Source organism: Ovis canadensis, chromosome 2 (genome assembly GCF_042477335.2).
Source record: "Ovis canadensis isolate MfBH-ARS-UI-01 breed Bighorn chromosome 2, ARS-UI_OviCan_v2, whole genome shotgun sequence".
Lineage (NCBI taxonomy): Eukaryota > Metazoa > Chordata > Mammalia > Artiodactyla > Bovidae > Ovis > Ovis canadensis.
Window position 1 is genome coordinate 157,476,458 of NC_091246.1, and position 110,241 is coordinate 157,586,698.

At 37.9% G+C, this 110,241-nt stretch overlaps 1 protein-coding gene and 1 non-coding gene across 6 annotated transcripts; one reads left to right on the plus strand and one right to left on the minus strand.

Moving 5' to 3' along the window:
* Window positions 1–8,171: 8,171 nt before the first annotated feature.
* ACVR1C (activin A receptor type 1C) lies at window positions 8,172–91,794 on the plus strand. Of its 5 annotated transcripts, XM_069577502.1 has the most exons (11): window positions 28,078–28,549; window positions 30,792–30,910; window positions 35,581–35,850; window positions 36,673–36,903; window positions 60,358–60,597; window positions 67,769–67,999; window positions 70,561–70,728; window positions 72,007–72,163; window positions 77,298–77,422; window positions 79,478–79,608; window positions 91,305–91,794. In XM_069577502.1, exons 4-11 carry the CDS (start codon window positions 36,750–36,752, stop codon window positions 91,428–91,430), a joined length of 1,332 nt encoding a protein of 443 aa, XP_069433603.1. In that variant the 5' UTR covers window positions 28,078–28,549; window positions 30,792–30,910; window positions 35,581–35,850; window positions 36,673–36,749; the 3' UTR covers window positions 91,431–91,794. The 5 variants fall into 5 exon arrangements, with proteins under 5 accessions (XP_069433600.1, XP_069433604.1, XP_069433601.1 ...); XM_069577500.1 differs by lacking the exons at window positions 28,078–28,549; window positions 35,581–35,850 and adding an exon at window positions 8,253–8,546; XM_069577501.1 differs by lacking the exon at window positions 35,581–35,850 and having other exon boundaries at window positions 28,078–28,217.
* On the minus strand, window positions 59,786–59,857 carry TRNAR-GCG (transfer RNA arginine (anticodon GCG)). Its single transcript has one exon. It is a non-coding gene; the product is annotated as a tRNA-Arg (tRNA).
* Window positions 91,795–110,241: the final 18,447 nt, after the last annotated feature.

Genomic DNA, 110,241 nt, shown 5'->3' on the forward strand with positions numbered 1-110,241 from the left:
CCGACTTGGTTTTCAGTGATGGGTCAAGTACTAGCTGATTTTTCTTCAACCACAACAGTTTCTTAAGTATTTGATCCCCAGAGAATCCATAAATAGAAATATCAGCATACGTTACACCTCTGTACAATAGATAAGGAGAAGGGGCATACCAAGAAAATAATGTACCCATATTCCAGCATGTCATGATTTACTATATAGTTGATAATCCTAATGTAGGAGTCACCTCGAAGGAAATGAGTGGCTTGATAATGACATTATGAACTTCTAAGACCAGAACACATGTGGGGCCCCAATCACAAGACAAGTACCCTACTTGGCAGCTGGATAGTAAAAGCTTTGCATCACAGATAATCCAACAGGAAGTAACTGAGTTTGAATTTTGGGGGGTATCTCTCAGCATCCTTCACATCACTCTCAAATTTGTTCCTCTGGAGCTTTGGGCAGTAATGCTTTCCATCATTGTTCTTTTTGGTTTCTTGTCCTTTAAGGTTTTAGAAGAATCCCTGACTTTTGAGTTTAGGAATAAGAATCCTACTTTTTAGGGGAGAGAAAGCGAATATTTTGATAACTAGTTTTAGGACTTTTGTTATTTGCAATCGTTTTTTATCTTGTGTATTTTATGTTTTACATTTTGTTTTGCAAAACATGGAGAAGCAAGGCCCTGCCAGACAGATAATCAGGCAAATGGAAAGGAACAAACACAATCATGTGGGCCTTTTCATTTGGAAGCACGGCAACCAATATTTGTACACAAACTTTATTATCATAATAGAATAGGAAAGCAAACATCCAGTATTTTCTAAAGAATTTCACCACCAACAATACTAAATCCTTGTAATTTTAATTATATGTAAGTATTTACTTCCTTCTCACATAAGTGATTAAAATTCTATTCCTTGTCTTTGTCCAACCTTTTTAAAAATTCAAAAAGACTTCCACATAATTTTTATCTCATTATCAAAGATTTTTTACTTGGGAAAATATTATTATTCCCAGTTTGTGACAATAGAACTATTAACACATTTGCATAATAATCTAAAGTATTCCATTCACAAAATAAACCTTGGAGATATATTTCCCCATTTTATAGATGAAGAATATAAAATGTTCTAAAGTTGTGGCCAAATAGGGTTTACATCAGAGAAGGCAATGGCACCCCACTCCAGTATTCTTGCCTGTAAAATCCCATGGATGGAGGAGCCTGGTAGGCTGCAGTCCATGGGATCACTAAGAGTTGGACACGACTGAGCGACTTCACTTTCACTTTTCACTTTCATGCATTGGAGAAGGAAATGGGCAACCTACTCCAGTGTTCTTGCCTGGAGAATCCCAGGGACGGGGAAGCCTGGTGGGCTGCTGTCTATGGGGTTGCACAGAGTCGAACACGACTGAAGCAACTTAGCAGCAGCAGCAGCAGCAGGGTTTACAAAAGGTCTGAAACATGAATTTCTGGTTCCAGCTTTGTAAAGATCAAACAACTTGTCTGAATTCTGGAAGTGTGATTAGAATCCCAGGCTTCTGATTCCCAGCTCGCCAATTTTTGGACCACCTGTGAACGTTCATCTTATTTGGAGGGAATTCTCTACCTTAGGCATCCTTATCCCTCACTATAAAAACCAGGTGCTTGGTTCCCAAGCCTTCCTTGACGCTACAGTTAGAGTGAAGAAAGCTACAGTTAGTGTTCACATGTAGCATCAGGAGCGATCCTAGCAGAATCATCCTCTGTCCAGCCTCGGGGTGTTGATGGTGCCAGATGCACTGTCTGTGTCCACTGGGACACAAGGCGGAGCACCTCAAAGGCCAGCAGGGGTAGCGGGACGGCCATACTGCCCCTGTCTGTGTAACTTCCAAGCTTAGTTCATGGGCTTTTCTAGAGAAGTTATGAGCTGTTTAGTATTCTCTAGTAAATGTAATTCCTGCTTAAACTTATTAAGGTAGGTTTCTTTTATTTGCAGCTAAAACCTTGCCTGATATACAGCTCAAATTTCTTTTACTGGGATGACTTTGCCTCCAAGCCAGAGAGTTTCTTAGTGAACATTCTTTGGTCCCTTTTAAGGTGTGAAGTGAAGTCACTCAGTCATGTCTGACTCTTTGCGACCCCATGGACTATAGCCTAAAAGGCTCCTCTTCTTGCTCAGTTTTAGTATTCACTCTCATTATTGGTACTTACCCCAACTACAGTCTCTGGTTTTGCAATGTGAATACAAAGGGGCAGATCTTTAGCTATGAAAACACTGCTGTCATTGAGGTAAGTCATTCATTCAACAAATACAGTGCTAGTGTATAGGGAGCAGGGAGAAAAATGGACATACACTTGGAAAAGCAGGTTTGGGGCAGTACGGTTGAGAGTCTTAAATGTCATTATTCTTTCAATAAATATTTATTCAGTGCTCATTATGGGGTCTCACAGAGTCGGACACCATTGAAGAGACTTAGCAGCAGCAGCAGCATTATGTGCCAAGTTAATTTCTGCTGCCAATGTCAGAACTACCAGTATTAGAACTAGCAATGTCTTAGGTAGCGCTCAGTTACATGATCGCAGATTCTTTACCAACTGAGCTACAAGGGAAGCCCAATTACATGATCACATTTGTGCTATAAAAAGATCCCTCTGACTGATGGGTCCATGAGAATAGATTGCAGAGGAGTGAACCTCAAGGAAGGCAGACCAGTGAGGAGGCATTTTTGACATTTCAAGCTAAAGGAGATGATGACCTGAGGTCGGATGTTTGCAGTGAGATGGAAAGAGGTGAAAAAAATATGAGAGATTTTTTATAAAAGTTAGAATCTATAGAAACTGCTGATCAATTGAATATAAAAGATGATACAGGAAAGTGATAAGGGGGAAAAAACAGGTTATTTGTCTGGGGTTAAAAATACCTGTCCTCTTTGAGTCATTTACTTAGGAAAGGATAGATTTGTACTGAATAATCTAACTCTCCTATTTCCTGTGACCTCACTCTGGTAGAATATAATTATAGGCCCACTCTGAGGAAATGATCCAAACAGTAGTGGCTTGCTTACTTGGAACTGGATCTCTGACCTGCCTTTTACAGATAGAGCCTGTATTGAATGCAGCTAATCGGCTCAGCACATTGACATTAGTCAGCAGAAGAGAAAACAAAGTTTGAGTTTGTGGAAAGACCTTATTTATTAATAGTATTAAAAGCATATGAAAATCAGTGAAGGGGTACAACCATTTTGGAAGGTAATGAAAATACATAGTGTGAATCTTAAAAAGACTTTAAGCTTTTATTAGTGGCAGTTGAGCTAAGAAACTGTTTGATATTCCCCTATTAACCATATCCACAGAGGGGAGTCATTAGTTTTCTTTTTTTATGAGACCTGGGCTGTCCCATGGAGGTATACACTTGGAAGGTACATATTGTAGAATGTCAACAAAGGTCCTAAAACACATGACTATTTTCATGGAATAGAATCAACAACAGATGAAGGAGAAGGAGAAGAAGTGAAATGAAATCAGGATTCCCCAAGGCAAAGATTTTTGGGAATAAGAGATAAGATGAGTGGAGACAAGTGTCTCATGCACTTCTTTAGAGAGAATGTGAGTTTAGGGAAGGGAACATGCAGTAAAAATGAGAAAAGATTAGACCTTGACAGTATATAACAAATTATCATAGCAAGCCTCCTCACCATATGCTTGTTCAATGACAAGTTCATGTTCCAAGATGAAATGAGAAATTAAGATGCATGGCATTCATGATTCTGAAAAGGATAATAACAAAAGAAACCTGTATGATTAAAAAAAAAATACCTAAACAACCACACTCAACCAGTAGTCATTTTCAAAGTTCTGTTATTACACATTTATTTGTATGGATGTGAGAGTTGGACTGTGAAGAAAGCTGAGAGCTGAAGAATTGATGCTTTTGAACTGTGGTGTTGGAGAAGACTCTTTAGAGTCCCTTGGACTGCAAGGAGATCCAACCAGTCCATTCTAAAGGAGATTGGTCCTGGGTGTTCTTTGGAAGGAATGATGCTAAAGCTGAAACTCCAGTACTTTGGCCACCTCATGCGAAGAGTTGACTCATTGAAAAAGACTCTGATGCTGGGAGGGATTGGGGGCAGGAGGAGAAGGGGATGACCCAGGATGAGATGGCTGGATGGCATCACGGACTCGATGGACGTGAGTCTGAGTGAAGTCTGGGAGTTGGTGATGGACAGGGAGGCCTAGCGTGCTGTGATTCATGGGGTCGCAAAGAGTCGCACATGACTGAGCGACTGAACTGAACTGAACTGCCTTATTAATTCAGAATGTTATTCTGCAAATGTATCAAATCTTTACAATTTATACCTGCTTAGATTGGTTATATAAGATTTACTCACCCAAAGTCTGTTTTGCTGATGGGTTATGAACTTCTCAATTATTTGTTTTTTTTTGTTTTCCTTTGATGATGAGAATCCAGGAGTCATGATATAATGTTGCTATGGTAATGAATATGTACAAATAGATGATTAAGGGTGGGGAGAAGGTTAAATCTTGCGAAACATATTTTCATGTAAATTTTGTCCAGTGAAATTAAAAAAAATCTCACTTGTAAATTTTTTTCTGTTACATACAAAAATGTGAAAGATGTACTGTATTATATCACATTTTGAACAGTGCATTTATGCTGCTTATATTAAATAGCAAGAGTCACTCCAAAGAGTATTTTGTTAATAATACTCTTTTTGAATAATAGCTCATTTTAAAAGATACTGCATTCAAACTGGATTAATTTCCATAGGTGTGTTTATGTGCATATACAAATAAAGTATATTCTTTTAAGTAAAAATTGGGACACATTGTAAGGGTGAAACTTTTCTTAAAGCATATCAAAAATATTTACAGTTGTCTAATATTTCTACAGTTGCCTAAATATTTACTTTGCCAGCCATTGGAATTTAATATTTGGATAGTAGTTAACACTTTACTTCAAACCTGCCATAGTACTGATGTTGGAAGAAGAATATGCACTTAGGACAGAGGAAAATGGGATTTGAAGGTGTAGTGTAAAATAATCCTGTAAACTAAGGTATTTTGATTTTGAAATATTAATTTTTTTGTTGTATTACAGAACGTTGCACCAAGAATTCAAGAGTTCCTGCTTCCTTCATTGGCTGGCCACATGATGACTGGCAAGTTACCTAACAAGTCTTGGCTTTTGTATACTGTGCTTAAGTCAAAACAAACATAATGATCTTTTGCCATTTGAATAGGATTCATTAGACCAGCACTGTCCAATAGAGACAGAATATGAGTCACATATGTAATTTAAAAATTTCTAATAGCTATATTAAAAAGTAATAAGCAATAGGTGAAATTGACTTTAGTAATATACTTTATTTAACCCAATGTAGCAAAAATATTATCACTTCAAAATGTAAATAATATAAAAATTATTACTGATACATTTTATATTCTTATTTCATAGCAAGTCTTTGAAATCCAGCATGCATTTTATACTTACAGCACTTGTTCAAGTGGTCACTATTCACAGGTGGCTGGCAGATACCACAGTGGGCAAGGCTGGCAGATACCACAGTGGGCAATGCACCATTAGGCTAAGAGGAAAATATTTGTTTAGAAGTTTGTTTAGAATATTGACATTCAATATCAGACTTCTTAGGATACTAACCTTGCTTTCTTAGAAGATGAGAGTTTTCCAACTTGCAGGTACACTGCTTACTGTATTTAAGAGACTAAATATGTGCAAGGTAAATATCTGACATTAGTGTAATGCCTTAAGGTTTGACAGTATGTTCACATTCACTACTCTTATTAATCCCGTTGTAGTTCTGAGAAATAAGGAGGAAAGAAGTTCCATTCACTTTTGAGGACAGGCCCCAAACTTTAGGCTCTAAGTCTCATGATCCAATGGTAGATTCCAATCTAGGGTATACTTACCAAATAACGAGCAAGCCAAGTCAGTCAAAATGTAATGTGTCCTAGCATTTTCTTGTCTTTTCTCAAAAAAGCATCTGTTTTGTGGGTGTCTGGAAGGGCTCAGGCTTGTCCCACATTCTCCATTTTTTTTGTTGTTTTGTTTACTTAGATCCAGAGTGAAAGGAGAACAAAGTCATTTTATGCTTACGGATGTTTTGATTCATGCAAAGTGGTGGTGGTGTTTGGGCTGGGTGAGATCCTCAAGACTGTCAGTATCATTCAAAGTCTGACAAACATCCCACCCCCAATACTGTGGTTTCTTCGATTAAGTCAGTTGTATACATCATTTCACCTTCATCTATGAAAGACTTCATCTGTAAAGTCTTTCATAGACTTCAGAAAGAACATGCACTATTTAGTGCTAAACTAGATGCAGAAGCAAGTAATATCTCTTACTCTAAAGCAATTAATTTATATGACAACCATTCTTCAAAGAGCCACCTAACAGCAGCAATAACACCAGTACTGGATTCTTGGCTTCCTGTGTTTTTCAGTTTAAAATAATTCCATTCAGACTGACATATATACACTACTATATATAAAAGAGGTAACTAATAAGGACTGATGCTAAAGCTGAATCTCCAATACCTGGGCCACCTGATGCAAAGAGCCAACTTGTTAGAAAAGACCCTGATGCTGGGAATGATTGAAGGCAGTAAGAGAAGGGGATGACAGAGGATGAGATGGTTGGATGGCATGACCAACTCGATGCACATGAATTTGAGCATGTTCTGGGAGTTGGTGACGGACAGGAAAGCCTGGCAGTGCTGCAGTCCATGGGGTCGCAAAGAGTCAGAAATGACTGAGCGACTGAACAACAAGGACCTACTATATAGCACAAGGAATGCTACTCAATAGTCTCTTAAGGCCTATATGGGAAAAAGTTTTAAAAAGAGTGGATATATGTATATGTATAATTGACTTACTTTGCTGTACACCTGAAACTAACATAACATTATAAGTCAACTATACTCCAATAAAAATTTGAAAAAATCCTACTCACTTTAATGTACAGGCTATATACATGGATTGAATTTAGGCTAATTAATTGCTAAGACTGCCCTTATACTTGCAAACACAATCCACATGGGAAACACTCATTTGATAAGCCCTAGGGATTTAAACAACACTAAAACAAGTTTCTAATATATTACTTTATATCATTCTTCACCTCTCCTTAAACTCCGTGTTTGATTCCACTCTGCCCCTCAGTGTTTCAATTACTAAAACTGTAGTTGCTAAAATATCTTCCGTAGGACTGGTCCTCTGCTGCTGCTGCTGCTAAGTTGCTTCAGTCGTGTCCGACTCTGTGCGACGCCATAGACAGCCCACTAGGCTCCCGCGTCGCTGGGATTCTCCAGGGAAGAACACTGGAGTGGGTTGCCATTTCTTTCTCCAGTGCATGAAGGTGAAAAGTGGCAGTGAAGTTGCTCAGTCGTGTCTGACTCTTCGCGACCACATGGACTGCAGCCTACCAGGCTCCTCCGTCCATGGGATTTTCCAGGCAAGAGTACTGGAGTGGGTTGCCATCGTCTTCTCCGGACTGGTCCCCTGCTTCCTTCCAAACCTGGATTACACACTGCAGACGACCACATCGCGTGGCGCAGGTAGTCTGCCTTCGGTTGCCATTCATAGAAGGATGGGTTGCTAGGGAGAAGGGTTGCTTGAAGGCACCAGATCAGAGAAGAAATCTGTTAAACCACAGCCACAGGGAACCCAGGCAGTGGGGTAACTGATTATTTCCAGAGTTGAACACAGAGGGCGCCCTTCCACAGAGGCGCCCACCGCCAGGACGTGGCGGAGCGTGAAGCCTGGGTGTTTCAGGGCTCAATCACGTTTGAAAACCTGGAGGGCACTGACGACAAGTGAGTGTCAAGAGACCTGGACGCGTGGATCTACAGTAGGAGACTACAGAGCGGGGCCACCAGGAAACAACTGCCACAGGGTTTAAGTTTTCCTAAAGTCTCAGTAGGGGTTTCCCTCCTGTCCGGATCCGCTTCTCAGCGTACCCAGTCTTGGGGACTCAGCGTACCCAGTCCTGGGGACTCAGCGCACCCAGTCCTGGGGACTCAGCGCACCCAGTCCTGGGGACTCCGCGCCACCCCACCATCTTTCTTATTCCGCTCCCTACCCATCCCCGCCCCGCCTCTGGGCGATCTCACTGCCTCTCCCACCAGCCGCCTTTGCCCGCCTGCTGGGCAGCGCCAGGCCCCGGGCAGCTGCCGGAGAGCCCAGGGGCGGAGGCGCGGCAGGGGCGGGCTCTGTCGCGCACCCCCCCCAACCCCCCGCCCCTGCCAGCCCGGCTGCGGGGCCAGTGGCTGGAGCCCCACGCACAGCCAGCCGCGGGGGGCGGGGGATGGGGGAGGCAGGGGAGGGGGACGCCAGCGCTGAATAGAGCCAACCGCACACTTCAAAAGGGTGCCGGGCTGCGCTTCCTTTCCGTGCCCCGGGAACTTCAAAGCGGCCCGCGCGGCCCCGGCCGCTCCTCTCCCGGGCCTCGCAGCCCGGGCGCGGCGCCTTGTGGCCATGACCCGAGCGCTCTGCGCCGCGCTCCGCCAGGCTCTTCTGCTGCTCGCCGCCGCCGCCGCACTCTCGGCAGGTACCATAGGCTCCCTTTTCTCCGAGCCCGCGAGGGTGGAAGTCGGGGGCTGTTTGCGGGTGGGCGAGGGATGGGGGAAGAAGGTGCTCCGCGCGAAATGACCTTCCTCGGGGAGGGGTGGGTAGCGCCAGTTGGATTGAGAGAGGCATGGGATAGGGCGCAGCGTGGGCACCTGACGTCTGATAGCGGGGTAGACAGGTGTGTCGAGGATGAAGCCACTAGGAGGAGGGAAAAAGCTACAGGGACGTGGGGGTATGGTGTTAGAGGGGAGCTGAGGGGAGCTGAGTGGCAGATTGGGGGGCAGTTTGCAGCGGAGGGAGTAGGAGAGTGTTTGTGGGTGTGCGCAGGGCTGGGAGTTGGGTGACACCCTGAGTTCACTCTGCTGGGGCTTTAGGGAGGCTCCGTGCTGAGCTCCGGAGATCTGAGCAAGGATGAGGAGAAGGTGGTGGGAGGGTAGGGAGTGGTGGTGGCAATTCAGTCTGAGTTTTAAGAGATGAGGGTTACCTCAAAAGCCGCTGCTGCCAAGCTCCGTAGGTGGGAGTGGGAGCTTAAATCTGCGTGGTTAGCAAGGCACAGTGCTTTCGAGGTATGATCTTTACTAAGAGTTGCAGGGGAAAAAAATGTTCTGGCAAGAGTCCCAGCGTTTATAACAGGTCTGTGCTTTGATAGGCTAAATAGAACCCTCGGTGTGCTATGATGAAAAACCCTTTAACCCTAAAACTCTTTTCATTATAACGTTATTCTGGGTTATGGAGAGACACCAGGAACAGATTCCTCACTAACTCATTCTTTAAACATTCCAAAAAGACATTTAAAATATTTGCACATAAAAACTGGTGTTTTTCCATTGGGCTGTACTTTGTCCAAAGATGATTTTTATGCATTTTTGTGACAATCTGTTTGACATTAATGGCTATACTCCAGGTAGTTTTCTTCTTAGCGACATATTGGGGAGAATGTTTTGAATAGTATGATTGCTGTCACATGCAGAGTCAGTGTTTCAGACCGTCTGAGAGACTTACCAAACACTGTATTCAAATGAGAATTTAATTGTTGGAAGTGATCAGTTGATGCAATATGAGGATTAAAACATTTCAGTTATCTTTGAAAAGGCCAGCCTCTTAGGAGAGCGGTTACCCAGAGACTTGGCCAGAAGATGATGTGATAAAGGGAAACATTTGTGTTCAGAGTCAGTAAATTCATCAATGGGAAGAAAAATGACTATGGAAAGTCTTTATAAGAAATGGGCAGAAACTCCACTAACTTGGAGTATTCAAAGTGCTCTTGATGATTTAATTGAATTTACACAGTTTTACACACACATACACAGTCTGCTGGAGATCACAGTTCTGCCTGGGTACCTCTGAAGTTGCCTCTGAAGGCTATCTGTACACCCTTTTTTTATTTCAGGAAACTAATAGTTTTGTTGCAGACATTTAAACAGTAGACTCAATTATTTTTTTAATCTGGCTTGAAAGGTTTACTATGTGACAGAATCTTTAGAAAATTTCAGTGTTTAGAAACACTAGGCATAGCAACATAGGAAAATATGCCCTGCTATGTTCTCAAAAAGGCATGGAAACTTGAAATTAAAATGTGCAAAAAACAAAGAAAATAGATCGTCTCTTCAAATTTGCTTGTCTCCTGAAAATTTGAAAAAAAGAAGTGAAAGTTGCTTAGTCGTGTCCAACTCATTGTGACCCCATGGACTCTACAGTCCATGGAATTCTCTGGGCAAGAATACTGGAGTGGGTAGCTGTTCCCTTACTCCAGGGAATCTTCCCAACCCAGGGATGGAACCCAGGTTTCCTGTATTGCAGGCAGATTCTTTACCAGCTGAGCCACCAAGGAAGCCCAAGAATACTAGAGTGGGTAGCCTATCCCTTCGCCAGGGGATCTTCCTGACCCAGGAATTGAACTTGGGTCTCCTGAATTGCAGGCGGATTCTTTACCAACTGAGCTATTGGGCAAAGGCTATGGAAAATGCCTGATATGGAGATAATGTGGCAATATCGTAGAAAAGTACTTATCAAAATCGAACTTTTACAGTGAACTTTTCTATGTGGAATGAAATCGTTTTCAAATCTCTTTAAGAAGCTTTACTTCTCTTTGTGTCCCACAGAAAAATGTAGATTGTGCCTTGCATTTTTGAGTCTTGCTTTTATAAAAATCTTTGATTATTTGATAGACAGATTCAAGGTAATTTATTTCATCTTGTAAATTGTTTTTCTCATGTAGTTACCTTCATTAATTTTGACCTAGTCACTTACAAATTGTATTGTTAATCACATTTACCATCTTTTGAAAACATACATGCCATGATTGACATATTATATGAGAAGTTGCTATTGAAGCAGTGATATAGCAAAACTGCATGACAGAAAACATCACTTTCCAATTTGACTCTGCTGAGCACCAGGCCTAGGACCTGAAATATCTGAAAATATTGATGAACCAATAAACCCTTTTTTGCTTTGGCTGTTCTCCTCTAGCATCTCCAGCACCTTAGGCGTGTTAAGCCTTGACAGCAGAGTAGAAATCATTGCTCCTTGCTGAGAATCTCAGAGGGTAACTGCTGATCTGGTAGAAACTTAGAGAAAATGTTTATTGGTCTGGATAAAAAAATTAGATTGCTCTGAGTTGCTCTAATTATCTGTTTCTGTGTTCCTTGTTGTTTGATAAGGAAGACCTGACATGATCTCACAACATTTATCATGTATACTAAACAACAAATTGCCAGAAAATGTCTTGGGGTTCTCAAATTTGAAGCTGGACTTGAGTATTATACAGATTTACACATTGTATATCCTCTACTTATTTTATGAAAGTCCTTTGTCTTCTAGTTGGAAAGGATTATTAGGCTTCTAGAAGGCTAGGTGCTATTACTCTAAAAGTGAACGAGAACTTTCATTTAATAACTTGAGTGGGATTGGGGGTTTCAGGTGATGAGTTTTGTCTTGTTTTCCCACTTAACAGCAGTTAGCAGTTCCTACTATACATTTTAAGCTGAGCTGAAAGTGAAAGCCTTGGACTGACAGTTTATCATGCAAAAGATGTCACCTTTGCCTTTCTTTAAGGACAGTCATTTATTGGTTGACTGACACAAATGTAGCAAGAGGCTCCAAGGTTCTGGAAAAGAGACTGTGCAGGAGTATTGGGGGCATATTTCTTCATTATCTCTGCTGCCTGAACCCATTGAGAGTTCCTCCATTTTACTACAAGGATGCAAAAATGAAGTATTTGAGGTGTGAGAGAATGAGACGAGCAAAGGATGACGCCCAGTTTTGACCTAAGCAATAGAAGAGACCATTAAGAGGGGTGAGGCTAACTGCAGGAGCAGTCTGAGGAGGACTGAGGCATGCAAGCAGAGAGACGGAGCTTGGTGTTGGGTATGTTGAGCTTTAAATGTCTATTAAGCACTGGGTGGAGATGTCAAGTGAGCAGTTGGTTGTATTGAGTCTGGAGTTTTATGGGTAAGACTAACCTGAAGCTTAAAAATCTAGAGCCAAAGGCATTTACAGATAATTTTATAAGCCACATTAAATAGTCATATACTTAGCAAATCATAGCATGTCCAGTTAAACTGAATTTCAGATCAACATCAAATAATTTTTTAGTATGTTACAAATATGACATGGGGCATACATGTATTAAAATTAATTGCTGTCTAATATCAATTTAGCATGGCATTCTGTACTTTTATCTGGCAATCTAACACTAAAAAAATATTGTAGTGAGATGAACTGCTTCAAATATATTAATTCCAAGCCTTTGCATTAGAAAATGAGCCTATTTTCCTGTTCTTGTCTCTTAAAACTTCTGTTCTTGTTCTGCTGCCATCTCCATATGTATCTCTGAATAGGTCACTTCCAAGCCTTTGAACTGGATGTCTCCATGGCTTAGTCAACAGTGAGGGATACCCAGACTTTCCTAACTTACAAGAAGGAGTACTGTAACATGAAAGAACGTGTGAAAAAGAAGAAATACTCTAGACTCTGTGAATGATTTATTATTATGTGAAAGCAGTTGGTTTTTCCCAAGGTTATGTTTTTTTTTTAAAATGTGATTGTTACTTTCAAATCCATTTTTAGAGCACAGGGGGACTGGTTCTACCCTGGGATACAGAGATTTGAGGACGCTCAAGTCCCTTATATACAGCTGTGTAGTATTTGCATGTAATCTATGTACATCCTCCCATATACTTTAAATCATCTCTAGATTACTTATATTAACTAATACAATGTAAACACTATGTAAATAGTTGTAAGTACAATGTAAAAACTATGTAAAGAGTTGCTGTGCTTGCATGCTAAATTGCTCTAGTCCTGTCCATGTCTTAGCAACCCTATGGGCTGTAGCCTGCCAGGCTTCTCTATTCAGGGGGATTTTCCAGGAAAGAATGCTGGAGTGGGTTGCCATGCCCTCCTCCAGCGGATCTTCCCAACTCAGGGACTGAACCTGCGTCTCATGTCTCCTGCGTTGGTAAGCAGGCTCTTTGCCATCAGTGCCATCTAAGAAGCCCACCAACACATGGCAAATTCGGGTTTTGGTTTTTGGAACTCTCTGGAGGTGGTTGGTTGCATCCACAAATGTGGAACCTATGTATAGGAGGCCAACTGTATTCTCCTTTTGAAAGAATTCTAGGCAGTAGCTGAGATCAAGCTTGTTGTATTTTTCTTGGCAGAGCCTGCATCTCCTATTGTAAATAAGAAAAAGTTAAGGAGTGAGGAGAATGAATAGAGTCACATAAAACTTAATAACCTGACACAGTTTGAGGTTCCAGAACACGTTCCTAAGAGAGTAATTTCCAGTCCTTCAGGAGAGGGTCAGGGATATATAAATATCATCCAGAGGCTGTGTAGTTCCTGCTCTAGCTAAGTCTTGACCTGCTACCAAATAATTAGTGTTGGCTTCATTTTGAGATATGTAGGGGAAAAATATCCTATAAAAGATCAACTGTGGGCAATGGCACCCCACTCCAGTACTCTTGCCTGGAAAATCCCACGGATGTAGGAGCCTGGAGGGCTGCAGTCCATGGGGTCGCTGAGGGTCGGACATGACTGAGGGACTTCACTTTCACTTTTCACTTTCATGTATTGGAGAAGGAAATGGCAACCCACTCCAGTGTTCTTGCCTGGAAAATCCCAGGGACAGGGGAGCCTGGTGGGCTGCCGTCTATGTGGTCACACAGAGTCGGACACGACTGAAGTGACTTAGCAGTAGCAGCAGCAGTGGGCATAAATCATTAATTAGCTCAAACAGATATGTTCGTATGCATATAAATAGTGCATTTTAATAAATAATCAAACAACAGGATTAACTTTCAAATATAAATAGAAAACAGAACTAAACAGGAGAAAAAGGAAAAGGTTTAAGAATAGAGTGTGTATTATCTATCATTCTTTAACATTTATATCTGTGTGGCTTTTTTGGGATTTTTTGATTGCTTCTAACTTCATATTAAAAAATTTTTACAGCTAATAGTAAAAAATCTCAAGATTTATCTTTATGTTTAAGAAATTGGAATAATATTGGAATATGTTCATAAGTGATATAAAAATTCCGGATGAATGCATAAGTATATGAATATACTAAAGCCATCAAATTATATACTTTAGATTGGCAAATTGTATGGAATATTATTTTATTTCAATAATGCTGTTAAAAAGTAGTTTTAATACTACTACTACTAATAATAAATTCTGCTTTTGCTAACAGACTTAGGAATACCTAAATACTGTCTTGGTTCAGCTGCGCGTCTCCTCCAGTCTAAGGGGAGGTATTAAGGGGGACATGGAGAAAATGGAGGGAAAATAAGTCAAAGTAACTTTCTTTGCCACCTGGTACTTTGGCCTTGAATTGTATGGTGGAACTCTAATATTCTCCCTTTTTCTAAACTTTAAAAAATTAAATAACCTAGGATAAAGAAAGGGGTTTGTGATGTCAAAATCTTAGATCCTGACACTACGATACTGTCAAAGGGTCTTGCAATTCTAGGATGAAGCCAGAGTGACGAAGTGGGGGCCCTCTGTCTTCGGGAGCTCATGGTAGTTCAGCCTTCATGGCAGCTCTGGCAGGAGTTCCAGCTGTAATCTCAGGGGTGACTGCTAAGCAGGAGAAAGGCAAAGTCTGTGGAGGAAGGTGGCTGGTTGTGTTCTACGATGGAGTGGGTGCTGCCCTTCCCATGCCTCCTGTGGAAAGAAGTAGGAGACAGGGTCGTGACCAAGAGGTCTGTGCCTTTCGTGTTCTTTGAAAACTGGATCCCTGAAGCATGTGGGCCTTTCAGTTCCCTGGAACCTGAACAATAACAATCACTCCTCCTTTGCATTTAGGGATCTAGCAAAGTGACACAGAGAGAGAGGAGGTGAGTAGGAGTGTGAAAGAGATGAGGAAGACGTTTATTTCCATAGAAGCCAACCCTCCATTATTTTTCAGTCTTTTGCCTGATCACCTGGCTTTTGAATTCACCTGCTCTGACTGACCAACAAAATTCCATTCTATCCTGATGCTTCCCTTTTTCTCCTCTAGAATAACTTCCCTCTTCCATTGTTTTCTTCTTATTTAGAGTAGGTATATGAAGATACTGTTTCTTTGGAATTGTTTTAAATTAATCCCCTCAAGAATTCATGGGTGAATCATTCAGTATGACTCAAGAGCTTGGCTTATTATTTTTTTTAAAACAATTTAAATGTGTCAGTGACTTAAGCATCCCAAATTAGATCAATCTACTTTTTCATTAAACTTTTCACATCGAGAAAATGATTAGGTTGCTCTAATTTTGCAAGTAAAACACATATATTTTCTTCTAATTTGTTTTATCATTTTTGTCCCATGCTAAGGTAAAATGACAGAAATAGATGCCACATCTCTGTATGTTGATTAGGTTCTCTGTAAATTTTTCATTCAATGCCATGATTGAATTAATACTCTGGTCAAAAACCAGATTAGAAAAAAAATCTAATCCATCAGGATCTGGACAATGATCATTTTAATGCAAAATGTCTAGTTTCATAAATGCGTGCTTAGTTTAGAGATGTTAATTTAGAGGGTAGTAATTCTGAAGGAGATCAGCCCTGGGATTTCTTCGGAGGGAATGATGCTGAAGCTGAAACTCCAGTACTTTGGCCACCTCATGTGAAGAGCTGACTCACTGGAAAAGACTCTGATGCTGGGAGGGATTGGGAGCAGAAGGAGAAGGAGACAACAGAGGATGAGATGGCTGGGTGGCATCACTGACTCGATGGACATGAGTCTGAGTGAACTCCGGGAGCTGGTGGTGGACAGGGAGGCCTGGCGTGCTGTAATTCATGGGGTCGCAAAGAGTCGGACACGACTGAGCGACTGAACTGAACTGAATCCAGATTAACAGTTTTCAGGAACCAGATTGTTTTAAAACAGAGCCAAAATATATTAAAGAATATTAATTCATCACATATTATAGCTCCATCCCATGACATTTTCCTGGCCTGATCCTCTAGAAATGTGTCTTTTTTCTCTCCTATTTCCGTTATTGCTCTTCAAGGGTAAAGACCTGCCTTGTGAAGCCTTACCTCTCTAAAACCGTAGGGAGACTGCATGTGTGTTTAGTCACTCAGTCATGCCCAGCTCTGTACGAACCCATGGAGTGTAGTCCATAAGGCTCCTCTGTCCACGGGGTTTTCCAGGCAAAAATACTAGAGTGGGTTGCCGTTCCTCTAGGAGATCTTCCTGACCCAGGGATCGAACTTACGTCTCCTGCATCTCCTGCATTGGCACTCAAATCCACTCAAATTCCAAATTCCTGGAAATATGTATTTCCAAGAAATAGCCCATACACTCTAAATTTGAAACACTGAATAAGGAATAATTATATGATTAGCAGAAAATTCCTTAAAGAATAACAAATGCATAGTTGAACGAAGTTCTCTCCCTTTTAAAATCTTTCTCTCCTATAGCTGTTCTCTATAAATATTAGCTCTATTATATTAAACTCCAGTATTCTAGCCTAGAGAATCTTGTGCACAGAGGAGCCTGGTGGGCTGCTGTCGATAGGGTCGCACAGAGTCAGACACGACTGAAGCAATTTAACATACGTGCATGCATTGGAGAAGGAAATGGCAACCCACTGCAGTGTTCTTGCCTGGAGAATCCCAGGGACAGAGGAGTCTGGTGGGCGGCCATCTATGGGGTCACAGAGAGTTGGACACAACTGAAGCGACTTAGCAGCAGTAACAGCAGGTATGTATGTGGGCTTTCCAGGTGGTGCTAGTGGTAAAGAACCCACCTACCAATGCAGGGTACCTAAGAGATGTGGGTTTGATCCCTGGGTCAGGAAGGTCCCTGGCAGGAGGGCATGGCAACCCATTCTAGTATTCTTGCTTGGAGAATCCCATGGACAGAGGAGCCTGGCTGTTATCATAGGGTAACAAAGAGTTGGACATGACTGAAGCGACTTAGCATGCATGCATATATGTTTGCAGTGTACATATGTACACATAGAGTTAAGAATATGATGATGGGAAGTCTCTGATATGCAGACATTCAGCACTAAAAAGCTGGAGTAGCTATATTGATAGTAACAAAATGAAGAGAGAGATAAAAAATACAAATATTAAGCATAGCTGGGATATCTGTATTAATTTTGAGAGAATAGATTTTATAGAAAAGAATATCACCAGTGATAAAGAAAGACATGTCATAATAATAAATATTACCAGGGATAAAGCAAGAGATTTCCTAACAATAAGTATACATCAAGAGGACATAATAATCTTAATGTGCATGTACCCATTAACAAACTTTTCAAATATGTGAAGCAAAAATTTCAAAAACTTAAAAGAAGAATAGCCAAATTCAAATAGAAGTTGAAAATATTAACAATCCTCTCTAGTGGTTGATAAAACAAGAAGACAGAAAATCAATGAAGCTAAAGATGATTTGAATAACAACATTAAGCAACTTGACCTGAATAACATTTATAGAACATTCCACCTGACAATGGAATACATATTATTTTCAAGTGCACATGGTACATTCTCCAGGTCAGATGCATGTTAGACTCTGAAATAAATAAAAATGAAATAAAAAATAACTAAAATCATAGAGATGATGTCCTTTCATTCCCAATGACTTAAATTAGAAGTCAATAACAAAACAATCTGGAAATTCCCAAAATGTTTGGAATTTAATCAACACATATCTAAATAGCCCACAGATCCCAGAACATCACAAAATATGGAATATATTCTAAACTCAATGAAGACAAAAACACAGTATAGCACAATTTATGGATGAGCTGAAGCAGTTGCTGGGAAGGAAGTTTAGAGCTTTAAATGCTTATAGCAGAAACAAAGAAAGGTTTTAAGTGATGACTTAAGAAAGGGTCAGCAGACTACGACCCATTGGCTGTCCAACTTGTTAATAAAGTTTTATTGAAACACAGCAACACCTATTTATGTATCGTCTATGCTTGTTTTTATACTACAATGGCAGAATTAAGTAGCTGCAACAGAGACTGTAGGGCCCATGAGACTAAAATATGTACTATCTGACCCTTTAAGTGGAGAAGGAAATGGCAACCCACTCCAGTACTCTTGCCTAGAGAATCCCGTGGACAGGGGAGCCTAGTGGGCTGCTGTCCATAGGGTCACACAGATACAGACATGACTGAAGCAACTTAGCATGCATGCATGCATTGGAGAAGGAAATGGCAACTCACTGCAGTATTCTTGCCTGGAGAATCCCAGGGACAGAGGAGCCTGGTGGGCTGCCGTCTATTGGGTCGCACAAGGTTGGACACAACTGAAGCGACTTAGCAGCAGCAGCAGCAGACCCTTTAAGAAAAAGTCTGTAAACTTTTGATCTAAGGTACACCAATTTAAGAAGATAGAATAAAAAGGAATAAATTAAGTTCAGAGTAGGTAAAGGAATGAAATAGTGATAAGAATAGAAAATAGTTGAAGGAAAAAAAAAGCAAAGAAAATCAATAAAACCAAATTGTTTTTCATCTGAAAAGCTTACAGACGAATATCTCTCATGCTGCTGCTGCTGCTGCTGCTGCTGCTGCTGCTGCTGCTAAGTCGCTTCAGTCGTGTCCGACTCTGTCCGACCCCATGAACTGCAGCCTACCAGGCTCCTCTGTCCATGGGGTTTTCCAGGCAAGAGTACTGGAGTGGGGTGCCATTGCCTTCTCCAAATATCTCTCATAGAGAGGCAAAAATCTGCAACAAAATATCAAGTTGAATTCAACAATACAATAACAAGATAATACATCATGATCAAACAGGGTTTATCTTGGGTATGCAAGACTTTTCAATGTTAGGAAATCTAATATTACAATTCATCATTTCAGTAGAGTAAAGAAGAAAAAATATGGCAATATCAACAGATTCACAAAAACCAGATGACAATACTCAACATCTGTAATACAAACTCTCACCAAACTAAGAATGGAAGTGAACTTCTTAATATGAAAAAGAGCTTTTTCAGAAAACTTACAGCTAACATTGTACTTATCTGTGAAAGACTGGATGCTTCTCACTAAGAGTGAGGACAAGGCAAAGATGTCTGTTCTTACTACTTCTAATCAATACCAAATGGAAAGTCCTAGCCAATACATTAAGATAAGAAAAATGTATCTAAGGCATATGGATACATAGGAATATGTGCAAATTTGTCTATTCACAGATAAGTTGATTTTATATATAGAAAATATTAAAGAATCTCCAAAAAAAGTTTTAGAACCAATAAGTTCTTGTTGAAGTTCAAGGTTGCATGATACAGTTAATATAAAAAAATCAATTGTATTTTTATATAACAGTAATGGAAATTGAAAAATTGGAAAAAGGAACCATGTACAGTGGCATCAAAAATTCATATAATACTTAGGTGTCAATCTAACACAATATGTGGAAAATCTCTATTTTGGAAAATATGAAACACAGTTGAAAGAATTTAAAGACCTAAATAAATGGAATGCTATACTATATTCTCTGAACTGAAGTTTCAGTGTTGCTAGTATGTAAGCCATTTTCAAATAGGTCTATACACTCAGTGTAATCACAATCAAAATCCCAGAAGGGATATTTGCAGAATTCACCAAGCTTTAAAAAAATTATGTGCTAAGTCACTTCAGTCATGTCTGACTCTTGGTGATGCTATGGACTGTAGTATGCCAGGCTCCTCTGTGCATAGGATTCCCCAGGCAAAAATACTGGTGTGGGTTGCCATGCCCTCTTCCAGGGGATCTTCTTGGCCCAGGAACTGAACCTGCATGTCTTATCTCTCTTGCATTGGCAGAAAGGAATTACATGTAAAGGGAAATGAGAACCAAATCAATTTAGAAAAAGAAAAGTGAAATCTTCAGTGCCTGATCCAGGGCTTATAAATCTAGAGTAATTAAGATAGTGTGTTGTTGGCAAAAGAAGAGAGGAACATTGATTAATGGAATAGAATAGAGAAACCAGAAATAGGTCCACAGATTAATGATCAATTGATTTTTTACAAAGGTGTAAAGGCAATTCAATGGAGAAAGAACATTCTTTTCAACAGATGTTGCTGGAAAAATAGGCAAAAAAAAAAAAAAGAGAGAGAGAGAGAGAGACTGAGAGAAAAGAACCTCAAAACATGCCTGGCATGGTTATAATTGTTAAGTCAGAATGGGTCATGAATGTAAAAATAAAATCTAAAACTATAAAAACTTAGAAGAAAAGCTTCTACTCTTGGGTTAGGCAACATTTCTTAGATACAAGCACCAAAAACATGATCCATAAAAGAAAATATTGATTAATAGGACTTTATCAAAATTTAAAACTTCTATTCCTTGAAAGGTGCTAATAAGAGAATGAAAAAACAAGCTGAAAGCTGAGAGATAATAATTGCAAGACACATATTTTATAAAACACTTAATTCAGAATACATGAGGGATTCTCAGGACTCAATGACAAGGAAACAAAGAACCCAGTAAGAAGTGAGCAAAAGACCTGAACAGGAAGATACCTGAATAGAAGTAAGCACACCAAAAAAACTGAGGAAATGCTTATTATAACCACAAGGACATGCCACCGCATACTAAAAGACAAAACAACGAACAAACAAAAAGCAAGATGACAATACCAAGTGCTGGCAGGACTGCTAAGTACCTGAAGCTCTTAAATATTACTGGTAGGAATATAAAATGCTACTTTGAAAAACACTGGTAACTTTCTATAAATTTAAAATACACTTTGTATAAGATGTGGTAATCTCACTCCTAGTTATTTAGAGAAGAGAAATGAAACTTATTTTATATAAAAATCTGTATATTAATATTTCTTACAGAGTTGTTCCTAATCAGCAAAAACTGGGAAAATATGTCGTTTAACTTGTGAATGAATCAACAAACTCTTGACCCTTCATTCAATGAACTTTCTTTAATTAAAAATTTAAAAAATTTTCTATTTCTGTTTTGTAAATAATTCATTTGTATCTTTTTTTTAGATTCCACTTGCAAATGATATTATGTGATATTTGTCTTTGTTTGACTTACTTCACTTAGTATGATAATCTGTAGGTTCATCCTCATTGAATGACTTGTATGCAACAACATGAATGAATCTCAGATGCCTTAAGCTGAATGGCAGAAGCCAGAATCAAAAGGCTACACATTTATTCAGCATTCTAGAGAAGGCAAATGTATAAGAACAGAAAACATCATCTGCCATGGGTTGGGGTGGAGGGCGGAGTTTTCTAAAAGGTGTAAGAGGAAATTTTAGGGAGGCATGACTGAGCTGAAGTTGTCAAAACTGAAATCTGTATACTAAAAAGGAGCAGTGTTACAGTATGTAAATCATATCTCAATAAACTTGACCTACTTCCCAAACTGGAAGGCATGTAAAGTCAGCAGACAGTTGTTCAAATTGGTTAATCAAGAATAGCACTGTATTTTTAGATTAATGCCCTAAAATAAGATAATACCCTAATACAAAAATAATTAAGAGTAGATGCCTCTGGAATGTGAGACTGGACAGATCCTTTTCATTTCAGTTTTTCCTAACCTACTTTATTTTTTTTTTAAAGTTAAACCACTTGCATTTATAACAACAAAACAAATAATTGATTACAAATCATTGATTTACTTTTGTTAACTGCTGTTATATAAGTAAGGGGTTTCTGTACATATTAAAATGTTTTTGTGTATATCATCTTCAGTCTTTAAAATGGCATAGAGAGAAATGAAATAAAATTAGGATAAATAAGTCTATGTTTCATTCATTAGCATGGATTAGAGATTTTTTTCCTTCTCTTAGGAAATTGCAACTGAGGGTCATTATCCACACACAGATAAAGTCCATTATAAAAGTGGTATTGCTTACCTGCTTTTTTAGGTTAAAGTATTTGGTTCAACTTGAAAAGTCATTTATCACCTTCAGGAGAGCACTTAGGGGCTGCTTTGGCTCTTTTTGTTGGTTTACTATAACATTAAGCTTGCTTATGGAGAATTTTGCTTACAGCTGCAGTCTATACAAAGAGCCTTTAATGCATTAACAAACCTTATTTTGCTGAGTCAGGTTAGAGGTACCCCTTGCTTAATACAGTGTCATGCACCCAGTGGGCAGTCAGCATTTTCTTGATTGTCTTCCACACACTTAGGGAAAGTCACCATGCCGATTTTGACCCTCTTCTAAGACAAAAGATGAGAGGAAGTGTTATAGAAAGATCATCAAGCTAGGCTAGTTTGTTGGTTTACGTCCTCGAGATCAGGTAAGCTTCCAGTGTAGAGCAGGGGTCATTATATGATATTCATGTATGTGAATTTTCAGGGATAGCCTTATTTTCAAATATACTAGCCTGTTTTCAGAGCACAAATTTAAATTTTTGAACTTGGAAGTAGAGTTGCTATAAGCCATGGAGTAACACGATACTGCACACGTGGGTGAATACCAGACTCTATGATCAGTGTTTTTTTAAAGGCATATGCAGAAGAGTTGGCTGAAGATATCCCTATGATATCCTCAGTGACTATCGGTAAACTAAGTACTTTAACAGAGTGTGGAGTGATGTTAAAATCTTGTTGTTTCTGACTGCAGGATTAATATGTGTTCATTATAGAAGATTAGGGAAAAGTGTTGAAAAATGTGAAAATCATCGTTTAGTTTGATATCACTATTAATGTTTTGATATATTTCCTCCTAATCCTTATTTCTATGCATATGTATGTAAATTAAGGTCATATCCTATATGTTTTATGATTCTACTTTTCATTTGATTTTATGATTCTACTTTTCATTTGATAGAGTAGTGAGCTGCTGTAATTAAATGGGCTTCTGCCGTGGCTCAGTGGTCAAGAATCTGCTTGTAAAGCAGGAGCCGCAGGAAACTTGGGTTTGATCCCTGGGTCAGGAAGGTCCCCTGGAGGAGGGCATGGAGACCCGCTCCTGTGTTCTTGCCTGAAAAATCCCACAGATAAAGGAGCCTGGTGGGATACAGTCTATGTGGTTGCAAAGAGTTGGACACAACTGAAGTGACTGAGCGTGGTGCTCTAGTTAAATATTATTAAATACAGAATATTATGCCATCATATGTATTACCAAAATTTATTTAAACATTTTGATTTGGAGATATATAGGTTATTTCCATTTTTTACTTTTGTGAATAATAATTCTGTCGTAGAAATTTTAAATAAAATTTTGTTTTTCTGATTATTTCATATAGAGGAAGTGAGAATACAACTGCAAAGATGATAAACATTTTAGGACTCTTGGGGCAAATATGTCAAATTGTACTCCCTAAAGTTTGTAAATGAAACTCCATCTGTGTATAAAGATGAAATTTAATTGATCCCTTCTTGTCATTTCTGGGTGTTATAACTTACAAAATAATATTAAATAAAAATTATATCTTTTTTGTATTAATTTTCTGTTTTGATTATTAATGAGATCGAATCTTTCCATGTTTATTGACAGTTTTTCTTTCTCTGTTCATCTGCTTCATTCATTTCTCTATGACATACTTGTGTTTTTCAAATATATTTTGTCAAACTGAAGAAGTCATTGATTCTACTTTTTAGTAGAATCATTTTTGTGAAAAATTTTCGTATAGTTAATTATAGTATTACGATTGTAGTTTAGTATAATTTTATATAAAATTTGAGAAAAATTTTAGTGTAGCAATCAGTATGGGAGTTAAGATTCTAGATCCTTCTACCCTTTGGTCATGCTAAGATGCCAACATTTTTTGTTTTTGTTTTTAAGACAAAGAAAGTCTATTTGGAGTTGAAGCCACTGATTTTATCACATTAGTGCTGCAGTTTCACTACCAAAGAAAACGTTAATCAAAGCCATAAAGAGTTAAATAGTCACAGTTATATTCAAGGAGTGTGCTTTGGGCTTTGAATGATGAGCTCTGAACAGCAATAGTCAATAACTTATAATAGGAACTTAATTTTTAGGTTTTTAACATCTGTGTGTCACATGTCTTATATAAAATGGCTCTCTAACACCAAACCTTGTGAGATTAGAATTATTGTCCCTGCTTCCCCAGTGCATAGTCATGTTTAGAGAGGTGTAGAGACTTCCTAGGCTATGCAGCTGGTCAGGCGAGTGACTCAGGACTTCAGATACAGATGTGGAGTCTTCTGAGGCTGAGAATCCTCACCCTACACCTTGCTGAATTCCGACAATGTTAAATGCAAATGAAGAGAGCTACAAAGATAAGGGTTGTTTTTTATTATTTTGCTATAGTTTTTTGTTTTGTTTTTATACTGGCTTATCATGACAATAGCAGCCAAACTCAGGACAACCTGCCTTAGACTTTGTCTGTTTTTTGGCTTAATATGAGTTGAGCCTTCCAAGGTCCTCTAATTTCTTGTATTTCTTCATTTTTATGTCTTAAAATATATTTGCATAGCTGGAAAAAAGCAAGGAGTTATTTTGTTCAATAATACTTTGATAAACAAAAATGTTAGTTGCTCAGTCATGTCTGACTCTTTGTGACCCCATGAACTGTAGCCTGCCAGGCTCCTCTGTCCATGGAATTCTCCAGGCAAGAATACTAGAGTCGGTTGCCATTCCCTTCTCCAGGGAATCTTCCTGACCTAGGGATTGGCCCCCAGTCTCCTATATTGCAGGCAGATTCTTTACCCTCTGAGCCACTTGGAAAGCCCAGAAAGAAAACATAATTCCAGAGAAAGCCATGTAAGCCACCTTTCATAGCAGCTATGATAATCCCTCAAAGTCTGAGAATTACATATATTTTTTAAATTATGAATTTAAAAATTCCATCTCCCATTCATCAGCTTCCACTCCTACTCAACTTTTTTGAATAAAGGAGCAGATAATGCTGCCCCTTTTATGCTTGTACAGTGTAAGTTTTCTTCATAGTATCCAAGCTAAATAAACTTTTGAGTTTTAGGGTCAGTGTGGAAAATTTGGGATCAGCCATAGAGAAAACTTCCTTTTAAATCACTTGCCCTCCTCTTCCCCTTTCAACTCTTCACTTCTCACTCTATTTTTAGTTAGAGCAGCTTCTTACTTTGTATAGTTTCCTTTTATTTCTAGATTGAGAATTATCTATTCTTTACCATATCTGATCATAGAAATGAAGAAATGTGGATTGTGATAAAAATTTCTGACAAGTGAGCCCTTGAGAACTCTGAAGACTAACTTCAATTTTATTTGCAACTTTCATTCCAAATGTGAGGCTGTCTTGTCTCTTTTTCTATCTGCCTATTCTTTTAGTCCTGTAGTTTGGTAATTATTAGTTACTCTTTTACTGATTGATTATTTTTAATTGCCTCTTTTAAATAAACCAGAGCTTCTTTAGCTTTTAAAACTTTATATTTGTGTCAACTTTCTGTGTTTTATTCCATTTTTCACAAATAGATGAAATATGTCTTCTGCTTTCCTTTCATCACCAAATTCTCTGTGGTCTTCTCCTACATGATTTATATCTTCTCAACTTCAGTGAGCTTGAAAACACAAAACTAGGCGTCTATGACTCAGTGGAATTCCAAAGTATAAACTGATTATACAATTTAGTCTTTATCAGAATAATGTAATATTCTTCTGAACAGGTTTTTGAGAACTAAGATTCTAATATAACTTTTTTGTTCTCTGGATATGCATTCATTCACATTGCTCTGTCTCATATGGCCTGGTGGCCATCAATGCATTCACCATAAAGTCATAGAACTTTAGAACTGGGAAGGACAGTGTATATGTGTATGTGTGTGTGTGTGTGTGTGTGTGTGTGTGTGTATTAGTTGCGTAGTCTTGTCTCACTCTTTGTGACTCTCATGAACTGGAGCCCACCAGGCTCCTCTGGCGATGAAATTCTCTAGGCAAGAGTACTGGAGTGGGTAGCCATTCTGTTCTCCAAGGGATCTTCCTGACCTAGGGATCGAACCCAATTCTCCTGCATTGCAGGCAGATTCTTTACCACCTGAGCCACCACTCTTTCTTGGGTGGATCAGTTGAGGTCACAGAAGCCTCAAAGTTCATGTTACTAGAGCCAGGATTAACACCCCCATCTCCTAAATACACTGGGCTGAATCAGGACTCCTGGGCTATTCTTTTCTTTACATAGGTTCATTTCTCCATGTAACAGAATAGCAATCTGTGCTTATCACTACAAGATGTTGCTGGAAATCATATCCTTCAGGAGTTGGTTATAATTGGTAATAATCTCATGGAAACAATATTAAAATTATGTGATATGTTCTGATCAAGACTTCATCATAGATTTGAGAAACAGTATATTGAACACAGGTCTATAATAATTAAAAAAAACACCATTGTCCAATAAAATAGACTTAAAAGTGCAGACTGATCAAATACAGTATTAATATCGGTGTCCCTATAATGGTGGAAGCATTTAAACAATGAATCAATGGCAGGTGAGCATTTGCCTAGGGTGAGCTCATTGAGTTGAGCCCAGAAGGCCCAGCAATCTGTTTTCTGAGCAAAGAAAACAATCGAACACTGGTCTCCTACTATTAGCTTTCTTTGTAGCTTGGAATGCATGGCTTTTATTATTCAGCTTTATTCAGGTTTTTTTTTTTTTTAACATTTCATTTTGAACAGAAACAGCACTATGGATTTTTGCATCTTCCATTTAAGGGAAAATTCCTGTGTGGATTGTGGCCATTAATCATCAAGAAAACAGTTTAGAAACAGGTTGAACACTCTGAGTTCCACTTTTTGATGCACAGTCCACCCCCAGATTAACAGTTTGTATCAGAAAAAGACAAAGAAATGTAACGGGGTGTCATTGCCTTCTCCGAACATGATAATAGCAATTATTTTTCAACATTTGAAAAATTTAAAAGATATCCTTCATCTTTTAAGCCCTATCCTTAGATCTATGACTTATATCCTTACTTGGCTGGTTTTATAATTCCCTCTCTTTTTGAAAATGATGGTAATAGAGATTGCTTTTTTTTTTTTCAGTGTTCTTCCTTGGGAAAGCAAAAATTTAGTTCAACCTTTGATTAAGTCCTAGAATTATTTTTGAGATTTTTACAGGTGGGTGATATCCCCAAATCTAGTAATCAGTATTGTCAAGTATGATTTTATATGAACATCAACATAACTGCTCAATGGGCAGTGGGATCTTACTCAATATGCCAATATGACTTACAGGCTTAATTATAAATTTTTATTTTCCTACAATTTGGAAAAACTTTGCTAGCAGTATTTGGATAGCTGGGATCTTGGGGGGCAAGCAAGAGATTTCTTTTAATAAATTCTCATCTAGCAAGCAGCAGCTTTCAAAGCCCTTCCCCTGGGCTAGGGGTGTGACAGTCTAGGGAGTCGGAGAGCAGAAGCCCACTTTTCCAATGGAGAAGCGCATTCAAGTCACCACTGCGTTGATTTGTTTCTAGATAAGTCGTGCTCCCTGTGTGTATGTGTGTCTAGCCCCTCAGTCGTGCTCCACTCTGCGACCCCTTGGACTGTAGCCCCCTGGGCTCCTCTGTCCATGGTCTTCTCCAGGCAAGAAGACTGGAATGGGTTGCCACTTCGGTGTTCCTTACCACTTGTGGCTCAGCTGGTGAAGAAACCGCCCGCAATGCGGGAGACCTGGATTCGATCCCTGGGTTGGGAAGATCCTCTGGAGAAGGGAAAGGCTATCCACTCCAGTATTCTGGCCTAGAGAATTCCATGGACTAGTCCATGGGGTTGCAAAGAGTCAGACACGACTGAGCGACTTTCACTTTCCTTACCACTAGCGTCACCTGAGAAGCCCGTACTTTCTATTTTATTTTTATTTATTTATTTATTTTATTTTATTTTTTTCTTTTTATTTATTTATTTATTTATTTATTTTAAATTTTAAAATCTTTAATTCTTACATGCATTCCCAAACATGACCCCCCCCTCCCACCTCTTTCCCCACAACATCTCTCTGGGTCATCCCCATGTACTTTCTATTTTAAATGTCAAATAACAGAAAACCAAGGGCGGCAGATTAACGAGGCTTGAGAAACGCTCTTTGGGAATGGTTCCCGTAAAAAGTAGCCGGCATCTTCTCTCTGGTGCCGCTAGGTGGCACCCGGGATCCCCGGGAAGGCATCTCTGGACTGAGACTGGGCAGGCAGGGGAGAAGCCAGGCTGAGCAGACACGGTCCGGAATTCACTCACGCCAAGGCCCGGCTGACCACCCTTCGGGTCCCGGCGACCCCGGGGAGGACCTGCAAAGCCACCAGGCGAACAGGAGGTGGAAGTTCCCGGGCCCTGCGCTGGGGGAGGGCTCCGACCCCCAAACTGCAACTCTGGGGAAGGTCACCGAACCTTCCCAGATAGTACCAGAGTCCAGAGGGGCCTTGGGAGGGTGGTGCTCCGGGCGCCAACATGCTTGGACTGGGAATGGAGTTCCATCTGCAGAGTGGGTGTTGCAGGAACATATCGGTAAAGTGGAGACAAGTTAGTGCCCATGTATTTCACCTCACAAGAGGAGCTATTTCCCCGCTGTCCAGTGGGTGACGAGTGCCCGTGGTTTCCCCAGTCTGGTGGGACTGACTGGAAGCTAATTTGAGGACTGCTGAGAGGGTGAGGTGGGACAGGTACTCTGAATGGCGGAGGTGGGGGTGTGTGGGGGGAATGGGGGTGGGTGATGGCGGCGGGGGTCGCGGGGAGACTGGGGATGGTGAAGAATAATTGTGTTCCTCAAGACTCACCTCAAAGAAGCCTCCCCTATCTATCCTGCCCCCTCCCCTGCTGAATTAAGTAACGTTCAGCCGCTGTGTCCTAATACACTGTATACCACCTCTGGCTCCGTTTAGCACACTGTAGTAATGTCCTTTCGGAGAAGGCAATGGCACCCCACTCCAGTACTCTTGCCTGGAAAATCCCATGGGCGGAGGAACCTGGCAGGCTGCAGTCCACCGGGTAGCGAAGAGTCCGACACGACTGAGTGACTTCACTTTCACTTTTCACTTTCATGCATTGGAGAAGGAAATGGCAACCCACTCCAGTGTTCTTGCCTGGAGAACCCCAGGGACGAGGGAGCCTGGGGGGCTGCCGTCTTTGGGGTCGCCCAGAGTCGGACACGACTGAAGCGACTTAGCAGCAGCAGCAGCAGCAGCAGCAGCAGTAATGTCCTTTAACACTGCCATTCATTTAGAGAATGGTCTTTTTGCTCTTCTCCTTGCCTCCTTTCTTACCATGGTGTTTGATACATAGTAAATATTTGTGATGGTTAATTTTACAAGTCAACTAGACTAGACCATGGTGCCCAGATTTTTGGTCAACCACCAGTCTGGATATTGCTGTGAAGTTATTTTTAAGATGAGGTTAACATTTAAATCAATAGTCTCTGAGTAAAGCAGATTACTCTCCTTTACTGGGTGGGCCTCATCAAATCACTTAAAGGCATTATGAGGAAAACAAACTGAGGTCTCCAGAAGAAAGAATTGCCTTCAAACCATCTTCAGACTTGAGGTGCAACATCCACTCTTCCCTAGGTCTCCTTCCTGCTGGCCTAACCTGCTGATTTGGAATTGTCAGCCTCCACAGTCTAGTGAGCCAGTTTCTCAAACTGAATCTCTCTGTTTGTAGATATAGATGTTAATAGATATATGTATACATGTATGTGTATGTATGTTCTACTGGTTCTGTATCTCTGGAAAACCCTAACTAATACAATATCCTTTTAAAAAAATCTAGTTTACATTTATCAGCATATATTATAATAAGACTTTATTTTCAGATTCCACATGTAGATGAAATCGTGTATTTGTCTTTCTCTGTCTGCCTTTTTTCACTTAGTACAATGTTCAAGGTCCATGCTTGTCACAAATGGCAAGACTTCATTTCTTATTATGGCTGAGTAATATTCCAGTGTGTGTGAGAGTGTGTGTGTGTGTATACCATATTTTCTTTATGCATTCATCTGTTGATGGACACTTAGGTTCTTTCGCTATCTTGGCAATTGTAAATAATATTGCAGTGAACATGGGTACCCATATCTTTTCATGTTTGTATGTTTGTTTTCTTTGGATAAATATGCAGAAGTGGAATTGCTTAATTGTATGATAGTTCTGGGCTTCCCAGGTGGCTCTAGGGGTAAAGAACCTGCCTGCCAATGCAGGAGACATAATGAGCCACAGGTTTTATCCTTAGATCAGGAAGACACCCTGGAGGAGGGCATGGCAATCCACTCCAGTATTCTTCTCTGGAGAATCCCATGGACAGAGGAGCCTGGCAGGCTACAGTCCATAGGGTTGCAAAGAGTCAGACACAATTGAAGTGACTTAGCATAGAGAACACACACATGATAGTTCTATTTTAAATTTTTTGGAGGAACTGTGACTCGATAGTGCCAAGGTCATGATGTGGGAAAGAAACTTGTTATTTAGAGCCATAAAATAGGGACAAGTGGGTCTAGGAGCCTTAGTTATAAGAAATGACGTTCAGGGATTTGGAAGAATCCAGACTTTCTAGCCTATTAGGTTATAGTAACAATTGTAGATTTTGTTTTATTCAATGTAATTGGATTGTAATTAGAATCCATTGAGAATTAGTCTTCCCTTAAGGAGACAGAACAGATCTCAGGACTTCAAATAAAAGTTTGATAAAGAGCCACTTAGGCTGCCAAAGTAAAAAAATAGCTTCTCAACTTAAGTCAGAATTATATGGGACGTTAGCAGAAGAAACGTGTCTTGTGATTAGGAACAACCTTTTCTTTGACATGCTTTGCTATAGGAGACTCCAAATAGAGTCAGTCCTTTTCTTCACTACATGATGATAGTCAAAGTCTAAAGTTGTAATTGTGTATATATTGTGATTTTAGGGATTAATCGAATCTTGATGTCTACACCAATTCAGAGAGGCTTTGAAATTTCCTCTACTTCTCCCAAATATCATGTTGACATTGGAAAGAACAATGGATTCTCATAGGATAAATATAGGGTAAGATAACCTTTAATATTGACTGGAGAAGTTTTGTTGGATTATAAATTGGTAGGATCAGCTCACCCACTGAAATATCAATGTGTGAATCTGGGAATGCAAACCTGTCCTTCACTGGGTGCTCATGTTTGTAACCCCAGCTTTCTGTCTGTCATAGATACGGTAACCCTAAAGTTACTTAAGTTGAGAATGAGCTCAGAGTAACAAAGGGCTGTAAAACTGGAGGGGTCTTTTTGTGTGTGTTAGTCGCTCAGTGGTGTCTGACTTTGCGACCCCATGGACTGTAGCCATCCAGGCTCCTCTGTCTGTGGAATGCTCCAGGCAAGAATACTGGAGTGGGTTGCCATGCCCTCCTCCATGGGATCTTTCTGATCCAGGCATTGAACCCAGGATTTGGGTTGAGGATATTCTGAGCAGCAAGTACTCAAATTCAAGATGTGCTGGACTCTTCCTAAACTGAACCTTGCAACTGGAGGTGAAAGCAGTTGTACTGGGTAGAATCTTTCCTATTAGGATAGTTCCATTCCTTCTCAGTTAGGAGAGTGAGACCTTCTTAAACAGGGAACATAATAGCCACTTGCACAAAGGAATAATTTTCCTTTGTGTTTGGTGTACAATATTTTAGGAGTTTTGAATTTCTTTGGATATATCTGGGCAAATGGAATTCTAGAAGTTGAATTTCGGCTGAAGGGTCATTTGGCCAAAAAGTTTGCATTTGGGACTTCTCATGTGGCACTAGTGGTAAAGAACCCGCCTGCCAAAGCAGTAGATGTAAGAGACGTAGGTTCGATCCCTGGGTTGGGAAGATCCCCGGAGAAGGACATGGCAATGCCACTCCAGTATTCTTGCCTGGAGAATTTCATGGACAGAGGAGCCTGGCGGGCTAATAGTCCATGGGGTTGCACATAATTGGACATGACTGAAATGACTTAGCACTAAACTAAACTAGTATTTTATTAAAGCTACTTTCTTTCTCTATTCTTTCTTGCCATTAAGAAAGGCAAATACTTTGAAATGACTACATGACAAGAAAATAAAAATTTGAAAAGAAATAAACAAGAAAGATCCCTGCCTGGTTGCCTTTGACCCTGTCTAGCTTTATTTTGCAGACAGTAATTCTGGGTGTCCTGGCTTTCTTGCTGCTATACTTTTCATATTCAGCACACTGATGAGCTTGAATTATTCTTTTGTTAACTCAGAAGGTTGCAAATGATAAAAGGCAGCAGGTCAAACTTGAGACAGTTTTCTAAATGAAAAAAATATTTTGTTTAATATCCAACTCCCAAATTAGGGACATTGAATCAACTAATTTCTGGAAAAGAAGAAAGGGCATGTATCAGAAATTTAGGTAAGGCACTGGCCGATAGATGTGTTAGCATACAGCCCCCAAATGTAGGAAATCTGTTTATTGAAAAGAGTATCTAATTCAAAACAACTAATATTTCCCCACTGAATATTATGAGTAAGAATAGCACACAAACACAAGTGATACATTTGGTTCTTTTATGTAATCTGATGTTTTTTTGCATTTCCAGACGCCAGGATATGCTTGCCCTCACGTGTAAATATGGATGAACATTTATTTTCTGGTTGATTAGGAATGTTCACATCCTTTGGTTTCATGTGGGTAACAGATGTCTTGTGGGTAACAGATGTCTTGGCTTTTATAGACTAATTGGCAAAAAGGGGGAAGAAGAGGATAATTAAAAGGGTGGGAGGAGACACAAGAAAAGTGCAATCTTCCTTGTGGGGAAAAGTCTAATAGGCCTCCTTATTACGGGTAATTACCTTCTTCTTCAACTTCATTTGCTATCCCTTTCTGTATGACTCAAGTACAGTGTAATGAGAAAGTATAAAATAAATAAATGTTAAGTCTGGCCTGTTGTCTGCTAACAGATTATCCTATCGTAGAATATTCTAGTGCAATTGACTCAATTAACGTCAGTTTTTTAAAAAAACAAAATATGAACGTGTCTTGTCTCTAATGGCAACCTATGTTTTAACTGGAAACACTAGAATTCTATGTTGAGTCTTGCATTTTTTATTTCCCACCAATTCACTATGTGCAAGATTAACTATGTTGTAGATTATGTGTTAGATACACATCTTAGGTTCTTTTTAGTTTGCTGTTTGTTCTCTGTCAGTGATATACAGTAGAGCTAATTGACTTAGAGTAAATGAGGACATTTAGCAATTGTTTGAAGCCATTATCATCAATAAATTCTCAATTTTGTCAGTGTTTTCCATTGTGCAGGATTTAAAGTAAACATGTCACCTGTCACTTACTATGACTTAACTGTATCACTTTGGTCTGTATTATTCTTCTGATTGGTACCTTTTACTTTAAACTGAGGGATATTTTTATAGCCTGTTAAACATTCAGTGAGTATCTACATTATTCCTTGATAAGAACTATTTTGTAATCATTGCTATAAGGAGCCAGTAATGCTTCCAAGAGAAAGTATGATTAGGTATACTTAGAAACTTACACTTGAAAAACACTTAAACCAACTGAAAGGTAAGGTTATTTATACTAGATGTAAGGCACAGGATATTTGACCACCGGTCTCTCAGTCCCATGGACGGAGGAGCCTGGTAGGCCGTAGTCCATGGGGTTGCTAAGAGTCGGACACGACTGAACGACTTCACTTTCACTTTTTACTTTCATGCATTGGAGAAGGAAATGGCAACCTACTCCAGTGTTCTTGCCTGGAGAATCCCAGGGATGGGGGAACCTCATGGGCTGCCGTCTATGGGGTTGCACAGAGTCAGACACGACTGAAGCAACTTAGCAGCAGCAGCAGCAGTTCTAAAAAAATAGGTAGAATTTGTTTAAAAAGATTATTTGAACAATAAAGATAAAAATCTGAATTGTCCATTGTTAAGTAATTTTAATTGGTTTTTGCTGTATGAGAACTATATGTTATTCTAAAAGTAAAATATTATTTTCTTATATATAAAATATAAATGTTATAATAAGTTATATTTCATCTACCATTGCTAGAAACTGGTGAGGTGGGAAGATGATTTTTGTACTCATCTTGTTTTTAAAATAATATCAGCTTTGGTAGGATAGAAACAACATTGTTTAGGTAGTCTAATGACTGACACATCAGTTCAGTCAGTTGATCTTTTTGAGCCTCATTTCATTGTCTGTGAAATGGAGAGAGTGACAACTAACTCCTGTGGTTGCACTGGGAATTGTACGCAATGATAAGCACATATGAGACTAGCGTATGTTTAGCTGCTGAGGACCTTATGGTTGTCTTCACTCACTGGACCCATATCCCTAAGTTATGTGCCTTGATTTCCAGGTTACGCTTCTCCTGGAAATTAAAAATTCAGGGAGACTCTGATGAGGAATGTAGTAACAAATGGTTCGAAACTATGTGTTGGGACATTTATTCTTCCCAACTTCAAATGCTTGAAGTATGAGGCTGAAGAATAACCACAGTAGGGTGGGTTTTTTTTTTTAACTTTAAAAGAGCTTTCCATACTTTGTGGTTGTAAATTTCCATAAGTTGTAATTTAATAGAATCGTAAAATAAATAATACTCAGTGAAACTTCAGGATTTCTGGACCTACTGCCCCTCCCCTGGTTCATTTCCCATTTTCAGAGGAAGGCATTGAAACCCTGTAAGGTTAAAGACCTTCTTCAAAGTCAATCAGCAAGGGAGCAATAGAGCTAGGACTGGAACCTTCATCTTTTCCTGAACTCTTTATCTATACCATCACCAGATCATCCTGCTGTGTCATCATTTGGGATCTAGCCTGGGCCATTAAAAGAATGAGAACATTCAACTCACTCGGCAGTATGAAGGAGATGCATTTCTTTGTAATGTTTTTCCAATGGTCTGTGTACCTAGTTCTTTCAATCATTCCTATATGAATTACAAATGTATTCTGATTGTTTCATAGAACAACTAGCTCTAACTCCTCCAGTATAAGGAGACATAGTCACTAATTACATAGTAATTAGTAGTCACTAATTGACATAGTGCTCTCTAGGTATCAGGCATTATTCTAAGGGCTTCACATAGATTAATCATTTTATTTTCCACAACAGCACTATGGGGAGGAATCCCTTGTCATTCATATAAGGAAATGGAGGCACAGAGGAGGCAAGCAGTAGCCAAATATGAAGGTCTCTGTCAAATTAGAATCAGAAGATGCTAGAGAGAGAGATTCTACTGTCAGAAGATACCTGGGTGGATGGATCTTTATTATATGAGCTCTGTTTTATGCAGAAAGAGTGCCTTAAAACCTTTCAAATCATCTACATTTTATATATCTAGTTCTATTGAATCCCAATCAGTCTACATTATAAGGTTCTACCACAGCACATAAATATCAACAAAAGATTGTATTTATTTATATTGATAACCAGTGGTATAAATATAACCAGTTATGCTTGGTCCAGTGTTGATAACAAAATGGTATTTTATTTCATGATTGTAAGTCCCTTAGTATGTAATAATAAAAACAGTTATGGAGATAGTATTTTACTGGTCAAGAAAAATTATCAAAAGAAGAGAGAATTTCTATTAATCAATATGTGGTTTTTCTTTCTTACACATGCAATTATATAGAAATATTATTATCTGTATTGCTTACATTGATATTTGAATTTGAGTATAAAAATAGCCATTAATGTATCAAATATTTTACAGGTAGAAAATCAGCTCCAATCTGAGTAATTAGCAATTTCAAGACTAATTTGAATAAAAACGGTTGGATGGAAAAACTTTGGACATTCATTTATTGCAGAGGGGTGTTGTGATTTAACAAAACCTTCATTAAGTAATGATACAAAAGGCTTATTCAGTACTTTTCTATTTAAAAGTAATTCAAATGAAATTTGAATAAGTTACTCACAACCACTGGATTGTTCATGATAGATATTTTACATCAGAACAGAAGTACTCTACTACTTTGATCATGTGAGTTAATGTGGGGTGTGTGTGTGTGTGTGTGTTTATTAAGTGGGGAATGTTGTGCAAACTTGTGAAGGGAACAGATTAACAAAGTCTAATTTTTGTTGATGTAGATTTATTGCATTCTACAATTGATGTGTTTTGCTCTATTGAATAGATGTGTTCATTAAAGAAACTTGCCTGGAGGTCATGGTCTGTATTCAAATGACTCTCATTCTAAGATGTATTCTTTAGTGAAAAAGGGGATATATAATGGCTCATCAGTGCCTTAAAGGTACTGTGACAATACAATACTGTTAAAATATCATGGAATATAAATGTAAAGAGTCACACAATTTTTTAAAGCTGTGACTATCTGTGGTTAGATTTGTGTTTTTAGCATGTTGACTTTAAAGTTTAAAGGAGAAATTGTAAATGAACAGAATACATTGGATTGTTTGGATAGTGAGCACCTTAAACAATGCTTAAATGCTCTACAAATGATGCTGGACTGCACTTTTAGGTTGCTGTGTTACTGTATCCTAGCGTTTCATAGGAACTATTGATTTAGGAATGAGCTGGTTGAGTTTGAAAAGGAGGGATTTACACCAAGGGTGAGAAAATTGTTTAAAGATATAGTATCAACTGAAGAGATTGCTTATAAAAATATAAGCAATAGTAAGTGCTGATTGGGCAATGCTTTTGATAAAGCGCATGGCCGAGAGAGTAACAGCTTTAGCATGTATGTTTTATCCAGTGCTATTAAACTGCCTCTCAGTTTTCATGAAGATTGACTTTCTTTGCATGAAAACTTTCGCATCTTAAAGCGTTTTGCCTTATCTTTTCCAGGTTTGAAGTGTGTTTGTCTTTTGTGTGACTCTTCAAACTTTACCTGCCAAACAGAAGGAGCATGTTGGGCTTCTGTTATGTTAACCAATGGAAAGGAACAGGTGATCAAGTCCTGTGTCTCTCTCCCAGAATTAAATGCACAAGTCTTCTGTCATAGTTCCAACAATGTTACCAAAACGGAATGCTGCTTCACAGATTTTTGCAACAACATAACACTGCACCTTCCAACAGGTAAAGGGTTTATCTTTGTTCTTTCCGAATTTCATTTTACTCTTGGGAAATTATAAGCATGATAGAAATCAAACTGTCTTATGTTTCTTTAAATAACAAAATCTGTTTTACAGTTCTTTCTATTTTTTTGGTAAAATTCTCTAGAGCCTAGCTGAGGTTGATTTTTTAAAAATTGTACAAGACTGTCGAAACACTGACAACAGCATAACAATTTTGAAGAAATCTGTCCACATGAATTGTATTTTTTGAAGTGATTAATGAATCTAGAATAAAATATAAACGTTTATGTATCCTTTTAAAGGAAAGAAATTAAAATGTATATCAAGAAAAAAGAGAAAAAAGAGCAAAACTGAAAATAGTAGATTGCCAACTTTTATGGAAACAGAATCTTTTTCTCATGGGTGCCTTCTGCATATCTTCGTCTGACCACACTCAAGTGAGAGCACTTGTTAGCATAAAGACAGAGTAGAATTTGACCTTCTATTATTGTGCGAATATATTGCTGCCTTTCCCACAATTTCATGGAGCTTCATTCTAATTTATAAGATACAAAAATCTTAATCTGGCCTTTTATCTGGAATCTGAAATTTGAGAGACTATTAAAGAGGTAAGCAATTCAAATGAAAAACTAATTTATAACATGAAAATGTCCTGATAGTAAGTTTTCTTTAATATGTTAGTATATATACAGAAATAGATACCCTTCTTCACAAATGAATGTTTGAAAGTACTGTTATCCAGTCTCAGATATTCATATATCACCGTATTCTACTATAGTATTTTAACATATTATTATTATTAATAAATTAGCGGCTCCTTTTTTTTTTGCTGGAAAACATTTACTTTATGCAAAAAACAAGTTTACTTGGCATAAATAGAAGATAACTAAGTAAATAAACAAACAAATGTACTGACTGTATTTCTGGTAGCTATTTTACATTTTCTTTTTAAGAGAAGATAGTCATGTTAAAAACATACTGACATGAAATGAGACATTTTGATACATAATCAGAAAAACTAAGAGAACCAGAGAAGAAAATCTGGTGTGATTTAATGTTATTTAGTATCATATTGGTTTACCACTTCAATAAAATCATTTCATATACCACCGTTGATACTTGTCACATTCTTTGGGAAACATTATTCTAAAGCATTATCTATTATTATGTGTTACAACCTCAGAGGAATATTTCATCCCTGAAAGCTACTAGGAGTCTTGGATTTTGCCCCACAATTATTCTGTCTCAGATTCTATAGACTTCCTTGATTTGGTAGTCATTTGATACCTATTGTGATACAAGAATTTGTTTTCCATATGCTTTCTTCCCTGGTTTTGGTAGACTAGAGACATGAAGATCCCCTATATTTGATGATGTTCTTCCCATGACCAAGATCAAAAAGACTGAGGGGAAGGAAATTCTCCATATTAGTCTGTGGCAATGACCTCTTTAATGTGTCTTCTCAATAAAGAATTATCCATAAGAACATGTTCTGCCAGTCAGTAGGGGTACAAGATAATACTGTGCAACAAAATGTCTAGGAGGACAAAATGTTTCACATACAGCTGGGCAAATTAAAGGTACTGAGTGCAGTCAGGATGTGAATCCTTCCCAGTTCAGTTCTAAATTCTGCCTAACTACTGAGATGCCTGTATTCTACCTTCAAGTCCAGTTGGGAACCAGCCTTTCTTAAAAAAAAAACAAAAAACAATTTTATTGAGGTATAATTTAGATATAATGAAATGCACACATCTCAAGTGTATGGTTCGATGTGTTTTGACACATACATTTATGTAACTGCCACATTTCTATTACCTCAAAATGTCCTCAGGCAGTCTCCACTTTCACCAAAGCCAGGAGACTGATTTTCTAATCCTTGTAGATTAGATTTATTTTTCCTGGAGTTTCACATCAGAGGAGTCCTATGGAGGAGATTATTTTGCACTTGGCTTCTTTCATTCATCCTGTTTTTGAGATTTATTCAGGAAGCTTGTTACCTTTTAACTGCTGGGTAATATGCCTTTGTCTGTTTTGCTTTGTTCTTTTTACACACCCATCCACAATGGGGATTCAGGTTGTTTCCATTTGTGGGCTGTTGTTAACAAAGCTGCTGTGAACAACTGATTACTAGTCTTTGGATGTATGTCATCTTCTCTTGAGAAAGTATCTAAGAGTAGAATTGAAGGGTCGTATGCCAAAGCCTTTGACTGTGTGGATCACAATAAACTGTGGAAAATTCTGAAAGAGATGGGAATACCAGACCACCTGACCTGCCTCTTGAGAAATCTGTATGCAGGTCAGGAAGCAACAGTTAGAACTGGACATGGAACAACAGACTGGCTCCAAATAGGAAAAGGAGTACGTCAAGTCTGTATATTGTCACCCTGCTTATTTAACTTATATGCAGAGAAAATGCATCATCATGAGAAATGCTGGACTGGAAGAAACACAAGCTGGAATCAAGATTGCCAGGAGAAATATCAATAACCTCAGATATGCAGATGACACCACCCTTATGGCAGAAAATGAAGAGGAGCTAAAAAGCCTCTTGATGAAAGTGAAAGTGGAAAGTGAAAAAGTTGGCTTAAAGCTCAACATTCAGAAAATGAAGATCATGGCATCCAGTCCCATCACTTCATGGAAAATAGATGGGGAAACAGTGGAAACAGTGTCAGACTTTATTTTGGGGGGCTCCAAAATCACTGCAGATGGTGATTGCAGCCATGAAATTAAAAGACGCTTACTCTTTGAAAGAAAAGTTATGACCAACCTAGATGGCATATTCAAAAGCAGAGACATTACTTTGCCAATTAAGGTCTGTCTAGTCAAAGCTATGTTTTTTCTTGTGGTCATGTATGGGTGTGAGAGTTGGACTGTGAAGAAGGCAGAGCACCGAAGAATTCATGCTTTTGAACTGTGGTGTTGGAGAAGACTCTTGAGAGTCACTTGGACTGCAAGGAGATCCAACCAGTCCATTCTGCAGGAGATAAGCCCTGGGATTTCTTTGGAAGGAATGGTGCAGAAGCTGAAACTCCAGTACTTTGGCCACCTCATGCGAAGAGTTGACTCATTGGAAAAGACTGTGATGCTGGGAGGGATTGGGGGCAGGAGGAGAAGGGGACGACAGAAGATGAGATGGCTGGATGGCGTCACTGACTCAATGGACGTGAGTCTGAGTGAACTCCGGGAGTTGGTGATGGACAGGGAGGCCTGGCATGCTGCAATTCATGGGGTCGCAAAGAGTCAGACACGACTGAGCAACTGAACTGAACTGATGATAACTATATGTTTAATTTTTAAATCTAATCTCCCAAATAGTTTTCAAATTGCTTGTACCATTTTGTATCCCCAATAGAAATGTCTGATAGTTCCAGTTGGTCCATACATTTTAGCACTTAGTATAATCAGTCTTTTAAATTGTGGACATTCAAGTGATTGTGTAGTGGTATTTCATTGTGGTTTTCATTTGCATTGCCTTAATGATTCAGTCAGTCAGTTCAGTTCAGTCACTCAGTCGTGTCCGACTCTTTGTGACCCCACAAATTGCAGCACGCCAGGCCTCCCGGTCCATCACCAACTCCCAGAGTTCACTCAAACTCATGACCATCGAGTAGGTGATGCCATCCAGCCATCTCATCCTCTGTCGTCCCCTTCTCCTCCTGCCCCTAATCCCTCCCAACATCAGAGCCTTTTCCAGTGAGCCAACTTTTCACATGAGGTGGCCAAAGCACTGGAGTTTCAGCTTCAGCATCATTCCTTCCAAAGAAATCCCAGGACTGATCTTCTTTAGAATGGTCTGGTTGGAGCTCCTTGCAGTCCAAGAGACTCTCAAGAGTCTTCTCCAATACCACAGTTCAAAAGCATCAATTCTTTGGCACTCAGCTTTCTTCACAGTCCAACTCTCACTTCCATACATGACCACAGGAAAAACCATAGCCTTGACTAGACGAATCTTTGTTGGCAATGTCTCTGCCTTTGAATGTGCTATCTAGGTTGGTCATAACTCCTTCCAAGGAGAAAGCGTGGATTTCTTGGCTGCAATCACCATCTGCAGTGATTTTGGAGCCCCCCAAAATAAAGTCTGACACTGTTTCCATTGTTTCCCCATCTATTTTCCATGAAGTGATGGGACCGGATGCCATAATCTTAGTTTTCTGAATGTTGAGCTATAAGCCAACTTTTTCACTCTCCACTTTCAGTTTCATCAAGAGGCTTTTGAGTTCCTCTTCACTTTCTGCCATAAGGGTGGTGTCATCTGCATATCTGAGGTTATTGATATTTCTCCTGGCAATCTTGATTCCAGCTTGTGCTTCTTCCAGCCCAGCATTTCTCAGGATGTACTCTGCATATAAATTAAATAAGCAGGGTGACAATATACAGCCTTGACGTACTCCTTTTTTATTTGGACCCAGTCTGTTGTTCCATGTCCACTTCTAACTGTTGCTTCCTGACCTGCATACACGTTTCTCAAGAGGCAGGTCAGGTGGTCTGGTATTCCCATCTCTTTCAGAATTTTTCACAGTTTATTGTGATCCACACAATCAAAGGCTTTGGCATAGTCAATAAGGCAGAAATAGATGTTTTTCTGGAACTCTCTTTCTTTTTTGATGATCCAGCGGATGTTGGCAATTTGATCGCTGGTTCCTCTGCCTTTTCTAAAGCCAGCTTGAATGTCTGGAAGTTCACGGTTCACGTACTGCTGAAGCCTGGCTTGGAGAATTTTGAGCATTACTTTTTTTTTGTTGTTGTTGCTGGATTTGGTTTTATTCCAATGTTATCCAAGTATCACTGCTTTGGTAATCATTGTTTTAAGAGTTCATTTTTCTGAGATTTTTTGAATACTCTTCTATGAAGATGTTTTTATAACAGAGGTTGTTATTTTAAGTCTTATTTCAAATATCTTCTATGAGCATTACTTTACTAGTGTGTGAGATGAGTGCAGTTGTGCGGTAGTTTGAGCATTCTTTGGCATTGCCTTTCTTTGGGATTGGAATGAAAACTGACCTTTTCCAGTCCTGTGGCCACTGCTGAATTTTCCAAATTTGCTGACATATTGAGTGCAGCACTTCATGTTAAATTATTTTTTCTTGTGCATATTAGACATTTATATTTCTTTCTTTATAAAGTGTCAAATCTTTTGCATATTAAATTCATTTTTTTTGTTATGGATGACTTTAAGATTCTTTATATATTCTGAATACAAGTCCTTCATCTGATAGGTTTATAATGAGGATTTTCTCACATTCTATGGATTTTGACATTTTGTTTCCTTGATGGTGTCTTTTGGAGAGTAGAAGATAAAATTTGAAGTGCACTTTATTTTTTAAAAAATTATTAATGGTTCATATATTTCATGTCCTAAGAAATCTTTATGTATCCAAAGGTCATAAATTTGTTCTTTTATGGCTTCTTCTAGGAATTGTAACATTTTAGCTTTTACATTTAAGCCCATGTTTAGTTTAAATTTAATTTTTGTTATTTTGTGAGGTTAAGTGGAATATTTATTGTTTCCATGTGTATTTGAAGTTGTTCCCAGCATCATTTATTGCAAAATCCATCCTTTCAATTTCTTTGACCTTTTGATTGAAAATAAAGTGACCATATGTATATGGGTATATTTCTGGCCTCCAAATGTCTATACTTATGTCACTATGAAACTTATGTCACTCTTGATTATTATAGCTTTAAAGTAAGTATTAAAATCAGATAATATGACCCTTCCAACTTCGTTCATTTTCAAGTTGATTTGCTATCCTCAGTTATTTGCATTTCCATTTTAGAATTGGTAATTCCCTGGAAGTCCAGTGGTCAAGACTACAGTCCCACTGCAGAGTGCACAGGTTTGATCCCTGGTTAGGGAACTCCGGGATACTGCTGCACAGCCAAAAAAAGAAAAAGTGGAAAAAATAAATTTTTGAATCATTTTGAGAACTTTCATAAAAATAACAATGCTGAATTTTTTATTAGATTGAGTTGAGTATGGATTAGTTGGAGAAAATAGTCATGTAACAATGTTAACTTTTTTGATCCATAAACATAGTATATTTTTCCATTTATTTAGTTTTACTTCAGTTACTCTTAGTACATCTTATACATATTTTGCTTGGACTTTTCTCTAAATATTGCATGTTTTAGATGCTATCATAAATGGTATTTTTGACATCTCCATTTCTAAATGTTAACTGCCAGTGTATGAAAATAAAATTAATGTTATATATTGACCTTATATCCTATAAGCTTATGAGAATAACATATTTTAGTAGCTTTTAAAAAATTCTCTGACATTTTCTACATACAGAATAATTTTGTCTGTGAGTACAGTCAAAATTACATCTTCCTTTCTGGTCTCTATGCATTTTATTTTATTTTTTTCTTGCTTTTTTTGCACTGACTAGGATCACCAATATGATGATGAGTAGGAGTGGTTAACGTAAATATCCTTGTCTTTTTCCTGGTTCTAGGAGGAATGCCCTCACTCTTTTACCATCAAGTATGAAGGTTTTTTTTTGGTTTGTTTGTGTTTTGGTAGACCATTGTTATCAACTGAGAAAATTTGCTTTTATTCCTGGTTTGGGGAAAGTCTTTTAAAAAATCATGAATGAATATTAATATTTTCAAGTATTTTCATGGATTTATTGAGATTATAACATGATTTCTTTACTGATATGATGGATTACCTTGATTAATTTTCAAAGATTACTTATAACTGGGAAGGTATGTATGCTAGTAATTAATTTGTCTACAAAGAAATGCTTTGTGACGTTTAATGATATCAAATTTCTTTAATAAAGTAAGAATTTGTTTCCTTTAGTGACATGGTATGGTAAATTGACATTCCGTTGAGTAGGACTGCATGTGCAGTCATCTTGTATTGGATGTTCTTTCTGTGAGGCAGCGCTGAGTGGTTATTAGCTGTGTTTGGAACAGCAGCTGTTGGAGAGGAGTTGGAGTTGGGGACCCTCAGACTGAGCAGTGACACAGCCAGTGCCAGTAACTTTGCTACTTTTGTGTCATCAGTAAGTGTGGTTGATATCCCCTGCTTTGCCTAAAGAGAATGTATCCATTTCAAATGTGATCACGCATATATGAAATATATAAATGTGCTCTGAAAAGCAGACAGTGTGACATTTCTACAGTACTTAATACGCTGCATCACACTCATGAGTAAACTGGTAGAAGAAAAGGTCGAGAGGTGACCAGAACAGGGTGAAGAAAATCTGGGACTTCTCTTTTCAGTTGCAGCTGAAAGCCAAGTGGGTGCTTGCCTCTTGGCTCTTTCAGCCATCACCCCAGACTACGGGGTCGCTTCTGGATAGCTGACTTGGCGTAGATATCGTGACTACTCTTGTCATGTTTCAGCCGTCTCTTTTCTGTCCTTGAGTCCTGCTTATGATGATTGAGCTCTGGCTATATTTCTTTGTGACAAAATTCCTACCCTCAATATATCTTGTGACTGTTTTCTCCTCAATTCCTCTTCCTGATGGTGTCCTTATAACTCAGCACCTGGAAATCTGTAGTCACAAACTCTTGCCCTCCTAAAATCCTTCTAAGTGTTTGATTCTAATTCTTCTTAGACTAGGAGCTTTCATACAGGTTTCCACTGTGACACACAGAAACACATTTTGTATAATTTCCCCCATATGCACACATATCTGAAATAGAATTTTACAAAATATTCTTACTTGTAAAATGTGTAAGATACTCCATGCTTCCATTAAGTAACCAAGATTTGATTTAGATCACATAAAATTCAATCACTTGCCCTTAAAAAAGTACTTCTTTGTTTGACATTGCATGCAGGTTTAATCCTTAGGAGTTAATTTTTTTGATAGAAGTAATTTTATAGTTTGGTAGACATATAACATTAGAAAAAATTGCTTGTTTCCCTGGAGCTTATTCTGTTAGTATATTTGATGTCACTGGAGTGACCTTCAAGTTCAACTATTATCACAAATATTTAGAGGGTTTTTTCTTATGTAAACTTGAAAGCAAACAATCATTTCCAAAAACAGTTGTGTTTTGACTAGTGCTTGGACTTCATGTCTCTGCTAATAGCAAATATGTTATTATTTTCATTAGGCAGCATACCAAATATATTTAGAAATTACAATTAAATACAGGCAATGCAAATCAATTAAGCAAGAGAAACATATTTTATGTAGTGTAACCTAATTTATTACCATTTATTTTTAGACCAGATAAAAACAACTCTTTTAAACTCCAAAAATATCCACCCACCTTTCCAGATGCTGCTTGTCTTGCCCTGACTCCAGTGACTTTAGATTTAGTACTTCTCAGGCTTTATTAAATTTCTTTCACAGTAACTCATGCACATTGTCCATTCACAACTCCCTCTGAAATTAAGAGAGAATCCACTTTGGTAGGAAAAATTCAGCTTCAAAAGTAAATGATGTATTATTAACTCTTAAAGAATATTTCCATTTCAATAAAAAAAAAAAAGGCCTTATTTACCCAAATGTGTACTTTTTGGGTGGAGGATAGGGGAGGGAGGTTGTTTGTAGGGTGAAAAAACAAATAATAAATGAAAGAGTTACATTTTTTGGAAAAAGTTACAAGAGATGTTTTGGGTGTGTGTCCCTATAATGGGTTCTGTCTGTGAGCCCTCTAATAAATTTCACAGTTTCTTCACTGATTTAGTTTAAGTTGGACCTTTTGTATCTATTCTTCAAGCTTCTTAAATTCTTTTCCCTATATTTTCTAATATTTGAGTCTCTGATTATTTTAATATCTACAGCTTCTATGAATTTGAATCTGCTGATTTCTATTCTTGGTTGGCCACTTTCCTTGTGTGTTTTGTAATTTTTTGATTATGAGCTCATGTTTTGAGAATCATATCTGGAGGAAACTTTTTTTTAAATATAAATTTATTTATTTTAATTGGAAGTTAATTACTTTACAATATTGTATTGGTTTTGCCATACAAATATCATATATAGAGGATATAATATAATACAATATAATATAATATAATATATATCATATCATATCATATATAGAGGAAACTTTTGAGGCCTATTTTAAAATATATTCCTCCAGAGGAGATTTATATTAGCTTCTGCCAGGTATCTGGAGGTGCTACCAACTGAAATCTATTCAGTGTTTTGATTAGGGTTTTTTTTTGCCAACATATAGCATGAATTCTGGCTCTAAGTATGCCTATACAGATGCACACTTATGGTGAGAATCTCTTTTAAGAGATTTTTTTTTTTTCCTGCTCTACTGAAAGTGAAGATTGAGACAAACAAATAGATGAATATAGACCCAGTGTCTCTCTGCAGAACATTTCCTATTTAGTTTCATTTTCAGTGTAATACCATTCATTTAACTGATTTATACTAGGATCTCTGACCTGACCTTTTGTGATTTCAGGAACCATGTTTTATCTCCTGATAAACTAAGCACTTAACTACCAAGGACTGGGAGATGCCTCCAGGGTAAATGGACTTCCTAGTGCTCAGATATCTCTTTGGATCTGAATTTTATTTTTGGTTGCTGAGTAATTCATTTATTTCCCTACCAGGTTAATCATATAATAGAAAAAATTTTTCATTTGTATTTTATTCAGCATTTTTTGTGTATGCTGTACTAAGAAGGGCTTCTGTGGACATCTAAAGTGTAACTTGGCAGAAGTGGAAATTCCATGATGGTTTATTTTTGAAATGATGCTGGCGTAATTATCTATCCATCTGGAAGACGACAGGGCTGTACCACAGTGTCATACCATATACAAAAATAAATTACAGCTTGATTAAATATCTAATTGTGAAACATAAAACAATTTAAATGTCAGAGGAAAATTTAGGGAGAAAAAAGATTTTTATGACTTTACAGTATGGAAGCTGTTTTAGATAAGACAGGAAATCCAACTGTTATAAAAGGAAAAGACATAATTGACTACATGGAAACTAAAATAAAAATGAATAATAAAAGATAACATAAGTGAAACCAAAGATAAATGAAATATGGTATAGAAATATTTGTAATATATATGACTAGAAAAATAGGTAACTATTTAAAAAGTAATGAGCCTCTGTGTGTGTGTGTGTGTGTGTGTGTGTCCATGTACATGGCAAGAGAAGGAGTGAAAAGAGGGAGGAAAGAGAGTGTTAAATGAAAAAAATGGGCAAAAAACACATTTTACAGAAATTTTATAGAAGAAAATATTCAAAGTGGTCAAGTATTAAAAAGATGATCAAATACTGAAAAAATAAATGTTGGGGAGAGGCAAACTAGTAACATACCATTTTTTTCCATCCATTGGATTGGTAAAAGTTAAAGGAGGATGTTTTCAACTAAAAGTGTCAGACACTTAGATAATATCTTAACCAATGAGGGAGTTCACAGCCTCAACATGATAAGAAATCTGAAATAGGTTCTTTCTTTGATTTGTTAGCATACAGACTCAACAATGTCAACAGCCTACTTTCAGTTTTCTTTTCCTGAGAGTCAGTGAACACCATCGTTGTTTACAGTATTATTATCTAACTTTCTGATACTCTTATTTGGAAAGATTTTCCTCCTGCATATCTGCTTTTTCTAGCAAGGGAAATGTTGGGTTTTGCTACTAGCAATCTCAAGATTCAGAGAAAAGTGAAAAAACATGAGTGGCTCAATTTGAGTCGTCTAATAGAAACTGCCATGTTTAGCAGAAATATCAAAGGTCTCTTTCCTTACTACCAGTTTAAAATGGATGTAAATTCATCTCCTTCTAACCCCAGGGAGGAGGCTTGGATTTATTACTAAGCAGAACGGGGGGAAAAAAAGAAACCAAAGATAAAACAACTTTAAAACAAACCCAAAACCTAATTTTTGGAAAGGTGCAGACATAGCCTAGCCATCACAGAGATTTTACACCTGCGTTTCCATTGCCCGAGTGGTACTCTCCAGAAGAAAAGCTTTAAAAAAAAAAAAAAAATTTGACCCAGATTAATAGTGTCCCCAGTGGCCTGCCAGAAGAAAGTTCAGACTCTCTGGAGAGAGGTAATTTAATATTAGGTCTCAGAGAAACACACACAAACACTTTTGCAAGGACATGAGGAGTACATAGTGAAGAGCAAGCACTCCAAGTTCACAGGGTTTCAAAATGACATGAGCATGAGCCAGCGGAAGAGGGCACAAGGTTTCATATGTTGGAGTTATCAGACAATAATCATAGAGCACCCATTCTTCTAAGTTTAAAGAAGCAAAAGGAACATTTAAAACATTTCTTAGAGAATAGGAAATTGTAAAAATATAATGGACTAGTAGATTTGAACAATAAAAGAAGAAAACTTTTTAATATTAAAACTACAGTAACAAAAATTAGAAACTTAATGTATAGGTTCAACAACAATTGGTACAACAGCAACTGAAGAGAGAATTAGGGATCTGAAATACAGGTCAAAAGAAACTATTTTGTATGCAGTAATATAGAGAATACAAAATAGAAAATATGGAAGAGAGGATGATAATTAGAGGAAAGTATGAGAAGGTTTGATATGTGCTTTGATATACATATATGTGATATATGTGCGTTAATATACAATGCATATATTAAATAAAAATGTTGACATTTCTATTAGTAGCAGGTAAAATTATATTACTAGAGTTAAAAAAGATCCCCTTTTAATGACTAAAGTTTCAATTTATGAGAGATTCTTAATAAATTAAAATTTCTGTGTGCTTAAGAATATTGTCTCAGAAATAGAGAAAATATTTACAGATGTATAAGGAAAAATAGAGAAGTCCATGATCTCAGAAGGGGATTTTAATATACCATTGTCTTGGTAATAGAATAAATAGATCTTAAAAAAAACAGTGAGACTACATGAGGCTGAAAACAACATGATTTATGAACAACATAACTTTTAGAAAATTATAACATAAATTATAATAGTCTTATGACATATCTGTAAGGAACATTTCAAAGCCCAAGAGGTTCTACCACAAAATTCCACTAAATTTCCAGGAATAGATAATTGTGTAATTATTACACAAACTCCTCCAAACCGTGCACAAAGAGGAAACACTCCTTAACCCATTCTGTGCATAACTTTGATATCAAAACCCTACAAAGACAGTATGAAAAAAGAAACAGCAAGTCATTCTCATCCATGAGAATGTGTCTCCTGCCTTGCAGGTGGGTTTGCTTACTGATGAGCCACCAGGGAGGCCCAAACATCTGAAATAATTTCTTTTACGTGAAAGAGAAAGGGAAACTTCTGTATAATTTCCTCTGTCGTTACTAGCTAAACCCAGTTTTAATGAATATAGAAACAGCAAAACAAGTCATCCAGAGTTCTACCTACTTATGGGTTGTATTTGACCTACAGACAGCTTTCATTTGATGTATATAGTTTCTGGGGGAAAAGTGAATTTCTTTATAATGTTAAACATTGAGTCATAATATAAAAATATAGATACCTGGCTTATCTTGGGGCTTCCCTGATAGCTCAGTTGGTAAAGAATCCACCTGCAATGCAAGAGACTCTGGTTCAATTCCTGGTTTGGGAAGATCCGCTGGAGAAAGGATAGGCTACCCACTCCAGTATTCTTGGGCTTTCCTTGTGGCTCAGCTGGTAAAGAATCTGCCTGCAATGCATGAGACCTGGGTATGATCCCTGGGTTGGGAAGATCCCTTGGAGAAAGGAAAGGTTACCCACTCCAGTATTCTGGCCTAGAGAATTCCATGGACTAAAAATCAGAAGATTTGGCGTCCTTGAAGTCTCCCTCTTGGTATCAGATGGCTGAAGCAGAAGTGACTGACTTCCTTATTGGGCATGAGCTTTCCTTGTTCATTCATTCACTCATTCAGTCCTTATTGAGCTTATATCCTGGTAACCTTGGGCATCCCTGGTGGCTCAGATGGTAAAGAATCTGCCGGCAATGAGAGAGACATTGGTTCGATCCCAGGGTTGGGAAGATTCCCTGGAAGAGAGCATGGCAACCCACTCCAGTATTCTTGCCTGGAGAATCCCCATGGACAGAGGAGCCTGGAGGGCTACAGTCCATGGGGCTGCGAAGAGTTGGATGAGACTGAGCAACTTTCACTTTCAGAGTTCCTACTTTCAGTAGTTTAGTATATTTTCTATTTTAATATAGTTGAGTTATTCTGTTTAATACAATTTTATGTCTGGCTTTCTTTTCTTGTTATTAAAACATGTATTTTCCTATGTGAAGGAGTCATATTTTGTTGCTTGTTTCTTTTATAGCTGTGTTACATTGTAATTTGTAGCAGAAATGATTTTTGGTGACTGTAGGTGACATCAGAAAGATGCTCAGAGAAATAGTGGTGATGTCAAATAGTATCAAGAGCACACTAAAACTGTCATGAAAATTCATCCAGGATAATGTCAGGAAACCTAGGCGAGAGAAATCTGTTATTTATACCGTTCATTTTTATAAGGCTTGCTATTTAGTTTATGCTTGCACTACTTACCAACCTTCATATGCAAATAGACTATTCAGCAAAGCATTCAAGTTCTGAGTGTCTTTGTTCCTATTTTGCTACCAAAACATACAGTGCTTTAAAGAGTAAGTGTAATAAGAATTTCTGATTTTTCCTTTTGGAGTTCAGTACACTATTTTAATACTATTGTATTTTTGACTAATTTAAATAATTAGTTTCAATACAGAAAATATGTGCTCAACTTTAAAATGTGAGTACTTTCTTAACCTCAGTACCATTTTCACCTTCCTGTTCTCAGCTGTGTAAAGAAAAAAAGAACAATTTGTTATTTATATAACCTAGGGTGGATGGACAATGCATATTGATTAGGCGCATGTCTAAATTAGACTTATTGAAACCAAACTGAAGGATTACATTTAAAGGAAGATAAAGGGCCAAAACATTAGAATTGAATTTATCAAAAATTAATAAGTTTAAAGCATGTTATAATTATAAAATTTTGCGGACTCAGATACCAAGTATTATTCTTTGGGGAGTTGAAGAGTCTCCTTATTTCAATTCCTTTAAAGAAACCCATTGATGTCTCTTTTATGGTTTTCTATTTTAAACGTAAATTCATAGCTCTAGGCAGTGGAAGGTGGCAGGACATGCTGAGAAATACTCATGGGACCCCTTGTGGAATTGTTCTGCCATCACATCAACAAATCCATTTGTAGCTCATTCTCTGAGGACTCACCCACACCTGACAGGTGTGCCAGACAGGCATATTTTTTTCCCCATAAACTGAAAGATGCTATAATTTTTGCATTTTGGAAAGCATCTGAAATGTAAGCATACAAAAAGTCAAACTTGTGCTCTAAGAGATTAATATAGGAAGCATTTCTTGTCTCAAGGAACAAGTACACTGATTTTAATCATGAAATTTTGTTCATAGGGATATAATAGGAAATTGAAAGTGAAATTTATAAGCAATCCTAAATTGAGGATTTTACACTATATAAGCCATACTCTTCTCAATTATGTAAATACTATTACCTGTTTATTGAAATACTTTTGGGGGTCATTATAACATACAGATATTGTACTGATTGAAAATATCATTATCTCAATGTCATTCCTTTCAAGTGAACAAGCTGCTCCATGTGAATGTGTTATGTGTTCAGTTCAGTCGACAGTCGTATCCGACTTGGCGACCCCACGAACCACAGCACACCAGGCCTCCCTGTCCATCATCAACTCCCGGAGTTTACCCAAACTCATGTTCGTTGAGTCGGTGATGCCATCTAACCGTCTCATCCTCTGTCGTCCCCTTCCCCTTCTGCCTTTGTGTTATCTGTAGGAGTAATTATATTAGCTGGAACTTTAAGACAGAGAAGTGTAACTTTTCCTTCACCATCAATATTTTAAGTGCTTTCTCTGAACAATGCTCTCAGCTAGGAGATTGGGTGCTGTTTCCAAGGAACTTTAATTTTTTCTTATGGAAAAAATTGACTAAAAAAAAAAACCTAACATATTCTTTGAGTAATTACTATCTAATTTCTTTATAGAAATGTATCATTGAAGAATAAAGTGAAAGTAAAAGTGAAGTCTTAGTTGCTCAGTTGTATCTGACATTTTGTGACCCCATGGACTGTAGCCTGCCAGGTTCCTCTGTCCAAGGAATTCTCCAGGCAAGAACACTGGAGTGGGTCGCCATTTCCTTCTCCAGGGGATCTTCCTGACCCAGGGATCAGACTCAGTCTCAATCATTGCAGACAGGTTCTTTATTGCCTGAGCCACCAGGGAAGCCTCATTTAAGAGTACTCAGTTCAGTTCAGTTCAGTTCAGTTCAGTCGCTCAGTTGTGTCTGACTCTTTGTGACCCCATGGACTGCAGCACGCCAGGCTTCCCTATCCATAACCAACTCCCAGAGCTTTCCCAAACTCATGTCCATTGAGTTGGTGATGCCATCCAACCATCTTATCCTCTGTCATCCCATCTCCTCCTGCCTTCAATCTTTCCCAGCATCAGAGTCTTTTTCAGTGAGTCAGTTCTTTGCATCAGGTGGCCAAAGCACTGGAATTTCAGCTTCAGCATCAGTCCTTTCAATGAATATTCAGGACTGATTTCCTTTAGGGTTGACTGGTTTGATCTTCTTGCGGTCCAAAGGATTCTCAAGAGTCTTCTCCAACACCACAGTTCAAAAGCATCAATTCTTCGACACTCAGCATTCTTTATAGTCCAACTCTCACATCCATACGTGACTACTGGAAAAACCATAGCTTTGACTAGAATAGAATAGACTAGAATAGTAGTATAATGCATACTACTATATATAAAATAGATAATCAATAAGGATCTACTATATTAACACAGGGAACTCTACTCAATACTCTGTAATAACCTATAATGGAAAAAGAATCTGAAAAAAAGATGGATATATGAATATATAACTAAATCACTTTTCTCTACACCTGACACTAACTTTGTAAATCAAACTTTGTAACAAAACTTTGTAAATCAAATACATTCTAATATAAAATGAATAAATAAAAGAATATGTGTTTTGATGACAGATTAATAAACTAACCCTGGTACATGCCCTGCAATGAAGAAAAACTGTGAAACCAATTTTAATTTTTCTACATTGTATTAGTCTCACCTCTGCTTGAGTCAAAGGTCTTCCTACCCCAAAGATTATATTCTTCATTCTTCAATCTAATATTCCTATTTCCTTAAAATATAAAGTAATTATTATTCTTAAATTCAGGTGCTGGTGGACAAAAGAAGATTTGAAGCTTCTCAGTGTTCCTCCCAGAAACCAGGAGGACAAGGAGAACTAGCCAGGAAATATTTTAATGGGTGGAGCTCCCTGTCTGTTCCACACTCATGAAACCCGGCCACATACGTAGAACATGTATGCAGATAGCCATTTACAGATTGAGCGCCGATTGATGGAATGGCCCCGTCAATACCTCATCTGATTTGGTCAAAAGGCCGAAATAATTCTCCTATTATTTCTGTCACTGTCAGGGTTCAGTTGAATGTCTAGAGCAGAAAATATTCTGCCACTGTTCACCTACTCGAGGTTCACATTTATCAGAAACAACCTGTTTGACATGACTATTCTCTTTGTGAAGAAGGGGGACCATATAATGCCCCCTCTAGTGGAGCATATTGGAAGGATCTAACCAAATTAACTTCTAATTGGACTTTTCCTGATAACATTTATAAGGGTCACTGTGAAGGTGATGGTGGTGGTGGAGGGACCCTGTAATCGGGAGTAAAAAATTACATCGACGTGTCAGACAAATAAAACTAGTGTTTGCGATGTAATTCCTTCGACCCATTCTACTTCCCATGTGTGTACTTCACGCATATAAGCTTAGTTACATATTCTTTATATTAGACTGATTCATCATGAATGGAACTCTTCATTATGATCTTTTTATCTCCCATATCCCTTGCTCCTATAAAGTTTTCTCCATAGTTTTGCCTGCAGACCTGGCCTGCCCTGCTGCAGTCCATAGGGTCACGAAGAGTCGGACATGACTTGGTGACTGAATAACAACAAAGTTGTTTTGGAATTGCACCCTAGATGGGTCATGTATCCTTAGTAGATTTTAAACTACACAAAGATGTGGAGTCTGCCCAACTTCCTGCCTCCAACCCCAGAGTTGTTCTCAGAGGAATATTATACAATACACACCAATCCTTTTGGTTCCAGGTTTTGAACCAATGTAGTAAAGCAACAAGAAATAAATTAGACATGTACTTTCATTACAATCAAGCAAATGTTTGAAATAATGCTACCCATATTTAAAGGAGCTTTGAAATGGCAGGTAAAGTAGGTTAATCATGAAGATTTGAGAAATTTCTCATTTCTTAACATGTCATTCTGTTTTTGACAAAAGAAATGATTCCTGTTGAGCTAATTAACAAGGTAGGTTTGAATATCTTTAATGTATTTCTTTTTTCTGTTTCAGCTGCAATTATTTCTATAGTTTCCCCCCAGAAATGTGTGAACTAAACAAAAAGCTCTTTAACTGAATTCAAAGGTCAAAGAAGTTTATAGGGTAAATAGACGGACAGTACATCACCATGTCATTTATATGTTCCTGGTGGCATTTCTTCTGGTGCCAGGATAGAAACAGACCCATCAGGAGACATCCCAGCAACACTGTCTTTTTGGTTATTTATTCTGAGAACATTTCAAAGCCACAAGCTTGGAGAAAGAAATGCTTCTCCTTTGTGGGGGAGTTGGTGGTAGTTGGGAGGCAGTTAAAGGTTTGATATTTATATTAATACATTCATGGATTCAACCTTGCAATAATAGCATCTTTTCACTTGAGGAAAAATTTAATGAAAGGAAGAGGAGCAGTTTTAATGATAAATTACTCTGTGGTTTCTTTAGGGATGTTTTGGACCCTTTTAAATTGACGTAGCTGCTTGCTATAGCAACTTTTGGGAAGGAAGCACTAACCTTGAAATGGTTCATAAAAATTCACGTTTTCTGAATGAAGGCCTCTGTTTTCTTTGCGCGAATGTGTTTTTAAACAGCTGTCCAGTCCGTACATATCTTTTCAGTCACTATATCTTCATTTTCTATACATCTCTCCATTGTAATATCTTAGTTTCTATTCAGTTGAATGTCATTCACATACAGTTAAGAAATATACCTTTAAGTTGAACATAAATATAATACAGACTTTTGTGCCGTGGTCAATACGAGTTATTTGAAGCAATTGATCAAGTCCACATCTCTGCCTAGTTCTAAGGCATCTCCTCATAGCATGTACTAAGGAAATGCAAATTAATTGATGTGAAGGTCACATCAATCTCATACACATTGATGATTTTTCATACTTTTCATAAACAGAAAAGGTCAGCAGGGGAGGAAACACGGAGCCCATCCTCACATTTTGTCATCTTTTTCTTTTAATCTTGGAGTTTGTTTCCCTAAGGCCAGAAATAGGAGATGGCGAGGAGGTCATGAAAGCTGTCCTGGGAGAAGCTGAGGTGTCTAAACTGGCTCTGAACTTCATCTGAGCGTTGGTGACCACCACTGCTTTCACCATCACCAGTCTCACTCTTTTTTTTTTTCTCTAGGGAAAGTTGTAAATACACAAAGATTAAAAAATGTCTCCTTTCTTTCCTTTTTCCTTTCTCCCTTCCTCCTTCCTTCCTTTCTTCTTTTTTTCCTCTTCTTTGTTTTTTTTTTTTCTTTTTCCCTTGGTCTTTGTTCTTTAGTTGCTAAATCGTGTTCAACTCCTTGCGACCCCATGGACTACAGCCTGCCAGGCTCCTCTGTCCATGGAATTTTCCAGATGAGAATAGCGGAGTCGGTTACCATTTCCTTCTCCGTTTTTGGTGTTATTTAGCTTCTTACAGGGGCTTCCTAGGTGGCTCAGTGGGCAAAGAATCTGCCTGGAATGCAGGAGACATCAGAGACACCAGTTTGATTCCTGGTGTCCAGGAAAATCTCTTGAAGGAGGGCATGGCATGGAGTAGATACTCCAGTATTCTTACCTGGAGAATCCCATGGACAGAGGGTCCTGGAGGGCTACAGTCCACGGGGTTACAAAGAGTTGGACACGACTGAATCGACTGAGCACACCCAAACACACCTTTTTACAATCTTTTGACTTCTGCATGATTCCCTCTAGCTGTGCGGAATCTCCCACCTCGTGCATGCCCTTCTTCCTGCCCTATCTGTACTTCCTTCCCCTGCTCTGTCTTGGTTTAATGTATTGCAGAACTTATATAGCAGAGACTTTTGTAAGCTAAGCACTCCTCCATCTGGGCTAGTACCTGTCTCTATCTTCCCATCTTCTTCTATTTAATTTACTAGAGCGTGAAATAACTAGAATTAGCAATGCAGCACTCCCAGAACTCACTTTTGGTATTAATATATACCCCACCATGGAGCTATTATTCCGTGGAGAAATCATCTCAGTTGACATGGTCTGAGAAATTAGAAATTGTCATCAAATAGGAGTTCTCCTATGATCAAGACTGTAAAACCTGCTAGAAAAATTAATAGGGTCATCCAAGATAACTTACCAAAATGTATTCTTACCATGACTTTTTCTACCATGACTCATTGGATGTAGACTACAGTTTTCTTCATTTGTCCCTTGTAGCGATTACAATCAACATTTGGTTTAGAAGATAGTTTTACAGATGTTTGCCTTAAAAATTGCTCAGTGCTTAGGGAGCTTTCTGGATGGTGTTGCTAGCCTTTTTCTAGCCAAGTCATCTTTTTTTCTTACTAACTCATATCAGTACATTTGTTCACAAAGGTAGAAACATTGCCCATCTGTAATAAACATCCCTGAGTGCAGTACCCATCACCAGAGAAGAGCACTTTTATAGATATTGTGGTATTTTCAGGCTTGCTGACCTTTTGCCTCTTTATTGGTTGCTATAGTGATGATCTGAGCTCTGCTTAATAGAGCTTTACTAAAATGAAAGCCATCAATAAGCTTTTTAACTATAATGTTTATATTAATAGTTCCTAGTAACATGTATCAAAATAAAATTTATCCATATAAATGTATCCAATAGTGGAATTTTATTTTTTAAAATCATGTGTCAGTACATGTTTATGTAAATTGCAAATTATTAAGTGCATTCTGTGGCTTTCTTAGAATTCTTGAAATACTTCTGTGAGGGCATAAAAATATGGATGCAACTTGAAATGTAGATTTCAAAGACTATTTTGAAGTGGACAGTAAAACTTTTTTATAACAGCAAATTTTGAAATTTCAGCTTCCATGGTTGATGGTTTCTTAATCAAAGTCAAGTCTGAGAACTCTTTTAGCACCTTGTCCTAAGAACATTCAAGGCCAAGCTGTCCTTCTATGCACCTGTACAACTTCTAATGATTTCAGAGGAACCCTGTGACAATCAGAACAGTTTGACCTGCCAAAATTCACCTGGCAAAGTAAATAGAAGAGCATGAAACGTGTTTCCAAAGCTCACTTAACAGTTTTAAATCGTTTATTCATTAGTAGTAGATAGACTACTATTTTTAAGATTATAGTGAAACTTTCGTGAACACATTTTTGAGGATTTTGATTGTTTTTCCTTTAGAATTAAACAATATTTATTTTTGAATTATGTTCTCATATTCTGATTAACATGTTGTAAGTGAAATTCAAGTACATTTAATATACTAAGCTCTCTTGGATTGTCATTGCAAAGAAGAAAGTCTGAGAAATGACTTAGTTCTTCTTCTCATGAAGAACTAGCATATGTGCTTTGGAAGGAATTGGATAATAAGTAAATGAATATATGATGTTTCAGATAGTGATAAGATTCAGGAAGTTAAATAAAACAGGAAAAAGGTATAGAGAATAAACAAGCAATAAGAAGGAGATACTATTTTAGAGTTGTCAGCCAAAACCATCATCTTCTGCCTCAATTATTGCATCAGGTTTCTAATTGGGCTGTATGTATTCTCCAGGTAAGCATCTTTACAGCAAACATTTTTGCAGCAAACAGTTTTTGTTATATAACTAATTGGCCTCAAGGTAATTTTGCTGTAGAAGATGAAATAACTGGTTGACACTTTGGTGTGATAGTTTGGTTTCATTTCTCCATTGATGGAGTGCCCCCATTTTTATATTAGATGAATGTTAGCTGTCATACTGGTCTATAGAGAGATAAGTAGATGGTGATCTTAAAACATTGGATGACAACAATTATTGAAATATGAAATAAGAGAAGGTAAAGCCAAATTGTGTACAATACTAGAAAATGATAACGTTGGTTTTCAAATCCTTCAGTGACTTGAAGGTGCAGTGTTGAACCTACATTTTCCATGCAACTTTGGGATGTCTGTCAGTGGACATGGACTATCAACATGTGACTTATCTATCAACATGTGATAGTTTGCAAGAAGAAACAACAACATAGAGGCTTTCACAAAGCAATACAAAACTCAGTTACAAATATACACCCTAGTATTTGGAGACTGATACCTCTCTCTTTTTTTTAAATTTCTTACTGTTTTTTGGCTGTGGTGGGTCTTTGTTGCTGCATGTGGGTTTTCTCTTAGTCGCCACGAGCAGGGGCTATTCTCCAGTTGCGGTACATGGCCTTCTCATTGTGGTTTCTCTTGTTGCAGAGCTCAGGCTCTAGGGTGCGCAGGCTTGAGTAGCTGCAGCGCATGGGATCAGTAGTTGTGGTTTCCTGGCTCTAGAGGGCTGGCTCAGTAGTTGTCGCACAGGGGCTTAGTTGCTCCACGGAACGTGGGATCTTCCTGGATCAGGGATTGAACTGGTATCCCTTGCATTGCAAGGCAGACTCTTAACCATTGGACTATCAGGGAAGCCCTGGTACCTCTCTTAAGGAAGGAATACATTTTAGCAAAAAAGTGTTACACTAAACGAGGAGATGAATAGACAAGCATATATATATATATATATATATATGTATATGTAAAATACTATGAACAAAAGACTTGGAAGACAAGTTCTTAGGTACAACTCACTATATAAAATTATTTATGCAGTACACACCATGAACCTTTGCACATTTTAAATATATTCAAATATTTTATATTTAACTATAAAATATTTGAAACTGTAGTATTCATTTTCACATTTCATTGTTTTTTTTTTTTTTAATGTTTATTTATTTATTTTTTGGCCACGCCAAACAGAATATGGGATCTTAGTTCTCCAGCCAGGGGTTAAACCCATTAAACACTGGAAGTACGGAGTCTTAACCACTGGATGGCCAGGGAAGTCCCTCATTGTTTCCTTTTTAATGTCACCCTTTTATTTTTTGTTATTTTATCTTTTACAGCCAAACTGCCTTGTGGCCAACTGGTTATTCAGCAAAAATATTTGTGGCAAAAATGCTTACACTGAAAATACCAGACACGTTGTAATTGGTTTCTTAGCTTTTACTTTCATGCCCCTAGCGTCTGTTCATACAGCAGCCACTCAGAATATATTAGATACTATCTTTTGTCTGTTCAAAAGTCTGTGACAGCTTCTACTTGGAATAAAATTCAGAGTGCTTTCAGCCTGCAAGAGCCCACATGATCCTTCTCTCTTTGACCTCACTGACCCCATATCCTTTCACCTTCCTCCTTATTTACTGTGCTCCAGGCAAAGATTATTCGTGAACTGTGCCCAGTAGGTCTCTGCCTCAGGGCCCCTTGTTACACCTGATTTCCTTCTGCTGAGAATAGGCTTCCTGGAGCTACTTCGCTTACTGCTCCCTGATACCTCCCCGCTGTGGCCTTATGTGACCATCTGTCTACAAGGAGCATCCCACCATCAGTCTGTCTCTTTGCTCGACTTTATTTTCTTCGACTTATGAGCTCTTGCTTTTGTATCACTTTTCCGTCTGTGGATGAAGTCGCTCAGTCATATCTGACTCTTTGCGACCCCATGGACTGTAGCCTATCAGGCTCCTCCGTCCATGGGATTTTCCAGGCAAGAGTGCTGGAGTGGATTACCATTATCTTCTCTAGGGGATCTTCCCGAGCCAGGAATCGAACCTGGGTCTCCCGCATCGCAGGCAGACACTTTACCGTCTGAGCCACCAGGGAAGCCCTTGCTTTTGTATCACATTTCCATCCGTGGGTATGTGAGCATAAAGCACCACAGAGCAAGCATTTGGGCTCTCTCACTCACTACCCTAACTCCGGCACCTGGAATAGTGGCAACGGGTTGTAAGAGCTCAGTGATCATTTGTGGCAAAAAACAACGAACATGCCTTAAGGATGGATGGCTGAAACATGGGGAGAAAATAGTCATGAAATGTTAAATGGTTTGGAGGCTTTAAAAAGGATCCCAGGTGCTAGTGCTTTCCACGATCCTGATACCGTCTCCCACTGTCACCTGACAGAACCTAACCGCAGTTGCCTCCTAACCTCGACTCTCTTTCCCCACCTTTGCTTTTTACCACAGAAACTCTTTACCAACCAGCATGAGTGAATATTGTGTAGCTGCACATTATAGATGTGAATTTTGGGTGACTGTATTTCCAGTTATAAAATACTTAACATGGATTGACTTATGGTCATGTTCTTTCTTTTCTTAATTAAAGCATCACCAAATGCCCCAAAGCTTGGACCCATGGAGCTGACCATTGTTATTACTGTGCCAGTTTTCCTCCTGTCCGTAGCTTCAGTGCTGACAGTATGGGCATGCCAAGCTCGACAGTGCACCTACAGAAAGAAAAAGAGATCGAATGTGGAGGAGCCCCTCTCTGAATGCAATCTGGTAAATGCTGGGAAAACTCTAAAAGATCTGATTTACGATGTGACTGCCTCTGGATCTGGCTCTGGTATGTGCCTGTTGTTCATTTTTTCAGTAAGAAAAACTGTTATATAAAAATAAATCCCTTTTTCTTTTCTTAAATTTTTTTATTGTGGTAAAAGTCACATAATATACAGCACGCTATTTTAACTATATTTAAGTGTAGAGTTCAGTGGCGCTAAAGACACACATTGTTGTACAACTCTCACCATCTTCCCATCTTCTGAAATGTTCACCTTCCTAAGCTGAAGCTATGTCCCCATTAGACACTAACTCTCCATCCCCTCCCCCGTCTCTCCCCCCATCCCCCATCCCCTGGAATCTACCTATGTACTTTCTGGCTCTATGACTTTGAGTCTTCTAGGTACCTCACTTTTTAACAAAAAAGGGGCCCAAATATTATTAATCCCATTGTTTAAAATACTTGATATGGTACATGGTAAATTCTGGCATAGAAACTTCTTTCAGGATTTGATGAAGAGTAAAAACTGTCCTGGCCTAAAGAATTAAATCTTCTCAGTTGCTTTTTGTGCCTTTAGGTATTCAGATTCTCATTTTCACATGCTTTCAGAATTTATTTCTGAAGACAGGAGTTTCTTTTCTCAGCCCTCTGCCACTTTCTGGTTAGCAATAATAGTTGTTGCTGTCTTGGTTATGTTTCGGGGGCACAAAAGTGTTATAGGGCTTAAGCATTGAATTCTGGGGAAAAGATATTAGTTATGCAAAGTAGTGTTCTTTGCTTGTGATTATGAAAGTCTTTGGAATCTGTAATCAACCCCTGGGATGTGTGTGTGTGTGTGTGTGTGTGTGTGTGTGTGTGAAGTTAATAGGGAGCTGACCTGAAATTCAAATCAAGAATATGTTCTTAAAGCTTAGAAACAGAAGACAAAAGGGAAGAGTACAGCATTCCTGTGTTGGCTGCTGCTGCTGCTAAGGTTATATGATAACTCTTTCCATCTTTAATGGAACTTCAGAACCCCTGATGAAGCTGTTCAAAATACCAGGCTGTGTTTTGGCTTAAATGAGCCTTTCTCATAGCACAAAGCATCCAAGGGCTTTTTGGGTTTCGGGTAACAGAGCAGCTTCTCCTCAGTAATCACAAACTCCCTAAGATGGCAGAGGACTTCCAGCCATCATGTGTTATGCCCAGAGTCCGAGTCCCCAAAACTGAGAGAATAAGACATCCACAGCAATGCAAAAGCATGATGGGGTTTTATTTCTAGCTCGAGCTAGGGCTCCCGCCACATCCAACGCAGTGGAGTGGAGCAAGGAGCCCTGAGCCCAGATTTACAACAGTATTTATAGGTTTTAGAACAGAGAGTTGGCAGGGGCTGATTGGCTGCAGGAGTTTCCTAGTATTTACTAATTGGCTAATCTTTGTTGGCTGCAGGGGTTTCCTGGTATTTACTAATTGGCTATTGGCTGCAGGGAGATGTCTTTTACGTCCTGATAAACTCAAACCAGGTTATGGGGAGTATGCTGATTAGACAAGTCCTGGCATCCGCGGGGATGACCTCACTGGGCAATGACTCAGCCTTTCCCGTGAGTCCTACCTTAGCCCCTGAAGCCTATCATGGCGTTTGTTAGGTCCCAACACATGTATATTTCAGCACATGGTGCTGCAGAAACATGAACTAGGGTGAGCCTCAGTGGCCCATTTCGGTCATTCCTGCTTTGGAAAGATCATTAAGGATGATTACCCCAAACAGATTTTGAAAACTTCCCTTGCCCATGGCCTTTAGGAGCATCCAGGCAGGCACAATTAACAAGGGCAGATGACAGAGGAGTGGGTAGCTTCTGTATGGGCATCCATATTTAACACAAAGCAGCTTTGGACTCAGAAGTGTTTATCAGAAGAGAGACCTAATTACACCATCCAGAAAGCCCAAGTAGTTTCCTGGCTCTGGGGGCATGATCGCTTGCTGACTGACCAAAGCCTCAGTGTTTACACCACCACGCAAATCAGGAGACATGTTTTCAAAGGAGGAATATTGAAAAGAATATCGCCAAACTGTGAAGCTTGTGAAAGAAATCCAAATTATGTTGCTGTATAGAAAGATGGCACTTTTTCTTTTCTTTCTTTCTTTATTTTAACCATTTATTGTTTATTTATTATTGTTTTACTTTACAATATTGTATTGGTTTTGCCATACATCAACATGAATCCACCACGGGTGTACATGTATTCCCCATCCTGACCCCCCTTCCCACCTTCCCTCCCTGTACCATCCCTCTGGGTCATCCCAGTGCACCAGCCCCAAGCATCCTGTATCCTGCATTGAACCTGGACTGGCGATTCATTTCTTATATGATATTATACATGTTTCAATGCCATTTTCCCAAATCATCCCACCCTCTCTCTCTCCCACAGAGTCCAAAAGACTGTTCTATACATCTGTGTCTCTTTTGCTCTCTTGCATACAGGGTTATCGTTACCATCTTTCTAAGTTCCATATATATGTGTTAGTATACTGTACTGGTGTTTTTCTTTCTGGCTTACTTCATTCTGTATAATAGGCTCCAGTTTCATCCACCTCATTAGAACTGATTCAAATGTATTCTTTTTAATGGCTGAGTAATACTCCATTGTGTATATGTACCACAGCTTTCTTATCCATTCTTCTGCTGATGAGCATCTAGGTTGCTTCCATGTCCTGGCTATTATAAAGAGTGCTATGATGAACATTATCCTCAATGGTGAAAAACTGAAAGCATTTCCCCTAAAGTCACTTTTTCTTTAAAAGTAAAACCTGTTAGGATTTAATACTCTTTCTTCCTTGAGTGTTACATTCTGGGGGCCACTGGACCTTAATTTCTTGAGCCCTGGAGATGTTCTAGGTTCAGAATATCAGCCCAGAAAGCTCTGATTTGTGCCAACTTCCTTGAAATCTTGTATAATTTCTGAAATGTTTAAGTGATTAAATAGCCATCTATTTCATCCCCACCAAAACATTTCAGTTCATATGAAGATGTAAAGCAGGAATATATGTTTTGGAGCTACTCCCATTTTAAAAATAATTTGTTTATTTTCCTACATATGGTTGTAGTGGGTCTTTGTTTCTGTGAGGGCTTTTCTTAGCTGTGGTGTGGGCTTCTCATTGCTGTAGCTTCTCTTCTGGCAGAGTGCAGTCTCTAGGGTGCACATGTACTTGCAGCATGTAGGTTTAGTAGTTGCAGGTTCTGGGCTCTAGAGCATAGGCTCAATAGTTGCGGCTCATATACTTAGTTTCTCTTTGGCAAGTGGGATCTGCCTGGACTAGGGATTGAACCTGTGTCTCCTGCATTGGCAGGCAGATCCTTTGCCACTGAACCAACAGGGAAGCCCTGGAACTACTTGAATATGTTTAAGATGATCAAGGATTTCCCTTTCTAATAAAAGTAATGGAGAGTTTATAACTGGAAGCTTAGTATTTAGTTTAAGAAAGTATTCATGAGCCAGGGCATAAAATCAGAAATTAAGTTTTTTTGTATTTTTTGTTCATCTGGAAACGTAAATCAAGACTTAACTAATTGCTGGACCCTCTCTTTAGATTATTCTAAGTTCTTTCTTAAAAGAAAGCTGTAAATGTACCCAGACATGGATGATTTTTCAAATGATCAGCTTCAAAGCGTTCTAGAGATTTTTCTCCAAAGCCAGTGGCATATGTTTGGCAGTAACCAGTGGATAACAGGAATGGATGGCTATATTGCCTTGGATCACCAGGGAGAATATATCCGTGTGTAGCAAGGCTTCTGTCACAAAAGCTCACCGATCAGAAGGAAATCAGGCATTTTCCTTCCCCTCTGCTTCTCTTCCCTGGCCAGTGACTTTAAAAGAAGCAACTTTGTCAGGTGTTGAGAGATAAAAATTGTGAAGCATATCCCAACCTGGTCAGGGACAAATTTCAAAGCAATACAATGCCTGCAAGAGAGGAGAACTGACTGAGGTTTGACTGCATTGTCTTTGAGAGATGATGGTGTCTCAGGTGGCTTCAAAGAGGCTGGGTAGGTTGCTGGTTTCTGTTGTGATATTACACTCCTGATAAATGATGATGTTTCTATCAGACAGGCCTCAGTTTCTACGTGCTGCATGCTAAGTCACTTCGGTTATGTCTGACTCTTTGGACCCCATGGACTGTAGCCCATTAGGCTCCTCTGTCCATAGGGTTCTCTAGGTGCAATACTGGAGTGGATTGCCATGCCCTCCTCCAGGGGATCTTCGATTTGCAGGGAAAACCAACGTCCCTGTGTCTGCAAAGGAAATCTCTAAGAGTGTAACACTTACTCAGATTTTTTTTGGTGGTTGCTTTCAAAGATCCTGAAGCAACTTTCATTGAATTTTACTCTCTCAACTTAATTGCTGTGCTGATTACCTTAGATGATATCCTACTTTGTCCCTGGTCTGGAGTATTGATCATGTGCCTAATAAGTTTGCAATTTGAAAATATTGACTTATGTAGTTTTCTAGCCAGTTGTCATTGTTGTGTTTTCATAGGTAGTGATTGGTCATGGTTATGCTTTTTTGAATTTGTGCGTGCAAAATAAGGGGAGGGAGGAGAGATATCGAAATTGTAATTTGGGTTAATAATTGTTCGTACAACTTTCGTTATGTGTCAGGTAGTAAAACTGACGATAGCTTACTGAAAATGGCCTGGAAAGTTTGCTGCTAGAAATGTTTCCAATGGGCAAGGATTGCAGTCATATCCATTGAAATGGTGAGAGAGCAAGAATTTGGATTGAAAGCCAGTGTTTTAGTTGTATGTCTGCCTTCCAGTTATTCCTGGGCAAGTTTTTGATTACGCTGCAGGCCCAATTTTCTCATCTGTAAAATGATAACATTGAACCAGGTGATCGCAGAAGAAGCTCCTGGCTGTGGGGCTCTGTGGCTAACTGTTGAGACGTATAATAGCAGACTTATAGTCTGTGCTTATTTAGTCATAGTGGGTGGTTCTCACGAAGAAAAGAACATTTGAACAAATTGTGGCTCATTTCAGGAGTGGAGGTAAAGCCTACAGGACCTTACAGGATTGATGCTATCAGGGTTTCCCAGCCATCAGAGTACAATGATCACTAAACATCACTCTTCTGAAGAAATTATACTGTGACCTCTTCAGTTATTTTCTCTCTAATTATAAAAGTAATAAATATTTGGGGAAATCAAGAAAATGTACAGCATTAGAAAGAAGAATCTCACAATTTACTTCACCTAATTCCCACTAAATAGAAATACCCATCATAAATCTAGCATATATTCTTTTTAGTCTTTTTCCTAGACATATTTTGAATAGCTAGATACACTTATTTAGATGGATAGAATTTGCTGCTTTTCGTTAGCAAAAGTATTTTTTCATTTAACAAAGTGTTTTTATTATAGCAAAAGTATTTTCCTATGTCATTAAGAAATATCTCTATAAACAACATCGTTATTTTTGGCTCTAAGTAATCCTTCCTTGGACTTCACTGGTAGCTCAGTGGTAAAGAATCTGCCTGCTAATGCGGGAGATGCAGGTTTAATCCCTGAGTCAGGAAGATCCCCTAGAAGGAAACAGCAACCCACTCCAGTGTTCTTGCCTGAGAAATCCCATGGACAGAGAAGCCTGGTGAGCTCTAGTCCATGGGGTCACAAAAGAGTTGAGAGTGACTTAGTGACTAAACAACAACAACCCCTCCTTAGACTTAATGTTAAGGGCGAACCATTATGGAGCATGTAATATGCCGGGTACCGTGCTGGGTGCTCGATATGCTGATGAATTCTCACAGTGTTCCTTTGAGAGAGGTAATATTATTGCAGTTTAGCAGGTAAGGAAGCTGAAGCTTCAGTTCAGTTCAGTCGCTCAGTCATGTCCGACTCTTTGCAACCCCATGAATCACAGCATGCCAGGCCTCCCTGTCCATCACCATCTCCCGGAGTTCACTCAAACTCACGTCCATCGAGTCGGTGATGCCACCCAGCCATCTCATCCTCTGTCGTCCCCTTCTCCTCCTGCCCCCGATCCCTCCCAGCATCAGAGTCTTTTCCAATGAGTCAACTCTTCACATGAGGTGGCCAAAGTATTGGAGTTTCAGCTTCAGCATCAATCCTTCCAATGAATACCCAGGGCTGATCTCCTTTAGGATGGACTGGTTAGATCTCCTTGCAGTCCAAGGGACTCTTAAGAGTCTTCTCCAATACCACAGTTCAAAGCTTAGAGAAGTTCAATAACTTGCTCATAATTACCATTGGTTCAGCTAAAATTGGAATCCATCTTTCTTATCTGTGGCCTTAATCTCTGTACTGTATTTAAAATTTTTTCTATTATCAGACATTTTCTCTTTCTTTTTCTCTAAGTAATAATATATTAAATATTTTTACAAATTCTTCTGCATTTTATGTTACATCTTTAGAATTCTAGAGGTATAAAGCTATTGGTTCAAAAGAATCTAAACATTTTAACACACTCAGAATATATTTTCTTTGTCTTTCTTTTATTCCACAGAAAATATCCATTTGATACTTTCCATGACTGTACCTTGCTTTCAATGTAACATAATTGCTTCACTTCATTATTGAATCTGATTCATTTTCTAATTTTAATTTGTTTTTAAAAGATAATTTATAAAGAATTCTTCTGCATTCTCAGTTGTACTGAAGTGAAGTGAAGTTGCTCAGTTGTGTCCGACTCTTTGCGATCCCATGGACTATAGCCTACCGGGCTCCTCCGTCCATGGGATTCTCCAGGCAAGAGTACTGGAGTGGGTTGCCATTTCCTTCTCCAGGAGATCTTCCCAACCCAGGGATCAAACCTGGGTCTCCTACATTGCGGGCAGATGCTTTACCATCTTGAGCCACCAGGGAAGACTCAAGGAACCATATATTTTATTTAAGAGGATACCAGCATATAGTTCTTAACCTTTATATATTTAGTAAACTGACTGATTTTAATGTGCAAATCAAAGAAATTTCCGACAATTTTGGAAAGTTAGATATCTGACATGGCAGGCTATGTTCAGGAAATTTTTATTTGTGAATATGAATAGGGAAATTCATAGTAAGAACCTATAGTGTTTTTTGAGCATGATTTGACATTTAAGTTTGGTATAATGGTGCTTATTTCTTCAAAATCAATAAAATTATTAAAGCGCTTAAATGTTTGCCTTTTATATAAAAATAATGGTCATGACAATTATTTTCTGTCAATTACTTTTTTTTTAATAATCAATTTCATGTTTTCTTTGGTTAGGTCTGCCTCTGTTGGTTCAAAGAACAATTGCAAGGACGATTGTACTTCAGGAAATAGTAGGAAAAGGTAGATTTGGTGAGGTCTGGCATGGAAGATGGTGTGGGGAAGATGTGGCTGTGAAAATATTCTCCTCCAGAGATGAAAGATCATGGTTTCGAGAGGCAGAAATTTATCAGACGGTTATGCTGAGACATGAAAACATCCTTGGTTTCATTGCTGCTGATAACAAAGGTATTTTCAACCTAATTGAGTTCAGCAAATAAAATGTTATGTTTATTATCAGAGGAGAATACATAATCTCTTTGTTTTAATAAAATCTCCATGAAAGTCTGATTTCATTTTCGAAAAAAGAAGATGCTTTCCTCTTCTCTGCAGGTAAATAAATAAATAAATAACTGTACAACAAAGCAGGGCAGATGAGTGATATATAGCCATGATGACACTATAGCCAGTTTCATATTTAAAACATATGATGATTGGTATGGCACAGGAACTAACCAATCAGAACAGAAACTTCAACTGTAACAGAGTTCTGGGAGAACCCTGCCATGCTAGGTTTTATCCCTTTAGTTGCTGAGTCATAAAAAGATGGAGGCATCTTGAGGGTTCCAGAGTTGCTTTGGGTGTCTAGGGCAAAGGAATACCATTGGAGGTTTTGAATAGCAGCTGTTAAGTAAACAGGACAGAAATATTTCAATATTTTGATAATTAATACAAAAATACCATTGAATGATGGGTGAATATTCATCTTTGTTAGGACTATACTTTCCTCTGTACATCACAATTCAACTCCAGGACTCAAGTTTTCTATGAACTTTATTAGAATGGTAACAAGCAAGGTAATTTTAGTGAAATTAATGTACTTTAGGTATGGTTTATATCTTGAGGTTTAACATTAACAACGCCAAATAATAAAACTTTCTGAGATTTGTGGAACAAGACAGATCATCACTTTTTTGGTATATAATTCAGTAGTCACATGCCCAGTAGTCAGGGACTAAATATAAAGCCTGTGTATTACCTATGCTGTCTTTCTTCGTTTTGCATAGCTTTTACTCATTCGGCTATGAAATAGTTCCCTTAAAGATAAACAGAGAACAAAAGTGAGCAAAACTTGATCCAGTCAATTATTTTATTATTTAAATCAGTAATACTCATTAAGAACCTTGAAAAGGTATTGATTGTAACCTCTGTCTAAAAAACCAAATTGTCTGTGGCTATTAGAAACCTACCATTACCTATGAAATTTAAAATCTATGGTTACTTCTATTTAATATAAGCTTGATCATGAAAGTATTTATGATTAATTAGTCAAAGAGAAGCTTATTGTTATACATTTTGCCCATAGTTACATTTGTTGATGCCTTGTCTTTTCTGATTTGCCAGAGAGAAGGTGAGTAAAACCAAGTAAAGCCAGGGGGAATCTTAAAAAAAAAAATTCTTTCCAAATTCTTAACTATACTATTGAAAATGAAACATTTCTGATTAAGTTGTTAAGAACTTATACTTTCTCTGTGTAACATTTAGCTAAACTATCTACTAATTAGCCTAATTTGCAATGTTATGAAAGTAGTAATGACGGTAGTTATATGGTTTATCCTGATGGACCTAATTTAATCATTACATTTATTGGATTATAAAATAATGTGCACAAGAAAGATAACCCTTGATTGTTTCTTATTCAGTTTAACTGGTTTACCTTTGTTGATGGCCTCCTTGGCTGTGGCTTTGATTCCAAACGGTCTCTAACGTCACTTTCATCTTCATGCATTTCTGTGTCTTTTGCAATATTTACAGTTTCACTTTTTAGTCAACTGTCTGACAAAGACATTGATAGGAGAGGGCGAAGATAGCCACTGGTGTTAAGCAGGGAGAGAGGTGTGAGTAAGGATTAGTTTTATTAATATATGTAGTCTGTTTTTTTATTAGTAAAATTTATCATGTTATGTTGATCTTTGAATTCCTCAGAAATTTTATCACTATTTGGATTTGGAAACTAAATATTTGGATAACCAGGAGCTCTTGTATGTAAAGCACTAGGTGGAAAAACTCTTTACCAAATGTTCATTAATTATAATTTCCTTTCACTGAGTATAAAAACTGGTCAGGATTTCCCAGGGCTATTGTAGGCATTTTATTCTGAAAGCTAAAAGGAAGTCTTAACACCTAGATAATTTTTTAGGCTAATTTGTGTTCTGGTGAAAATCTTTTATAAACTGGATTAGCTTTTGGTTAAATAAGGTAACTTATTTGAAAAGGCCTAGTAATTGTGATTGGTACTTAATATAAGCTTTGAAGGAAATTGTAAACTTCGTATTTTAAAGGTGAATAAGATGAACATGCTTGGAATAGTAGAGCTTTTATGATAGTAATAATACTTTGTGTAAATTTGCTATATTTCTGTTTCCTATTGGTACAATCTTTCTTAAAAGCTCAAGAATAATTTATAACACAATGCTGAGCCTAAATGGATCTCTCAGTAGTTTCTCCTATAGTGTGGTTGCTATTACCAGCAGGTATTGATATAGAGGGAATAAGAAAGGATTGTTCAGTTGTTGGAATCAATGCCTCACAGAGTCCTATGGTGATGGTGGGTACATGTAATGTGTTCTACTCTATCAATAGGAATTCATTGAAAATTGTCATTCTACTAACTCAGACTGTATTATCATTGAAGGAATTAACGTTGCTTTGTTAACAATACAGATGTACTTTAAATGCTGACATTGGTTAAAAGCTTTTGGCTTCTTTCTTAACATAAACTTACAGCAACAAAATAATTTTTCTGTTAGATAATGGAACTTGGACTCAGCTTTGGCTTGTCTCTGAATATCATGAACAGGGTTCCTTATATGACTATTTGAATAGAAACGTAGTGACAGTGGCTGGAATGATCAAGCTGGCACTATCGATAGCTAGTGGTCTGGCCCACCTTCACATGGAGATTGTTGGTACACAAGGTACGTAGTTTCTACTTTTTTTTCTCCTTGAATAAGAGGATAGAAGCACTAAGTTGTATTTTAGTGTTCAGCTGGGTTTTAGTTTATTACAAAAAGTTATCAAATGTAAAGAAACGCTAAAAGTACTTTATAAAGCTGAAGGTTTTGGTATGATATAGCCAACTCTTGCCTACATACTCACCATTTTGTATACCAGCCATAATAATATTTTTATTCCTAGTGGCTCTCTTGTCACCATTTAGCATATGTATCTGAGAGATCTTGCTTTGGTAGCAAATGCTCCATTCTCAGAGGTTACAAATAATTGAACTGTTTTTAAAAAATTGGGAAGGATAAGGTGATCTTAAAAATACTTCTATATCTTGTATTTGAAAGCCAAATAATACACACTGATCATCTATTTATTGAGTTAATAGACAATTGGCTCTAGAAAGTTGTTCTTGTCACTGTAGTGCTTCCCAGATTTGGATTCTTGATCCCTTTAAATGCTTAAAAATTATTGAGGACCCAAAAGTTTGTGGATGTTGGTTATATCTGTTAATATTTACTATATTAGAAACTAAAATTGAGAGATTTAAAAATATTTATTAATTTACTTAAAGTACAATAATTAATAATTAATATTAAAATAGTTTTAAAACATAATTTTATAATATAAAACCCAATGTAGCTAAAATAATGGTTTTGTTTTACACATTTGCAAATCTCCTTAATATCTGGATTTTCATACCTGTTCTTCATTTAGTCTGCTCCAGTACGTTGTTATTGGTTAAAGTGTATAAAGAAAAGGTGACATCACACAGATATGTCATTGGAAAAGAGCTCCAAGGACCCCAGGGATCTCTGGGCCAAATTTGAGGACTTTTGGTCTAGGATAATAAAAGTTTGAAACTTGTTTTTTAGGAGAATATTTGCTATGTTCTTATGTGGATGTAACAATGCTAATACTTTCCCTTAGTGGTTACTAAATGTCACCTAGTATACTAAGCAAGGAGGAATGGTGATGAGTAAGACATAACCACTGTCTTATGTAGCCTACAGTCTACTTGGGAATGACAAATAATGTCTATAAATAAATAAGATAACTCAGTGATAAAAGCTATGAAGAAGGCAAAATGAGGGTAGTCTGATAAGGGTGAATTGGGATGTTGATTAGGGGTCAGGGAAGACCTTTCTTAGAAGGTAACATCTGAGCCAAGTCTTTCAAAATGAATCCATTTGGAGAGATTCAGTCTTCAGTAATGGAAAAAGTGAATATATCTATCTTATGCTTCATAGGTAAACCTGCTATCGCTCATCGAGATATAAAATCAAAGAATATCTTAGTCAAAAAATGTGAAACTTGTGCCATAGCAGACTTAGGGTTGGCTGTGAAGCATGATTCAATACTGAACACTATCGACATACCTCAGAACCCTAAAGTAGGAACCAAAAGGTAAGACAACATACTTTGGAAGCATATGTTGTTGTTTAGTTGCTAAGTCATGTTCGATTCTATGCTACATCATGCACTGTAGCCCACCAGGCTCCTTTGTCCATGGCATTTCCCAGGCAAGAATTCTGGAATAGGTTGCCATTTCCTACTCCAAAGACTTATGACTGTCCCATAAACATGAATGCCTGGGATATGTGTTTAGAGGGGAGGGCAGCATATACAACATCATTAGGCCTAAGAAAGCAATAATTCTTCTCTGGTTCACTGAGAAATCAGTGGCACAATGGCTATAAAGCAAGGAGAGTTGGCATTTAATCATACAGAAAGTAGCTATTTGGGTGGGGAATCAGTATAGAGGAATGATGGAATTGATGGTGATATATTACTTTTAGTGTGCCACATCTGAGAATATATTTTCTTACAGAGAGGAGGGAAAAACAAAAACAAAACAAAAAACAACACAACAGCAAGGTATAGCTCCTCCAAAGCCTCTGTATTTCTTAAATGATCTGAAATTCAAGGCTAGTTGTGTATATTCAGACTGTAAAAAATATATATAGAATCAATATACAGATAAGTAAGGGATTCTTACAATGAATATATATATGTGCTATTATATAGCAAACACTCTTTTCCAACAACACAAGAGAAGACTCTACACATGGACATCACCAGATGGTCAACACCGAAATCAGATTGATTATATTCTTTGCAGCCAAAGATGGAGAAGCTCTATACAGTCAGCAAAAACAAGACCAGGAGCTGACTGTGGCTCAGATTATGAACTCCTTATTGCCAAGTTCAGGCTTAAATTGAAGAAAGTAGGGAAAACCGCTAGACCATTCAGGTATGACCTAAATCAAATCCCTTATTATTATACAGTGGAAGTGAGAAATAGATTTAAGGGACTAGATCAGATAGATAGAGTGCCTGATGAATTATGGACTGAGGTTCATGACATTGTACAGGAGACAGGGATCAAGAACATCCCCATGGAAAAGACATGCAAAAAAGCAAAATGGCTGTCTGGGGAGGCCTTACAAATAGCTGTGAAAAGAAGAGAGGCGAAAAGCAAAGGAGAAAAGGAAAGACATAAGCATCTGAATGCAGCGTTCCATAGAATAGCAAAAAGAGATAAGAAAGCCTTCCTCAGCGATCAATGCAAAGAAATAGAGGAAAACAACAGAATGGGGAAGACTAGAGATCTCTTCAAGAAAATTAGAGTTACCAAGGGAACATTTCATGCAAAGATGGTCTCAATAAAGGACAGAAATGGTATGGACCTAACAGAAAGAGAAGATATTAAGAAGAGGTGGCAAGAATACATAGAACTGTACAAAAAAGATCTTCATGACCCAGATAATCATGATGGTGTGATCACTCACCTAGAGCCAGACATCCTGGAATGTGAAGTCAAGTGGGCCTTAGAAAGCATCACTATGAACAAAGCTAATTGGAGAAGGCAATGACACCCCACTCCAGTACTCTTGCCTGGAAAATCCCATGGACCAAGGAGCCTAGTGGGTTGCCGTCTATGGGATCGCACAGAGTCGGACACGACTGAAGTGACTTAGCAGCAGTAGCAGCAGCAGCAGTGGAGGTGATGGAATTCCAGTGGAGCTATTTCAAATCCTGAAAGATGATGCTGTGAAAGTGCTGCAGTCAATATGCCCGCAAATTTGGAAAACTCAGCAGTGGCCACAGGACCAGAAAAGGTCAGTTTTCATTCCAATCCCAAAGAAAGGCAATGCTAAAGAATGCTCAAACTACCGCACAATTGCACTCATCTCACACGCTAGTAAAGTAATGCTCAAAATTCTCCAAGCCAGGCTTCAGCAATACATGAACCATGAACTTCCAGATGCTCAAGCTGGTTTTAGAAAAGGCAGAGGAACCAGCAATCAAATTGCCAATAGAAAAAGCAAGAGAGTTCCAGAAAAACATCTATTTCTGCTTTATTGACTATGCCAAAGCCTTTGACTGTGTGGATCACAATAAACTGGAAAATTCTGAAAGAGATGGGAATACCAGACTACCTGACCTGCCTCTTGAGAAACCTATATGCAGGTCAGGAAGCAACAATTAGAACTGGACGTGAAACAACAGACTGGTTCCAAATAGGAAAAGGATTACATCAAGGCTGTATATTGTCACCCTGCTTATTTAACTTCTATGCAGAATACATCATGAGAAATGTTGGGCTGGAAGAAGCACAAGCTGGAATCAAGATTGCTGGGAGAAATATCAATAACCTCAGATATGCAGATGACACCACCCTTATGGCAGAAAGTGAAAAGGAACTAAAAAGCCTCTTGATGAAAGTGAAAGAGGAGAGTGAAAAAGTTGGCTTAAAGCTCAACATTCAGAAAACGAAGATCATGGCATCTGGTCCCATCACTTCATGGGAAATAGATGGGGAAATGGTAGAAACAGTGTCAGACTTTATTTTTGGGAGCTCCAAAATCACTGCAGATGGTGATTGCAGCATTGACGCTTACTCCTTGGAAGAAAAGTTATGACTAACCTAGATAGTATATTCAAAAGCAGAGATATGACTTTGCCAACAAAGGTCCGTCTAGTCAAGGCTATGGTTTTTCCAGTAGTCATGTATGGATGTAGTTGGACTGTGAAGAAAGCTGAGTGCCGAAGAATTGATGCTTTTGAACTGTGGTGTTGGAGAAGACTCTTGAGAGTCCCTTGGACTGCAAGGAGATCCAACCAGTCCATTCTGAAGGAGATCAACCCTGGGATTTCTTTGGAAGGAATGATGCTAAATCTGAAACTCCAGTACTTTGGCCACCTCATGTGAAGAGTTGACTCATTGGAAAAGACCCTGATGCTGGGAGGGATTAGGGGCAAGAGGAGAAGGGGACGACAGAGGATGAGATGGCTGGGTGGCATCACGGACTCGATGAACGTGAGTCTGAGTGAACTCCGGGAGTTGGTGATGGACAGGGAGGCCTGGCGTGCTGCGATTCATGGGGTCTCAAAGAGTCGGACACAACTGAGTGACTGAACTGAACTGAACTGATTATATCCTCTCAATACTTAAAAATATTATATAATATATATGCAGAGTACATCATGAGAAATGCTGGACTGGAAGAAACACAAGCTGGAATCAAGATTGCCGGGAGAAATATCAATAACCTCAGATATGCAGATGACACCACCCTTATGGCAGAAAGTGAAGAGGAGCTAATAAGCCTATTGATGAAAGTGAAAGAGGAGAGCGAAAAAGTTGGCTTAAAGCTTAACATTCAGAAAACGAAGATCATGGCATCCGGTCCCATCACTTCATGGGAAATAGATGGGGAAACAGTAGAAACAGTGTCAGACTGTATTTTGGGAGGCTCCAAAATCACTGCATATGGTGACTGCAGCCATGAAATTAAAAGATGCTTACTCCTTGGAAGAAAAGTTATGACTAACCTAGATAGTATATTCAAAAGCAGAGACATTACTTTGCCAACAAAGGTCCGTCTAGTCAAGGTTATGGTTTTTCCTGTGGTCATGTATGGATGTGAGAGTTGGACTGTGAAGAAGGCTGAGCACTGAAGAATTGATGCTTTTGAACTGTGATGTTGGGGAAGACTCTTGAGAGTCCCTTGGACTGCAAGGAGATCCAACCAGTCCATTCTGAAGGAGATCAGCCCTGGGATTTCTTTGGAAGGAATGATGCTGAAGCTGAAGCTCTAGTACTTTGGCCCCCTCATGTGAAGAGTTGACTCATTGGAAAAGACTGTGATGCTGGGAGGGATTGCGGGCAGGAGGAGAAGGGGATGACAGAGGATGAGATGGCTGGATGGCATCACGGACTCGATGGACATGAATCTGAGTGAACTCCGGGAGATGGTGATGGATGGGGAGGCCTGGTGTGCTGCGTTCATGGGGTTGCAAAGAGTCGGACACGACTGAGTGACTGAACTGAACTGATAGTTATCTTATGATTGTACTTATCCCGAAGTCTCCCAAGTTGATGTGTATTAAGATACTATGAGTTTGGACACAGTTCCCACTTCCAAGGAACGGAATCTCTGAAAGTTACGAACAAACAGGATATAAATAGAGCATACCACACATATGTCAGGACAGACCCATTAGTAATGGGATTTATGGTGTTTTCCTCTTATAGCCAGACTGTAGCCATATGGCCAGCATACTTCTATTTCCTTTCATTTGAATTTCAGGATCTGTGCTATTTAGTATAATTCCAGGTTTATTGACCTTGAAATCAGAAACAACCAAAACACATTCCTGGAGTTAAAAGCCCTTGAGAGTAGAGAATTTCTAAGCTGGTATAGTTAGTGTCCAAGCCATATCTGAGATTCCAGGCTGAGTCCTTCACTTGGTTTCCTGGGAGACTTTAATGGTCCCCAGAAACATTCAGGATGGTTTATTCAGACTGGGCAAGCCCTAAGAGATCTCTCCTCTTTTCCCTTTAAAAAGCAAGCTTTAACCTGTACTTCAGGGGAGCCTTGGATACTGGATTCCTTCAGAGAATTGAAAACTTAAGATTGGGAAGAGTGTTGCATCCTCACATCACTATTCTGAGAAATTCTCAAAACCTCCCTAGGACAGCTTGGCTCAGCCAGGTTCCATGGATTGTAGAATTCGATATAATTCCATTTAAACATCCTGAATTATCTTGGTGCCAATATGTAATATGAATATATGTTTCGAAGCCAGTGTATTCAGTTGGCCAAAAAGTTCATTGGCCAAGCCAATATAATAAAATTGTTTATTCGGAGCAGGTTTTTGTGGAATAATTCTGAGCACTGTGTACCAGGCCCACCATGATTAATAAAATGTACTCCTTGACCTCAAAGAGCTTCCTTGGCTATAAACTGCTGGTGGAACTTGAGTCCCATCTTTTCTGTTGGGTGCTTTCCAAGTATTTGGCTCCTGACCCACATGTTTTAACACTAGGATGACCCCTAGTTCTATTTTTAAAGTTTTTAAAATTATCTTTTGATAACTGTATTATTTAATTTTATTCTATTATAGTGGCTCAGAACAACCTGTAAATTTGATGTAAACTGCCTTAACTTATATATCAGGATTAATTAAGATTGTGTTTTACCAGACTGCTATAAAATCATAGATGGAATCTGAAATATGCATGTTTTTGAAGGTATATGGCCCCTGAAATGCTTGATGATACAATAAATGTGAATATCTTTGAGTCCTTCAAACGAGCTGACATCTATTCTGTTGGTCTGGTTTACTGGGAAATAGCCCGGAGGTGTTCAGTTGGAGGTAAGATTTTGGAAATACTCTTTGTGTCTGCCTTTCCTTGGTGCTTGAATTCAAAGCACTATATCAAATTATTTCTAAATATTTAAAACATTATCTTTTGGTGATATCTTTCCAGTGGTAAAAATGGAGTATCTTGAACAGAATGGCGATTTTAAGTTGTAATTACTGCTTAGTTCTAATAATTCTGGTTTCCATAATAATATTTTGCAAAGCCCTTGAAATTTTTTCTGTTTAAGGTGTTTTCCTATTTTATGTCAGAAATGAAACCCAAAGAAGCTAAATGCCTTGCCAGGGCTACAGGATTTAAATTGAAGTGTTCTGGTTCTCAGGCTTTTCTTGTTCTTTTCTTTCCGGTGATAATGAATATGTGAGAATTAAAGTGGAGGGCAGAGGTGAGCAAAGGCTAACTTCCTGATTCTGCTCCCAGCAGTTTCGAGATTAACAAGAGGAAGAATTTGGGAGGATGAAACCCTGTAAACACAGGCTGATGAAATTGTTGCATCAGTGGAGAAAAGTAAAATCCTGGTAGAAAATGATTTAGAGTTTTCAGTTTCAAGTGAGACAGAGTTAGGCCTAAGCCTTGGTTTAGCAACTTCCTGAATATCCGACTATAGGTGAGGTCTGTGGGCTCACTTTCCTTGTCTGTAGAATGAAGATAATAAAACTGACCTCTTGGGCTTTAAGGATTTAATGGACTAATTCAATTAACTCATGTAAAGCTTTTAGTACAGAGCCTACTCTGTAAACAGTGACTGTCAAGATTAAACCACTGTCAGTTATTGCATTTTGTATTGATGTCATTTTGCCTTACCTCAGTCTTATTTTTTTAAAAAATGAAAACCTTACAAGGTTAAAATTATATTTGAATGAGGAAACATGCTTTCCCCCTTTTATTCCTAGGTTAGATAGTGAAATATTCAGGAAGGTGAAACTGTTTATAGAAGCAATAGAGTGGTGCAGAAGCAAAACATGGACACTGGAATCCCCAAACTTGGGACTGAGTTCCAGATCTGCCACTCAGTAGTGATGTAATCTCGAGCAAATTCACCACACTTTGTGCCTCAGTTTACTGATTCTGTAAACATGGGATAATCTGGTATTTTCTTTAGTCACTGGTTTTGAGGAATAATTAGTTAAAACATGTGAAGGGCTTAGATAGATACTCAGTAGATTGCAAGATTCAAAAATATTTGTTATTATTTTTTCAAATTTCATACCGATATTTGCCTAGATTTGCTTTTAGATTTTTATCTTTAAATTTTCTTCCATAGTTGAAATACTAATTTAGTAACATGATTTGAATTTCACTTTCTAATTATGGCACTTTTTATATACTTTAAAAAAAAACTTATAGTTAATTAGACTGATTTTGTAAGAAAATTCTTAAATTCAAGTATCATTTTGATAATTAAGATCATCTTCAAATACTTTTGGCCATTTCTCTGGAACATTCTCCGATGTAGTACTTCTAAAATCCAAATGTTAAAAAACTCAGCTTTTGAAAAGTTACCTAATAATTTTCAAAAAGAAGAAAGCCATTTTGTTTTGAAAAGGATAAACATACTTTATTCATAGAGAAATATACATCATTCACAGATCAATGAGGCTCTGCTATAAATTTTGCAATTAGGTATTACTTTTGAATTGCATGATGGCATTTTATGGAAATCCAAATTTATGTAATTTTATAATATAAAACTATATTTTATAGTTATTAAAAGTTCTAGAAATGTAATAATGTTTTTATATAAAATTAAGTGTAATATATAATGTAAAACAGTATATTTTATATAATAATTATATATTTTTATTTTATATCATATAATTATCAAAATTATATAAATTTTCATAATAAAAATTTTATAAACATATAACTACTCAACTGAGAGCTGTCCTCTTGTAGGTCTGATTATTACAGTGATACATAATTTGAATAAGCCTGATTTTCCACTTTTCCAGCATGCCACTTGTTCCTAGAAAACTTAATTGGTATTATTTTCAAATAAACATCTTTATTATTCACACCAGGAAATTTATTATGTAAATTTTTTATAGGAATTGTTGAGGAGTACCAGTTGCCTTACTATGACATGGTGCCCTCAGATCCCTCGGTAGAAGAAATGAGGAAGGTTGTTTGTGACCAGAAGTTCCGACCAAGTATTCCAAACCAGTGGCAAAGCTGTGAAGTAAGGCTATGTTCTTATATGTATTTTTCCCATTATAATTTTGAGGCCAGTATCAGAAGATTTTCAGACACCACGTAGTTCCTTTCTCTTAATCTAGGCCTCCAGTTCATTTCAGGTATGTGGGTATATGTCTTTGTATAAGCTTCAGAAGGATTTTATTCCCATTAGCTGTTGGTATTATAATGCTAAATTATGTGACAGGCACTACCTTGACATCCCAGTGACTTTACATAAGACTTTATTTCCTGCTATGCCAGGTCCCTTACAGGTTAGGCAACTTCCATCAGCATCAGTGCTATATTTGGTGACTCAGTAATCCAGGTGACTTTGACTTGAGATGCTGCTATTTCATCCCATAGTTCCAGAGGTATAGGTCAGGGGAAGGGAGAAGCTAGAAAGTCAGACACCAGCTCTCCAATGCTTTGCCTCAAGTGAAACACTGGAGAAGGCAATAGCACCCCACTCCAGTACTCTTGCCTGGAAAATCCCATGGATGGAGGAGCCTGGTGAGCTGCAGTCCATGGGGTCGCTAAGAGTCAGATACGACTGAACGACTTCATTTTCACTTTTCAGTTTCATGCATTGGAGAAGGAAATGGCAACCCACTCCAGTATTCTTGCCTGGAGAATCCCAGGGACGGGGGAGCCTGGCAGGCTGCCGTATATGGGGTCACACAGAGTCGGACACGACTGAAGCGACTTAGCAGCAGCAGCAGCAAGTGACACACAGCACTTCCACTCATGGTTCATAGACCAGAACCAATTACACAGTCTCATCTAACTGAAGGGGGCTGGGGATGTCAGAAACACAGGCATATTCAGAGGGTAGTCAATGTTTGTGCTACACGATTATTACAGTTTTAGTCATCCTTATATTCAACAAATTATTCTTAATCCCTAACTTACGGTTTTCTTTCATCAGAAAACTTCCCCATGGCAGGGATCATTGTTGTTTATCTCCTTATCCTGAACCACACATGTAGTAACCATCATAGAGCAGATATATTGCAATGCTTGTTTTGCCTATGTGAAGAGAAAGATTTTTCTAACTCCCACAGGAAGTAGAAGGGAAGGTAGGGGAAAGACTATAAATCATCTAACAAATTCCAAAACTATTTTAATGCTTTAATCTCCCTATCCCAATTACAACTGTTTATCTTCGATCATGTTTATGTATAATGCTTGAGGTCTTTTTTTAGGTGACATCTTTTAGTTTTGGCTTTGTCATATGTCATGTCTTAAACAGTTAATTTTTCCCTCATTTTTCCTTTCCTTCATGTTTCACTCAACTCATTTTCTATTTAAGGCAAGATTTATGTCCTGATATTTCTATTTTGTTTAGAATACAGGTAAAGTATTCTATGTAGGTAAAATATACTTATTTTAGAAGCAGAATTTGAGGCATTTATAACAAAATTGAAATTAAATTAAAACTTTTTCTAACATTAACCATTTCATGCATAAATGAAAGAATATTAACATATAAATTTAAAAGATAATATTAGAATTTCACATTAAAAAAATAGAACACTTCTAATACCTTTGAACATTCTTCACCCCTCTGAGAGGTGCTATTGTAACTAATCATTTTATTATTACTTTTCTTTTCTTTAGAATTTAGCTATATATTTATGGCTAACTTTTGTTTATTTATGAAATATATTATTGATACTATGGATATTCTTCTTAGTTTTTTTTAACTTCGTCTTATATAGTACAGCTATTATTGGTTTTATTTTCATATCTGTATAGTGTTCTATTGTATGGATATAGCACAATTTCTATTTTTCATTCTGCTGTTGATTGTCATATGTGTGATTTTTAGCTTCTTTTAGAACAACACTGCTCTGGGTGTATACGTCTGTACAAATTATTTCTTTAGGGTATACAACTGTAGATTCTTTAGAGTGTCCACATAGATGATCATTACCTCCAAATAATGAGAGTTCTAGAACTAATCCTCATAGCTTTGTTATTGCAGTTTCTAGGACTTCCAGTATAATGTTGCCTGGAAGGGACGATAGTATTGCTCCTACATGTCTCACCTTTGAATGCCATTTTTGCTTTGGGTTTTGCTCATAAAACCTGACTTTGGTTTGATAAAAGCTTTCTTCCTATCTCTGAGGTGATATGTCATTTTGCTTTAGTGTCTTATTGTGATAGATTGCATTTATGGATTTTCCACTATTAAACCAATCATGCATTCCTAGAATAAGCCTAACAATTTCATTTTTATACAATGAATTTTCGATATTTTATGCAATGAATTTGTTCATTTTTGCCCAATATTTTAGTTCTCTTTTGTTTTGTATTAATCCCACATATTAGATATTCATGAGATTTTTACTCCATCATCGTTTTTTTCTGAAATTGTGAACATGTTTATCATTTTCTTTGTTCATCATTCCTTCTTGGCTCTCAGAGCTTCATTTTAAGGTAATTTTCTGATTTCTTCATGTGCATCTTTTAAATGTATTTTACTTGAACTGATTTTTAGTGAGGATCTAGAAATTTTAAGTTCTTTCAGTGTTTGGGTGTCTGAAAACATCTTTATTTTGTCCTCAATTCTGAGCAAATAGTTTATCTGGGCATTAGAATTTAGGTTTGCAGTTATTTTCTCTAAGTACTTTAAAGATGTTATTTCACAGGCTTCTGACTTCCATTATTGTTGTTGAGAAGTCAGCTAATTTTAGATTATTTTTAGTTAATTTATCTTTTCTTCCAGACCTCGTTAAGAACTTCTTTATGTCTTTTGCATTCTGAGTTTCTCTATGATGTATTTGGTATGGATATCTCTTGATTAATTTTGCCTGGATATTTTGGACTTTCTGATTCTTAAGATTTGTGACTGTCTTCCGTTGTGGAAAATTCTGAGCCATTATCTCTTCAAATAGTTCATCTTTTCATGTTTTTATTGCCCATTTTTAGAGAATTCATTGTATGCATGTTAGACCTTTCATTTTACTTTGCTTGTCTCTTATTCTTTCCTATTATTCAATAACCCTGCATTCATGAACAGTCTCTCATATTTATCTTCCAGTTCACCAATTCTGTATTTACGTGCGTCTAATCTGCCATTTGGGCTTCCCAGGTGGCACTAGTAGTGAAGAACCCGCCTGCCAAAGAGGGAGCTGCAAGAGATGCGAATTCTACCATCCCTGGGTTGGGAAGGTCCCCTGGAGGAAGGCATGGCAACCCACTCCAATAGTCTTACCTGGAGAATCCCATGGATGGAGGAGCCTGGTGGGCTATAGTCCATACAGTCATGAAGAGTCAGATACAAATGAAGCGACTTAGCACAGCACAGCACTATCTGTCATTTAACTTATCCATTTAGGTTTTTATTATAATGGTTATATTTTTCACATCAAGTTTTACTGACATGAAAGGTACTTTTTCTTTTATAAATATACTTTTTTATACTAATGTTTAGACTTTTCTCTTTGCCTTTTACTTATTTTTCGTATCATTTAACTCTAACATCTAGTGTTTTGATAGGTTTGATTTTCCTATTTTTTGTTTTAACTGCCTCTTGTTAAAGATGGTTTGTTTCCTCATCTGCTTGTGAATTTTCATTATGAACTCAGGTTTACTGCAACATCATAAGGCTAAGGTTTGATTTTTCTTCTTTACCAAGTGTCAAGATTTAGACAATTTTCTTTACAAAGTTCCTTCTACAACCAATTCATCCTTACAGTCTAGACTTTGTAAACACCTTCATCTGACACTTTTTGTGTGCTTCGAACTATGTTTCCTGTCTTTCACATGTAGCCCATCAATTTTGAAATTCTAGACTGTAAGATCCAAAGAAGCCCCCAGAGTAGCTCCTTGCTACAGTGATTTCTTTTACCACTCTGGATTCATGCCTTCTCATTGTTTTCCCCTCTGAATATTTATCTTATTTATTTACCAGTTCACTGATTTTTATCATTATTTTATTGTGGTATAATTTACATATAATAAAATGCATAAATTTTAGTGTCCAGCTTGATGACTTAAAAAAGAAAATATACATGTATACATACTATCCAGATCAACACAGGGAATTTCCAGCCCGTCCCATATCCATTTTTGTCTTTCATGTCCTTTCTTAGAATATTTTGTAGAATAGTCATTTTGTAGAATAGTAAATATTCCCATAATTAAATTAATTTAATGAAATTTTAAATTTCAATTAAAGGAAAATGTATATCCTGTATAGTGTTAATATCTGTATTTTTACAGAATTTTAAAAAATATCTTAATTTCACTGTTCAGTTCAGTCACTCAGTCTGTCCAAGTCTAGGCGACCCTGTGGACTGCAGCAGGTCAGGCCTCCCTGTCCATCACCAACTCCCAGAGTTTACTCCAACTCATGTCCATTGAGTCGGTGATGCCTTCCAACCATCTCATCCTCTGTTGTTCCCTTCTCTTCCCACTTTCAATCTTTCCCAGCATCAGGGTCTTTTCCAATGAGTCGGTTCTTCACATCAGGTGGCCAAAGTAATGGAGTTTCAGCTTCAACATCAGTCCTTCCAATGAATATTCATGACTGATTTCCCTTAGGATGGACTGGTTGGATCTCCTTGCAGTCCAAGGGACTTTCAAAAGTCTTCTCCAACACCACAGTTCAAAAGCATCAATTCTTCAGCACTCAGCTTTCTTTATAGTCCAACTCTCACATCCATACATGACTATTGGAAAAGCCATAGCTTTGACTAGACAGATCTTTGTTGGAAAACTAATGTCTCTGCTTTTTAATATGCTGTCTAAGTTGGTCATAACTTTTCTTCCAAAGAGCAATTGTCTTTTAATTTCATGGCTGCGGTCACCATCTGCAGTGATTTTGGATCCCCCTCAAAATAAAGTCTGTCACTGTTTCCTTTGTTTCCCTATCTATTTGCCATGAAGTGATGGGACTGGATGCCATGATCTTAGCTTTCTGAATTTTGAGGGTTTTTAAAATTTATGTATTTATTTATTTTTTACTTTACAATACTGTATTGGTTTTGCCATACATCAACATGAATCTGCCACGGGTGTACATAAGTTCCCACTCCTGAACCCCCCTCCCACCTCCCTCCCCATACCATCCTTCTGGGTTATCCCAGTGCACCAGCCCCAAGCATCCTGTATCCTGCATTGACCTAGACTGGCGATTCATTTCTTCTATGGTATTATACATATTTCAATGCCATTCTCCCAAATCATCCCACCCTCTCCCTCGCCCACAGAGTCAAAAAGTCTGTTCTGTACATCTGTGTCTCTTTTGCTGTCTCACATACAGGGTTATCGTTACCATCTTCCTAAATTCCATATATATGTGTTAGTATACTGTATTGGTGTTTTTCTTTCTGGCTTACTTCACTCTGTATAATAGGCTCCAGTTTCATCCACCTCATTAGAACTGATTCAAATGTATTCTTTTTGATGGCTGAGTAATACTCCATTGTGTATATGTACCACAGCTTTCTTTTTCACTCTCTTCTTTCATTTTCATCAAGAGACTCTTTAGTTCTTCTTCACTTTCTACCATTAGGGTGGTGTCATCTGCATATCCAAGGTTGTTGATATTTCTCCCAGCAATCTTGATTCCAGCTTGTGCTTCATCCAGCCCAGCGTTTCTCATGATGTACTGTGCATATAAGTTAAATAAGCAAGGTGATAATATACAGCCTTGACATACTCCTTTTCCTATTGGAACCAGTCTGTTGTTCCATGTCCAGTTCTAAGTGTTGCATAAAGATTTCTGTACACATATTCTGAATACCAGACCCCCTGACCTTCATACAGTTTTCTCAGGAGGCAGGTCAGGTGGTCTGTATTCCCATCTCTTGAAGAATTTTCCACAGTTTATTGTGATCCACATAGTCAAAGGCTTTAGCATAGTCAGTTAAGCAGAAGTAGATGATTTCTGCAACTGTCTTGCTTTTTCGATGATCCAATGGATGTTGGCAATTTGATATCTTGTTCCTCTGCCTTTTCTAAATCCAGCTTGAACATCTGAAAGTTCATGGCTAACATACTGTTGAAGCCTGGCTTGGAGTATTTTGAGCATTACTTTACTAGCGTGTGAGATGAGTACAATTATGCAATTGTTTGAGCATTCTTTGGCATTGCCTTTCTTCGGGATTGGAGTGAAAACTGACATTTTCCAGTCCTGTGGCCACTGCTGAGTTTTCCAAATTTGCTGGCATATTTTGTGCAGTACTTTCACAGCATCATCTTTTAGGATTTGAAATAGTTCAACTGGAATTTCATCACCTCCACTAGCTTTGTTCCTAGTGATGCTTCCTAAAGCCCACTTGACTTTGCATTCCAGGATGTCTGGCTCTAGGTGAGTGATCTTACCATTGTTATCTGGTTTGTGAAGATCTTTTTTGTATAGTTCTTCTGTGTATTCTTGCCACCGCTTCTTAATGTCTTCTGCTTCTGTTCAGTCAGTTCAGTCACTCAGTCGTGTCTGACTCTTTGCGACCCCATGAATCACAGCACGCCAGGCCTCCCTGTCCATCACCATCACCCGGAGTTCACTCACTTGTGCCCATTGAGTCCCTGATGCCATCCAGCCATCTCATCCTCTGTCGTCCCCTTCTCCTCCTGCCCCCAATCCCTCCCAGCATCAGAGTCTTTTCCAATGAGTCAACTCTTCACATGAGGTGGCCAAAGTACTGGAGTTTCAGCTTTAGCATCATTCTTTCCAAAGAACAACCAGGACTGATCTCCTTCAGAATGGACTGGTTGGATCTCCTTGCAGTCCAAGGGACTCTCAAGAGTCTTCTCCAACACCACAGTTCAAAAGCATCAATTCTTCGGCGCTCAGCCTTCTTCACAGTCCAACTCTCACATCCATACATGACCACAGGAAATACCATAGTCTTGACTAGACGTACCTTTGTTGGCAAAGTAATGTCTCTGCTTTTGAATACGCTATCTAGGTTGGTCATAACTTTCCTTCCAAGGAGTAAGCGTCTTTTAATTTCATGGCTGCAATCACCATCTTCAGTGATTTTGGAGCCCCCCAAAATAAAGTCTGACACTGTTTCTACTGTTTCCCCATCTATTTCCCATGAAGTGATGGGACCGGATGCCATGATCTTCATTTTCTGAATGTTGAGCTTTAGGCCAACTTTTTTGCTCTCCACTTTCACTTTCATCAAGAGGCTTTTTAGTTCCTCTTCACTTTCTACCATAAGGGTGATGTCATCTGCATATCTGAGGTTATTGGTATTTCTCCCAGCAATCTTGATTCCATCTTGTGTTTCTTCCAGTCCAGCATTTCTCATGATGTACTCTGCATATAAGTTAAATAATTTTTGTCCTTTATTGTACCCACCTTTGCATGAAATGTTCCCTTGGTATCTCTAATTTACTTGAAGAGATCTCTAGTCTTTCCCATTCTATAGTTTTCTTCTATTTCTTTGCATTGATCACTGAAGAAAGCTTTCTTTTCTCTCCTTGCTATTCTTCGGAACTCTGCATTCAAATGTGTGTATATTCCCTTTTATCCTTTGCTTTTTACTTCTGTTCTTTTCATAGCTATTTGTAAGGCCTCTTCAGACAACCATTTTGCCTTTTTGCATTTCTTTTTCTTGGGGCTAGGTCTTGATCCCTGCCTCCTGTACAATGTCACAAACCTCCGTCCATAGTTCTTCGGGCACTCTATCAGATCTAATCCCTTGAATCTCTTTGTCACTTCCACTGTATAATCAATCATAAGATATTAGATTTAGGTCAGGGAGAAGGCAATGGCAACCCACTATAGTACTCTTGCCTGGGAAATCCCATGGACAGAGGAGGCTGGTAGGCCACAGTCCATGGGTTTTCGAAGAGTTGGCCACGACTGAGCGACTTCACTTTCACTTTTCACTTTCATGCTCTGGAGAAGGAAATGGCAACCCACTGCAGTATTCTTGCTTGGAGAATCTCAGGGACAGGAACCTAATGGGCTGCAGACTATGAGGTTGCAGAGAGTTGGACATGACTGACGTGACTTAGCAGCAGCAGCAGATTTAGGTAATACCTGAATTTTCTAGTAGTTTTTCCTACTTTTTTCAATTTAAGTCTGAATTTTGCCATAAGGGGTTAATGATCTAAGCCACAGTCATCTGGTCTTGCTTTTGCTGATTGTGTAGAGCTTCTCCATCTTCGGCTGCAAAGAATATCATCACTCTGATTTCGGTATTAACCATCTGGTAATGTCCATGTGTAGAATCGTCTCTTGTGTTGCTGGAAGAGGGTGTTTGCTATGACCAGTGCATTCTCTTGGCAAAACTCTGTTAGTCTTTGCCCTGCTTCATTCTGTACTACAAAGCCAAATTTGACTGTTACTCCAGTTATCTCTTGACTCCCTACTTTTGCATTCCAGTCCTCTATAATGAAAAGGACATCCTTTTTGAGTGTTAGTTCTAGAAGGTCTTGTGGTCTTCATAGAACCGTTCAACTTCAGCTTCTTCAGCATTACTGGTCAGGGCATAGACTTGGATTACTGTGATGTGGAATGGTTTGCCTTGGAAACAAACAGAGATCATTCTGTCATTTTTGAGATTGCATCCAGGTACTGCCTTTTGGACTCTTTTGTTGACTGTGATGGCTACTTTATTTTTTCTAAGGGATTCCTGCCCACAGTGGTGGATATAATGGTCAACTGAGTTAAATTCACCCATTCCAGTCCATCTTAGTTCGCTGATTCCTAGAATGTTCATGTTTACTCTTGCCATCTCCTCCTGTTTGACCCCTTCTAATTTGCCTTGATTCATGGACCTAACATTCCAGGTTCCTATGCAATATTGCTCTTTACAGCAGTGGATTTTACTTCCATCACCAGTCACATCCAAAAATGGGTGTTATTTTTGCTTTGCCTCCTTCTCTTCATTCTTTCTGGAGTTATTTTTCCACTGATTTCCAGTAGCATTTTGGGCACCTACTGACTTGAGGAGTTCATATTTCAGTGTCCTATCTTTTTGCCTTTTCATACTGTTCATGGGGTTCTCAAGGCAAGAGTACTGAAGTGGTTTGCCATTCCCCTCTCCAGCGGACCACGTTTTGTCAGAAGTCTCCACCATGACCCATCCGTCTTGGGTGGCCCTACAGGGCATGGCTCATAGTTTCACTGAGTTAGACAGGGCTGTGGTCCATGTGATCAGATTGGTTAGTTTTCTGTCATTGTAGTTTTCAGTCTGTCTGCCCTCTGATGGAGAAGGATGAGAGGCTTATGGAAGCTTCCTGATGACAGAGACTGACTGAGGGGGAAACTGGGTTTTGTTCTGATGGGCGGGGCCATGCTCAGTAAATCTTTAATCCAATTTTCTGCTGATGGGTGGGGCTGTCAGGTCATGGTGTTAATTTCACTATAAAGGTTTTACAGAAAGCTTATATGCTCTGAAAGCCCAAGGGTAGAAATTGTTAGCTATTTTATGTATAACATATATAATTTCTTAATTGAAAGCATATTATTTTTTATGCAGCTTGAAGGAAGAGGAAAATTTTCATAAAATGCATGAAAATATTAACTAATTGCATTTAAATGATTATTGATATTCTCGAGAAGATAAAGCTATTCAATTGATTTTACTTACTCTAAAAGGATGTAGTATAAGGTGACCACATTCTCTTTCCTAAAATTATGTTTAACATAGTAGGTGGAAGCCAAATAAATAACTAATCTCTATAGAAAAGATTAAATAAATGAAACTGATCTTCATTTCACCTTATGCTAATCAAACATGCCCTTAAATATAATAGTATAATTCCATAAACCAAAATGCCATTGAGCAAAGGCTCCCTATCATCTCCTATAGCCACCTTCAAGGTCCACAAATGATAGCTGCAAACCATCTAGCAAGCAATGGGCCATGCACTCTGCCTGAGTGCAGAGCAGACCTCCTGGCTCCTTTATGAGAGGAGATATCCTGGTCTTTTTCTGAGAGAAGTCACACGGTTCATGTCACAGGGGAGAATCTGTGGACACTGTCTGAGGGGAGATGACAGTTCTCTGTCATAGGGGAGACCCCCAGGTCTCTGTCTGAAAAGAGGCCCTCCCACTGTCTAGGGGAGAGCCCCAGTCTTTACGTGATAGAAGTCTCCGTGGTGTCTGTCTGAGGGGAGACACTCTAGTCTCTTTCTGAGAGGAAACACCCTGGTCCCTTTCTGAGAAGAGACACCCTGATCTCTGTCACAGGGGAGACACCCTGAACACTAGCTGAAGGGGGCATTCAGGTCAGGCTGAAGGGAAGCATCGTGAACTTTTTCTGAAAGAAGTTGTCCTGGTCATTCTCTGTCTGGGATGTCATGGTCCTTATCTAGGGGGAGATGCTCTGGTCTCTGTCTGAAGGGAAAGCCCTTGTCTGTGAGAGAAGTTGCTGGGGCCCCTTTCTGAGGGGGGATGCCCTGGTCCTTGTCTGAGGGGAGACACTCTGGTTCCTTTCTGAGAGGGGACACACAAGTCTGTGTCTGAGGGGAAAAACCTTTTTCTTGGAGGGGAAATGCCCTGGTCTTTTTGTGAGTTACCTTGATCTCTTTCAGTGAGGAGATGCTCTGGTTCCTCTGAGAGGAGATGCCCATCTATGTTCAAGGTCAGATGCCCTGGTTCCTTTCAGAAGGGGGATGTCCTGCTCTCTGTTTGAGGAGAGCTGTGTGTGTCCTTCTCTGAGAGGAGACTCACTGGTCCCTGAGAATGGACACCTTGCTGTGTGTATGGGAAAATGCTCTGGTGTCTTTCTGAGGAGAGACACCCTGGTCTTTTTCTGAGAAAAGTTGTCCTGGTCTCTGCCTGAGAGGAGAAGCCACGGTTCTTGTCTGAGGTGAGACACTTTGGTCTTTGTCTGAAGGTAGAGCTCTGGTCTTTTTCTAAGAGAAATCCCTCTGGTCTCTGTCAAGAGGAGACACTCTGATCTTTTTATGAGAGGAGGACCCTGGTCTCTGTCTCTGGGGAAATGCTCTAGTTTCTGTTTTGTTTTGTTTTGTTTTCCTCAGATTTGTTTATTTATTATTTTCAGCACTGGGTCTTCATTGCTGAGCTTTGGCTTTCTCTAGTTGCCCTGAGCAGGGGCTACTCTTTGTTGCAGTACATGGGCTTCTCACTGACGTCTTCTCTTGTTGCAGAGCACCAGCTCTAGGTGCTCAGGCTTCAGTAGTTGCAGCTTGAGGGCTCTAGGGTGCAGGCTCAGTAGTTGTGGTGCACAGGCTTAGTTCCTCCAGCATCTGGGATCTTCCTGGACCAGAGATTAAACCCATGTCCTCTGCATTAGCAGGCGGATTCTTAACCACTAGACCAGCAGGGAAGCCCTGGTTCTTTTCTGAGGGGAGACACTCTGATGCCTTTCTGAAGGGAGTTTCCCTGGTTTTTTTTCTGAAAGAAATCACCCTGGTTCTGTTTGAGAGGAGGTGCTCTAGTATTTTTCTAAGGAGAGGTGCCTTGACCCTTGATGAGAGGAGACTGGTCCTCCCTTCTGGTTACCACGTGATCCTTGTCTCAGAGGAGACTCTAATCTCTGCCTGAGTGAAGACGACCCAGTCTATGTTTGAAGGGAGACACCCTGGTGTCTGTCTGAGGGGAGACACCCTGGACAGGATTTTTGAGGTGATTTGACCCTGATCTCCTTCTCCTATTAATTTACTGTTTCTATATCAGAGCTTAGCATCAATTCCTGTGTTTGTGATTTTCCTTCTCTTGTATTGTGTTTTGTGCTGAAGATTTTGATATTTTTTTCTCTTAAGGCACTCCGAGTCATGGGGAGAATAATGCGCGAGTGTTGGTATGCCAATGGGGCAGCACGACTAACTGCTCTTCGGATTAAGAAGACTATATCTCAACTTTGTGTCAAAGACGACTGCAAAGCCTGATGATGAAAATCATGTTAAAGAGAAATAATCTTGCAGCTTTCTTTCTCATTTTCCCTTTTTATGTGAATTTTTTGCCTTTGTTTTGTCCTTGTTTTTGTTCTACCTCAAAGATAATATAGTGCAGTATTTAAGTGCCCAAAGGCACCATGAAAAAATAACTAAAGTCAAGTGTGGGCTGGAGTTGATGTCATCTACTCCCCATGTTGTCTTTAATTTTATTTTGAAAAGCAGCACATCAACTCATCTTTTTATTTAAGGAACATATTACAAAAGCATAAAATAAGCTATATAAAGTAATATAAGTTATTAAGGTTTTATTTTACTTGAATCAGGAGCACATGAATGAATAGAAAAAAATATAAAAGCCCATTTTTTTCCCCCCGAGATGAAAACTTTTCATTAAAAATGTGAACTGGAACATATTATATCTAAACAAAATTTTTAGATTATATAATCTATGTTTTCCTCTATTTAAAAAAAATGAATAGGACCTTTAAAAAATTAAACAGTGCTCTGGAGTTTAGGATACAAAATACGTAAAAGCAGAACTGCTTGATTGGAAGATGGAAGTGAGATCAGATCACTTATTTGGTTTCTCCTTCCCTGTCCTCCTCCTCGTCATAATGCACAACAACAGCAGCTCCTGAGACAAACAGTTTGAAAGTCACTGAGATTGTTACTTTCTCTTATTTTCACATGAGATACCTGACGTTTTGAATCATTGAGAAATGTCCCAAAGTGACACAGCTAGTGATAGAGCCAGCGTTAGGTCCGAATCTTGTGATAATCCACATGGTAGGTTCAGCTAGCTTCCTACTTTCCCTTTAATTCCTACAGTATTTCTTCTCCCTGTGGAGAAACAACATCTTTCATGATGATATTTGTGGTTTAGTGAAACAGAAGGCAAATTATTTTGCAGAATCCTAATGGACCTGGATGAACTCTTAGGACAATGTCCACTGACATTTTCCTCATGGAAATTCCGTAGTCAACCTATTTGTTAAATAGTTTTAATGTTTTCTGAATACTTCCAGAGATTAATCAGTCATAAAAATACATTGTTAGAGATGTTTTTAAGGCATTTCAGAGGTCCCTACTACCTTTGTACATATACATTTAGAAAGAGGAGAGGAGAAGAAGAGATTACTAGGAGATATTTTGAGGAAAAATTAAGAAAACTCTTAAATGAAGTGTAATAACCAAACCCAACTAAGGATTATCAGTAACTGTAAAGGATATTCTCTTGTCCTTTCAAAATGAGCAATGAGTGTGGAAGAATGCTCATGATAATTTTGCTTCTACTTCCTGTCGATACAGAAGTGAAACATTCTGAATAATACATGGAACATTAAATATCTTTTCAAATCTATAATTCTGCTTTGGCAAAGGAAGATTTAACATGGTGCAATGTTAAATCTTCTAAAACATTGTTCAGGATGTTTTTGTTCTTCTAAAACATTGTTTCCTAAACTCTGTTCCTTATAATGCTCTTCTGAGATGATCAAAGACCTAAAGTATTCTTTGATAGATCTTAGAAAATGATACTGCATATTAGCATATTATGTGCTTTGTGGAGTCTAGCAATACAAATATTACTTGAATTTCTTTAAACTGGACTTCCCAAATTATTTGACCAACGGAACTCTTTTTATAAAAAACGGGAAGCTTTTTATTAGCCTACATTTTAGTTTCTACAAAGCATGGCTTGGGTAACAGTTTTCTAAAGGATGTGTTCTATATAGAGCACAATCTAGTGATTACACTTCATTCCACTATGAAAATATATTACTGAACCCATCTTCATTTGACTAGGATGAGCTATCAAAGGCAAGCATTGGACAGCTCTGGTTTGCATATTCTTTCACTCTCATTCATGCAGTTATCCATTCATTAAAGAATATCTTCCTTGCCACAACTTTGGGTCCAATAAGGAAATTAAAAGATGGATAGGTTCTGTTCTCAGGGATTTTGAAGTCTAATTTGGGAATGGGAACAGGGGTGTGGGTGTTTGGGGGAAGTAAATTGGCAAATAAATATGATACAAATTAGGTGTCTCAAATTCTGTATGACGGTGGTTTTCAAAAACAAATCCCAATTTGCAGCGCATTTAGAAAGTATCTTTAGTTATTCCAGACAATCTAAATTATGTAATCAATTTTAAAAAGTACATATGGAAAGAGATTCTAAAAAAAGCTTATGTGAAGGGGTAATCTTGCTTGTGCTTGTTACTTTAATTTCTCATAGATTGTTTCTGTGTATATGAGAATGAAATTATTTATGTACTATGATTGTATTACTTTCAAACAAGAATAATATTTTCTCTTTTATTCATGTATGTTGGGTGAATATACTTACTTAATTTTAAGAGATGATTTAAAATCTCCATTTTCTTTGACATTATGTTTTATAATCTATTTGAAAGTGTCCCTAATTTCATAATTTTATTAATTCAACTTTCACTCTAGAGAAATCTGTAAATTTTGAGATGTTTTCCTTTTTTTTGTGTTGGTTAACTGTACCTCCTAACTGAATAGTCTTATATTCCAATTTCCAAAATATATTTTTAAAGAAAAGGGGTAGGTTAACAAAAATGATAAGGACCTTAACTCTCAGAATAATTATAAATAGAAAATGCCTACAAAATAGGATATAGCTTAGAGCATTAGACAACTTTATTGTATATAATCTATGATGTTAAACTTTATATTGTTTCTTTTTGATAGAGTCTTACTGTGTAATATTTATTTCTTTTGAATTTTGTTATAAGCAAAAAATTATTCTTCTTAGACTCAGAGTGTCAGTGTTCTTTTCTCCTTTCAAATATTTTGGCTTTGGGTATAATGTGAAGCTTGGGAAAATTCTATTTATGAAATTTCAGTACTGTATAAAGTGGTGATGGAATTTATATGCAGCATCACTTCCTTAAACTAAGGGAAACATCATTTGTTGTCAATATTTCAGCATGAACTTGTTGCCTTATAAGCTAAGCATTTAAAGGGTGTAATTGGTACAGATTCTGTTGTGTGCTTTATTCTGTCTAAAATATTTGGCATGTCACATCTAGAATTCTTAATTCATATTCTGACTTGAAAGTTAAGTGAAACATGACTGTGTCGTGCACTATTTTAGGTATAGCACTTGCTTCTCATCTTTATACTTTCAATTAACTTTGCATTTTAAACTTCCATGATTATATGAAAATAGCAACCTGATTCTAGTGTCTGAAGACTTCAAAATCAGCTTTTATTTTAAAATGAAAATCTACAATAGATTCACTAGGTTAGATGTTCCATAAACATTTATTATTTGTAATACTTCTACCTTAGTAGAATTATTAAATAAAACAAAACTACTTCTACTATCCTGGAATTTTGCCACCATTTGACTTACTGGGGCAGAGAAAACTCAGGGCTATCTTAGAATTTATGCAAAAGTACTGGAGAATTCTATGGACAGAGGAGCCTGGTAGGCTACAGGCCATGGGGTCGCAGAGTAGGACATGACTGAGCTGCTAATGCTAGCACTGGCACTAGAACTCCAGGGAAACTACTATCAAATCATCTGAAGGCAGGAAACCCATGTTTGCCATTGTACAAAGTTCAGCTTAAAAATACTTAGCAGGGAATAGCTTCTGGTTAATTATTTAAAATAGTTTCTAGTTAATTTTTAAAAAATTACTTAAAACTAATATAAAATAGTTTCTGGTTAATTATTAAAGTAAATATGGAAATGTAATTCATTTAAGTAAATTTAAAGTATGGATATTTCATTTCCCATAAGGAAATCAAGAACATAACAATAGCAAATGAGTGAAGTTAATGTCAGTTGATGTTTTCAATAATTGTTCTTTTAGATGAATTTACAACTACAGCATTTTAAGTTATTTGGAAATGTATAAGAATTAGTATCTTAAGATGGTGTCATTGTGGTTGTCAAAGAGTTTATAAATAGTTTTTCTTTTGTGAAACATACTACTTCTATATTTGATAATATTTTGTGTTAACTCCCTCCACAAGCTACTACATGGACTTGATGTGTTATTTAGTAAAGACAATAATCCCTTTGTTCCTGAGAGTTTCTTCTAGACAGAAAAAAATGTCAGTTGGAATACAAAAATTTCATTGCAATGTTAAATAGAATTTCTGTAGTATAGAAAATTTTCAAAGGATTTTAATGCAGATTTTTAGTTATTTGACTTTTTTTCTCCCTCTAGCTTTTCTATTTCATTGTTTTTTACCTCCTTTAAAAATATTCTCCCTCACTGTCTCCCCAAATTATTTTTACTCTAATTAAAAAAAAGACTAGTTACTATGTAACTTAATCATGCTACTATTTAGCCTTCTAATGAAGGGAGAATCCCTTGGTGGTCTAAATTATTGTAGAGGTATCAGACAAAATTGAAACCAGTATTTGGGAATTTCAAAGGATATAAGAGATTTTATAATTCAATTCCCATATTTTGTAGATGAAGAAAACAAAGATCAGAGATTAAACAACTGCTAGTTATTAGCAGAACTAATATGAGAACCCAGTGGTGATACCTACCACAGTGCCCTGCCATATCCAACATTTACTAATTAAAAAATAATTAGCATCCATCTGCACCTACCTTAAAGGTAAACTAATGAATGTGGCAATGATCAAATCTTACTTCTCTTGATTTCTGCTAAAACAATTTGCTCACTTATGATGAGATTAGTGAGGAAAACCAAAGTAGGCTAAGGAAGAATTGTAAAATAGTTGTCAATCTAGGAAGGCAGCCATTGGAGTGCTGAGTAAAATTTAGGACTTGTGAGAATATAGAATTTCTTCATGCAAGTAGTGATAGGAGAGGCTTCATGGCTCTTCTTGTCTCCTTTCTATAGGGATTGATTTTTCTCTGTATACATTGGAGCAGGAGTAAAAAATGATTTGATAGTTAAATGTGGGACCATGTCTAGTAGCACATTGTCATACTTCTTTCTTGCCTTAGTTTCTCATTAGCTCATCCTCATTCTTTCAGTGCATTAAAAAATATCTTTGCTGGATTTCATCAATTCCAATCACTGTTCATTTAGTATTCTAGCTCCCGTCCAGATCGCTACACACTAAATCTCCTAACAAGACTTTAATTTCCCATATCCATATATGAGAACTTTCATCTCATGCCTTCTCTGGCAATTTTTCATTTGGCATTGTGAAGAATGTATTTGTTAATGGAAGAGAAGACTTTCTTTTAAATTTTAAAAAGACTGCTGCTGCTGCTAAGTCGCGTCAGTCGTGTCCGACTCTGTGCGACCCCATGGACTGTAGCCCACCAGGCTCCTCCATCCATGGGAGTTTCCAGGCAAGAATACTAGCAGTTGTTGAATTTTAGCCTTTAGTTAACATACAAGGAATGTCTACTTTTGCCTTAATGATAAAATCCACTTAAGAGATAGTGGTGTGGACAGAGAATGAGAAATATATGTCCTATAATGTGATTGCTAAATTTCTTTCTGCTATACTTCATACTATTGCTTTGTTTTGTTTTGACCATCTTTTAAAATTAAGCCATTATGCCATATGGTTTGGAATATAATATTATTTTGAAATTAGTTAGCAATCCCCATTGAAAAATCTGTTAATATAACTTCCAAGATACTTTTTAATTCAGTCATAGATTAATACAATAGTTGGGAGAGTATGAGCTCTATCTCATCCTAGATTTTAATATTTTCAAATATGATTATATTTTCTTATCATTGGTTAATGTTATTTTACAAGAAGTTTTTCTCTCCATATCTAACTGTTTTAACTGATAGATTTTTACCCGGGAGTAGAGGAATCTGAGTGTTAGCATAGCCATTAAGAATCTGACTGCATTAAGGAAATTAGCCCCACCTGAGTGTCTACAGAATCCAGCTGGGCATATACTTTGCATGAATCCTCTTATTTGAGAGGTAGGTAGGGGTTGAACTCCAATCTGCAATTGGCTCTTCAACTCAGAAATATTTTTATATTTTGCAGAAACGTACCGTTATTAGCTTATATATCTCTAGAAATGGGCCTGCTTATACATCTTCAGAAAATGAGACCTAAATTTCAAAATGATTTCTGACATCTGCAAATTGAACAGAGAACTTGGAAAAAATAATACTTTAAATTTTCATGCTACATTCCCAAGAGGGCAAAAGAGATTTCATGTTTATCCTTTTGACTTTGTTTTTCAACCCAGAAAATAGGCAGCAAGACACAGGGACCCTAATTTTTATATCTCCACTGAGTTTTTATACCACATCCAAACCTATTCACTCATTTTGCCTTTAAAAAGGCTATTACTTGCCTAAATTCTAAGTAGTGCAGGATTAGAGTGTGACTTACCTATATCTCCATTTCTTCCAATAGGCTAAATATAAGTAGCTAAATATTTTTTAAAATCCAATATTTTTTTCTCTTTATATAAAGTAAGATTATTTTAGACAAAATATTAAACTCTAGTTCATTTCCACAGTGATTAGTGTTAAGTTCTTATACTCTTCTGATCCTATACTAGAGAAAATTATTCAAACTTAATCTGTGTTTCAGGTTTTAAGATGTCCTAAAAACAGAAAATTAGATTCACATCTCAAAAAAAAAAGGAATTTTGGATTGACTTTCAAAGTACTAATACTAATTATACTTTTCTTTTGGTAGTGTGACTTCTCTTATACCTAAGAACATATTACAAATGTCAAAACCATTGCATTTTGACATTGCAAAACATGCCTTGAACTCTTGAACTACTGTGAAAAGAATCACTGTTGTAAAGACTTATTATAAACTAGCTGAAATTCTTAAGAATGTAAAAAGATATTACTTTTCAACAGACAGGCACAAATGAATGTATATATGAAATATGAAGAAATAAAATAGGTTTTAAAATGAGAGTTAGATAATAAATTACATGAAAAATATGCAGATGGAGATTTTAGTAGTTGCAATTGAATCATTTAAGCTGAAGAGAATTCCAAATTCCAAAGTAAATGAATGATATTCGAAAGTTTCATTAAATTCTAGTCTGTGGAAATATGCATTTTATAGTAATACATGTATACTTGTTTTGTTTAAAAATAAATACATTTTAGTGTTTAGTAAGAACTCGGTGATAGCCTTCATACCAAAATGTTTAACTTAACCAACAGCAAATCATCAAAGTATTTATTTTAAAGCTTTTAAAATTTTATTGCATAACAATAATTTATGCAATTATTAGCTTTTAACTGTCTCCAGATGTAAATAGGTATTTACCTAAATGTTATATTTTTATGTATGCATTTTCCAAAAATGTATTGTTTTGTAACTGGCAAAGACAATAACTTAAGCACTCCTTGCACTTGTTTCTGTGAAGCATATAGAGCTCTATTTTAAATAAAATGTGTCATATTCCAGTTTCTGTACAATTATTCTATTATTTTAAAATTGTATTTATATTTGCATGTAGTTTGTGAAGGGGGCTTTGGAAATTTAATGCTGGCTCCATGGGCACTGGAATTTTCCTTCCTTCCTTCCTGGAAGAATCATTTGCTTTTTTAACAGCTATTTTGGATGGCATCACTGACTCAATGGACATGGGTTTGGGTGGACTCCGGGAGTTGGTAATGGACAGGGAGGCCTGGTGTGCTGCGGTTCATGGGGTCGCAAAGAGTCGGACACAACTGAGCGACTGAACTGAGCTGAACTGAACTTTCTACATGAGACTTAGGACTATAGTCTTTGTTTTATTTTTCCTGTTGAGTAACAGGAAAAATATTTGAGTGTTTGTTGAAAGACTACTGGCCTGCTCTCAAGCCTAAAATAGCTTCCTTCACACTTAAAAGCCTAAAATACTCAAGAGGTCTACAAATGCCTTAGGGACAAGAACCCTGAAATCTTCTCTGCCTTTATTTCCCATATCCTATTACCTCCAGCCCCAGTTGTTCTCCAGCTTGCTGCTCCTTGAACCTGCCCTGCACATACCTGTCCAAGGGATTTGCTTTGTTTCCTCTGCCTGTAATGTTCCCCCTCTAGATATTTGTATGGCTTAAGTTTCTGTTTGAAAACTGTCACACCAAATAGGCCTTTTTTTTTTTTTCTTTGCCACCTTTTCTAGAGCAGCACCGTTTATCATTCACTATCTACCCAGTCTGTTTTATTTTCTTTATGGCACTGTGTATTAACCAACATTATATTATACCATGTATCCTGTAGTGTATAGAATCCCGATGACTAGGTACTTGAGCACTGGAATTAAGGATAATTTCAGTCAAATTTGAAGATGTAATTTTAAATCATTAAGACTAACATATTATTTTGCACAGTCAGAAATATTGTATGGAATACATTAACACCCCCTCCCTACTCCCCAACAAATGTCTGTTATAAAATCCAACCAAGAATAGTTTAGCCAAATTCATAGTGGCTATTCCAGACTGACATTAGGAGAAAATTAGGTTGGTTTATAGTTTTAACCCTATGAAGATTTTTCTAGGACTTTGCATAGAGAAACAGATCTCTGCATTGGTTTTGTTTTTGGTGTAGGTTCTGCATTTCTTTTGCTTCTTCATTTTTTTTCCGTTTGGGGGGCTACTTTGTTGTGTCCTCATTATCTTGCATTGAGTACTAACCAGATTCCCAAGCCAAATAACTCTTGTTCAATAATCATTAAATCGAGCTTCATCATTAACTTTTAGAATTTGAGGAGAAAGATAAAATATTTTACATCAATCTATGTGAAATCTATGCAATAAATAAAACTAGTGGTTTAGTTTCAGTAGCACGAGTGGTTGTGTTTTATCTTCAGTTCTAATTTTGTAATAACTTTTAACTTGATTTTTCTTTATTTTTCATTGGAATGTAATTGCTTTACAATGTGGTGGTTTCTGCTGTACAGTAACATGAATCAGCTATGTGTGTACATATACTCTTTCCTTTTGAGACTCTGTTCACCCTCCCGTCCCGCCCTTATGGGTCATCACAGAACACCGGGCTGAGCTCCTATGCTGCAGAGCAGCTTCCCCTAGTTACCTCGTGTGTCAATGCTATCCTCTCAATTTGTCCTACCCATTTCTTCCCCCCAGCATTTGATTGTTTTTACACTAATGTGTTTAAAAGTTGAACAAGCTGATGAAATAATTTACCTAATGGGTGAACTTAAAATTGAAGAGTTACCTTTTTTCCCTTTAGGATGGATTCCTGAATGTCAGAGAATTATTAAATTCAGGCGGTTTTATGGGCTGTTCTAGAAGTGAGATTTTAAAGAGATGCCTTATGACTTTTAGAGGAAATGAGTGTACATTCAGTTAAAGAGCATTGTTAAAACTTTTATTTGGATAGTTTCTTTAAAATTATTTGATGAGAAGCATTTTTCTATAGTTTTTGCTAACGCTATATCTAACAAAATTGTAATTACAATCACTTCTAAAATAAGTTAAATTATTTTCCTCTCATATATTAGTAAACAAATATTTGTCAAATATTGTTGTTAAATGCATAGTATCATATAAGTCACTGTAGGTGGTGCTAAGGAAACAGTAAGCTTCTGTACTCAAGAAGATAATCTATTTAGGAGGAAAAAGCATGCACATGAATTGCTATCCAACCTTAAAAGTTAGTAATACAGAAATGTCATAAGGAAGAAAATTATTAAGGCTGAATATGGGTACAGATGTTAAATGATAACAGAGATATGGAAATGAAGTATGAGTTAAGTTGAAAGCGTCACAAAAATTAATGAGTTGGTGCTGTAGAATAGGAAAGATTTGTACAACAGACAGAGAAGTCCTTGGTAGGTGGTGAATAACTATAGAATTAGAATGGAAGGTCTGATGGGGTTCAGATTATACCATTTAAACTTGGTTCTGTCTTTGAGGGAGGCTGAAGGTTTTCCTAGATGGTGAAACAGTGGAAACAGTGTCAGTGATTTTTGGGCTCCAAAATCACTGCAGATGGTGATTGCAGCCATGAAATTAAAAGACGCTTACTCCTTGGAAGGAAAGTTATGACCAACCTAGACAGCATATTAAAAAGCAGAGATATTACTTTGCCAACAATTGTCCATCTAGTCAAGGCTATGGTTTTTCCAGTGGTCATGTATGGATGTGAGAATTGGACTATAAAGAAAGCTGAGAGCTGAAGAACTGATGCTTTTGAACTGTGGTGTTGGAAAAGACTCTTAAGAGTCCCTTGGACTGCAAGGAGGTCCAACCATTCCATCCTAAAGGAGATCAGTTCTGGGTGTTGATTGGAAGGACTGATGCTAAAGCTGAAACTCCAGTACTTTGGCCACCTCATGCGAAGAGTTGACTCATTGGAAAAGACCCTGATGCTGGGAGGGATTGGGGGCAGGAGGAGGAGGGGATGACAGAGGATGAGATGGCTGGATGGCATCACCGACTCGATGGACATGAGTTTGAGGGAACTCCGGGAGCTGGTGATGGACAGGGAAGCCTGGCGTGCTGTGATTCATGGGGTCGCAGAGTCAGACACGACTGAGTGACTGAACTGAACAGAACTGAACTGAAGGTTTTAAAGCAGCAATGATAATGTGAAGTTGGTATTTAATAAAGGTAGAAAAAGAGCTATCTAAGGAGACTTATCAAAGAAACCCCAAAATTCTACTGTTAGCTTCCCCCCCGCCACCGCCCCCCACCCCGCAACTGAGAGATAGCAGACAGGTTAAGAATTTCAAGACAAGCTGTATGGTTAGTGTCATGTAGGTGTCTTCATATGGTACTTTCCCCCCTACTTTTTAATATGTCTTAAAAACATTTTTTTTTCACAAGAAAGAGAAAAATTAAAAGATTTCATCTTTAATAATTTGGTTTTATCTTAAATATGATCCAAGATATTTTAAAACACATACACAGAGAAATGATCATTTTTAAATTTCTTTCTTATAATTTTATCTCTGCATGAAGAAGTTTCCAGGTGCCACCGAACTGTGTGTAGTAAATTTCAAATATTATCAAATTCAGTTTAGAAATACTAATGGTGATTTCATAGAAGAACCCTTGCTTTAGCAACTTAGGAAATTACACTTGATTTTCTTTTGAGTGTTACTCAGTTGTGCTTGAAATTGTTCATTTGAACCCTCCCAAGAAGCAGGTGGTTAAATGTGGGTTCTGTTTAACATTTACAAAAAACATTCCAAACACAATGCACTTTTGCCATTTAAATGTCTACCAGCTCTCTCTTCTCTCTCATAGCCTGTCTTCCCTAGGCCATTTGATTTAACTTCACTACATCCATGAAAGGAGAATTGGTTCACAGGTAGTTACCTGCTAGGAAGCATTAGACTATTTTTATAATCTTCCAGCTAAAGCTTTTAATGTGGCAACGGCTGGTTACTGAAGCAGTTTAGGAAAAAAGAACTGCTGAGTTTGCCTTTTATTTTCAAAAGGAGAAATACAAGGTGACACAGTCGCATGAGATACAAGTGAACCAGAACAAGGAAGTACAGCCTAGTTTCTGCACAGAACAAAAACAAGACTTTCATTTCAATTCTATACCACAATCTGGATCTTTGCTTTTATATGTGAACTCTGGTTCATAAAATGTGATTTTCCATATGTGAAGTATAGTTCATAAGATGTGCTTTTCTCTAAGTCCGTTTTCCTTTGTCAGATATACATGGGTGATATCCTGAACCTCTTACTGAGCATCCATTTGCAGAAAAGTACTTATTAAATAGCCTCAATTTACAATCAGGTAGGAAGATTACATTCATAGAAATATCCATAGAGATACATAGACTTGGCTATTTCTTTTTTTCTTCTTTACTTTCTGAAACAAACTTTTATAGAAGTGGGATATATTCTCTGTCTCCATTTCCCCCTCTCATCCACTCCTCAATCCACTGTAATAGACCTTCTGTTCTCATCACTCCTCTAAAATTACCTTTTCTGTGCTCAGGAATGACTGTCCATAGCCTACTGCAAAAAACACGTCACCCTTCTCTTTCTTAGTCCTTCTTGGGTCTTTGACACAGAATGTCCTCTCCCAGAATTATTTGTCCTTATTTTCTGAAATATCTCTGTCTCCTGGTTCTTCTTTTCCTACCTTTTTCTCTTTCTCAGCGTTCTTCACATAGTTTCCTTTCCTTGTGTATTCCTTAAATGCTAATATCCTGGCTTTGGCTCTTTGCAACCTAAAAATTCTCTTTTCATGATCTCATCTGCTCTTTTGTCTTTAACAAACCTACACGCTTATAGTCTAAACTTATAAGATGCAGTCCTAATTTTTAGTTGCTTCCTGATGTATCCACTCTGATGTGCTACATTTACTAAAGACTCAAATGTTAAAATGTCCTCTTTTTTTGTATTTGATTTCATTTGCTTAGCATAATATATTTGAGAATCATTCATGTTGTTAGATGGTAGAGAACCAATTACTGCACCAGATAGTTTGTCATGGATGAAAGCAGATGTATCTGTTTTTAATTTTAAGTTTTTAATGTATTATATGTATTTTCTTAATTATTTATCAATAAGCTTGTCTATCCAATGGACTAGGTCTTTTGAGACTGAATCAAGTAGAGTAACTGCAACAAAATTGTGGGCAGGTCCAACTCATTAAAGGGGGTAGGAACAGGCAATAAGAGAGAGAAAGATCACAATCATCTGTTCATATTGAGGAGTTAGTATGGACAGATGGTGGGAGGTGGTGAATATTAACTTCTGAGGTACAGACTACTTGTAAGCATTTTCAAAATTGTCTCTGCAGTGTTCAATGTCAGTGCAGTAGCTTGAAAATAATATTTTCTAGCATGATTATGTCATATCCCTGTCAATTTGCAGTTTTTATAAAACACTAGCAACAAAACCATTGATTAATATTCTAAATGAACATAAGTAATAATATATGCTTTTGACAGTTCTAGTTGCTGATGAAAGCAAGGTTTCTTGTCTGGACTGGAGGTTAGAGTGGCAAGTGCCTGACACGCCTCCTAACGGAATACTTACATTCCTCACTCTTACCACCACTTTTGCTTCTTTTCCTTTCTGATTATGCGTGTTCTTCCATTTTCCACTCTAGTAACTCAAGAAGCAGTAGATGATGGGAATTATAGTGGTGAGGACTGGTTTAGAAGGGGAAAGAATTTTGCTTTATTACTTACTTCTTCACATGGCCTGGTCACTTTTGAGTCGCAACCCACATGAATCTAACTTTACATCTTTTGAGGCTAGAGTTATGAAACTAGAGCTTGTTACTGAAGTTTGAGAGCAACTCTAGGGGCAGGTTGACACAGTCCCCAGTGGCTTTCAGTACTATCATAATGTACCCCTTTTGAGGCCCACTCTAAAGAAACAGGAATGCTGAATTACTGCAAATTGATTCTGCTTTCAGTTGAGAGAGTTTATTTAAGGGCAGAATGGAGCATAGAGACAATATGTGTTTGCTTAAGACCATCTAATACATACCAATCAGATTATAAAATTGATAGGAAATATAACTTTTTATAATGATGCTCCTTTTTCCTTCTGTTAATTTTTCTGAAGGAAACATCTGTAAAACTGACCTTCTGCGTTACTGGAAATAGGTCCTATTACTGGAATAGGAAATACAGGTTTAAAACATTGTACTCTGTAATATGTGGTGGTTAGTCGCTCTCAGCCTTGTCTGACTCTTTGCAATCCCAAGCACTATAGCCCACCAGGCTCCTCTGCCCATGGAATTCTCCCAAGAATACTTGAGTGGGTTGCCATTCCCTTCTCCAGGGGATCTTTCCAACCCAGGGGTCGAATGCAGCTCTCCTGCACTGCAGGCAGATTCTTTACCATCTAAGCTACCGGGGAAGCCCACTCTATAATATAGATCGTAGCAACAGTTCTTAGTCAATAGATTCTGGTCAATGATATTTTAACAATGTGATGTGTTCTTCCCACATAAAAACTATACACATATATATACTCATAAGATTGTACCTTCAATCCAAGGTGTCTTTAAAGACCATGCATATACCCCATGTTATTTTGGTTGTATTTTGGGTGAAGATAGAAGAGAAACTTGTTTTACTTGAGACAGTGAACTGACATATGTTTTAAAATGTAAATTATTTCATTTTTCCCTTTTGAGGCAGAGCATATTTTCCAAAAATGACAATAATATATTTTGGTTTCACATACTGTTCCAGAACTTTGCCACTGTCCTTTCTGGGGAAACCACTTTGCTTCCACTTGAACTTTCAGGGCCTGTGTGACTATTTCAGTGAAAAGAACACAGCACAGGTGACATCCATGACTTCTAAGGGTAAATCATAGAAGGTAATACAACTTCTCTTGGCTCACTATTTCTCTCAAAATGTTAACTCTTGCAATCCAGCCACCATGTTGTAGGGAAGCTTAGGACACATGGAAAGATTATGTGTAGTTGTTTTGTCCAACAGTCCCAAAAGCCAACACCCAATATCAATCTTGAGTTAACAAGTCTTCAGGTCCAGTCCCCAGCCTACAAATCATTCACCTGCTGGTATCCCAAACATCATGGAGCAGAGAAAAAATATGAATTCAGTCATCAGCCTTTAAGCTGCCCCTGCTAAGGCTGAGTTGAACAGTTTTTCTCTAATTGCAGATTTCTGAGCAAAATAAATGTCCTTCTTTTAGGTCATTGAGTTTTAGGGTGGTTTTATAGGCAGGAGTAAACAGCTGGAATACATTTTGGTTTCAGGAAGCAACATTCAGCCAAAACTAAACCAAATATATATGGAAGTAACTCTAGGATTTGGAAGGAGGCAGAAATGGGAAGCATCTTTAGGATAGTGTTAAATCTGAAAGGGGTAGAGGAAATGAGAAAGTTTTATGGACCTTAAAAAGACTTTTGGTGAAAATTTAAAGGAAAGAGGAAAATGTTGGAAGCTGGAGGAAAATGTACTCTTGTTACATAGTAGAAGAAAGTTTAGCAACAATGTCTCCTGTAATAAGGTAGAAAATAAGAAATACACCTATTTTCTAGCTAAGAAGAATTGCTGAAAGAGGGTTGAATGTGATTTGCCTCTTGTCTGCTTTTAGCTTCCTGTAGTAAAATGCAAGGAAGAAAGATGAGCTAAAGAAAGAACTGTTATATATAAAGTCTCTAGGACTTGCTGGGTTGGAAAAGAAAACTGTTTCTCATTCCCAGCCTCTCCAGATGGCAAATGATTCTAAATTAAGATGTGGCTTCTGAGCAGAGATCAAATCCAGGGGGCTGTCAGGAAAATGTGTTCTAAATATAAAATCTTTTGTTAAAGCCTCATGAAGTTTGTAGATAGTACCTTATAGACCATTTCAAACAGATGAAGGCCCTCTAGGGATCTCACTAGGTGCCTCACAGATTCATTCTATAAAAATAATAAGCTTTCTAAGAATCTTAAAGGAAATGGCCTTAAGGAGGCCTCAAGTCAGAAAAAGTTTATCTCAGTGAGATCTGGACATATTTCTATTGTCTAATGGGGTGAATTGTAAATTGATTCATAAGAAACCCACAAAGTGTTTAAAGGAATTTTATCTCCTTCTACTGAAAAAGATAGAGATAGTATGACTTTGAAAGATATATTAAGATAATAAAGAATCTGCCTGCAATGTGGGAGATTCATGTTCCATCCCTGGGTCAGGAAGGTCCCCTGGAGAAGGGAATGGATACTCACTCCAATATTCTTGCCTGGAAAACCCCATGGGCAGAGAATCCTAGAGGGCTAGAGCCCATGGGGTTGCAAAGAGTTGGACATGACTGAGCGACTAACCCTTTGGCACTTTGGACCCCTCAGAATCTGTGGACAGAAAGCAGATTAAAAACCCACTAAACTGCAAAGGTAACCTACATTTTATGGAATAGAAAAGATATGTTAGTGGTTGGAAAGAGCCCCAAAAGCAAAGACTCATGGAGAATTTCTGGTAGTAGAACTGAGCACTAATCAGGGAACTGGTAATAACATGTATCTGGCTGTATTTAAGAACTGTTATGGACCAGGGACTGCTGTGTTTTATCTTTTTTGAATATGAATACATTTAATGGTTTTTTTCCATCTAATACATTATTGTATCTCAGGTGTATGTGGAATAGATGAAATCATTTCTACAGTTCACAGATCTGCAGATCAAGAGAAATGGTACTCTAGGTGCTTACCCAAGGAATTATACCCAAAGAACTTCATCAGATTTAGATGACAAGATCCCAAACCTCAAGTCTAAGCCTGATGAGCTTGGAAGAGAGGTCCTGGGGAAGAGTGAGTTCATTCTGCTTGTGGAAGAGAAATGAATTGGTATGACCGAAAGTTAATCCTGGCAGATTTTAGTTTCCAAGAGCAGCCTCTACACTACTTTTGGTTTCCAGTGATCTTCCAGAACATCGTCACTCCCCCCATTAATGGAATATATGTCCCATTCCCTAAAACCTGTCAAACCTTAGTGGCTGCCTCAAAGAATAGCATGCTATAGAAAGTGGTGTTATGTGGCTTCTGAGGCTAGAACATAAAAAGAAAGAGAACTTCCACCTAACAGCTCTTTCTCTTGGATTGTGTAATTCTGGAACCCCATTCTTCAAGGAAGCCCAAGCTACAGGGAGATGTTCTGTTTGATGTAGATGTTCTGATTGACAGCACAACGAAGGGATCAGACTACAGCCAGAATCAGTAGCCAGATTTGTGAGTAACTAAGCATTTACATCAGCAATCCCCAGCCTTTTTGGCACTAGGAACTAGTTTCATCTAAGACAGTCTTTATACGGACTGGGAAGGAAAGTTTTGTAATTCAGTTGAATTGTTAATGTAATTCAAGCACATTACATTTATTTTGCACTTTATTTCTACTATTATGCTCCAACTCAGATCATCATTAGATCCTGAAGGTTGGAGGGCCCTGCTTTACATGATGTTTGCCCTAGGCTTCAAGTTGCCCCTGCTGATACTAAGTGGAGGGGATATGACCTGTTCCTTCCAGACTTTGATCAGATCACAGAATTATTAGCACAATGTGCGTGCTCAGTCGCTTCTGACTCTTTGCAACCCCATGGACTGTAGTCTGCCAGGTTCCTCTGTCCATGGGATTTTCCAGGCAAGAATACTAGAGTGGGTTGTCATTTCCTCCAGGCAATCTTCTTGACCTAGGGATTGAGCCCTCATATTCTGCATTTCAGGCAGGTTCTTTACCACTGAGCCACATGGGAAGCCCCAATAAATATCCATTTTTTAAGCCACTGAATTGTGATGTGGTTTGTTATGCAGCAGCGGATAACTCAAATAACCACCAAGAATACTCTAAGAGCAATGATCATTGATTTTACAGACAAAGAACTGTGCTGACAGCACGTAGCACACAAATGGCAGAGCTGAGGTGGAGTCCCAGAGTTAATCCACAGTTTGAATTCTTTCCACTCTTTGACACCCTTCTTTAAAAGGGCATAGGTTGACCAGATAGACATTGAGTTGAACTAAGCTCTAGACTGAGAAGATTGAGGCCAGCAGAAGGAAGATGAGATTTATAGTCTGCCAAATACAGAGGCCTTCCCTGAAGGCAAGGTACATTTTGTAGTAAAAAAATAAGCATGCATAGTCAAATTCTGTCCTTACATTAATGAGTTTTAGTGTAAAACTTGAGCACACTATATAATGTCTGTGTGCAGATTTCCTCAATCAGGAAATGATGGTATAATACCTGTCATAAAATCATTGTTAAGAATTATAATTTTTTGTATAAAAATTAGAGGAACTATTATTATCAGTCTATATTACTGTAGTCATCAGAAAGTCCTGCTGGAAGATCAGTGGCACACATCCATTGCTTTTTGACCTTTGATCGAAATGTCAACACTGAACTTCCCCATTGCCTCTTTCACTTTAGAGATCTTGCCATTTCTTCCCTTCGTTTCAGATACTCATTTCCCTTTGAGTCTCTAGCTATCAGAAATCTGCCGCTACCTCTAATCCTCAGAAAGTTTCATGTCTCCTTCCCCTACCACAAGTTTTTCTGCCTTGAATTTTAGCTAAAATAGAATATTTGTTTGCTGACATTTAGGTGCAAGTGAGACTTAACCATATAAGACTTTTGCACTTTAAAAGAACAGCTCATTAACCACTCAGTTCAGTTCAGTTCAGTTGCTCAGTCATGTCCGACTCTTTGCGACCCCATGAATCGCAGCACGCCAGGCCTCCCTGTCCATCACCATCTCCCGGAGTTCACTCAGACTCATGTCCATCGAGTCCGTGATGCCATCCAGCCGTCTCATCCTGGGTCGTCCCCTTCTCCTCCTGCCCCCAATCCCTCCCAGCATCAGAGTCTTTTCCAATGAGTCAACTCTTCACATGAGGTGGCCAAAGTACTGGAGTTTCAGCTTTAGCATCATTTCTTCCAAAGAAAGCTCAGGGTTGATCTCCTTCAGAATGGACTGGTTGGATCTCCTTGCAGTCCAAGGGACTCTCAACAGTCTTCTCCAACACCACAGTTCAAACGCATCAATTCTTCGGCACTCGGCCTTCTTCACAGTCCTACTCTCACATCCATACATGACCACAGGAAAAACCATAGCCTTGACTAGATGGACCTTAGTTGGCAAAGTAATGTCTCTGCTTTTGAATATACCGTCTAGGTTGGTCATAACTTTTCTTCCAAGGAGTAAGCGTCTTTTAATTTCATGGCTGCAGTCACCATCTACAGTGATTTTGGAGCCCTAAAAGATAAAGTCTGACACTGTGTCCACTGTTTCCCCATCTATTTCCCATGAAGTGATGGGACCAGATGCCATGATCTTCATTTTCTGAATGTTGAGCTTTAAGCCAACTTTTTCACTCTCTTCTTTCACTTTCATCAAGAGGCTTTTTAGCTCCTCTTCACTTTCTGCCATAAGGGTGGTGACTATGAATCTC

Coding starts and splice junctions, on each gene's coding strand:
- ACVR1C (XM_069577499.1), top strand. CDS start 8,474: ATGACCCGAGCGCTCTGCGCCGCGCTCCGCCAGGCTCTTCTGCTGCTC. Junction 60,598..67,768: donor TGCCTCTGGATCTGGCTCTG/GTATGTGCCTGT, acceptor TTCTTTGGTTAG/GTCTGCCTCTGTTGGTTCAA. Junction 68,000..70,560: donor CATTGCTGCTGATAACAAAG/GTATTTTCAACC, acceptor TTTTTCTGTTAG/ATAATGGAACTTGGACTCAG.